The sequence below is a fragment of the Camelus ferus genome, chromosome 27, assembly GCF_009834535.1.
Source record: "Camelus ferus isolate YT-003-E chromosome 27, BCGSAC_Cfer_1.0, whole genome shotgun sequence".
Classification (NCBI taxonomy): Eukaryota; Metazoa; Chordata; class Mammalia; order Artiodactyla; family Camelidae; genus Camelus; species Camelus ferus.
In genome coordinates this window covers 17,568,987-17,690,882 of record NC_045722.1, presented here as the reverse complement: position 1 = coordinate 17,690,882, position 121,896 = coordinate 17,568,987, and the positions used below count along the sequence as shown (strand labels likewise).

The 121,896-nt window shown below is 38.7% G+C and overlaps 2 long non-coding RNA genes across 6 annotated transcripts; one reads left to right on the top strand and one right to left on the bottom strand.

Annotated features, from left to right (window-relative positions):
• The first annotated feature begins 3,621 nt into the window (after positions 1 to 3,621).
• Positions 3,622 to 68,636, top strand: LOC116660200. Of its 3 annotated transcripts, XR_004315596.1 has the most exons (6): positions 3,622 to 5,786; positions 7,452 to 7,549; positions 50,843 to 50,947; positions 52,365 to 52,399; positions 65,633 to 65,760; positions 68,436 to 68,636. It is a non-coding gene; the product is annotated as an uncharacterized LOC116660200 (long non-coding RNA). The 3 variants fall into 3 exon arrangements; XR_004315595.1 differs by lacking the exon at positions 7,452 to 7,549; XR_004315594.1 differs by lacking the exon at positions 3,622 to 5,786 and having other exon boundaries at positions 7,287 to 7,549.
• On the bottom strand, positions 7,537 to 11,155 carry LOC116660201. 3 transcript variants are annotated; one of them, XR_004315599.1, is made up of 5 exons: positions 10,837 to 10,962; positions 10,509 to 10,704; positions 9,713 to 9,830; positions 9,095 to 9,170; positions 7,537 to 8,242 (listed from the first exon to the last, which is right to left on the bottom strand). It is a non-coding gene; the product is annotated as an uncharacterized LOC116660201 (long non-coding RNA). The 3 variants fall into 3 exon arrangements; XR_004315598.1 differs by lacking the exon at positions 7,537 to 8,242 and having other exon boundaries at positions 8,504 to 9,170; positions 9,713 to 9,833; positions 10,837 to 11,155; XR_004315597.1 differs by lacking the exon at positions 7,537 to 8,242 and having other exon boundaries at positions 8,504 to 9,170; positions 10,837 to 11,155.
• Positions 68,637 to 121,896: the final 53,260 nt, after the last annotated feature.

Sequence of the window (121,896 nt, the reverse complement as noted above, 5' to 3'; positions counted from 1 at the left end):
GACTTAGTGATTGTTACACAAGGAAACTGTGTCCAAAGACCCTTTCAAAGGGCTCAAGAAAGAAGTCTTTGTTGGTGCGAGCGATTGAATCTGCCTCCGTTACCTTCTTTTACACATCAGGGTATCCCGTGACACACCCCGCACACCGTTTAAGGGAGGGGGGTGTCATATGACACAACCTAACAAACACAAAGATGTGGGGTTGGTGTCCTGTTCCCAACTCCTGCCCTACTTGGTATGTGGTATCACATACCGCACATCACAGCACACCCCGTTCTCGGCACGGCGGGCGCCCAGGCGTGAGCCTCCAGTTGAATCAATTAGGTACAGTTCTTCGACCAGCTTCAAATCAGCTTCTGTTATTTTTGTTAAGCCGACCTCTATGGCCCCCAGATCTGTGTGTTTATTACCTGATTTCGCTTTTCTCAGCGACACATGAGCCTGGGAAAGTGGGTCCTCCCCAAGCACTTTAATTCTATGCTCTGTCTTTAAGTGAAAAGTCATTTTCCAAACACCCTCCCAATTAGATTGTATAAATGTCTATTTAATAAGGTTATTTTAAAAGCAGAGCGTGATTTTTTTTTTTTTCTGGAAACCAAGTTGAAAAGTGTGTATGTGTTGAACCAAAGGTGTGTCTCGAGATGGGCTTCACACTGTACTGCTTGCAGTTTCCATATTTATTCTCGGAAGAGCAATGATCAGTGGTTAATGATCGACCGTTAATATTGATGTAACCTCTCATTTACTTGTTGGATTACTATTTTGGATGATTTTTTCTCTTCTCTAGCCCCCTCACAGAGTCAGAACATTTAGCCCATTGTTTTGATTAATCATTTTTACGTAAATCGTTTTACGTATGATTAATCGTATTGTGTTGATTAATCGTAAGGAAAGCTAGAGGCCTCATCGTTTTACAAATGCGACGATTTAGTGAGGAGCTCTAGAACCTGTCTCTGAAATCAGACAGCAAGTTGCCTCAGAAGCAGTTAGGATATGCTTTTAAGGAGCCGACTGACCCAATCAAAAACAAAGCATTGGCTTCTTAAGGTAGCTCATAAACTTAGCCTCGGCAATGCCAAGTAATAAAATAATTATCACACAAGAATTTTTATATAATTTCCCACAGAACAACATTTTGAAACAGAATATTTAGGCATTAGTTAAGCAAAACTGCAAGGCAGGGTTCTCACCCCAGGGTCAATCCTGGCCCCAGGGATATTTGACAGCATCTGAAGATATTTTCAGTTGGGACAACTGCGGAGGGGAGACTAGTCCTGGCGCGTGTGTAGTGGGTAGAGTCTAGACTCTCCGGCAAGCATCCTGCAAAAATGCACAGGACACCCCCCGACACACAACAAAGAATTCATTATCTGACCCAACGGGTCGGTCGTGCCAAGGGTGACAAACCCTGTGTTAGCACATTTCAACGGTATTTTCACATTGAAAAGTTAAAAGCCAAAAACTGAAGAGTGAGATATTTAGCAGAGTCAGGCAATTAGTCCTTTAAAGTATTTATTAAAATTTTGACAGTTACCTAACTGGTATCTAGGATACCTCATGTTAAGATTATTTTAGAAGCAAATAATTGTTTATAAAGATTCAGCAAGGGACCCTTCCTGTGGGTCTGTTATTACACGAAGATTTCAGAGGGAGATTGATGGAGGAAAAACTTATCTTGTATTAGAAATTCTGCTCTGACAATAAACTTCCTAAGAATGCAAGTTTTGTTTCTTCTGGAAGATCCTTCAGTTTTTTTTTTTTTCCCCCTAAACTCTTTTTGCCTTTTTATCACAGATGACTTGTAAATAAGTCTGGGGTAAAATGCAGCAGAATTGAGCCACGGAAAGGCATTTCTTTAAGGGTGATCACAAGAATCATTCTTCATTCCGATTCATCCTCTTCCCTTGCAGACTGGAAGCAGTTACAGGGATAAGAGAAAAGCTTAGTCCCAACTCCTCTCACAGTTTGGATTCTTTTTTTAATTTTTTTTTCAGAAGGCCAAAAAGGATATTAATTAAAGCCAGTTACGAGCTGTATTCAGACTTCCCATATTTTTATCCCATTCCAGGAAAAGTTTCTCTCCGAAGACATTTGGTCCAGAGATGGAATGAAAGAATGAAAGACATTTTATTTTCTCTCCTAGATGTTGGCAGTACTTCACTCCTACATGTCTGAGGTTGTTTTCATCTTGCAAAGTACTTTGATATTTGCGAATGTGGCTCCGTGGCTTAAAACAAGAGCAGTGATAAGTCAGACTAATTATTCAGCTTGTATATTAGTGCTTGACAAGAGAGGAAAGAACTTTTTCTTCCTTGATGATGGCTGTAAAAATTAAGAAACCCAGGAGGAACTGAGAGAGCTGTGTTCTTGAGAGCAGACTCCTTTCTTCCACCTAAATCATCACGAATATTCTGCAGCACAGAGATGCTCACCCTTTGGACTTCAGGTCAGAGCAAGCAAATGCAGACTAGGCCTGGTGTCTTCTGTTCGCTTCCCAGCCCTTGAGGGTCTCACTCTCTGGGGCATTGGCCACAAGTCTGAAATAAGATGAGGGCCATCTCCCTCTTTCTGCAATTACTAGTCAAGATGAAATTCTACTAAACTAGACATTCTTGTGATAATTTAGCATGGTCATTATCAGGTCTCACGGAAGCTTGTAATTGAAATTGGGGTGGGGGGAGGCCATCCCATTTCATCTGTTTGAATTTCCGTTGACTATTTGGAAGTTCAGCGAGATTAAACATGATGTCCTGGGGTATAAACCAAGTATGTATGAAGGTATCTGGCCTACAGAATAAAACAATGATGTTCATGTAGGGATGGGGGTAAATAGGCAAGTCATTTACATTTTATTAAATCTACAGTTGCTTTGACATTGATCTGGAGTAACAAGTATGTACTTCTCTTCAGTTCATTCCTTGGAATGGAGCTATTTCCTTTGAAAACTGAATGGGAGACCCTCGAGAGGAAACAGCATGAGGAGGACCATCTGGAAGGGCAGGAAAGAAGATCTGGGGGAAGCTGTCAAAGATCCTCTGGAGATGAGCTTCCTCATTGCAAGTCAACCTCCCGCTTCCAAAGTGTTCAGATTCAGCAATGCAGTGTCCCCCCTCTTCGCCCCCAACCCCCATCCCCATCCCCATCGCCCAGAGGTGCTCTTCTCTTTAGGAAGGTTGGGGGATGAATCAATCAGACCTGAGCAAAGCTGGGACCTCAGCCTGAGACCAGCTCTCCCACTCCCCTGCCATATCAAACCTCTGCTCTGCCAGGAAAGAAACCCCATACGGTCATTCCTCCATCACTGATCCTCTTCAGAAGAGATTACATCCAATTTGGTGACTAAGCAGCGGATATCCAGGTGAGTTTTACTTTCTAATGAATTTCTGCCCAGATTCAGAATATCACATTACACCTTTGCCAAACACTAATACAAATGGCCGGCAAGAAAATGGGCATTCGGGACAACTGCCCCACAAATCCTGTGCCTCAGAGAAAGAGAAGATAATCTGTCATGGATCTACCACACGAATACCTGTCACTCACGCCATCCAGCTGTGACAGTGTTCCCGTGATAGGATTAACAGATGTGCTGGTTGGAATTTAGCCTGTCTCTCTCTCATTCTTAGGTATTTCTAGTTGGGTATTTCCTGTTTTGTTCTCAAGAATGAATAACCCCCTCCTTGGATTATCCTTGATATCCTTCATATAGCAACATGAAAGATGGGTCTCCGAATTTCAATGAAAATCCCAAATGATGACTTTTAGTTTTTTCAACTTTCTCTATTTTCAAAAATCATTCAACAAAGCAACTCATGAGTACGCATACAGGCAGACTGGAGACGCACGATTTCTTTCTCCATGTTTTATTTAGAAGTGGTAAAACAAAAAAGAAAACAGAAAAATAAAAGAGTAGCGAAGTTGAGTGGAAAAAAAGTTAATCACTGGGTAATATTCATTGATTGGAAACTCAGTTCTGCAGGGAAAGAAAAGCAACTGAACCTTCGGAGTGTCAGGTGTTCATTTAACTAACCCCCAATGGAGATTAAATACAAATGAGGAGAGGAAGAACTGGTAGGCGCCAGATGTGGCTGGAAGCTAAGTTTGTTTCTATTTTACTGGAAAGACTGAACTCTCTGCTTTCATGCTGCTACTTCGAGTTGGTTGCAAGTACCATAAGGTCACGTGACAGTCTTGACATCTACGCATTCTACTTCGAAGGATGCATCTCGTAACCCATCTGAGTCCTAACAGAAGGAATCGTATTGAGACCAGGGTCTCTGGGAGCCAGATGTCAACTTTCAACGTATTCTCCAATCACCGGGGGCTTTGTTAAAAGGAAGGTTCTGATTCAGGAGGTCTAGGATGGGGCCCAAGGTTCTGCATGTCTAGCAAGTTCCCAGCTGAGTTCTGGGCTGTTGACCCAGAGCCTACATCTTACGCGGCAGGGGGAACTGTTACTACCTAGAAAGAGGTTTAGGATAAGGGGCCAGACCTTTATTATTAAAAGTAAAACTTGGCTTTCCTAGAGCAGTTCCTACTGTGGATTTCAAAACCATTTAAAATCACTTATACTTAGCGGCTACTATACGCTTCTGGGTGTCCTTCTTCATCAGCAAACTTGGGGTTCTCTATCCACACATAGATCCACTGAAGTCCTCAGCTGTTTCGTTTGGACAGGCTGGTGGCAAAGTCTGAGCTTGTACACAAAGGGCTTATCATCCACAGGGACCTTCCTCTGAGAGCTGTTTTCCCGTCCGGCCCCAGGGTCTGGCCAAAGGGAAGGGAAAGGGCTGAAGAAAGAAGTGGTGGTGCCAGCAAGTGGTAGGGGCCGCGCTTCAAGACTGTGAGTCCGTCTCTCTCTCTCTCACACCAACACACACACACACACACACTCCTGGCTGAAGATCAGATTCCTAATTTCATCACTGCCCTTCAATAAGGATAGAGTAAGTAGTTTGATAAATCTATTGGTTTTGTACACAAAAGCTGCTGGATAAGCAGAGGCTAAGTTATTGCCTATAAAAAAAAAAAATAAATAACAAGGAATTTCTGTACAGGACAATGCCCTTTTCACGTCCTACTGCGAAGTCTGCTGTGTGTCTGTGTGCCCGTGACGGCGAGGCATAGGTCCCACCAGCGTGGGGTTAGGCATATGAAATCAGTGTTAGGCACAGGAGTGCCACGTCTCACAGAACAGATAAAAATCAGGGTGGCTGTCAGCCCTGCACGTTGAGACGAAGAGGCACCTTCGGTGACTTCCTTCGGGGAAGGTTTGTTTTGTGCTGGTGAACTGCTCCCCCTGGTGGATTAGCAATTGATAGGTTTGTGATCCCATCCGGCAGGGAACAAATATGCTTGGGAGAAAGAAACCTGGCTGTTTCAGGTATACAGACAGACCCTCCAGGAAAACAGCTGACTTTCAGAGCACCACAAATAAGCTGAACGCCTCGCGTGGCTGGCCCCTGATGGATTTGGGGTTTCGCTGTCCTGAAAAGTACAAGGGGTTTGCCCCCCCACTCTGTCTGCCTCCCCACATGCATTCTCCTTACTATGACGGTTGTGCTGATTTGAGAGATGCTGAAAACTCTAAGTTCTGCATTTTTTTTCCTCCTCCTTAAAAGAGAATTCTGGACATAGCAAACAACATAGAGCCAGGAGAACATTTTGTTGCGAAATCATTTGTTTCCCTCACTTCCTGTCTGCTTAACTCCCTTCTCTGAGGTGGTCATGTTGATTGTGGTTTATTTATGCCCAGATCCCTTGTTCTACGTGCTCTCAAGATCAAGGTAAGTTCTATGGTTTTCCAATGATCATCTTTCTCCCAATATTATATATTTCGATGGCAAGATAGTTTATGTTGTTGTTTTCTTTAAAGAGGCTTTCTGTGTGCCCCGCCAGGCACAGACAGATTTGGCAGGTCAGGCAGAGATGAAAATCTACTTCAATTCTCTTACTCTTTCGAACATTCTGCAACGAGACACCCTGCAGTCTCAGTCCAAACAGTTTATAAGCTAAATAAGGAGGTATTTTAAATATTTATTTAACAAGACATATTTTAAATAACCTACATATGTAAATAGAGCGTTCTTAGCCTGTCCATTATTGTCAGGTCGATTCTCATGTTCTGATATATAATTAATTACCGGTTTATTCCTCTGTAAACCGAAGCAGGGAATAAATCAGAGATGCCAGGTCACTGATGTCAGCAAAAATCGTAATACCCTCTTGTCACGGGGTCCGTGAAAAGGGAATGGAGACTGGGTAGAATGTGTGGAAGTGTGTACCAAAGTGTATCCAAATGGCACGTTTCTGTCCCAGTTTTGGTTGCTCTTTCTTGATGTCTTGACTTTTTTTCTGTGCTCTACCAGTGGGCATGGAATGCTTATATCTTAGTTTAAAACAAACTCAGAAAGTGTATGCAGTGTGATCTATGCATTTTACAAGGTAGAGTTAACTAAAGTAAATGCGTGCCATGAGCATTTTAAGCAGCGTTATTATATTTAGAAATGAGAACAACACAAATACAACAGTTTTGATAATTTCTAGGTAGTCAAAAGTATGACTATTTTAATGGTTCAGCAAAATCCATACATCCATTTTTAAGTTTTGGGGAAGAAAATACACACATACTTTTTTTCCCCTTTCCACTTATGAGGATCTGTCTTTTACATTTTTCCACAGAAAACTCTAAAAGATGAAAGTGTTGCATTTCAAATTTGTCATGAGTGTAGACAGCTCTCTCTAGGGAAGAAAAATTAGACAAAAAACATGGCATCTTTGTAGATTTACTTTCTGATGATGTCAAATGAGTAATCATCTCAAGTACCACAGCAAATTTTTGGTCTGGGTCAGTGATGAGACAAGCATGTTTCATTTAAACATAATTCACAAGGCTTACCAACAACCCAACTCAAAGTTCCGATTCCCAGTTCAGTGAGCTAGCCTGCCAACATAATTCTAGCCAGTGATTAGCAATATTAATTATCTTGGCCCGTAGCCAAAACATCTGGAAAATTTAGTGTGGAAAATCATTTAAAATAATTCGCTCCTGCCATCATGACAAACCAGCCCATTGGCTAATTGACCTTTTCACTATCACCCGGTTGTTCGGCCACACTTTAAACCATTCTGTATCAAATTTGCATCGGATCCTCTTTGCCATTCTTCATTGGGAAGAAGCATTAAATCCTTGGGAAAATAAACGTCTGAAACAACAAAGTAGACCAAATTTTGTGGTTGACATGATCATCAGATACATTCATAGACGCAGAGTCCATATCTTCATTTATGGTATCATTTTGCTGCCAGGGATGAGCGCCCTTTTTATAGTTAATGGAATAGGTCCAGTGAGATGTAAATTCGTCTTAGCAGCTTCTGAACCAAGTGTTGTTCAGCAGTTACATAATGAGGGAAATTAAAAGGTAAAAATTCCTGGTTCGCCTGTCCTCCAGGTCCCCTTATGAGATGTGCAGCCTCGTGAGATGCCGGGGGCAACGATGACTTCCATGCACAGACAGGACTCAGGGAATTGCTTCTTCAGGGATTTGAGGTGAATTTGTAGATCCACCATAACTAACACATTAGTCTTTTAAAATAAAAATGTTAATTAAGTTTAAGCCTCCACATGGTATGGAAAAAGAGTCTTCTCCTAAAGATGAATGGTGGCAGTGAGATACTCAGACTTCTTAGCAAATATTACTGAGTGATGCCTCTGTTTTTACCCTAGTAAATCAGATGCTCATTTAAAAAATTCTGCTGAAGGTGGAGAACACATACTTTTCTTTACTACACCTGTTATTTACTGATAGTACCCTGGAAATTATATATAAAACAAACATAAGACCTAAAAGGTGGAGAGAAAAGTTAGACTGACCTGGGACCTCAGGACCCTAGGAGGGACACAATGGTGAATTCCTTGATTTTTGTGTTTCCTCATATATGTCTGAGCTGAGAAAGCCAACAACTCAAAAATATTAATAGGGCTAGAAACATCTCAGTTCTATTATACTTATACTAAAAAAAAAATACACAGTAGCTAAGACATGGAAACAACCTAAATGTCCATTTAAGAGAGAACTGGATAAAAAGGTTGTGGCATATTTATACAATGGAATACTACACAGCCATAAAAAATAATAATGCCATTTGAAGCAACAAGGATGGACCTGGAGATGGTCATTCTAAGTGAAGTTAGCCAGAAAGAGAAAGAAAAATACCGTATGGTATCACTCATATTTGGAACCTAAAAAAAAAAAAAAAAAAGACACAAATGAACAAATTTATGAAACAGAAACAGACTCACAGACATAGAAAATAAACTTACGGTTACCAGAGGGGAAACAGGGTGGGAAGGGATAAATTGGGAGCTCAAGATGTGCAAATACTAACTACTATATATAAATTAGATAAACAACAAGTTGATACCATATAGCGCAGGGAACTATTTTCAATATCTTGTGGTAACCTATAATAAAAAAGAATATGAAAAGGAATATATGTATGTGTGTGTATGCCTGAAACATTATGCTGTACACCAGAAATTGACACATTGTAACTGACTATACATCAATAAGGAAAAAAATTGACTGTGACATTTGAATCTTATATAAGCTTAGATGTATAGTCAGCCTCTCTGAGCTTACCTCCCTTTCGGTTAACTGAACATAATGATACCTGTCTATTTTCTTTCACTAGCTGTAGTCAAGATGTAATGAAAGCAGAATACGAATTTTAAAAGTACTTCCTAACTCTTCAATTTCTACAAGAAAAGTTCTAACATTTGTCAGAGGCTAACTGTATGCCAGGCTTTATGTTAAGTCAAATGTGTTCCTTACTTTATATCTTTATATCAAAGTATGTCTTGTGTGACATTTAAAGAACCACTAGAGAGAAATTCTTATTTTTCATCATATCTTTCTCAGACATTCAAGAATGTTCAAGTCCAGAGTCTACACTCCCAGGACCCTCTAACTCCCCTTTCCTTAAACACACCAAACCAAACTTTCCATCTTGGCCTCACACGCTCCTTTCCCTTCCTTGTTTAGCTGCCACCAACACACAGCCTCTCTGCTCTGCATTTCTTTCTTGGCATTACCTCCATCTCATAGAATCAGTTCACGGGGCTTGGCCTTTTATGCCTCATAGCACTCCCCTGATGGTGTACCTGGGGACTGGAGGAAAACAGAAGAATTTGTAGCTGATGCGTTGATGAATTTTATCACATTTCACTGAATATCACCATTGCATGATGCTATCTTGTGGGCTCCACCTTCAACGCATAGCTCACATCTGACCATATAGTTTGTCACTATATCCAATAAAACCCTCCTAGTCCAATACGACCCCGGACTAGTCCTAGTCTAGTCTTTTTCTATCTTCAGGTCAAGGGCAATAGCCTCCTATTTAGTGTCCCTGCTTCCACACTTGCCCTCCACAGTCATTTCTCAGAGACCAGTAGAAGAGAATGTACATGTAAGACCATGCTGTTTCTGCACTGCGATTTCCCATGCCACTCAGAGTTGAAACAAAAGCCCCTAGCTGGGTTTGATACCACATTTCTTAGCTCAACATTGAATACCCTAGAGAGTTTTTTTTAAAAGCATCAATGGCTGGCCCCCGACCTCCAAGGTTCTACATGATCTAAGGTGGTACCCAGGCTGCAGCCTTCGCATCCTCTCCCTCCCTCACTTGATTTAAATAACTCCAGTGTTACCTTCTCTGACAACTCTAAGCTTCACTCTATTTTCTTTCTCTTCTTCACTTTTCTTCCCAGTACTCTTCACCATCTGCCTTTGTCCCCATTGGCGGATGTGTTTATGGTCTTTCTTCCCCTACTAGAAGACAGAGCTATGAGGTCAGAGAGACTTTACCTATCGTTTATCACTCCACTCCCAGAGACTATAAAAGTGCCTGGCACATAGGAGGCATCAAATAAATAATTTTTAAAATACATTGAATGGATGATGACGAGTTGAGGAAGAGTTTTCACACATTCAGGGAAAGTGGATTGAGAGTGACAATGTGCAACCAGAAATGGCCCAGGAAAGAGGAGGAGGTGGTGAAAAAATTAAAGGACAAGCGTATTGTTCCTTAAGATGGGGAGCCTTAACAATTTTAAACAACTTTCACGGCCCGATTTGTATTTCAGGAACCTCACTCTTATTACATTTTGTGGGGTGAATTCATCCAAACTAGAAATAGCTGTTAGGAGACTCTTCTGATCATAGTGAGACAAGTCCAAAGATATGATACCCTTGAACATGGTAGTGGTGGCAATTATGCCACACGTGGGTTTGTTTCATCTAACTGAGTGACAGACACAACTACAGAATGCTGAATGGCCCCTTGGATTTTAGCCTTTAAAATTCACTACCATTTCCTTGCAAAAGCTTACCTTTGTCTCTCGGGCTCTCTCTCTATTCTGGTTAAACAAATAGAAATTAAGGCAGGCTTAACGAATACAAAGTTAACACATCTCCAGAAACCAAGCAGAGATCATTTAAGCCCACCTGGGTCCTTTTTAGCTGAAGTGTCCTTTCCCACATGTGGTGCGAGTGATCCTGTTGTGTCTTCCTTCATAGCCATGCCTCACAGGTCATTCTCCACCTTTATTGTCCTTGGGTGAAAAAAATGCTGCAAAACCTCTGTGTCTGTTTTAAATTTCTTTATCCATTTGTGCTCCATTGCCTTATACTCTGTTTGAAGCTGGAAATAGAACGAAGGTATGACCTTAGCACAAACTCTAGTCATTAATTTTATTCCTTCCCCCACCCCCAACTGAAAAAAACCCACAATAAATAAGAGATGTTTCATCAAGAAGAGAATCTCCAAACAGACCTCAGCCTCTTACGCTTCCATCTTCTCTAAACTTGCAAACATACTATTAAGTCAAGCCCTTCCCCTCCTCCAATATTACTTTGGTTAAAGAAGTAAATCTAATTAAAGGAGCATGGGAATTGGAAGCTGTTTTGTGTGTTAGGGAAGCTTGGATCTGTATCACTTCCTCCAGTGACTGGGCTTACAAGATGGAAAATTCCTTCGACTGCTGGGCAAAGTACTCTCAATGCTGTTGAAACATCTGGTTTTCTTTGTGTAAAATCTCTTCCACGAGGTGGGCTAAGATTTTTATTCTAATTGAATTTGTAGTTAATTCCAGATAAAGATGAGTTTCTTTTCGCTGATGTTGCTCAAACCAGGGGTCCCTGCTCAGCCAGGCGAAGCCCGTTCTTACTCAAAATTAATCAGAAGAAGTGGTGAGTTGTTGGGCTCAGGGGAGCCTCCACTTGTTTATATTTTTAGGACTGAACGACAATTTCTGATGCGCTGGGTCCCTGACTTGGTCTTTTGAATCCCCTGTGATGGAGATTGAAGGGCAGATGCCTGTGTCTTAAAGGCAGTGTTGTGAACCAATTAAGCAAGGGCATGAATGGACTTTGATTTGAAGATGGCTTACCACCCTCCCTGCCAATGTTGATCCGATCCATTAGGATCCTAAACAATTTTCTTATGATCCTAAACCATCTAAAAGAAATTATGGAGTCAAGCTTTCCTATATTTGTTGCAATATTTTATTTGTTAAACAAATTAATACATGGATGAACGGAAGGAAGAATACAATACAGAACACACGAGTCTCCCAAGGTCTTTGCCACCTGTTTGATAGCCTTCTGCTTTTAACAGTGACCCTTTGGTGCCAATGTTTTTCTACGAGTTCATCTTTTGGATATTCTGAAATAAGGAAGATTTTGAATTGCAATTAGTTTCCTTTTTCAACTGTGATAAGTGAATGGACCCTTATCTTCTCTGTCTCCTATAGAATTTTATTTAGGATGGTACAATAGAAATTAAAACCAGGACCCAGAACTAGAAGCCAGAATAAGAAGCAAACTTTGGCCCTCTACAGCTCATCAGGTAACCTGGATTCTATCCCTGTCCCCGCTTCAGGGTCACTTAACAAAGCCGGCTTCCCTTTTTTTTTCCAGAGGCTTTGGACCTAGAAAAGGGCACTCCTTTTTCTCTCCAGAAGTGGAGAGCAATGTCAATCAAATGCCACGAGCACAGACCTTAAAGTAGCCTTGACATTTTCAAAGTGGCCATTACTGATTAACCCTTGCTAAGCTTTTCCCATTCTTATCACATTTACGACCAAAGTCTAGATTTCAACCCTTCCCCTTGGAGGGCTCTGCCCTCATTCTTCCAGCGGAGTCAGTTGTCTTGTATGTGGACCTCTTATTACCCAGAATGTGAATCTATCTACCAGGGCACTTTTTTATCCACTGCTGACACTTATACACACACTCTCTCCAAAGACTTCTGCTGTTTATCTGAGCAATTCAAAGTTAGAAGAAAGATGACTAATTTATTCCTAAAATTCAGTAGACAGTCAATCAATGATTTTTTTTTTTTTTTTTTTTTTAAGTAATGAACTCAAATAGTTTTAGAAGACTTAATGGGGGAAATATGCATTTCTCTTATCTGGCCAAAGTTGCAAGCCATCATACGCAATAATGAGAAATGTTGGCTGTGCTAGGCCAAATTAAATACAGGAAGAAGAGAGAGTGCTGTCTCGGAATATGGGGAGGTTGACTCCATTTTTCTCTAATATAAATAATATTGCAATGAACAATCACAGAACTAAATTTTTGAGTGCATCTCTGGTTACATCTGCTATGTTTACTTTATGCTAATGAACTACTGGGCCAAAGGATATTTGCCCATATTCTTTTTAACATTGAGTTTTTCCATATTCTGGTTAACATTGCCTATTGTAATTAAGTACATTAAAAATTAAAGTGAAAGTAACATCTTTTTGTTTTATGTTTTCTATAAATATATATCAAGATTACATATATAAATATTAGATATGTGTATATGTAAGTTTGTATAATACTGGGGAGAATAATTGGCCCCAATTCTTCATCTTATTTATATCCACACTCTCTGCTATATACTTCTGAAGTATTTTTACAGAAGGTAAAGGGTGCTTCCCCTCTCTTAACTTTGGGCTTCACAGTGTAACTTTCTTTGAGACATGTGGCATTAGAAGATACGACGTAAGAGGGACTTAAAATGAGATTTTGTGGCTGATCGTGTTTTCTTGTATTTATGCCATTCTTAAAAGAGTTCACATGGCCCACCTATCCATGAACACATCAAAAATACATATGCATATGGAACAGTTCTCACTGAAAGCTAAGTGGAAACTGGTGGAAAGACTCCTTTACAACCAAGGTTGTAAGAAAGATCTACACAGAATAGGACAGGAAAGAAAGAGAAGCAATCAGATTGGGACCTTGGGTTGGGGGGAGGGGGACTCAGAGGAAAAGGAGGATTACATAAGCAGAGTTTCAGCCGGGGGAGTAAGCAGTTTGAGAGACTTACTGGGTGCCCCCACCCTGGGGTCCAACATATGGAAGACAAGCCCCCTTGGCTGGTTGGACGGCTGCTGGGACTAAGAAGAGAATGATGGGAAACCTAGGCTCCACTGGTGAGGAACACACGCATGTTAACTTTCCCCAACGCGAAGCAGAGAGAGCAGACTGAGAGTGCTCTGGTGGTTGCCTGGTTTCCCACGACCTCCCAGTGCAAGCCCCTGCCTGAGCCACGCAAATGCTGCCCCATCTACTCCACATTCCAGTTCTGCATGGGGCCTAAAGCTGCCATGACCAAGGAGAGAGCTTGGCCATAGGATGCAGAGGTGACTCAGACCTGGGGAGGCACCTGAGTGGGGCAAGGGTGGCCACTGGTGGCACTCAGGCAGTGCATCAGAAGCATCCTGGAACTCTGATGACAGCTGGTCCACCACAGCCCACAACCCAGTTCACAGCCCACGGACTCCAGCTGGCTCCACAACAGGGTGAATGTGGCAGAAGCTGGGGGAGTGATCAGCTGCGAGGGGCGAAGAGGACTGGAACGTGAGGCTGTGATTGAGCAGGCAAAGGCAGCAGTTGCTGGCACCTGCCCAGACAGTGCAATGGAGGAAGCTCAGACCTCTCTCTCTAGCTGAAAAGCTGCAGACCACACTGCATCATGAGCTGACAGTGTGCAAGGGCTCCTCTTGCTTCAGCACTTCTCCCCTCTGGGTCGTGGTTCCCAGTGCTGGGAGAGGGGAATCACACACTTAAAGGGAACAGAGACAGCTTGGAACCAACCCTCAGGGCTTCTGCATCAGCAACTAGGGATCTGCCGCCACCCCTGATGGGTTCATGACAGCCGCTGAGCATAAGAGAAGACGTCCTTCAGCCTTAGCCTCTCCTTCACCAGCCCTGCCTCCTGACAAGGTGATAGCTACGAGCACACCCTGAGGAAAAACATGACTTGTATCCAGGTCAAACCTAGCTCTACATCCAAAGGCACTGGGCAATAGCATTCTGCATAGGGATGCTCCCATTTAAGGACACTCCTAAACTACAGTGATACTTAACTGATTCACTTAAATTCATAGAGATAGAGAAAGCTAAGCAAAATGAGAAAGCAAAGAAACTGGTCTCAACTGAAAGAGTGAGAGAAAGCTTACATCAATGCACAAATTATCCAGACAGGAAGTCAGTAAGTCCACAGTGGTCTTAAATAATACAATAACTATTGGACTTAATAGATATCCACAAGACATTATATCCAAAAACACCATAATACACGTTCAAGCGCACATGAAATGTTTTCTAGGCTAGATCACATGCTAGAACATTAAACAAGCCTCAACAAATTTAAAAGGCTGGAAATTATACCAACCATTTTTTTCTGATCGCAACAGTTTTCTATCATTTATTTATCACAGCTAGGAATTAATTACAGAAAGAAAAATGGGAAAACAGAAACACGTGGAGACTAACTAGCATGCTTCTGAAAAATTAATGGGTCAATGAAGAAATGGAAAGATATCCTGTGTTCTTGGAGTGGAAGAATTAATATTGTTAAAATGTTCAAACTTCTCAAAGCAATCTACATTGAAAAGAAGTGAAAGGGTACAGCTTTGTCTTTTACCTAATTTTAGTGGGAAAGCTTTGATATTCTCACCATTAAGTATGATGTTAAATGTAGGTTTTATGTAAATTATCAGGTTGAGAAAATTTTCCTTTATTCCTAGTTTACTGAAAGTCCCTAATCATGAATGGCTGTTGAATTTTGCCAAAAGCTTTTTCTGCATTTATTTATATGATCATGTGATTTTTCTTTCTAGCCTGTTGATATGATAGATTACAAAACTGATTTTCTGTGTTGAGCTAGTCTTGCATATATAGATTCAATTCCAATTAGTTGTGGTATATAATTCTTTTTATACTTTTTTGGATTCAATCTGGTAATATTTTGCTGAATTTTGCATCTGTGTTCTGCTGTTTCCTTCAAATGTATTTTTCTGACTTTGGTATTAGGGTAATACTGGTCTCATAGAGTGAATTAGAAAGTATAAACTCAGCTCCTATCCTCTGATGAGACTGTAGAAAACTGGTAAAATTTCTTCCTTAATTGGTCAAATTCACCAGTGAACACATCTTGGCACAGTGTTTTCTGTTTTGGAAAGTTATTAATTATCAATTCAATTTCTTTAATAGATGTAGGTCAGATCACCTATTTCTTCTTGAGTGAGTTTTGGTATATTGTGTCTTTTAAGGAATTTATCCATTTAAACTAGATTATCAAACCACTGTGTTTTCAGTTTTCATCATCCATAAATTTATTGGGTTAAGATTCTTATTTAGGAGAACTCTGCTTAACTGAAAAAAATATATAAAACATGATTTGGGTAATTAAGCTGTTATCATGTGGTCATATTTGTGCAATTAAGTTTTCATATTAGATTTTTATCATCTTGTAAGGAGGGCGAGCACAGAGAATGGGAAATGGAACTGTCAAAAATGATGGTGTATGGTAAAAAATTCAGAGCTTGGTATATTAGGCAGTAGGGCCAGTCTGGGGTTGACTTGGGGAATAAAAAGTAACTAGATACCAAGAAGAAGATAGGAAAGGATAAAGCATTAAGAAGATTGGTCCAGCAGGTACTGAAGTCAGGCTTCACTCTTGTGGACGCTGTGGTAGCAAGAAAATGGACTTTTTGAGTTTAAAGTAGAGTGGGTTTCCCAATGGATCTTGAGCAAGTCATAACTTCTCCGGCATTTGTATCCTCATGGGGATATTAATATTACCAATACAGACATCAAGGGGTTGATGAGAAATTCAGATAAGAAAGTATGTTAAGTGATATTCTAAGTCTGATACTGTAAACATCATTCAGTAATATTTTGACGGGATCTATGAAATGAAACAAGAGAGGACAAAGAAAATGTGTATAGATTAACAGTGACTGAATTAGGAAAATCAAATTCCATGAGTTTATCTTCTGACTTCTACTTCCTGATGTAAGGGAAAGCAAAACCTCTGTTATATTTAAGTCCTCATGACACATTTTTGCATGAGGAAGATTATAAACTTGTAATTGAGTCATCGAGTTCTTAGCTTGAGGGAGCCCATCCCACGCACCTGCAATTCCCATTGGCTAACAGAGACCATCCCTTCTTTCTCTTTGATGCGGCAAATTCCCAAGAGCCATGGGTGATTTAGAGACTTCTCTGGAGAAAAACTACTCCTTGAGTAGGAAAGAAGCGTTAATGTTTTTAAATATCCTCTAGCTCCTTAGATTTAGGGAACAACAATTACAACGGCAACAGAATAATTCTAAGTAAAAGAGAATTAAATAAGAATTTCCAAACAGTTTCTTTGTGAAACCAGATGGTAACTGATCATGGATATTTTCTAAATGAGGCATCGGGAGGGACAAATGAGTGGGAATCGATAATCCAGCACTGCCTGTATTCAACCTAGCATCACATTTAGCAGCAAATACAGGGCAGTTAAAAGTCCAGGCAGTCATTACTTCATCTTTACAGATATCTATTTCTTTAAAGGGCTTTCCTTTTGTTATTTTTGACTTTAAAAAGTTAGTGTTTTTCTTTTGAAATAATTGAAGGGAAAGGAAGTCTAAAGAGAGGCTGAGTGACATCCAATATTCCCTAATGCCCTCTTGTTGCTTTAGGTGATTGGTATAGTTAATGAAGGAGGGTCCTGGGTCTATCATCGACCAGGGCCTGACCTGGGGGCGGGAAGGAGTGAGCTGTAACCTGACCGTGCCCAGGTGCGTGCCTGCAGGTCACACACTGGGAAAGCCTGTGGCCCCAGCAATCCTTTCCCAAGTCTGGCCATGCCTTTAACTGTTTCAGGTCTTCTCAAATGTCCACATTCTCTCAAGCTTAGACGATGTCAACATGCTTTGCTCTGGATTAAGATTTTCAAGTTGGAAAAGGAAGTGCATAAGGTTAAGGATCTTATTTAAGGTTGTAAATTCCATGGCAAAGAATAAAACACATCTCTTTGACTGCTAGTCACTCCGCTATATGCACAACACAGTCCATTTACCATGCATACTCTTACTAATCTACACTTACTTGTTGCATAAAAAGAAATGTTTTCTTTTTCCAGAGCATGGTATCATTTTTTTCTTCCTTCCTTCCTTGTTCCCTTTCTCCTTCCTTCCCTCTTTCCCTCCTTTCTTTTTTTCTTTTCTTTCCTTCTTTCTTTTTCTTTCCTTCTCTTTTTCTTTCTCCTTTCTTCTCTCTTTTCTTTTTTTTCCACCATCTATTCATCCACCTGTGTGCCTAACACAGGTAAACCAGTCTTTGTTTTTACTATGTTCCAGAAAACCTGGCCCTTGTGCATCCAGCATGTAGTGCTGAGGATAAAACAATGGCAGATGAACTGTGTCTCTGTGAATTTTCCTGTCCTACAACAGCTGTTTATTGATAGAAAGATCGAACGACTGAATGGATGGGGGAGTCTCCAAATCCATGTATACACACAGAATTTGTGGGAAATTCAAGTGTCTTCTCTATGGACAATCTTATTATTAATTATCCATAAGTCACAAGATATAATGCTTATTGAAAAAACACATAAAAAAACAAATCTTACTTTACATCGACAGAGAATGTGCCATTTTTGGAAAAAAAAAAAGAAAGAAATACCTGCATCTGATTATTTAAGTGGTTTACATATTAAAATTTTTATTTGTAATTCTGTTGATGAAAAGCATTCTGGAACTCATAACACATTTGCCTGAGTTTTTAAATAGAGTCAGCTGACCTTATATTAAAGATGGTTTTCATTCTGAGGTTAATAACCTAGCTCTTTTCCACCCTGTACCTTAAATCCATGGACTGTACTGAGTGACATCTTTTTAAAATGTCATGTGAATGCCCTTAGGAGCCATTAAGGTATAAATACTCATTTAGCCGAAGTCTGCTTGATCTCCAATGAACTGCCCTATGCTAGCACAATCAGAAAAAATCTGGGTTATGTGGTGGCCAGATGTTCTAGCTCCTTTTGTTGAGGGGGTGGGTGTAGATAGAGTGAATGTGGACGTTTGGATCACAAAGCTTGAATTGCAAATTAACCTCCTGCGAATGAAATCTGGGCAAGTTAATTAACTCTTATGACCCTCAATTCATATGTAAAGTGAGAATGAGAAGGAACACTTAACAAAATTGCTGACAACAGGTAAATGCACTCATAAAGGAAATGATCTAGCTTAGCACCTGGAGTCAGTAGGTGCTCAATAAATGAATTCCTTGCCCTTCCCTTTTCTGATGTCAGAACAACTGCTGTTCAGCATCAGCAGAGCTTCCATTCCTGTCATCCCTTCTGCTGCATTCTGCTGTCCTGTTTCTCCCACTGCCTTTCTTTTATCTTTTCTCCTTTCCTGTTGATGGTTGCTTCTGTTTGTCCAGCAAAGAATATTTTCTATAGAAAATAGTGGCCAATTAGAATGTTTTGCTCCTTCTGACCAGTGAACTGATTAACTGGTGCTCCGGATTCTTTCGGCTATGTTTCTGCAAAGGATCTATTTTGACCACCAGGAACGCTTTTGTTATCCTCTCACTCAAAACCCCCACCACTCCCAAACACCTGTACCTGCTCTGTTATTTCAGGATGACATTTTTCCAGATACTGACATCATTAGTTTTTGCCTGCCCACCATCTATTCTTTACTAATCTGGTAGCAGCACCTTGATTTTTCTTTAAAGAAATACCCAGCCATATTGTATACAGTCCAGGAGTAGGGAAGAATCAGTGTCGGTTCTTCCTGCCCAAGAAGTGGGCAGTGGCTACACTCACAGGATTCTCTGTCCCAGAAATTTGAATTTTAGCATAGAGAATGTGTATAGAAAAAGAGAGCTGATTCTTCTGTGGGAAGCACCCAAAAGAGACTGTTTTTCCATTCTTGGGCCATTGACTGACATATCATGGATGTCCTTTCCTACTTTGCTTTGATGGTATTTCAAGAATCTAGTTCTAGTATCTATTGGGTTTTTCATATGCCCTAGTTCTGTCATCTCAAATGAATCCTGACTGCACCAACCAATCAAATAAACATCCCCTTCGTGGCTCAACTTCAGCTCCATGCTCACTTCTGTTCTGTAAATACGACCTGGACGTCATCTACCCTGCATGATATTCACTATGATATTCACTTCAACGAGTCCTAAGCTGATGAAATTTTGCCACTTCATGTTACTCCTAAGCATTGAAAACAGTGATTTAGTCTTTTTACTGGGATTTTGTCTAATGAAATCAGTAATATGTCAATAGAAACCCCTCAATCCCAATGAAAACATCCTATGCGATTATCAGAGTGGATGGGGTGCAAAGTCATGGGATGGAGAAGAGAATTAGCCGTGAGAAGCACGGATACACGCACTACTATGTGTGTCTAGTAACGGCAGGTGTAAGAGGGTGGATTGGGTTCATTGAAAGCATAATCCTTCTCCTGCTCCTGTAAGTAAACATTTAAAAATACAATTAAAAGAGAGAGAGTTAATGTATTGATCCAAGTGTTGGCAAACTAGCCCACAAGCCAAATTTGACCATCTCAATGCATTTACGGATTGCCTATGGCCACTTTTGCACCCCAATGGAGGAAGTGAGTGATCATGGCAGAGACCACATGGCTTGCTGTGTAAAAAAATATTTACTGTATCTGGTAAGATTTTACTTCTATGAGGAACACAAAACACAAAACAAACAAGCATAAAAATACAGAAATAGAGAACAAAACAGGTGGTTGCCAGAAGGGAGAGAGGTGGGGGGGGGGGATGAGTGAAATAAGCAAGGGAGATTAAGAGGGGCACACTTTTAGGTATAAAATGAGTAAGATACAAAGATGTAATGTACAGCACAGGGAAGAGGGCCAATGTTCTACAATAACTTTAAATAGAATATACCTACAAAATGTTGAATCACTATGCTGTACACCTGCAACTCATATAATATTGCAAATCAATTATATTTCAATTAAAAAAAGGTATGTTTGCAGCAACTTTCATCACTTGCAAGCATGAGGTCTAGGAATAACAACCAATTCTGCATGAAATTTCTTTGGTTCTATTGTTGCTAACATGATATTTAATGCCATAGTAATAATAATAGTAATAATTAACAATAATAGTTCTCCTTCCTTCTTTTTCTTCCTCTCCCTCATCTTCTTCCTCTTCCTCCTCTTCCTTCTCTCACTCCTCTTTCTCCTTCTGTCTCTTTAGATGGCTTATTTCCCCCTGTGAAAACTTTTAAGACCTTAAAGTTTTGTCTTTGGCACTCTGTAATTTCACATTTATGTGTCCAGTTTTTATTTCGTTTTCATTGCTCGTGTTTGGCCCTTGACAGGCCTCTTCATTTTGAAACTGCCTGTCTCCCTGAGGCCTGCTAAGTCTCTTCTGTTGCTCTGATAATTTCTTCCTACCTCATTTGCTCTGTTCTCTCTTTCTGATACTACTATTAATCAGACATTAAACTTTTGGAGCTCGCTCTCCCATTTCTTATTTTTCCCTCTCACAATTTGTCTCTTTTTCCTCCACTCCACACTCTGAGAGATGCATCATGTTTATTTCTCAATCCATTTTAAAATCATTTTCCCCCTGCAATTGTATCTTAAATTCCTAGAAATTCACTGGTTCACCAATAGTTCATTTTTCATAGTAGCCTGTTCTTGTTTGATGAATATAATATTGTCTCATATTTTTCTAAGAAAAATTATTAAGAGTTCTTATTCCTGTTTTTATCACCAACCCCTCATCCCCTGTTGGAACCCATTCTTAATTCTATTCATTTCGGCCTTTTTTTTTTCTTTTTAATAAATCTCTTTTCTTTCTGCTGAAATATTCCTCAGTTTTCTGGAATTAGATCTGTCCTTATTCAAGAATGTGAAAGGAATAAGTTTGACTTTAAGCTGTGAGCACACAGGTGAGACTTAGTGACTGATGGGCTTTGATGTAGGGTCCTGGGGAAAGAACCACAAAGGCTACAGGAAGAGCTTTTTTATGTAGTCCTAAGCCTTCAGTTCCCAAGTTCTCCCTAGACTGTTTAATTTTTTTTAAAAGAATGATTGTGTAATTTTTTTTTTTTTTTTTGGCCTGGAGTGAAAACCAGGTTGGCAGTATTTATGCCTGTTGGGTAGAGGGAGAAACTGACTGTTGATCATCACTTAATCCTTCTTTTTCAGGCTCACTTTTTCCTCCTACTCTAATGCCAGAACCTCTCTAAGAGCCTGCCAGCCAGCCTGGCATGGTCCTCAGCATTAGACTCCTCCACACTCATTCTGGGCTGTGTTTTCCCCTTGGCTTCACAATCCATTTCCCATATACTTTTTGCTTCTAGAAATGTGGCAGAATCTCTGGTTCTCTGATGGCCCAGGGTTTTGTAGGCTTATATCTATTTTTAGTCCTTACTATCTTTTACATTCATTTGCTAGGTATTTGGGAAGGAAAGGAGGAAAATCGTATGGTCAATATCCTATCTTGAACTAGAATTTGATCTTCATTTTATAAAACTTCAAGTAGTGCTTTGATTATTTCCCAGTTATTTCCTTTCATGAACAATAATACAAAGTTATCATACTGGAAATAAAGGAGGTAGATGCCAGACTACCTCCTATAAAAGTTGGGCTATATTAGCCTTGATCCACACAGCACTCACCTCTCCCTTTGGCAAAGATATTTCTCCCAGTGTCCTTACTAGAAATTAGATACTGAGAGAAGCTACTTTCAGATCTCTGCTTCTCCAACACTGCACAAATACATCACCTACCCTTCTTCCTCATTCCCTGGAAAAGCTGTTTTAATTGTAATCTATCTAACTTAGGTTTTTTCCATAATCTGTTTAGAAGCTCTTGGCCTTGCCTCTGAGAAGCGGTTGTGGTATGTATCTGCTGACGTCTCAAAGCAGCGTTCATGCTGTGTGAACGGAGAGTGTTCTCTGGTCAATAAAGGGGGAACGGATCTTGGTGTTGGAATTTCAGGCCAGCTGCCCAGGTAACTTCCTCTGAATTCACCTTAACGCCCACTGAGGCAAACTGCTCCGAGCTTGGCTTTTGTCTATTCCCTCTGAATCTGACCCAGCCCATTTTGCATTCTCTGATCTTCAAAGGGCTTTCTTTTTCCTTTTCTTCTTTCTTTTATTTTTTTTTCCTCCCTCCCCCAGTATATTGCTTTGTGAATGTCAAAATAAGATAAGGGATCAAGATTGAGAAACCGTGGACATCTTTCTAATTGGAAAAAAAAAAGAGAGAGAGAGAGAGAGAGAAAGTTTAAGTTTGGTGTTGAGAAGAGGGATCTATCACTAAGTCACCTTGAATTTTTTCTCTTCTTCCCTTCCCTTTGTTCCTTCTCCACCTCTTCCTCACCTGGCCCTACATCCTTTTGCTTTCTCTTCTTTTTTCTTCCTGCTCCTCCTCCTCCTCTTTCTTCTTTGAAATGAACGTCTTCCTGTATCAAAGCCTCAAAAGAGCTGCCCAGGCTGCCGATGAGCAGCTTCAATTCTCAACCCCGCCGGGCTGTACTCTGATGTTATCAGGACCAGCAAAAGTTGATGGCTAAGAGCCAAAGATGTGCGGAACAGATAGGTGTTGAAAACACCCATCTCAGCAGTTTGAACAACCCAGTCAGAGGTATTTAGAGCCAAACCCAGGCAGCTCCACAGAGGAAGCTGACGGAAGATGCTGGAAATTCCCTCATGTGTTGCAAAGAGGCAGAATTCCTCCTTGGGTGGACGCTGATTCTGGACTGAAAGTTCTCTGGAAACATTTAGTGTTTTTCCCTCCTGATGCAGCCACTCTCATATTGGGTCATTATGGATTCAGAGTTGTGGTGTAACTTGAAAGCCAGACATTGCTGAGATGAGCCCAGCCCAAAAGACTCTTGGCAAAGGCATCTGCTTTGTAACTATTTTAGCCTTCTGGGCACCGTGTGCCTTTTGGCATTTAAGTAGGTATTGTCAAAGATAAACAAAGCCAGACACTCGCTAACGTGGTAAGGGCAAACCTTAGTTGGTAATATACCATTGCAATAGGAAAAAAAGGCCAGTGTGACCTGAACTCAACTTCCATTTGCACAGAGGTGACTGGCTGTTTTAAAGGGAAAATGAGGGAGTACGGAGGGGGTAAGTGGGGGTTCACTAGAGTCACGGACATGAAGAATTACAAAAAGTGGGAAGGACGTTGGTCCTTGTGAAACCCCTCTGGGTTTGCTAACTGGCATCTCAGACATTTAGGCTCCTCCCCTCCCACAGAGGTGGGCAGAAAGGGGCCATTTACTCAAGTGCTGGTTGGAACAGAGAGTAAGTTCTTCTGGCAGCCTTGAGTTTTCTCAGGCAGGCACTTTAAGGCGGCTAGGACCATCCTCAAAATGTGACTCTGAGCTGTTAGAAGCAACGTTAATGGGGAGGTTATAGCCCAGTGGTAGAGCGCATGCCTAGCAGGCAGGAGGCCCTGGGCTCAATCGCCCCACACCGTACCTCCATTAAAATAAATGAATAAATAAATAAAAGTGATGTTTGTGTTTTATTCCTTTCTTTACAGACCAAGATCGGGGCCCAGTAGAGGAAGGGCTCTGAAGATGCTGGTGGGTGTTTGGTCAAGGAAAGAATCTTTTTCAGCATGTCAAGTGTATGGTCTGGTTAATGTAGTCAATTAATGCTTAGTGTCAGGATCCTGGCTTCAAATTTCAGGCCACAGATTTAAGGGAAAAAACAGACCTTGTGCAATGTTCTCAGACCAGGTGTGGCTAATATATAGTTGGTCACGAGAACTTTGGAGAGAGAGTAAAGGATTCAGTTTAAACCATGATGAAAAGGACCAAACTCCACTCACAGCAAGGATGCTTTCCTGATATGCAGCCTGTTTATCATGCACAGGCCTTTCCACAGAAGAGGTGTTCCCATCTGTCAAAAAACTGAATAGGAGTTACACCCCAGTACCTTCACAGAACCCACACAAGAAAATAGGTTTGGACAGAAAATAGAGGTGAAGTCTGGGTGTGGCTCCAAGTCCCTCGTATTCATTATTCTTCCCACAAAGAGTTTGCGGTCCAGAGATTAACATTTTACATTTCCATATGCTTGAACATTTTTGAGAGCTATTAAGGACGCCCGTAGAAAATGCGGGTCACACTGTCTGTTTTGACTACACTTGCCAGGCCGTATTTTTGAAACCTCGTTTCTATTTTTGTGAGCTAAAATTTTGCAGGTGGTGAAGTGGTTGATGCAAACATCACAATGTGAATACGAGCCAATTAACCAACAACCGCATTTTATGAGGTTGCAGCCACCTAATTGTTTTGTGTCTGCAGCTAATTATTTCTGGGAGATATTTCTGCATATGGAGAAAGAGTCTGTTGTGATAATTGTACTGCAAAACAAAAGTTCTGCTGTAAGTGCATCGAGGGCAGAGATCACATCTTCTCTACGTCTCAGAAACTTCCGCAAATCGCTCTGGGCCCGTGGATGCTAAATGAATGCGAATTGCTAATGACAACGTTATTCTCAAGTTTGGAAAGCAAATCGAAAAGTTGGGTGCAGTGAAGAATATCCAAGTTATCAAATATTAAAATAATTCTGTGTGGTTGGGATTGCTGTTAACTCACTGACTTCTCTTCCCATAGACTCAAAGAAGTTTTGAGCTGGAAAGAAATAAGGGGGCCGCCTATACCAATAACTTTGGAAACTCTTAAACTCTTAAAATTTGGAACTTATGGCCCAGATAAATTATGTGACCTACCCAAAGACCTGTGATGCTATCAGGTCCCCAAAGTGTATGATGTCTAACCAAGCACCCCCAACAATGGACCCAAAACCTCCCTGATTTCTTCTTTAAAGTATTGGAGTGTTAGAGACAGCACATGTCAACGGAAAGCATGTCTCTTAAACCCACGCAGGCCAGGCCTAAGGGAATGCTGACAAATTAATTTTACAGCAAGAGGCTAAACTCGTTCTTCTAAACTGGTCTGTCCAGAGGAAGCAGTGGGCAAAGCATGCAGTTTTATGCAGATAGATTTTATTTTTGTTATTATTGCAGCTGCTCATTGATATTTTAATGCAAGTTTTTATTGAGCTATGCCCTGAGGCTTTTTTAAAATTGAGGGTTCAATTATTTCTAAAATCTAATAATTAAGTAAATTAATGAGCCTAGTCAGAAATCTGGCAACCTGACTAAGGATTAGACATGAGAAATATTAACAGGAGGGAGATTTTATTATTTTTTCCCTCCTTACAGGAAGATCTTTTAAAATCCTTTAGACTGTGTTTCATGGATGTAAATGAAATCTGACACTGAGATCCACAAACAAGCCAGGGCACAAATTCGAGTTAGAGACAGAGCTCCACAGCAGATGGGGGCGGTCAGGGCAGACCTTGTTATCTAAATTTCCCCCACCTCCCCGCCTTGCCAAAGCAATTTTGAGTTTCAGGAAGTATAGCCTCCAGAAATACAGAAGAATATTACTGTGTTCATGTCCCTTGCCTTAAAGATTGCAATTGATAAGTCATGATGTGTTCAGAAGAAAGTGACCATAACATCTACTCAAAAACCATAAGATGAAGCCAAGTTAGAGGAACTAGGAATTTGGCTTGAGGAAGACTGCTTCCTGGAATGTATTTCTCAGAAAACTTTAAAGGAGAACCGTACAAACTCTGAATGACCCTGGAAAACGCACCTAGAGATTTAGCTTTTGATTCCACACACTCTTCCAAATCATTGCTTTGCTCCTAAGACAATGCCCCAATCCTAACCCTGGATCTGCTGCTTGGTCATCTAAGTTCAGTAAGAGAGATAAGGTTACTTCTCCCTGGTTCTTGAGCCCACAGAATTTCTATTTAAATTTCTGTCTAAACTGGGCTTTATATTTCAATCCCAGCTCCTGAGTTTAGGGTTTGGTCAATTGCAAAGCCCTCCTTCCTCTTACAGGACTGGCCTGACTTCATGTCCTCGTGCTAATCTAACTGCCTGGCCCTCTACACATTATTCATCTCAGGTTTTCCTGAGTTACTTCTCACTCAGCTACTGGATTTCTGTGCTGCTATTCTGCCCAATTCATACATGGAGATGGACGAGATTCGACACACTTATATAGAGTTTTGACACTGTGGTTGTTTATCTGAAGGAATTTTGGTTTTAAAAAGATAGAAAAACTCCAGTGTAGTATTTTTATGTCCTTATCCTCTTTATAGCTTACCACATCTTTTTATGGCATCCCATCATAATGCAGAGATGCAAAAACTGAGATTCTAATGCCTTGGGTGACCTGCCTGAGATCCCGCCACAAGTTAAGGCAGGCTTGGAACATGGATGCTGATCCGATGGCCCATGTTGTTTCCACAATAATCCCCTCTTCTCACTATTTCACACTCCAGATTATGATTCATTTTTATACAAAGACAGTGAAAACTAAAATAGAACTCTTTATGAAGTACGGTCTGGTATAGTCCAGGTGTGTTCATTATTCACACAGGACATAATTATTAAAACCGGTGTTCCAGGACCTTCTAAAGTTTAAAAGCTCTTACAGTCTTTACTTAATTCCTTATTGAACAAAGGGTGTTTTGTCCTGGAGATTCCAGATGAATAAAGCTAATGAAACAGAACATTTTTCCATAAGCAAACCAAATGATGAAACTTGGAAAGAAGGCAAAGTCCTTGAAGTTGGAGTAAAAGAACTAAGAACTATGTTCAGACACACAACAAACAGCATAAGGAAGTGGATGACTGCACAAAGGCTGTCTCCGCAGCTCCATAGTGACACCAGATCCTGTTCTGAATTCAGCTGATTCTTTTGATTCCTATCAGCGTGCTTCAGTGACTGGTGGGTGGGCTGATGTGACTGTTCCGCTGAGAGAGTGGACAACAGTGGACACAGAATGCTTACGCATTCTAGGTAAAGGGGCTCAATCTAGTTGAGAAAAATATCCCACCTGGAAGAGAAAGTTCAATGAAATGAGAAGGTCATGCCCTTCAAGTGAAGAGAAGCTCTACTGGTTGTGTGATTTGGACCATATTGTTTGCTTATTTTTCCCTGAGCCCCGCTGACCCCGTTTGTAAAATAGTTATAATGCTGCTTGTCTCATCGGTTTTGATGGCAAATTAAATAAAATGACATTATGTAAAGTGCCTTGTGTGAAAAGCTGTTCAATAAACAGTTCCTATTTTCTATTCTGCAGGGCACACAAAAAAAATGGATTTTCCACATCAATGTGCACTGGAGAAAACAAACCATAGCGTTTACTTTTTTCCTTGTCGGGATATGAGAAGGACACACCTGCATTAATAGTTTTCAATATTACCTCGTCTCTTTAGTTTTCCTCCTTTCTATGTCATAGATGTCCCTCCTAATGCCATATAGTCCACAGGGAAAAATAATCACCCTGTGGCATTTTTCATATGTGATCTAATGTAGGTGCATAATCAAGATTTGACAAAAGGAGTTGTTATCCAAGAAATCTGGGCAAAAATTATGTGTTTGCTTGGATTACTTAGGTAGTTGTATCAGTGTGCACTTGACAGGTAAAACGGCATTGATTATGTTGGATCAGTGATCACTCGATTTTATTGTTAAAGTATAATGTGGGTGGAGGGAAATTCCTGGTAAGAAATCCATAAGCATTAACTTCTCGTCTCCACTGACCAGAGTTACTCTCGGCTCATAACGCTATGCATGGTTTTATAAGCAATTTGTAATATAAACACAGCAGACTGTACTTGCGGTTCCATATTTTAGTCAGTGTGGCTCCGTGTTATTTTTTGGATCGGAAGTAACTACTTAAAAAAAAAAATCCCTGTTGTATCATTAAAGACTACAACCAATGTAATTTACCCTTCCTACAAACAATATCAGTGTAAGCAAAAGGCATACTTTTCAGTTGAACATGTCATCTTTGCAAGTAGGAGAGATTACTCTCCCCTAGAATATATTCTCTAACTCCCATTACAAAAAGAGAAAACAGGTTAGAGTTGCATTGGCCACTATTTCATAAACAGAATGTGAAAAGCACTAACTATACAGAAAAGGACAGATAAGTGGGTTTCATTAAAATTAAAAATGTCAGTTTATCAAGCCAAGCTACAGAGTGGGAGAAGATGTAGAAAAACAAATTTGAGAAAAGACTCAATTCTGGAATATAAAAAGAAATATGGAAAAAAGGGGGAGACTAACTTCGTTTATAATTGAATAAAAGACTTAAATTGTTCCTTCACAAAAAGAGGATAAAAAAATAGGAAAATGTGCTCAATAGCTTTAATCAACAGGGAAATACAACTATATCACCATACAACCACAAGAATAGCTAAACCAATCATCCAACCAGCCAGCCAACCAACAAGCATATGACCACGTCAATGAATGGTGAGGACAAGTGATGGATAGTAGGACAGCCTGCAACCAGAGAATTCTCACACGCTGATGGTGAAGGTGTCCATTAGGACAATCACTGTGGGAAACTTTTTTTCAGTAACTACTGTGACTAACCACACACATCCCTCCATGACCTTGCAGTTTTAACCCTAAAAATTCACCCAACAGAAACAAATGTGTTCTCCAAAGGCCAAGATAGTAACAGGATTGTTCATAAAAGCCCCCAAATGAAAATAACCCAAATAACTATCAATAATAGAATAGGCAAAGGGAAGTATGTTCATCCAGCAATTAAGGATAAGAACAAATTGCTGCAAACAACAGCCTGAAAGGATCTCCAAACGTAACGTTGCACAAAAGATGCCAGATTCTGAAAAGTACCTACCATAAAAAAACTTACAGAAAGTTCAAGAACAGGTAAAACTAATCCAGGGGTAATCAGAAGAGTGCTTATTTTTGAGATTTTAATTGTTGAGTTGATTAATAAGAGAGTTTTCTAGAAAGTTAGCCTTGTTCTGTATCTCTGCTTCTCAAATCTTGGTGTGTATATGGCTCTCCTTGGACATCTTGTTGCAATGTAGGTTCTGATTCAGAAGATCTCGATGTGACCTGTTTCTTCATTTCTAACAAGCTCCTAGATCATGCCAAGACTTCCTGTAAGTGGATCGCACTCTAAGAAATCAAATTTGATTTCTCTTTTTCTGAATAGTGGATGCACAGTTTTATTTGTAAAATTTTCATCAAACTACATTATATGGACTTTCTGTATATGTGTTATGCCTCGACTAAAAGGTCTGTATAAAATGAATGCCTCTTGGAATGGAAATCTGGAGTGAAACTGTTAGCTGCATTTTCTAGGTGACAGAGATAGAACTTGGAAACTATAGATTTTGATTGAAAGCCAACAGACACTAGCTTTGAAAAACTCAAGTCAATAGGATCTCTTTTTGGAATTGTATGGAGTGCTTTATAGAACAGGAAGGAGGACCCACAGACCATGGTAGCAAGAAACAGACTCAAGCAGCATCAGGGGAATGGTTATCAGGGACTCAACAGACTTGTCCATGTACCAATGATGGAATAAATGACTTCAAATGTTCTCAGTATTCTGATCGTCTATTTATAGTTCAAAATCCAAGGAGAGTGTGCCCACTTGGCCCAGTATAGATGTACCTGCCCATCCACTAAGGGGGGCAGGGTTCCTGGTTAACACACTCTCATCAGAGTCCATCTACAATGAGTGAACTATTTTTCCAGAAGGCAATTGGTGCATGTCTTCAAAAGATGTTTGAACCTATGCTGAGTAAGCGAAGACAGTGATGTGAAGGACAAGCAAAAGAAAGATTCACTGAAGCTGCCTTCTAACTATTTCTGCGCTCTCTCATTGCTCCAGTAACTTGTCCATGCTTAGTCCCTTCACTGAGCTCAAGTCTGTGATAAAGTGTGTGCTAATGTGTGTGTGTGTGTGTCTGTGTGTGTGTGTGTGTGTGTGTGTGTGTGGTGGCAACGTAAGAGCAGCCACAGGTCAGCATTCACACAAGACTGTAACATACATGGGATTGCTGCTGCTTACCTGATGCACTCCAGGCCGGTCTAATACTTACAAGTGCAATTCTAGAAAGAGCTTTGGAGACAAAGCACAACATTATCCACACTAGAGATGATAGGAATTCTTCATTATTTCTATGGTTGATTCTAAAGCCAAGTGCTGGATCTGGTGTGTACACGGATTGCTGGTAGCATTCCTGTATTCAGTTCCTCTAGTGGAAGTAGGTTGCTGCTAGAGTAGTGGTGAGTTCCTTAAAACTCTTGGGTAATGATGGAATCTAGCTGTTCCCCCATGCTGTTAGTCGTCCCAGAAGTTATTAATTTATTGTAATGGTCAAATGCCTATTTCCCACCCCTTAGGAAACTCAGAAAAGTGTTTTGGATCCGTTTGGGTGGACAGCACAGCATAGGCATAAGATCATTATCACCCGTGACACATTCAGGTCATGTTTCTTCCACATCTTGTTAGTTTCAATGAACCAGGGACTGCTAATGAATGATTTCCATTGGATAATTTTGCTTTTTCTGTTTCAGGTTGCAAATTGCCTGTCTGGCTTTCATTAGCAGTGCAATGATTTACCCAGGAGGGCTTTGTTTCTTAACTTGATTGGGAAAGGGATGTTGGGAAGGTGGCTATCTTTGTGGGAAAGGAGATTCATTTTTAACCTCATAGTGATTGTCTATGTGTATAGAAGAAGTTTGAGGAGTACGGTTTTCATCTGCAGCCGACCTTATCTCCCTCAAACTGAGTATGGTCTGTGTGAATTGCTGCAAGCGTATTTGCCAGTCAGGCACCAAAGCATCTTATTACTCAGGGCAAATTACTGCCATGAAAGTGAAACTATTTACGTAATACATTGGAAATGTCTAAAACCTCAAAGCGAAGAAAAACTGATTTTTTGAAATGAATTTTGTTTATCTTTTTGTTTGTATATTACTGCTTAATTTCATCCAAGAGACCTCTGCTAGTTAGCTCATTTTGTCATCTTCTTTTTCTTTTTTTCATGATGGTAACAATTTCACAGGTATATCTGATACCCAACAGAACCAAGTTATTTCAACAAGTTGGTAACATATGACATAAACATAGTATAAAATGGTCCCCTTTTTCCCTCTGGATTTATCTTTACTTTTTGCTAACCAATGTCACAATTTTTTTTAAGAGAATTATTTGATAGGATGAAACGATGCATCTTCAAGTTAACTAGCACCTTTACATCTTGACTTCTCACATCAGTGGGTTCATCAACTTCTCAGAAGAGGGAACCCTTGCTAGGTCAGCACTGTCACACTCTGGAATTACCGATCTTCACTGTGATGGAACCCAGTTTAGTTGAGATGTGACATTGTGAGCTTAGTTTTCTTATAACCCTAACGTATTCCCCAGCTAGGGATCATGGCTTTTTTCTGAAATCACTGTTAAAGTCTTATGTCCATTTATTAAATTGGTTAGATTCATCTGTTGTTGAATTGAAAGGTATCAAAATGACAAGTAATGCATTGAAGGTGCTCAGTTGCCTCAGTTAATGCCTGCAAGGGTGCACAGTCTCAGGGTGGTCATGCTGTCATCACCTTAACCTATACAATTTGTTACATCACTAGCTACAGGACCATCTCAGGATGAGGACAGTCAGTGGTTTGGCACACTCAGCAAGGACATGCAGGGACACCAGGGACCCATGGCAGACGACCTCTCCCAACAAATGTAAATCAAGAATATGTAAAAAAAGAAAATAAAATTATTGTCCACATACACTTTAAAAAAGTTACTTTGTAAAATATTTTAAATATCTATAAAACTAATAAACAATACAAATGTAATGAGATATAAATGAATACACTTTTCAGAGAGTTGAACATTTTAATGTGTTTTTAAAAAGTGTAATTAGTTACTATTAAAAATATTTTAAAAATAAAACTATTTTCAGTTCTGCCAGACAATGCCCCTGTGGTTACCAAATTAAAAATAAAGTGGAAACACCCTTTGTGGTAGGGAGAATTCTCTGATGGCCCGCAAGCTTCTTGTCCCATGGTACACATTCCTTTTAAAACCTCTGCTTGGGGAAAAGGTATAGCTCAGTGGTAGAGTGCACGCCAAGCAGGAATGAGGTCTTGGGTTCAATCCCCAGTACAGCCATTAAAATAAATAAATAAACCTAATTACTTCCCCTCACCTAAATAAATAAATTAAATAACTAAAAAAATAAAATCTCCTTCTGCTTAATTGTGGGCAGACGGGTGGTGAATATGATGGGATATCACACCCATGATCATGTTATATAGCAAAAGAGACTTTACAAATGCAATTAAGGTCCCTAATCAGTTGAACTTGAGTCTCTTCAAATGGGGATTATACTGGGCAGGGCCAATCTAAACCTAATTGTATGACAAGGTGCAGTAGTAGACATTCTCCTGCTGGCCTTAAAGAAAGGAGTCACTAAGAGTCCCAGAGCCACAATGAATTGAATTGCCAACAACCAGAATAAGCTAAGAAAAGTCCCTGGACTCCAGATGAGAATGAACCCAGTCTTAGCTGACACCTTGATTTCAGCTTTGCTTGATCCTCAGCAGAGAACTCAGGTAAGGCCTAGCCAGATTTCTGACTTAACAGAAATGAAGTAATAAATGGGGATTGCTTGAAGTTACTAACTTTGTGGTTGCTTTTGCCGAAGCAGCAATCTTGATGCCTACTAGAACTAAAACTGCATACCCAAAATGTACTTAATCATAGCTCGCCTACATCTTCTGTGCAATCCTTTTGACAAGGTGCAAAGTAGAGTGTTCATCTAAATTTATCCACCATTTCTTACCAATAAAGAGTAATTACCAGATACATATTACTATATATAAAACAGATAAACAAGGACCTACTGTATAGCACAGGGAACTTTATCCAACAGCTTCTAATGACATGTAATAGAAAAGAATCTAAATATATATATTTATGTATGTATATCTGAATTGCTTTGCTGTACACCTGAAACTAACATTGTAAATCAACTTCACTTCAATTAAAAACAAAGTTAAAAAAAAAAAAAAGAGTAATTGCCACTTCCTACCCTTAAATGTGGATGCCTACCCTACTTTGCTTACTGTTGAAAAGATTACACAGAAAATGTAGGAAAGAGGAAAGCTCCTAGTACAGTGCCTGGAATGGGAGGAATGGTCTGGAAATGGTCCCTCTTTTTATGGAGCCAAGACCTGATTAATGACCATGGATAAAGCCTCTCAGAGCTTTTATACACTGTGACTGTCAGTTAACTCTCAGTTCTTATGAACCAGAAGAAGAACAAGCAACCTGTTTGGGCATCCACGCCTGAGTTCAGCAGCCGACACTGTGTGGGAGCTCTTACACCATCACCCTGGACCTCTCCTCATTGAGAAATTGGTGGAACAAAAAGAAAAAAGGGCTTCCATTATTGTTCCTCAGGGTGTCCCCATTAGGATATTCTCATATGACCAAAGGATGTTGCAGAAGAAACTTCAAGATGGCTGTAAAGGCAATACCTTGCCATCATACATAAACTTTATTTAATGGTCTATAACATTTCCATGACTAAATAGGGTGACAAGCAGGGTGACATGTGGGGCGGGGGAACGGAAGGACATTCTTGGAAATATCTAAGCTTTAGGCTTTTCAAGTGAGGAGTGGGAAAAAATGGCAGTGACAGAAAAACTGCATTTATTGCACTGGACAAGTGGCTAAAAAAATCTCTCTGCCAGGGGAAAAGAGATGATTTCCACCTAGGGCAATTCAAGCAATAGGATTACATTGTTTTTTGTTGTGGTGATGGTTATGGAAAGTTGTTTTTGCCCATAGATGTGAAAAAAATAGCCCACATCACCTTCTGACTTATTCTTTTGCAAGAATCATTGGTTTCGGAAAATGCTGGTCCCCACAACTGAATGAGGCAGAGCAGGGTTCATAGTGTATTTTGCATATAAGTCCTGCTGATAACACTGCAAAAGACATCGCATGGAAGGAAGAGGATGTTTGATTTATCTAAATTCTCTTAAAATTTCTTAGCCCCTTGTATTACAAACATTAGAGAAGTTTTTGAATTTTTTTCTCCTGAGGCATGTATGGGAAGGAATGGAGGTGAGAGGGGGTCATCTTGATAGAGTAAGAGTTGGCTTTACTGTCTATGTTTCTCGTGATTATATTTTATTTCAAACTTTCAGAAATTTTAGAAATATTCCTAAATGCATGGACCTTTCCAGAATTCTTCTACCACTAGTACATTTGTTAGTTACATAACTTACAGGGCACCTGCCTCCTTGCCCACGCACACTAGGGACAGTGAGAAATAAATGTTATTTTGCGTTTAGTGTCACTTTTTTTTTCAGCTGCATCTTGTTACCTTGATCTAGGCGGAAAGAAAACATTTCTTACTGAAGTCGCCAATCCGTGAATTTTGCCATTCTTTTCTTCCAACTCTATTAAAGTGTGTGATTTACATGTAGTCAATATCCCCCGACACGTGAGCATGAATATTCTCTGGTTTTAGTTTTCTGTGAGCGTGTATGTGTATGTAAAACGCATAGCAGCATCTATCTGAAGGGTTAAGTGCCCTCCCACACTGTTTTGTTCAGTGCTCTAAGCTTTAAGACAAATCTCTCTTTGTTTTTCATCTTTAATATCCCATTCCAAGCTCACTAGGGAAGAGAGGCTAGGACTTCACAGAACTCACTTTGTCTCAGCTAGAGCTATAACACAAACAAGACATACAACAAACATTTCATGCTTGATCTTTTCTTCATCCTTCAGAAGACACCTGCCCGGGGGGCTTGCGGCTAATGGGCTGCAGAAGGCACAGGTCATTGTTCAAATCCAGTAGCCCCCATGTGATGTCTAGTCCAAGATCAGCGATTCCAGAATAGTTCACTTGTCTGGGTCAGCTTACCACACAGCTTTTTTTCAGGACTTGAAAGTCTCCTCACCGCCCCCTCCCTGCCTCCTGCCTCCATTGCCTTTTAAGATAGAAAGAAAGAGTGACCCTTGTGGGTTAGACAACCCTACATCAAGGTGAATTCTTGATAACCAGCTCTGGTCCCCCTTATACCTTGTAAACATGCTAATTAAAAGGAGCTTGGTTTTGAAGATCAAGGGAGAAAGGATTCTGAAACCAGGACCCACATTCTGGATCATAACGGTCTCCATTTACCTCCTGAATTTTTTGCTGGCCCCCTTCAGAGAGTCAGCTGGAGTCGGAGTGTCAGGACATGGAACCTCTCAACATCTAGACTTTTAAAAATTGTCTTCAATACCAAAATACAACTCGTGTCACAGAAAGCCTGAAGAGTGACTTCCCCTCTTTACCCAAGATGTTTCAGCACCGTAATAACCACAAGACGCTCGGTGTTGTCTCATTCCCTTATCCACGATGTCACTCTCACTGAGAGTCTTCTCCTAGGAAAACTTTGCCTCTTTTCCACTTTAGTAAAGAGTGTGTTTTTTTGCAAGCTGTATAAAATACAAATACATAGTTCCTGGTGGATGAGCTCACGCTTGCATATCTCTGTGCTTGGGCGCATAGCCAACTTGCCATATTCCCACCAAGGTCCTTCTTGACAGCCCTCTCGAAACATGTAAAGTGGGCTGCTAAGTTCCTGCTTCCCAGATATCTATAGGTATTAGCAGAGCAGATTTTCCTGGATTTCAAAAGTAGCATTAAAAAAATCCATATAAACTACCCATTTAGAAAAATTCATGAATTTTATGCATTTATTTCTCTAATCCTTTTTTTTTAAATCAGGACTATGATATGACCAAGTGAAATTAATGACCAAGGTCAAGGGGGAAAGAGATAGGGCTTGTGGGGATCTAACGTATTTATTAATGTTGACGAGTTAATTTGGCCCTGAGTTTCCTATTGGCCAGGAAAAAGGAAACAAGAGAGGGCAGTTCATGGTTCCCAACCTGAAAGTGCCTCAGAATCTCTTGGAGTACTTTTAACTAATGAGATTCCTGGGACCTGCCCCGAGACCTGCTCAGCCAACATCTCCAGGAGGGAATCCAACATGTCTGCTTTTTCTAAACATCTCCAGGTGAATCTAATGTTCAGCTGGTTTTGGAAATCACTGGGCTAAATGACTTGCTTTTTTTTTTCCATTAAGAATATGGTATCAATTCCTAAAGAGAAGCAGAATATTCTGGAACTTAGATCTCCTTTTTGATAACTCAGCTGATTCATTTCATAGAGCCCAAAGTGATAGATGGCAAAATTTATTCAGCAATATGCTTATATGTTAAGTTTCATAAAATGTGTTTTCAGATCTCTTTTTTTAACTTATTTGATACATTTTATTTACACTTCTGCCATTACAATGTGCCTCTAATATATGTGACATTTCTAACAGCAAAAAAACCAAAATGATCTGAGTTTAGCACAGGGAACTATCTTCAATATTTTGTAATAACCTTTAATGAAAAAGAATATGAAAATATGTATATATATGCATGACTGAGACATCATGCTGTACACCAGAAATGGACACATTGTAACTGACTGTATTTCAATTAAAAAAAAACAGAAAAAAATGGAAACAAAAGTGATCTGAAGTTGAGCTAATTAAACCAAATTATAGATGAGAAAAATAACTTTACATGCATAACACCAGTAAGATTTAGAAGCCTACGTGGTAATATGCGGGTTTTCTGAATAAAGACTGTTTTCAGGATAATTCGAGTATTTTTCAGACTCCAAAGAGTTATCCCATTTATATATTAGTTGTTCATGGGGAGAAAAATCCTAAAAGGTCAATTATCTGAAGGCAAATTTCATAATCATCATAAATGTACACCCTACTACAGCAGTAAAACATGAACACAGTAAGACATCAACTAACATGAAAGGCCCCATACTCTTTCTTCCAAAGTAGCTTCTCTCACCGAGTCCACCCCTCCAAAGGCAGTCATGTTTATCCTTCTCTGTTCTTAGTCCTTCTAGTGCTACTTTATAACTATAACAAATGATAGAAATGTTTGGCTTGTCAATGTTGGACATTAATGATTAATGATTGACTTTCACTAGGAGAGAAGATACAACGCACTCAAAATATCTCAATTCCCTACCCCATCAACATTTGACAGGTAGATCAAGATACTATTTTTACTTCTCTGGATGGTTATTTTGTAATTCAAAATGACATCTTTTAAAAGTCTCTTTCGTGTTTTATTTTTTGTTGAAGCATCTCTTTGCTCCCCTCTGTATAACATGGGGATTCTGAAGCCCCTGACTTTCCTTCCCGTGTTCCTCCCACAGACCTCACCCATCTCCTCTTTCACATTTCAGCACAGAAAAATCACTTCCAGACTATATTAAAATCTTTCAAGTGTTGTCATCTGGTTGATTCTAACTTTTGCAAACCTAATAGACGTTATAACTATAGAAACATTGGCCATTGCAGAATCAATATGGTGCTGTATTTATATTTTCTTTTTACTGACTCACTTTTATGGTAACCAAGCAAGTGAAGAATAATTCCCCTAATTTCCAGATTAAACATCTTCTTTCTGCTTAAACCCCTTCTGTATAACATGCTCCTAATCACACCATTTTAGGATTTGTTTCGTAATAGTCCCAAGATATTCTTTGTACCACCTTGTTCGCCATTTTTAAGTATGTAATTACATTTTTGTTTAATTTTTTTAAAGATGCCTTTTCACCTTTTCATTCATATGTCCCACTTTTGTATCCTTTCTATTTACTATTTAGTATTCATTCTTTTCTTTATCAAGGGACCTGTTGATTTCCTATTTTATTTTTGTCCAGTTTTTTTTTTTTTTTTTAAGGCAGGTCTCATCCAGGAAATTATACTTAGCTAATTCTCCTGGGATCTTGCCACCATTTCTTTTATCACATGTCCTCCTCCTCTTTTTTGATATTAATTCTCATGCTCCTGAAGTATATCAAGTAATATTGTCAACAATACAAGGAAAGTAAACATTTTAAAACCTTAAAATCTGAAAAAATATCTATATTTTCTAAATCTTGTACTCCATACAAAGTTGAGGTTCTGAATGAACTGGATAGTTTTTAAGAAAAATACAATGCTAAATTTCTTCCTGTTTTTGAGAAAAATATGATGTTAAATTTCTTCCTGTAAATACAAAGCATTTTTTCCACTAGCAATGAAGGAAAATGACAGATGTGTTAAAGTAATATTGCCCAATAAACCTCAGTGTCCAAATGATTTTATAGATACATTCCTTAAATAATTCAAGGACAAAACAATTCTGATGCTCTTAATTAATTTAGGACATGGGAAAAAAGGAAAATATCCAAATTATTTTTATAGACCCAACATAACATTAACATCCTAAACTCACAAACCTAGAAGTAGATACATTTTACTTTTGAATACTCATACAGGATCTTAATGAATTACTAGCAAATAAAATTCAGCTGGCCATTAAAGAATGAAATATTCTAACCAAGTGGAGTTTATCTATAAAGGCCTCAGAATAGAACATCTTTTCATAAAATATGTCATAGCCAAAGGACAAAGGAGAACATTATTTATGAACATCTCAATGGATGTGGGAAAACATTTGCCTACCTTCATCATCCATTTTTGATTAAAATTGATTTTAATAAAATAGGAATAAATTATATAATATTATCTATAAAGAAATAATTGTAACTTTATATATAAGTAAAGGAAACACATACATTATATATATATTATATATAGGTATATATCCATAGAACTAGATAAGTGAAAGAAAGAGTAGTAAGTATAATAGGAATATGAGAATAAAATTATAATTATTTTCACATGATATCTTACATACCTAGAAATCTTAGGGGAAGCATCAGAAATTATTACAAATAAGACATTTCAGTAATGAGGTCAGTTACAAAACTAACAATAAAGATGACATGTTTTTCTATATAGAGTCAATTTTGAAAATATAATGGAAGGAAACAAAGGTTCTAAAGCAGGAGTCAGCAAACTTTGTAAGTAAAAGTTCACATGGTCAGTATCTCCAGCTTTGCAGGTCGTATGATCTCTGTTATAACTACTCAACTCTAAGCAGCCATGCATGGTATGTAAATGAATGGGCGTGGCTCTAAGCAGCCATGGATGGTGTGTCAATGAATGGGCGTGGCTGTGTTCTATTATTTAGAAAAACAGGCAACCCCTGATCTAAAATAACCAGGCAGAAATGCCCAAGCACTTTAACAAGAAACACTAATAACTCATTTAAACAAAACTGAAACTCTTAAGGGGAAAAAAGAAAGTCATTTTGTGTCCCTTTGTAGTAGGATTCAATACTATAATGGTGCCAATTTTCCCAAATTAATTTGTAAATTGGATATAATCCTTTTAAAATATCAACCAAAGTTCATCTAGGGCCCAATAGAGAAATGAAGAAAGGATAGGAAAGGATAGCAAATTAACAAAAAAAGAACCATATTCGTAAAAAAAGATCTTGGTGGAAGTACAAATCAATGCGGCCTGCTTGAATTTGTAAAAAGCGTGGTCCTTTGACTGAACAATTCTGCTGAATAGAAATTCACCTACTGATGTGTCTGCGGGTGTTTTCCAATAATTGTACTGTTTGTACTGTTTGACTCTTCTAACCGTCGTCACCTGTTAATTGATTTATATTGTTAACTTGGTCAGGGTCATTTAGGAAGACTATGAAAAGCTATCTTATTTATTTTTATACTTACCTCTCTTATTTTGTTAAAGCATTAATAAACGTTCTATTTGGTTCTACCATCCAAGAGAGCATTAGCATACTCTGGAAATGGTTGGTAAAGTCACTTTTGGCCTTCCCTGAAACTCAAATACCTGAACTTCCTTTGCAATGAAAACACTAAACAAAACCTACCATTAATGAGCTCAGAAAGGTGAAATTCTAAACTCGCTATTAGAACTACGTTGCTCAACCTGTGTACTGCTGCCACCGGAGCACTGTACCTCTCCTTCCGTATTAATACACGTTGTAATGGGAAAAAAAGCCTTCCATTTTACATTGAGTTTGAGAATGTGTCTTATCCGAATCTGTTTAATAAGAAATCACTTTCTTCTCCCTTCATGAAGAGTTTGGGAAATACAATCTTAGAGAAATTAAAAGTTATGCCAGGGTTCCTTGGGAGGAAGGTTCTGAACTATATGTAGTTTAGTTGTTTAATTATTAATATTATTATTCTTTTTATTGTTATTTAAGTGCCGAGGGTCAAAATGTAATAGATGTCTCTAGATGTCTCTGACAGTCTGTTCCTTTTTTTCCCCTTTGTTTACAAAAGCTGGGAGGTGGTGAGAAAAGGTGTTTCTGACATTAGTAATTCTTGAATGCCGTATTATACGCTTCTGCACATTTTTCCATGAATTAAAACAAACAAACAAAACAAAATCCTCCTGGTTCTAAAGGGCAGAAAACAGTAAGAGTTGATGAGAGCCAGGGGTGATGTTACAGGAAAAACAATAGCTGTTTTTGTATAGACATCTTCTCCACAGCCCAGAAATGAACAGTTTGGCAGGGAAGAAAAAAAAAGAGATTAACTTTCTTCTGCAAACACATTCAAATATTTGCCTTCTATCTGCCTGGCATAATGAGGAGATGAAAACTGGCGTGTCTTTCACCGCACATCGCAGCGTTTCCGTGTCAGGAATTTTGGGGTGTCCGTGGGGGTTGTGGGGTGGCGTGGAAGACCTGGCAGGGCGAGCGCCAGCTTGGAGTGAAGAGGCTGCACGCTGGACTCTCCGAGCCTTACCCCCCACACCCCGCTCTGCCTCTGACTTTCACATCACCTCTCTTCCTGGGGTGGCCCCCACCCTCCCCGTGCCCAGCCCGCCACCCCTACCAACCCCCACCCTCCCCCCGCGTCTTACTGTATTTTTTCACAGTTTCTGAAAATGCAATGGAGAATAAAAAAGTGGTGAGACCTGCCGCCAGCATCTATGCCCTCCAGTTCTAAACTGACAAAAATGTCAAGAAACTGACAGTAAAATATGCGAAGAGAAAGCCCTGCAAATAGGAACAAACCCCGGACTGGCGCTTTCAGCACTCTGTGTCACGGTTTTCAAACAGAAGGAGCAATTGCGGGCTTTGTTATCTCTGACGTCGCTTGTTAAACTGCACGCTATGCAAATGATGTATAAAGATCAGCGAAGGCGGAGCTACGGAAGGCGGCCTGAGGCGAGGCCGCAAGCGAACGGACAGACGGACTCCGCGCAGGGCTGATGGGGGCACCTCTGGCCTCACCCGTGGAAGGAGAATGGCTCCACCTCTGCGGGCGGGCGCGTAACAGGGCTGGGAGGGAGAGCCGCTCTGCCCCCGCGAGTCCCGCAAACACCGCTGAGAAGTCGAAATACACATCTATTTCACTCGCCAACCCTTGTCGGATTACCTGGTCAATTTCCCTGAACACGTTCAGGATTTATTCACTATGAGTGTAAATGGTTCCAAGAACATTGCCTTCCTGAAACGAAAAGAGCACCTTTGAGAGGTTGTGAACAACGACTGTCACTGTTTTCTGAGCTCCTGATGCAGGCTCGGTTGTCCGTGGATCACCTAAGGTATTCTGTGCTACTGTCCTACAAGTTAACTTTTTGGCTTTTTTGTTTTTTTTCCTCATATGAGGGAGGAGGAAACTTGACGCTAGGCCAGAAGTACCTTCTCAAAGTCACAAAGTTGTTAGTTGACAAAACTTGGATTTCAGTCTACAATATCTGATCCCAGATGGCCCTCTAGCCTCAATGCTCTGTCCCTGAGAGAAAGCAGTTTACTCAAGTTCATCAACGAATATGCTTATGAGCCCGTTATTTTAAATAGTGCGCACAACTTGAGGCATGCTATAAGCAAGAGCTACAGGTATTCTGTATTTATACATTTAAAACGACATTAACCCTTTCCCTTCTAAAACAAATTGAGAAGATCCTTAAATGTTCTTTATTTCTTTATCTTTGAACAAATTGAGCAACCAAGGCATGTAAGAATGAAATGTCCTGCTTGGTTTACATTAATAACCACAGCATCTTGTAAAAGTAGGAAGAAGCATTCACATAAAATGACTTCATCAAAGCAGACTTGGGTTACTCCCTTAAGACATCAGATATCATGGATATGTTTATAACTAATGGTTTTAAAGTGCAGTTGAGGTGCCCTACTTAGCTTGAGGTATGCACAACTTAATTGCACATAAAATTGTCAACTCATGCCTTTAAAAAAAAAAAAAAAAAGGAGAGAGAGAGAAAAAAAAAAAAAGAGGAGCAAGTGAAAAAGCACACAGAACTCAATTGCCCTTGAAATTTGCAGGCAACATTTGCCACAGGCAATTAATCTGCACACGGGAAAAAGGGAGCCCTCTGTAATCTTCTGTGACTTATTCAAGGCACCCAGCAGGTGACTGGCAAAGCCAAGAGTAGAACCCAGGGAGTGTGGTTCCATCTCCTCTTCTGACCAACAGGCAACCTTCCCTCTCTGGACAGGCAGTGGGACCATCTGCACACGTTCCACTCCAATCACAGTTGTAAAGAGAGCCATAAAACTGCCACTGGAATCCAAATGTCATATCAGTGGAAATGTCTAAAGCCAATAACGACTCCAGTGATAACCCCTTAATGTTCACAGAGGTCCCAGAGGGAAGCTGAGACACAGCTTCTCCTTCAAGATGGCCACAGTGGGCTTGGGTCAAAGCCAGAACCCGCCCCAGAACCTCTCACGGGGCTCTTCCATAAATTTTATTATTACTTTAAAAGCAGATTGTGGGGAAGAAAGAATAACAGCTTTAATTCAATTTACATATGAATAGAAGAATATGTGCAGGTATTAGAAATGAACTTCTAGATAAACATGAGCTGCGGAACAAAGACGCCCTGATTAGAAGACTTCGTGTCAGGGGTCAACGCTCTCATTTCCCTTAGCTCTGGTTCAAAGTGTTCTCAAGAGGCTGTGATCACCTCCCTGAAAACTTCTTTAAAACATTATTTTCTGCAGTTCTACTTTTTTCCTCACTGAAATGATTCCATTTGCATTTTACACAGGTAGAAGATATGAATTTATTTTAAGTGAGACATACAAATGTAAATAGCTTTTATTTTGGAGTTAAGCCTCTTCCATCTTCGTGTGGGCCATCGGTGGTGAACAAAACCAGGATTTTTAACCAAATATAATGAATATAACTGTATGTATTCTTTATATTGGTCACATCTCATCTCACTGATTGGTGTCTTTTGAAAACAAAAAATAAAAGCAAAAAAAAAAAAAAAAAACCCCCAAAAAAAAAAAAACACCCAAAAAACCACAGGAAGGTCTTTCTATGTATCTTACCTTGGAGGAAAGGAAATTAATACATTTGTATTTCTGCCTACCCAGAAATCTAAATCCCTGGGTTTTTTTGTTTTTTGTGTTTTGTTTTTTTTTTTTTTTTGCTAGAAATAGAAAAATTAATTTATAGTGAGAAACATTTTGAATTCTCACTTTCTGTCTGTACCAGAAACTATAAATACTGGAAAGTTGATTTACAATGAATACATTGAGGAAGTCTCATTGTGGAGCAGAAAGACCCACATTGTTTACCAATCTCAGCATTCTTTTGGCCAAAATCTTGTGCATCTCATTTTGAGTGTTAGTCTGTTCGCAGGTTTACCGGTTAGTTTCTTTCTTTAACTACTTTTCTTTCCAAAATTCACAGTTGTTAACGGAATCTCTGTTTCCCACATCAAGTGCTAGTTATTGAAGTTGGTAACTTTCTGGAAATGAGGATGCCATTCTGAAACTGTGTTTGCAATTTTCATAAAGCAAGAGAAGCATTCTGTTCTTTCAACACATATCCAGTATGTTACAGGGTCTTAGCTGAGTTTCACTAATCCTTTGAAAATCTTTTTTCTTATAGTCAATTCCTTATTTTCCTTGGTAGTATGTGCATGGTATGATTTAAGTGGAAATTGAAAACCATATGTATTAGATTTTTATTTATAGGCCTATATTTACTCAGGCCAGATAGGAGAACCAGGAGACCCTAGGGAAAAGTGAGAGAAAAATAAATAAAAATAAAAATCTAATTCCCCTTCTGGCTGTGTTTCCTTAAATGGTATTAACTAATCAGAGATCCCATTATTTTAAGTTGACCTGATAAACTTTTTAGAAGTTAACAGCACAGCTTTGACCTGATACAGACGGAGTTTCGGGGGGGGGGGGGCACATGCTTTTGTGGAAGGTCAAACTCTCCAACCTGTAGCTTCCTCTGTTTTAGAGGTAGATTTGCATAGTACTAATTTCTAGGTTTGTATGACCACGTACAACGTATAGCACCGTTGAGTAGAATCTCCTTACGTGTCGTATACAATATGGTTATTATTAGCAGTAGTACTGGTGGTAGTCATAGAGATACTCAGCCTTACACGCACACACACTCAGAAACACTGAAAATCAATGGCCAAAATTCTAGCCCAGGACGGTCTGTCCTGGAAGTCCAGTCTATCGCCCAGATTCGTGAGTAGGCGCCCTGTGTTTTCCTCTCTTGCACAGTTCCCACGTCTTCCCTAACTTGACCTGTTTAACACACTTGCATGAATTTCTTTTCCTCTTACTTGAATCATGATCAGTTTCTGCTATTTGCATCCCAAGAGGCCCGACTGCTGCAGATGAGAAAACCTAGATATTTTATTTCTCTCCCTGAAATCACTATATTCTTCATATGAAGTTGATTCGGGATATATGGTCACTTCAGGGGCAGAATACGACTCTGAAATAGTTAACACAGCTTGCATTCGCTAGAGAAATATAACTCACTGCGTTTGTGTGGTAGAGCCTTCTGGTCAGTTCAGTCCGATGACCAGTCAAGTTGGTGGAACAAAATCAGCTAAATTGGTCGTTCGACTGCCTTGATCATTCATGTCAGTCTTAGAAGTATGATCCCTTGAAACTCTTCGGTCACATCTGTGTAGAGCCATGTCCCAGCACTGACTGCATGGATTATGTAAGAAATGATAGAGCTAGTATTAAAAAGTGATTTTCTTTTTTTGGTATTTTTATCTTTAATCTAATAATCTAGAGTTTAAAAATAACAGAAGACTAAAGTATTTAGACTTGATGTTATTACTATGTAAGCTTAAAATTGTTTAAGGAATATGCCTTAATGAGGAGAATAAAGCATTGAATATCTATGTGAAAATCTGGATTGAAACTGCCTATTCTGTCACACGGGAACAAAACCACTTCCACTGAAGTAGGTGACATCCTCTGAAGCAGTTTTTTCATCTGTAGACAGTAGGACTTGGCTTAGGTACCCCATAGGCTATAATAAGCATCAAATGAACACAGATCTTAATTAGTGTTTACTGAATAAATGGATAAACCTTGGACATGAATATAGTATTTTGTAAATCGGAAAGCACTTCACAAACTGTGATCAAGCTATGTGCCCATCAATTCTTTTACCCTTTTCTAGTGGGTCTGTTTTCCCATTAGCAAGATTAATGTTCCCTCTTCTTCCTACAGTCTCCTTTTCCCTCTTGTACCCCTGTTGTCTCCCATTTTCAAAAATCTAAAGTTTCTGCCTCACGCTACATTGAGAAAGTAAAAGCCAACATGCAGTTCCACATGTTGAAAATCTTACTTTCATCTGTACTCACCTATACCTTTTCATTTCCTATTAGAAATGAGGAAATCTTTCATATCTGAAAGGCTAAATCCTTAGCTTGTGCTGCAGACCCCATCTCCTCTCGCTTTCAGATGGTAATTTATCCTTGGACTGCTCCTTAACCCTGATGCTGACACTCTGGTTCCTAACCCTACATCTGTGCTTTCTCTGTTTTCTTTGCAGGCTTATTTCCTCTATAGCTAAAAGTTTGGCATTTCTTAGGCTCAGATCTAGCTGATCTGAGATCACATCCTTTTCTTCTCTCCCTAAATGATCTCTGCTATTCTTACAGTTTCAAAGATCATCTGTGTCTTTCAGGGTGATCATCTTATCTGAATCTCAGATCTGTTGACTTAAATTCCTTCGGGACATCCAAAATGTACCCCTCTCCCCAACAAATGCAGAAATCTGTTTCTCTCATTTTCTGAACTTCTGTAAAATCACCTTCATTCGCCATTTCTGAAAACTCTCTCACCCCATATATCATCAATTCCTGTTCTTTCTTCCTCAAAAACAGGTCACAAGACTGTTCATTTGTCTCCATCTCCATTCTTCCTCTGAATCCAAGTCACCAGTGTCTCAATTCTTTAGATTATCACAAAAGTAATAAACCTGCCTCTCCTTGTTACAAATACTGGCTGCTTCCAATCTATTCTTCACAAGTCAACACAAGTGATATTTTAACAGCCTCTTCCTGTACTTAGAATAAAATCAGAACTACGTATCAACCATGGTCAACAAAGCTTTATTCATCTGGCAGAATCTTGGTCTCTCACCCATCTTTGGCCACTTTTTCTGTTGCTTGTCACATTCCATCAGTGACTTTTCAAACTCTTGAGGGCACCAAGGACATTCTTGCTTCAGGACCTCTGAGCTATTCCCTATGTCTGGAGGACACTCCTTTAATTTTTGCCTGGCTCAATCCTTATTTCCATTGTATCTCAGCTTAAATATCTTCACCTCTTCACCTAAGACTATACTTTCATCCTTCCTTTAAAGAGAACTGTACCCTTGCTTTCTTCATAGCACTTATAAAACTCATAATTCTATTTTTACTTGTGTATTTATTGTCCATCGTTTCAACTAGACTGTAAACAGAAAGTTATGTTTCATACCCATTTTATTCTCCAGTGTATATTTGTGGCACAACTCTGTCTCTAGCACATTTTCATTCATTCATTCACTTGACAAATAATAGCCAGCTCCTATATAATGGTCAATTGCTAATGCTAACTTTTTCTTTTTTTTTTGTTTTTGCCAGAAATGCTGGAATTTATTTATGATTCCATGTTTCAACCATTTTAAGTACATGTGCTAAAGATTTCTTTTGAAGATAAGATTTAGCAACTATATTAAAGGTATTTTTGTATGGACCTCATTACAGGGTATTTAAATAGTCCCATAGCCTCTTTTTTGTTGCCTTAGGATGTACAGAAAGTGTAAGTGGATGGACTCTTTGAAGAAAATGAATCTTCCAAGCTTATCAGATTCTTTATTTCATCAATGAATAGGATTGTCCATGCCAGAAATTTGAAGTGTGAACAATTTTCAGATGTTCTTTTATCTTTTTAACCTGCTTCCTAATTTGTCATTTCAAGAATGGATGTCCTAACTCTACTGATGAAAGAGAACTTGCATAGCCCCATAAACTCAATGAGCCATTAAATAGGTGACAATAATCTTGATAGAAGTTTGGAATATTTAATTAGTGCAAAAAATACTCTTAGCCAGCATGCTCAATTACTTCCATGGATACTCCCCAAAATATCAACCAACTATTTTGCATGTCCCTGAAATGCTTTGGAAGACATTTAAGACTCAAAAAGGAGGTAATAATTCATCTATTAATTGAGGCTTTGACATGCTTATGCATGTCCAGTAATAAAGTTTCAAAGTGAATTCAGTTTAGATCCTTGAGATATTTTTAAAGGTGACATTTTTATCCTTAAGGTTACATGACAGTAACTGAGAGACTATGAAAACCACTAGGCGAGGGAAAGGAACTACATTGTCTGATGTGCCCAATCCTGTCCTAATTTTTTTTTTTTTTTGCACATTACATGCATTGGCCAACACCAGTAAAACAAAAACAAGAAATTCATAATCTTGTAAGTCATAATCATGATGGAAAAAACAACTCTTCAGAGTTGGTCTTTTAGCACACGAACAAATGCTTAGAAGAGATTATACAATGGAGAACAGGTAATAGAAAGGAAAAAGTGGGGGAGGAAGGAGTGGATGCTTTAAGAAAGGGAACACATGAGCATTTGACTTATTTTTAAAAGACGTGACTTGGTAGTTTGTATCTGCTAATCCCAAACTCCACAACAAGGACCTACAATGTAGCACAGGGAACTATATTCAATATCTGTTAATAACCTATAGTGAAAAAGAATATGAAATGAATATTGCTTCTACTTTTTCCTCTCATACATAGGAAATTTGTTTTTTTTAATTTTTTATTGATTTATAATCATTTTACAATGTTGTGTCAAATTCCCGTGTAGAGCACAATTTTTCAGTTATAAATGAACATATATATATTCATTGTCACATTTTTTTCTCTGTGAGCTACCATAAGATCTTGTGTATATTTCCCTGGGCTATACAGTATAATCTTGTGTATCTATTCTACAATTTTGAAATCCCGTCTATCCCTTCCCACCCTCTGCCCCCTTGGCAACCACAAGTTTGTATTCTATGTCTATGAGTCTATTTCTGTTTTGTATTTATGCTTTGTTTTTGTTGTTTTTGTTTTTTGTTTCTTTTTTTAGATTCCACATATGAGCAATCTCATATGGTATTTTTCTTTCTCTTTCTGGCTTACTTCACTTAGAATGACATTCTCCAGGTGCTTCCATGTTGCTGCAAATGGCGTTACGTTGTTGGTTTTTATGGCTGAGTAGTATTCCATTGTATAAATATATCACATCTTCTTTATCCAGTCATCTGTTGATGGACATTTAGGCTGTTTCCATGTCTTGGCTGTTGTAAATAGTGCTGCTATGAATATTGGGGTGCAGATGTCATCCTGAAGTAGGGTTCCTTCTTGATATACACCCAGGAGTGGGATTCCTGGGTCATATGGTAAGTCTATTCCTAGTCTTTTGAGGAATCCCCATACTGTTGAAAATAGGTTTTTTTACGTGGGTTTTTTATTACTACTGTAAAGAAAGTTTTAGAAGTATAAATACTAGGTTAATGAATATGAAAATATATTTTTAAAAGAAACAATGCATGTTGCTGGATTACATAGCAATCAGTAAAGAACATATGCATTTATTTTTAAATACTGTAACTTTACAAATGTCAATGGAATATAACTTAATGTCAAAAACTGTATTAAGACTGAGTTTAAAAATGTGTTAACAGTTTCAACTAATCATATTTTTGTGGTTATGCTGGTATTGCTATTATGAGACAGGTTTGGGAGTAATGTGGGATAAAGAAGTTAAGTAATGATACTCTATTCCAAAAATGCTATAGTTCTGAATTTGAGAAGGAAGTATTAGTGTAAACTCATAATACATTTTGAATTGTAAAAATAAAACATACTCTTAGTTGTGTCCACTAAAAAGATCTAGAAACAATAATCAACCCAGTAACAATGAGCACTTCGAGCTCTCAGATTGTGGTGTCAAGTAGAATTACTCACCCAAAGGAACCAATCTCCTTAAAGAAATGGCTGACTTTATGACTAGGTCAAGGACTAGATAAGATTATCCTAGAACATCCTGTCATACCAGATAACAAGGAAACTACCAAAGACTACCAGGCTTGTGTCCAAAGGACTCAGGAACCAATGTGAAAATATTCCTTTTGCAAAAGATTGATAAATATGAGTATTACTAAGAATAACTACACTAAATATAAGTACATAAAATATGTTTCAATTTTTGAGTTCATAATGATGCTACATGAAGTCATCATTGCAACATGTGAGAGAACCATCTCATTATTTGAAAACTGGTTAGTAAAGGGAATGAATCACTTATATTGCCTTTCCAATAAGAACTCTCCCACCAAGATTCTCCAATATTAGATTATGGGAAATGATTACTTATGGAGGTACTCCAGCTAATAAGTGAAGAAAGAAATGACAGAATATTTCCAAATCACAACTCATAATGAATTTATCATTCTAGATATTAAGAATTTGGGGCTGATAACATTAAAAAAGAATAGAGTATTACACAGTATGTAGCTTCTGATGGCAGAATAAAAAATCTAATATGAAATAGAGAAGATAGAAGGGAGGGAAGAAATAAAGAAAGAAAGAGAGGAAAGAAGGAAGGGAGGGAGGAAAGAAGGGTAGGGTAGGGAAGGGAAGAAAAGAAAAAAAGAAAAGAATGAAATAGGAAGGAAGGAACAAACCTGAATTTGGTCAAGACCCCAGTTCCAGCCTCCAACCTCCAATTTACAGGGAATACAGAGAACAGAGAAAAGTGCTGAACTCTACAACAAGTATGCAATTAGAAACATTCACATTTCTGGAAAATGTAATAGTGATTTCTTCCTGAAATTTCAAGGGGAAAAGGAGGCAGGAAGAGAGATATGAGCAGTGAACATCAACCATTCTCTATGTGTTGACTTTATTTGAATCTTTATTTAAAACATTAAAGTCCAAATGGTTAAAAATGTTGTTATTATGATATTTATGAAATAATGTAACATTTTAACACTATCTGAATATTTGATAATGTTAAGATATTATTTTAAAACCATTTTAGGATATGATAAGTGTAATGCTTATGTCAAATATCATCCTTGTCTACTAAAGATACATACTGAAATGTTTATGGTTGAAAAAATACAATGTCTAGGATTGGCTTAAAAGTTAAATGGGAGGTGTGAATCGGGTGGGAGTGAGGCTGTATCGGAGAAGGTAATTGGTAGATGATTTGTAAAGCTGAGTGATGAGAACCCAGCAGTTTATTATTACTATATTGTCTACTTTTTGTGTTTGAAAAATAGGAGTTTAAACATATGACTTAGTAATGTGGAGGTAAATCAAGAAGAAAAAGGTGCAAAACGTTGAGTGGATGCTTCCGGAAAAAGAAATGAGGGTAATGAGAAACGGTAAGTTAGGAAGCTACTATTTTTTATTACTATAATATAGTATGACATAATAATATACTACTATTTTATCAGTGATTTTTGATTTATAAAAAATATGTGCATACATTTGCCAAAAGTGGAAATAAATATGATAAAAATTAAAACATGTTTTTTGACTTACCAATACTAATTCTAACAATTTATCTGGCAGAAAACTTTATATAAGGAATATAATTTAACAAAGTGTCCAGAGTATATAAATATGTTCTTTAAGGCATGGTTGTAAGAATAAGTAATTGGAAACAAAGAATGGCCATGATTAGGAGATTTGTCTAATGTTATCCTAGATTGTGGAATCCCAGAATACACTGTTAAATGAAAAAAATAAAATAAAATAAAGTCCTTACAGAAAATAAGATAATATATTGTATATAACAATACATAATCATCCACTTTCGTTTTTTATAGTGGTAATACTCTGCAACAAATCTATTTACTTTTAAAGAACTGCAAATTTTATCTGATAGATATATACACTCTATTTTGAGGTATTGTTGTAGTAACTATTCTTATCAGTGGTTTTAAGGACTAGATTTTGAGCTCTCAGCGGGCAAGGCTTGTGAACACTTGGTGTCTCATTTGGCTCTCTTTAGAATATTGATGCAAATAAATATATAAACGATTTTGGTAAATGTGTTGAAAAAATAGGTGTTTGTTAACAATTGCTATTTATTGACAGAGTATTAAAAACTTCTGATTTTATGTACTTCTTTTCTCCCTTTTTACATAAGAATCATTTATGTTTTTAATAATCAGAGAGAGCAAGGTAAAGAAAAAATCGAAATGGCAAAATACAAGACAAATCTTAAATATGTGGTAGCTTTCAGCACCATCTAGAACCAAAATACTTCCACCATGACAATATTCATTAAACCACTAGTTTTTTCTTGACCAAAATGTGAGTAAAATGTATAACTTCCTATGAAGTTACTTCCGGTTCAATGTCAAATAGCAACTGATCGCACAATGGAGTGTTTACTTATTTCCTTCCCATGTTATTATTTACAGAACCAGCACAAAGTAGTTTGTTGCTGACTAGAAAGGAAATTCCATCCAGTGGTTTCTCAGAATGACTTTTATTTTGATGGATATTTTTTAATGAACCTAATTTATGTGAAGGTTGTTCTGTTCAAAGAAAAGTTCACAAAAATATCACGCATGATTGATCTCAAGACTGCGCCTCGATCCAAAGACAACATACAACAGCAGTCAAATATACATTTTATGGGCTTTTGTCTGTTTTGCAATAACACCGGAAAACATTCTTTAATTAAAATTTAAAACCGTAACTGATTAATTTTCTGCGTAAACAATCCGTGTAAACATGAAATGTCAGCATTTTAAGGCTGTGTGAGTATAAATTTTACTTTCCCCACAGAGGCATTCCGGAAAGGACTCTGGCACAAGCAGAAGGTGAGAATGTGACCTGGGGGAGAAGGGTTTTGAGCCCTAACACATTGTGTAGCCCCACTCCTGTCCGCTTCCCAGTCAGGGACCTGGGAAAATGTACTAAGCTGTGTGATCCTGTTGGCAAAGGCCTGGTCATCGCTCACTCCATAGCTCTTTAGTTACTAGCTGTAAATTGCCAAAGGGTTCCAGAAGCCCCTTTCAGTAACTGGACCTGCTGCTGCCTCATTGGTGCAAAAGAGGACACAGTCCCTGGAATTTGGCCATTGACACAACTGTGCAGATTTTAGACAGAGCGCTCCCATTTGGTCTCTGTTGTTAAACATGATCCCCGATTTTTCCAGGAGTCAGAAAGCAACCTCACTTCCCCTGGGCAACTTTATGAGTTTTTTTCTTTCTTAAAAATATAGAGGCAAAGTATAAAAATGTTACTTAAACTAGTCTTGAATGACTTTTCAAGGAAATGTGGAAATACATTTCCAGGAAAAATGGGGGCATATGTTCAAAGTGAAATGTGTAGATGCATATAAAACTTTAAGTAAAATGCTCGTAATCAAGTTATTTTTATTAGACATTTATAGACTTGCCAATAATCAATTTACAGTGACCTGAGTTCTTCCAGAGACTAGAAAAAGAATCAGAATTAAAGTCCTCTGAGGTGACAAGCTTGGGTCTGCATTTCCAATACAGCTCATCTCTTTTGTATAAATTTTACACCCTTTGCTTACTTATCTAGACTCTTCCTTCAAGACAAATATCCACTTGGGGGGAGAGTAAAGGATGAACCACTCAAAGTAAATACTGGCACACTCTTGAACCCTATGAACTTAGTTCATTTGTAATTATGTATCAACACTTTCTAAGTTTCCATACAAATTGATCATATTTTTGGTACTATAGAAAGAAGAAAAAATATGAAATTTTCCCCAAGGGAAAGAAACTTTACTCTTTTGCCATGTCTCCCAAACAGTACATATCACTTAAAACTGTGCATGTGTTCGTGAAGAGATTTATTAGTCAATTCCTCCATCATGTTCATGGGCAAAGTGTTTTATTCAATGCCTGATTAAGGTACCAAATGGTATAGAAGATAAAGATTTTGCATCTCCTTCATGAAGGATACAGAAAACAAAAAATTGCACACCTGTAAGTTCTGCATATAAATAGCAGATAAAACACATTTAAAGAGTACCTAGTAAAGCAGATCTATGAATTGTACCTCATGTAAGTTCAATTTCCCCGTGCCATTGAGAGATGGCGGAACTGACATTTCAGGAGTTCAGAGAACTTGGCATAGGAAACAGACACGAAATGCTCAGGGTTGGGATTTAGAATGTGAACTGAAGTGTGAACTTTAAGCCCAAGTACTTCCTACCATAGCATGTTGCCAATGGTAGTTGGAATCAGTCAGGCAAAGGAATGGCGTGTGTTTTAATCCAAAGCTAGCGGAAAATCAGACGTGGACCTTCAAGGGAAAGAAAATGCAGCAACCTAGGAAGTTAGGACAGGGGGCACGGTTAGAGGTCATTTTGTTGGGTTTGAAGGAATGGAGGTGAAAAGGGGGTGGGGCCCATTGGGGTTTGACCTTCTACTGGGCAGTGAAATAGTTGGGTATGTGGCAATTTCTAATCTATTTGTGTTCCTTTTCAAAGATCCCTAAGACTGGGTTTTTAGCTTAGAGGTCATTTTTTTTTTTTTTTTGGAACTCCTGTAAGATACTTAGGAAGCCATGCCTTATTGCTTTAATTCATATGCCTGTAAGTCTGTCTTGTGGGGGAAAGTGGGCTTTTAGGAGAGTAACCAGGAACATGAGATGAAATCCTCTGATGTCTAAATTTCCAAGTCTTTCCTTGACATAAAGCGAATATCCCAATGCCTAAAATGCTTACTTACTCTTTACTGTGAAACCAGAAATATATCTGTGCATCCTGTAATTCTTTGACCAATAGGTACACCGCTCCACACCAATGTGGTTTCTTGGTGATCCAACAAAAATACCACTGGAAAACTACATTACAGGTCACCCTTTGCCTTGTTCCTATTTAGAACAGTAAGGGGTTCCTAATTAAATCGAACTTCCCCATCACTCAGGACGTTACCAAAAAATTGAAAGCCTTATGCTGACAATGAGCTCGGGGATCTTCCCAGAGACCATGGTGAATGGCTGCTTTAACAGCGTCTAAACCTTGTTTCGTGATAGTCATTCATTAAACAAATGATTTTGAGAATCATCTCTCCCACAAGACAAAGAGATCGTTGTTGTCACGTGCATTTTTCTGATGAGGAGATGAACTACGTAGAAATAATATAATCCTAATCTCAGCCAGTCAGATGGGTCGTTTTCATGGATGTATTTGAAATTGCTGGAATACACACGTGGGATTTGGGCTGGAAATGTGGCCATCCTCTGTCTGACCAGCAACCCGTACGTGTTCAGTTCTTTTTCAAGGAGGTGATACAATACGGAGCTAGAGCTGGATTTTTACACTGGCTTCCACCATTTTCTAAGCACGTGATCTTGGATAAATCATGTAACCTCTCTAAATTGCAGGTTCCTTGTCTGTAAAATTAGAAAACATAATAGAACCTCCTTCAGAGGGCTGTTGCGAGGATTAAATGAAATAACACATATAAAGTGTTTTAACACAGCAACTGGCATATTTATGACTCAATAAATGTTAGTCCTTGCTAGTTGTCGGCGTTGGGATTACTCCTTTCCAAGTTCCCGAAACACTGTGTCTTTTTACACTCGTGTGTGCAGCAGTGTGCTTTGTGCCTTGTGCCTTGTCCACAACTGACACCCCAGGACCTCCCACCCCAATAAATGCTAGTGGAATTATTTAATATGTCCTCTATTAAACTCTGGGACCATGGGACAGGCATCAAGATATAAGAGCTGGGATTTTGTTCCAGTCTCACTTTGTTCCTACAAATATCCCCCAACCCTCCCCCCGTCGCCCCCGAGCCACGGGCACACACACAGCATCATATTTCTTTCTGTTGAGCTGGAAGGGGTGTTCATGTCGATAAGAAACCTTCCTCCCACCCCACTTCGTCTGCCCTGCACTTAGGAACCAAGGTTGAGTTCAAACAAGGGTCAGGGAGATAAAAGCTTAAGTCTTAACCACCAATTCACTAGTCTGGTGCCTAAAACTTCCGTCATTTATTTATGGCCATCGGAAAGGCTCGGCCGGGTCCTGTGTCATGCAGGCTGTAGGCAGAAGGCCCTGCCGTTTATTATCTCCCCTTCGGTTGGGAAACAGAGCAGGCGGATGCCATTTCCCCAGGACGGGCTGCCCTGCTCGTGGGCTGAAGTCTGAAAGGAAAGAGAGAGAAGTTCCTTTGCTCTTTATGGGCTCTTTTGTTTTTCATCAAGAGGCCAAGTACAGACATTTTGAAGTAATTGTCAAAGTCAGAGCACATGCAGGCAGATGGGGGAGAAGCCAGCTAGCCGCGGAGAACGAGGACAAACACCCAGGGTTGAGGCTTCCAGACTGAGAGAGATTTACTGCAGCCGCTGCAGAAACTATTTGTTAGGGAGGAGAAGATAAACAGGAGGTGCCGTTAGAGCCAGTGGTCATGTGGAAGGTGCTAGAAACATTCCAGGGCAAGAGCCAGGGCCCAGACACAGCGCCGGCTGGTTGCCGTCGACTTAGGTCCTCTGGGCTCCAAACTTTCATCCGCAGTGCAGATCTGTGCATGGACTTTATTAAATGTTAGTGCAAGGGACTGCCAGCCAGGAACCCAAAAAGAACAATTGCACAACAGATTTGAACTAAGACGCCTGTCCTGAGGCAGCCAAAGCAAACCCGGGATGGCACCAGCCAGGCAAGCCGGGGCAAGAAATGGCACCTTTGGGGTCCCTGAATTGGCTGTGAAGCTCGCAGGGGTCTGAGCAGTGCTGTATCCCTCCTGTTACAGATCCCCCAAGCTGTCTCTACCCCCCCATCCTCCACTTTGGCAAAGCAAGCACCATCAGAAACGTCAGATGAGGGCTTGTCGCCGTAATGATCCCACGGTGATGAATAAAAATGGCCCTGCAACAGATTTGTGAATCGAATTGCCTTTCTGGATGGCGGGCTGCCGGGGCCAGGGTTGCCACTCCCGTAACCCGGACGAGTGTGTCTGTGCGTGTGCGTGTGCGTGTGCATGTGTGTGTGTGTGTGTGCGCTGCTCACGTTCAAACTTCTAGCAATCATGAGCCCACAGGGTTAAGCCTAGAAGGCTAACATGATATTTTCCCTGCCTTTGATGACACACGAAAATAAAGCACGTCTCATTTTGTAGCAGAACATTGCGTCTGTGAAGCCAACGTACATGTGGTTACTATTTGCAGAATTTGGCATTTTCTATGAATAGTATAAAACAGGCATTGGATGGGCTGTCATGTTTTGACAGGGTTGTCCTTTTTTTCCAGAATGCCACTTTCCCCACCCCCTACCCCCTCATATTTGAGCAGCAACCCTCCTGCATTTTTTTTTCCAGTGGACTAAGAACACTGATGAATAATGAATTAAAAGCTGGACAGGGTCAGGGGTTTAAGGCGCAAGGAAGCAATCACCCTGAAGAGAGTGACCCCCCTAAGGGGAGGCAAGTCCCTGTTATGACTGTTGGTCGGACTGTCTCCAGACGGGGCCTCACCCGGCCCCAGAAATGGGAGCGAGGTCAGGGACCAGATTAGTTAACACTGTGAAGTGGGAGTTTAAAGCTGTTTTGTTTATAACAAGCTAATCAGCCTGACAGCGAAGGACCCCAGCTCTTCTCCCTGCTCCATAGAGTTGATGCCTTCCAAGCTGTCTGGGCCTCTGTTTTCAGATCCGCTCAGTTCGGCCCCTTTCTTCTGTCCACAAACTTGACAGAAATGAAGGCGACAATGAGAAATAATTTTACCTCTTCACCGTGACACACATCCATCAGCTTCAGCCCCAGGGGGTAAGCCTGGGTGTGAGGTTTCCACGTCTCAGGGAGAGATGGAGTTTGCTGTGTTTAACCTGTAAACCGTGATTAAACCCGCATCACACACACACACAGACACGCAGACACGCAGATGGAGGAAGCCCTCTTTTCACCTCCCAAGACTTCGATCTTCGGGTTTCATCCCCAGTCTGGTGCGTGTTAAATTTTTCTTTCAAAAGAGGATTTGACTCTCTCCCTTTCTTGTCTCTCTTTTTCTTTTGTTCAACATGTGCCACTGTGTCCTTTGTTTTTGGGGGGACCAAAAGCCAGAGTGAGCACCTGTTGAAACAGCTTTTCTGACCAGTCCTTCAGTTTTCCATCAGAAACATCTCCCCGAGGACACTGTCTTCTGTGTGAGCAGAAACAATTGATCTGGCATTGGGGAAAAAAATAGCTCCTACATGGATTTTGAACAAGCCACAGTTTCCTGATTGAACAATTTTATCTTGCATATTTAAAAGAACAATGTAATTATCCTCAAAACTGAAAACGATTGTCAAGATGTCTGTGTTTGGCTTGGAATCACGACAGTGTCAATCCAGTCATAGAATTTCTCAGCACAGTAATAAGAATATCAAACAGGCCATGCACTGTATTATCATTTCATTGTTATTTACATTTGCCTGGACTCAATTCAGAGTCTCGGAGACCTCTCATTCTCAGGGCATTTTTACCTATTACATCAGCTCATTCTACCAGGAATCTGGAGATGAGCCTTTTCCTAAAACAAAATGAGGTTCTAAGGGGAGGGTGTAGCTCAGTGGTAGAGCACGTGCTTAGCATGCACCAGGTCCTGGGTTCAATCCCCTGTACCTCCATTTAAAAATAAATAAATAAACAAATTTAATCCCCCCCTGAAAAGAAATATTTTTAAAAATGTTTTAAAAGAATATGAAAATGAATATATGTATGTTCATGTATGACTGAAGCATTGTGTTGTACACCAGAAATTGACACAACACTGTAAACTGACTATATTTGAACAAATATATACATATTAAAAAAAGAAAAAAGTCTAAATTTTAAAAAATGGGGTTCTAGAATTAAATTCTTTGATGTCATTGTTTATCTTTGGTTTGTATGGAGGTCATCACTAATTATTATAATTATTATTAATCAAAGTTAATATTTAGTCATTTACTTTTCATGAGACATATTGAGCAATCTAATACATGATAAACATTACCCTGCAAGTCCCAGGTATAAGAAGAAAATTTTTAAAAAATGTCTGTCATCAAATTCCTCACGATATGAGTGATAAAATAATAGTCACATAATCTACTATGAAATATATTTTTATCTATGCAATATTCTTATACTTTATAATTATGCATTGTGTAAATATAAATTTGGTTTTCTATTTTCAGGGAAAACTGAATAGCATGAAGAATTATCATCATACATTTATCTATTGGTGGAATATTGCCAGACATTCCTCAGGATTGTGCAGTTTAGTCATTATAATAACTAGGAAAGATCATTTGAATATGGGAAGGAGAGTGTTGAGAGACTTTGACATACAACTGTCTTATTCAAATTGTCAATTATGTAGCACTCAACCTCACATTTGACAAAAGAAAGCATAACAGAAGTTCTTCACCTAGGAGCTTAAATGCTAGGGTTCAAAATGAGCAGGTCATTCATTCAACCACAAATAAATGTTAATAGATAAATATCTTGTATTGGGGAAATAGAACTGAAGAAAACTGTTCCTTTCCTTGCACGTACAGAGACTATAGACTAGTGAAGAAAGACATTGTACAAAAAAAACACATAATTAAATATTGAACAAAATGCTATTAAGGGAAAAAAATAGGATTCTATGAAAGAGTAAACCAATAAAATCATGTGGTTTGAGGTGAAGAACAAGGGACAGCCTCCCTAAGGAATTGGTGTAAGGTCTGAGAGTTGACGATGAAGTCAGGCAAAGAATACCAGGAAGAGTATGCTTGACGGAGGAACAACATGTACAAAAGCCCCAAGAAGAAAAAGAGCAGCTGTATTTCAGAAACTGAACCATGCAATGTGCTGGGAATGCAGTAAACAAGGGGAGAATGGTACAAAATGAGCTTAAAGAGGTACATGTTGAAGGACCCTGTGAGTCAAGCATATTAGTCAGGGTTGGCTAAGCTCTGCTGCAATAACACATAAATCCGAAATCTCAATGGCACAGCAAGATAAAAGTTTATGCTAGCTTACACACCTCCCCATCTGATGTGGTGGTGGTGGTGATGATGGATGGAGAACTGACTTCTGCTCTGCATGGTTGGGGGGGGGGCTGGAGTGAAGGGAGGTGCACAGAGAAGGTGCACATGCTTTTAATTGCCTTGACCTACAAGAGGCACTTCTCACTTGAACATAATTCCATTGATGAGAACCGTTCACATTGTCCCACCAGAATGCAAATGGGTTTGGAATTGCCTTTCAGTTGTATTCCCGGTACAAATAAATTATTTGGCAAAGCTCTGTCCCATCTCTATTCAGAATAACATGTAAAGGAAGGGACTTTGCACTTTATCCCAAAAGCTATTAAACAGGATTGTAACATAGTCCAACTTCAATTTTTATGTGATTCTTCTAATATCAGGGTGAATAATAGAATAGAGGGGGTTCCATCTAGCCTCTGAGTAAACTTGGGAACTAGACATTTTTTTCTTTTAGAAACAACTTATTCTTCTGTCTCATCCTCTTTTTGTGTAAAACTAAAACTTTTAGCTTACTTTGCTTGGGAATCCCACAGAGGAAAAAGTAATCTTTATTGAAATTGAGTCCACACTTTAAAAAGATAACAAATGAGAAGAAAAAAGAGAACTTTACCGAGATTGAGTCAGGAAACACAATAAACTAATTTTAGAGCTCCATGAAAGATAAAGGTTTAAAATATATGAGCAAAGAATAAAACATCACAGTGAAAAGCAATGCTAGCAGACAAAATGTGACACACAAAACAAGAACAAAATAGAATTACAATTGTAAAATAGTCTTTAGAATAAAACTTTTAAGAGCAGTCAATAGAGTTAAATAGCAAGTTAGACATATGTAAAAAATGCATTAGTGACTTTATTGGAAGATACTTACCAAAATCCAACATACAAATGAAGAGATGGCAAATGGGAAGATGAGATCACATTATATGGAGGAGAGAATGCGAGAGCCAAACAGGAGAATGGAGGAAAGGGTATTCTGAACAGCTAAGGCTTTGCCATTATACAAAGGACTTGTTCCTCACACTTAAGAAGCATGAGACTGAAACATAAGAAATTTAAAAAGAGTATCATGGCGAACATGTAGTCAAACTTTAAGCCACTAGTGAAACAAAATCTTGAAGCAACCATTGAGAATAAGCAAATTAGCTACAAATGCATACCTAACCACTAAATTTACCCTAAACTTTTCACAAGAGTAAGAGAGGACATAAGACATTGAAATAATAATTTCATAATATGAGGGAAAATAACCATAGACCTCAAATTTTATTTTCAGTTAAAGAAATCCTTCTAGGGTGAGGACACAATGAAATCATCTTGTTGAAAGTCTTAAAGAGTTTTCCACTTATAAAAGCTTACTGAAAGAAGAAAATTAACCAAAAAATACAGAAATGATTATGAATAATTTGGGGAGGGTATGAACATATTCTGGAGCTACACACTGATGATGATGTATTAAACATTTTAATAATCCTCCACAAATCTCATTATTTCTCATTTTAATGTGTCATATTGAAACACAGCTATATATTCTTATTTCTCTTTTTATTTCCTTACTTCAGAATAGCTGTTGAACTTCTATCTGTCAAGGTATGTGTAGCTAGAAAATGAAAAAGAATAAAAATGTACAAAAGACATGTTCTTGAACTATGTGGGAAAGGAAAGATAAACGTTTTAAGGAACCCTAAAACCCATTCTTTTTATTACATTTATTATAACTGAATAACCCTTCTAAATTCCTCATGTTACCTTTGCTGTTTTTATACACTGAGATTTGTAATGCTGCACACACCTATGGTTTATGGAAAGGTGTATATGTGTGCACTTGTGTGTGTTTTACTCATATTTGGGAGTGAGTGCTTTGGGTTTAATAGGGCTATTATAGAAAACATTGTGATGTTAATTAAATATTAATTCAATACGATATAGCATTCTTCCCATCTCTTCCATCCCTTGGCAACCTCTTTTCCATTCTTCCTTCTTACTAACTACTTTCCACAGGCTAAAACTTTGCCCAAGATTTTACCATATTAATAACCAACCCCACCAACTTGCGTACCTTCCTGGTTCCCACCATCTCTTTCTCCTTCCCTTCACCAAGAAGCCTTTCAAAAACTGACCAGTTAGCCGTTAATATCTCTATTTCAAATTTTCTTTTTCTCTAAATGGCTACTGTCACAGGTTTTTTTTTTTTTCATTTATGTAATTTATTTTCCCATCACCATCCCTTTAAAACTGCCTTAGCCAGCTCATCAATTACATCCTAATTTCCAAACACAGTGGTTTCATCTTACCACCATCTTGCTCAGATGTTAGAGTACTTAGCATTATTGAACCCTCTATTCCTCTTGGAGTTCCTAGCCTGAGCTTAGAGCCATTATACTGTCTAACTCTCCTTTAATCCCATTGGCCATTTCTTCCTAGTCATTACTCCTGACTCTCCTCTTCCTCAGATCCTCCTCCTCCCCAGCCCCACCTCACCTCTCTGTTAATTGATGGACTCATCTTCTGAGTCTGGTGTACATTCAGCACAGCCTGGAATTACTTAGCCAATTTGACGGCTGGGAAGCTTACAGTCCGATCCCTTGTAAACATCTTCACTGGCTTGGCAAGACCCGAGGACATCAATTCCCCTGTAAAACCCCATAGTCCAGAAGGCATTTTGGTGGGGAGGAAAAGGAGGCCAAGGAGAACAGAGACACAGTTCAAACCTCCTTCATTACAAGTCTCTCCTCCAAGGGCTGAGACTGTGAATCACCAGCCATTTAATTCCCACTGCCACGTGGGAGGGTGAGCAGGGTGAATCAGCCATTAAGATGAGTAACTCTCAAGGGAAACAAGTATCTACCATGAGAGAGTCAGCCTTCAACTTAAAGACATTTTTTTGATTGGTTAAAGCATTGGATGCCCTGAAATGCTATCTTTTTCTGTTGTCTTTCTCTATTACCTAAAAAAAAAAAAGAGTTTGATTTTATATTTGAAACTCATTCCCTCTTATTTCTCAGGAAAACAGTTTTGTAACTTTACTCAGTAAGATTCTGTGTAAACTAGAGGAATATCAATACCTTCAGAAGAGCTAAATCTTTAGGTTTAAGCCTCTCTCTGGTGTGGTCTTCATACGAAGAGTCTTTACATAGTTAGCAGAGGGTCAGCCAAAGTGACTGTCGGTCAACATGTATACATGCTCTCAATTGGTTAAACATAAAGGAAGGTGTAGGAGTATGCCATGGGGACAAAAGTGCCCCAGAGGAAACATCTGATTACTTCTGAAGTGGAAACATTAAGTGTCCTGGGGAACAGATACTTCTGGATGCTCATGCAAAATCCACTCCCATTTTCCTTCTTAATGACAGAATCTCTATTTTGTTGGGGGGTCAGGGTGGGTGGGCATCAATGTGATCGGATCAAAATCACATTTCTAGAGATGCTAGATCCCTAATGGTGACCACAGGAAGGGCACTTCTGCGTATTTCTGGAAAAGTTTTGCTTCCCTATTATTATAAGTGCCACTCACCCTCTTGTTTCTAACTCCTTTCTACCGTCTGAATTACAGTCAAGATGGCTGCAGTTGTAGCTGCCTTCACATGCCTGGTCATGGTGGGAAACCGGAAAAGCATGTCCCTCAACTAGCTCTGGACAGTTTACCTCCGAATAAACCTCTATCTTGTCTAACCTCTGGTTATCTGGCTAATCTGTTGTACGCAGCTGAACCCAAATCCTAAGTGACGTAGTTTTCAATGAGATGAGTCAAAGTGGAAAAACCAAGACTTGAGGTATTCAGGCTCCTGGTTCATCTTGCAAGTTTGCCATTTACTAGCTTGAGACCTAGGGCAAGACATTGAAGCTTCGGAACCTCAGTTTTCTCATCTGTGCATTGGGGCTTACAATACAGAACTCACTTCCCGAGGCTGTTACAAAGATGAAGTGAGTTAATGAATAGCTTTCTGCAGATGGGAATTAAAATTATAAATTCATAATAATAGAAAGTTTTGGAAGTGCTCTCCAGTGTAACATACATCCAGAAGATTCCATTTAAAGGTGGAATCAGGCTATTTCTAACCCAGTCCATTTGTTTTATGCACTGCCAGCAATATCACTGTAGCGGAAAACATATTTCATGGTGTGCTGGGTGGTTGAAGTAGCACTTAGACACATGTGCACTAATTCCAGGTCAGCAAGAAAGATCCAAAGCACCCTGACAAGACCCAAACTGACCCCTTTTAACTCTTGAGTGAAATGTTATTTGTGTCACCCAAGAAATCACTGAAAATGAAACTAAATCTCAAAGACGAATAAAAATACGAGGGAAGGGAAAAAGCTCTCTTTGGGCTGCGCTGCAACCTTCTAAATTTTAGTTACTGGTTTTAATAAGTATGTAGGGCATTAGATGTGTTTTCCATTTCCCCATAAACTCAATATTATGACCTATTCAAACACACATCCTAATTTGTCTTTTTCGGCTACTTTCTTTCCCCCTTTTAGGATTGTGAGGATATTTTTATGGAATTTCCAAGATCCCAAGCATATCTTTAACATAAGGTAATCATACTAGGCCATGTGCTGGGACAGGAATAGGGAGTGTGGGGACTTCTTTTGGTTCCAGGGAACACAGGTTTATCTGAGTGACTTCAGGAGCAGGGGGAGAGAGAGGTGGTTGCTCAGAGAGACAGAAATAGGAAAGCAGGCTGAAACGGCCACGTTCTTAAAGGAACTGTCTCTTCTGGATTCCACACACTCTTCCTTGCCTGTCTCCCTTCGAAGGTTTCGTTTCCTTTCTCCATCAAATAATCTCCTTTGCAACAGAATAGAAATACCAACCCCAGAGCTTTGTGACCCTGACTCTGAATCTCTTCAGCAGGATAGTTACTATTATCATCCATATCATGGTTTAAAGTTTACTAAATTTTTACACCCACTTTTTCATTCTTCAAAGTGTACCTTCTCTGGCTCTTCACTGAAATTCACCATGGTTCTACTCTACATTAGTACATCATCTGTGAAGATTCAAACTCTTCATGGAAATTAATATCTCAAAAAAAAAGTCATAACTCTTGCACAAGATATCTGTTTAAAATGTACCATTCATGTTCATGCCACAAAGAAGTCTCATGCCTTCTGCAATGTTCTTTCATCTACTGACATTGCCATCAACCATTGCTTTTGATATTTACTCAAGTTATGGCCAAAGTACCAGATTGCTTAAAGATTGTGGACTTTGTGACTCAAACAATTGAACAGAGACTGGACGGCCCCCTTTGATTCAGCGGCCACATGTCAGCACTTCCTGTCCGTCCTGGAACGCTGCACCTTTCTCTGCATCACCCACATCCTGCCCTTTTCCTGACTTGGGAGGTATGACTTCCGTCAGTCTCTTTGGGGAATGAGTTGCCATTCTCCTGTTGATGTCTGTTTGCTTATCAACCTCTCAGGGAGGTTTCTGTTAAATAGTCAGGAGGAAACACTGGTCCATAAAGCATGTGTGCCCATTCTTTGGTGGCCAAATGGTCAGTGGAGCTTCACAAGATGTCCTAAATATCAGTGATAATCAAGCTGTTTAAGGTTGCAAAGCAGAGAGATGGCAGGAATGTATTGCAGCCAATAGAAAAAGACAAACAAACACACACACACACATACAAACCAACGATAGGACTTTAGGAGAGAAGAATGTATTTTTAAAGTCAGCAGTAGATTCAGTTAAGTCTTCATCTATATACAAAGATTTAGGGGGAAATAAACCCGGGATTTGCATTTCAGTTGCAAAATATTAGTATTTTATCACTCCTGCATCTCCTTTTTCATGTTGAAAAATAGCCTAAATATCCAATACATGAAAATGAATGCATTTCCTCATCATATTTGTAAGACTACAGAGGTAAACCAGTGGCATGACAAATAAAATGACGCCACGTGTTTTATCCTCCAGAAGGAAGATTATACTGTCATTTTTCTTAAAATTACAAGAAAAATATGCCCTCCCCCCAAAAAATTATTTTTGTAAGAACTGAGGTTAGATGGAAAGAAATCATGGTGAAGGACAAACCATTATGTGATTACTTCAACTCTTCTGTGTTTTCAGGTCTCCGTCAAGAACATTTATCACCATTCAGCAGCCAGACAAAAAAGCACGGCTTAAGACTCCCTACAACTCTAGAATATGTTCTTTCAGTCATTCCCCTTTAAAAGAAGTGATGAAAAAACATCAAGGTAAGAATGCATCAAATTACACTACGAGGGCTAAGTAGAAAAGCCTTCATAATGAATCCTGAAACCCTAAATTAAGCCCTCCAAATGAAAAGCTCGTATGTTTATCTTTTGTGACACAATTTTGTCAATATAAGGAAAAAAATCTTTTTCCTCATGACCTCTCTAAGTGGGGTGACTCTTCTTGGTGGTCCAGTGGCCAATTTAGGGATTATCTTCTTGGAGGAAGTCACTGAATTGGGTGGAAGTGACCACTACAGAGTCACACTATCCAAATCCATGGGGATGTCAGTACTGATGACTATCTTGGGTGATTCTTTAGTCCAGTTTCCAACATAAATCTTGTAAATATTTTCTCCATGCTGTCAAATAAGAGTCATGCGCCTCCAAGAGTGTGGCTTGGCAGAGGACGGTTTTTCACTTAGACATGCCGGAGTTTGGTTTCTGATTCTTCATCTATAATCATATGGACTCAATCAAGTTACTTCCCCTCCAAAAGCCTCAGTGTCCTTTCACAAAAGGGGGTGATAAAGCCCCTCATTGGCAGTGCTGTTCTGAGACTGAATCACAGGACCTGGAACATAGAAGGGGCTCAGTTAATGGTATTATTATCGAAAGACTATCAGCGAGCTGTGGGTCTACAAATGTTGGCGGGAATGGAAGGGGATTGTCAAATTGGAAAGCCATCATTCACATGCAGGAGCTGAAGAGACTGGAGGATGAGGAAGAGGGTAGGGTCAAAAGTAGACCAAAGTTTTCAAGCTTCAGTGGTAATTCAGGGATGTTCTTGCCACTGAAACAAAACAAAAACAAAAACAAAAGCAAAAACAAAAACAAAAACAAAAACAAAAAGCAAAACAACCCAAAACAAAACAAAAAAACTAACAAACAAAAAACCTAAGTACCTAATTACATAAGTAAATAAAATGGTAGGATTTGTGAGGGGACAGTAGTGGGCTGTCATGTTTTAGCCATTCACTCCGTCTTTACCCTCCTCCTCTCCTACAAGGAAAGTTGCTTATGTCTTGACCCAAGCTCCCGCTCTCACCTACTCCTGTTATCACCCCTTCCTTCGAGTGTCCCTTCTCCCTCCATGCTCCTTGGCTCCCCTTCTCGGCTGACAAGACTCATACGTGTCTTCATTTACGCACAAGTCTTTGCGTGGAGGAAAGTTCATTTGGTTCTTCAAAAGTAGCTACCCTGTTTTCTTTTTCACTGAAGGTTTCTAGCTGCCTTTTTTTTTTTTTTTAATCCACCACGTCTTCATTATCCAACCACATCTTAACTCCCTGCATCTAATTTCTACTCTCATGACTAATCCAAAAATGTACTCCCTCAAAGTTCCCCCAAGTGACTTCCTTTTCCTCAGATTCATGTCTTTTGTTAATCTATAATTCTCCGCGGTGGACCTCTTTGATGTGGAACATATTTAATACAACCGTCTTCTTAAAATTTTTCCCTCAGAGTTAACTCTATATTCATCAGTATTTCCCCCTCCAATTTTACTTTTTAGCTCAGTTAAACATTTTTATTAGTTATGTGGCTAAGGGGATGTTCTACAGTCCAAAACACTTTATTTCTGTTTTCTTTGACCTAGAAATTTAGGCTTCTCTAAGACTGAATTTTCCTACCTATTAAAATGGGGTTAATTATCATACATATATGTATACAGTTGTGGGGATTAAATAAAACAATCTCCATCACAGGGATTGACCCAGAAAAACTGTCTCTAAATGTTGCTAGTATTGCTATTGTTCTCTTTTATTATATTATGAAAGGTTCTGCAGAATTCCTTGCTTAGGATCAGGACCACTTGTCACTACCATGTTACAATTTTACCTATTTTGGTGGACAGCTAGCACTAATAAATCGATTATAATCTTTTCTCTGAGGCAATGCTTGCAATATTGTCTGAAAGATGCTATGACAGAATGGGTAATAGCTAAAATTTTCTAGTTAATTTTCCTTTGTTTAGAGATCATGATCACTTGTTCTTTTCGTCATCCATCTCCTCGGACAGATTAGGAAGAATAAAGCTTGCCCTTCTCCGTGCCAAATAAGGCAAAGTGATAATGCTTATTGATTACCCCCTGCTACGGAACCTCAAGTAGCACCCTGGAGAAAGTAATCAAAAAAGTCAGATGAGCCTCACCCAGGTTGAAATGGGTACCTGGTTGGCTTCAGGTGAACCTGACTCATTTTCCTGAGCTCCCAACCAGGAACAGTGGTTGTTGCTCATCAGCTGTGGCTCTTGGGATCATTTAGAAGACAGAAAATTCACAGGTCCAAGTTGAATGTGCCAGAGGCAGTAGGGATAATGTCTAGATTTTGCTTAACATTGCTTTGGAGAGGTGGGGGCAGAGACTGTGAGATCTGTTGATTTTGTCTCTCTGAGGGATATATCATATGCAAATAAAAAAAATATGTCCAAAAAAATCGCCTAGGTTAGATAAAGGGGGTGTCCCAAAATAGGTAGACTCAGCGCACATCCTCAAAGTTCTCATTTGATTTCAAATGTCTTCAAATATCCCCTTATTAAAACAACTCCTCAAACCTTTTTTGTAAAGAGGTGGGTTTATCATGACAGCCTCTTTCCTATGGAGATCATCTCGCACACGTTGCTCCTTGAGTGTCTCATCGTCTTCGCTGACTCGGCGTCTTCCTCTCCTTTCCTCCAGATGGACCAGGTCTATAAAGAAGGACATCGTTGTGGCCTTCAGTCCTCCAGTCTTGACACCACACAGACACCATCAGCAATTCCTTTTCCTTCCTTCCCCCCAAAAAAAGTTTTGTAAGAACTGAGGTTAGAGGAAAAGAAATCATTGTGAAAGACAAACCATTATGTGTGTGAATGTCACTGCAATAAATAACCATCTTACTAATCACTATCCACATTTGATGTAGTCATTGCTTTTCTAATGTGTTTCCTGCATTCTGCTACGGGAGAAGCAGCGAACAGATAACACAATTTCCCAGCCATCATAGGTTTTATAAACTGTCTGGAAAGTAAGTCATAATCAAAGCAATGAGATGATGATAAAAAACAGACTATCGGAAGATGGTACCATTGTCACATGAGACGTGTGTGTTTACTTTGCCTCCTGGTTTTTGTAGATAGCTTTGGACCCTGGGAAAGTCATTTGGTTTCCCTTAGGTTACAGAAGATGACTGAATGGGATAGCCTCTAGGATTTCTCCCAGGCCAAAAAAGATGGGGAGATTTTAAAGACAGAATTGAATGGTGCAGATTCTACACAACATCGAAAGCAATACCCAAGAATATGTGAGTGACAGTCATCTCTAGGAGATGCTTCAAAAAAGGGCTGAGGGAATGGAAATCACCCCTAGCCTAGAAGGCTGGGTTGGAAGGGTTGCCATTGTCAAGGGATATGTATGTGAAGAGAATTCCAAAATATCATTACTCCTGAACGAATATAATGAAGTAAATTTTCTGTAAAACATAAGTAAATATATTCTTTAATTATAGCTAAGTCATTCACAGATTATGTTTTATCTGAGTCATCAAAAGATGCGTTCTTCCCCATAACTGAGACCCGGACACGTACAAATTCTAGGTAGTGATAATAAGATCATTAGCCATGCCACAAAATGCAGGTTGTATTTATCATTACGACAGTTACATTTCATCGCATTTAAATGGAAGTTCTCAGTTGTGGATTTCGTCCTGGTTATACACACACCAGCAATACTGATGTCGTGAACTGAAGCTGGGATGAGTAAGATTTAGGGGTGAAAGCTTGGGTAGGCTTAATCTTTCCTACTAATTGTATATTACCAACCTCAAATCCATGGGTTATTTAATTCTCAATATAAATCACACAAAACAAACTGCCCCCTAAACAATCATTACACTAATGCCTTAAATAGGGATTTTCTCAGCCTCCCGAGAGTAGGTGCATTATTTCTAAGGAGAGTGAAAATGTCTGATGAATCATCATGGCTTTGCAGCCCCATGATTGTTGTGCAAGCCTGCATTCTCCATTCCCATGTGACAGAGCAGAGGGCCTGGATTTGCTTCTTCACTAACAAATATTCTTTGAAAGGTGCTCTCCTTTTCGCATTTCATCTGGTATGTAAATTACCCAAGCGCAAAGCTGCTTGTCTGGGAGGGTTTTACAACCCTTCGTTGTTTATACGTGTCACTGATGAGTTTCTCCTTTGCTGCTCGGCATGTTAGGTATGTTATTTATTTGGGGAAAAAAAAAAATCCCACCTCCAGTTTAAGGCACCCCTGCCTTCTTCTGTCTCCAGCTGGAGGAAGGGAGTAAGGGGGTGGGGGATGGTGGAAGGTAGGAAGTCAACTGAGCCCTTTTCTCCTTTAGAGAGTCCCTTCCTGTCAGAAGGACGTCGCATCTGTCATTTGAATGATCAAAAAGGGGGAATTAGCAGCTTGGAGTTTGGAGAGGATGAGTTTCCACACTTCCAAGCCCAGAAAGTTCATGATTACCCGTGGCCCTTTTTAGAACAAGCTTCTCCCACCCCTAAAGACTGCTCTGCACACGTTCACCTATGACACAAACAGACTGGGAGGGAGGGGTCTTGAAAGGAGCTGCCTCAGCCATTTCTTCTAGCTCGTGGGGTGCTGTGGCTGCAGGGACACCTTCCAGAAAAGCAAGCAGAGATTTTTGTCCCTTTTCACACCTTCTTCAGCAAATTTCTGTGGCAGAATATTTGGGAATGGGAACAAGTACAAATGCAAAAAAAAAAAAAAAGTGTTTATGAATAATGGAACATTTCAAATCCATCTGGTTTCTGAGACATTTTTTTAGTTTCTCACTGCAGCCAATTATATAGCATGCTTGAGTGAGAACTGGTTCTATCCCGAGGCTCATTCTGCTCTCAAATTTCTACATTGATAGTTGCTACCAACCTCTGAGGTTAGTAGCCATATGGTAGTCCAATATGGTACTTTATATGCTACTTGTTATACAGTAGGCGATATGCTAGTGAACATAAATTCACTTTGTAGTAGACGCCATCAAAGGGGGACCTGGGGTAGGGAAACTGGAGGGCCTTCCCAGATTTTGGCAGTACACAATAGGTTTTCTTTTTAGTTTTAGGATGCTGGAGAATTATTTCCATGACCCTTCCTTTTATTGCCTGTGTCTACCCAGTGTGTCCCTGAATATATGACAAAAAGCCTACGAGAAAGATAGGGGGGGAAATGTTTTGATTTTGGGAAAAGGCATTGCCTTCATGCCATCCTTCCTAAAGCTTGCACTTTGAAACTTTTTTGTTATAGACTATCTCAATTTCTAAATGTATTTTTCAATTTATATATTTCAGTATATAAAAGTAGAGATAATAGAATACAGAACCTCCATAGTGTCAGTAGATATTCTCAAGGAATAAGACTCTATTAAAAAAAAAAATAAACTTAATATCATCACTCTAAAATGTTACATCAGTCATTTTTTAATCATTAAACATCCACTCAGTTTACAGAGTTATGAAGACTTTCCTGCTCTCTAAGCTTCCTTTATGTCTGGATGGTTCACGAGCAATTCCCCTTTTTATACATGAGGAAATGAAGCTCTGAAAAGATAAATCAGATGCTCAAAGGCACATGGCAAGCAAGAAGGGAGGCGCTCAACCCCAAATCTCTGCCATCTAAGTAGGATATATCCGTGGCTTTGCTTCCCTCCTTCATTACTAAGCTCTCTGGATGCAGCCTCAACTTAAAAGAAGCAGGACCAGTGCAGACAAGGCCAAAGTCAACACTGAAGTTTAAACAATATTCAGCTGGCTCCATGTCAGTAAAACAAGAACTGCAGGAGAGATATGAATTTGCATTTAATACATACAATGCATTTATACTCACGGTAGGTGCGCACAAAGCTTACTACATCTCAGGTAGGAAACTCTAGGTTTAGCAGTCCTTCTTCAAATGTCTGTGGCCTTTTCTGACTTGTTTCCTCCTTGTTGCCACTAAATTACAAATTCCATGTTTTGAAAGTTATTGTAGCCTTCCCAGTGGCAAACACAGCCCTGTATGTGCGGAAGGACTGAATAAATACTCTCTAAATGAAAGAACATAGGAAAAAAATCACTTATTAGTATGGTAAACTCTACCTCCATTAAAATTTTAGTTAACATTTGTCTAAAATTTTACTCGAAACTGCCCATAATGGAGTATATAATGCTTGGAATAGCTCCCCAAGCTAAACTTAACACACACGATAAAAATGTTATAAAATGTCTAATAGTGTATCCCCAGCCCCAGATGGCGTATCTGCGTAGCTGGGATTTTCCGCGTGCCTGTACTCTCTGACCTTGGCACAGATCATCTCGATTTGCTTTAGTTAATTATGTGGTTGACCGTGGCAGGTTCACCACGAGGACCTGAATGATTTTCAATGGCTGTAGACTTTCACTTCTTAGTCAGTTACTAACTTTTAAGCAGCGTGAGATTATTTACCCACAACTTTATGAATCATGGGACAGACTTTTAACTCAACTGTATTACAGCATCTATGTTCTCTGATTTTAAGTTCGTAGTGGGTTTAATTTCTTTTGGATTGACTGGGTACCGGATACTTGACTTGTGCAGTGGAGATTTGCCTTTTCATTAGAAGGGATTTATGCTATTTTTCTTATTTCAAAATTAAGGAAACCAAGATTGGTGGTGATTGATTGAATCAGAGGGACCTCCGTGGGTGAGATGGACCTCACGCCAGTTTCTCTGGCTTCTTAAGTCAGTTATCCCCCTCTTCAGTAACTTCCACATCGCCTGACCCTGGAATCACTGGGCGCTTGTTAAACAGGCAGCTCTCCTGTTTCTCCTCTGGAACAGATTTATCAGTCAAGGATGAGGGCAGCTATGCTCCCTAATATTTAAAAGTGAGTTTGATCTTGAAAAGAGTGATTTGATGGGACCACCCTAATACCTTCTTAACTGTGATTTTACATGTAAAATGTCTGGTATAGAGACCAGCACATAATAACTCTCTCAAATGGGGAGTGTTTATAATTCTGTGTAAATGCTAATTCCCCTCCTGGCCTCAGTTTTAGAGGCAGGCAAAAGGAGCTACACAGAAAAGAGGGAATGGCTTCCCACCTCCTTCTAACCTTTTAAGACAAGTCTGTCCAGAGACCATCTGTTTGCCAGGGATGTGCTATTGCTCCTTATGAGTGAATGTCGGCACAACCCCTCAGTGGAGCAGCCTCCCCAAGTTTCATTCATGTAACACTCAATCACTCTAACATTAGTAAAATTTGTTAAGACTTTCCTGCTTGGTATTTGTGGAAATTGATGGGGAAAAAAAAAAAGGAGGAACAAATAGCTCTGGGCAAAACCAGGCATCTGAGAACAGATGGCGTGTGAGCCTCTACCACTGAGCATGGCTGACAAACCGTAACAGTGACCTGTTCTGATGCACAACTACTGGGAGTTTAGTGGGTGAGAATTCCCAGCAAAGCCAAAAACGTCCCTGGTGACCTTGACTTCACTTTGCAATCGCACCACCAAACGCATCTTTACTGATAGCATAATGCGATAGCAACATGAAGTAAAAAGTCCCTTTTAATAAAAAGACTACCAGAAATATATGGTCCCATCATGCTATGGGGAGAAGTTGTAGAAATTCAAAGTTTTCAAGCAGATCTGCAGTGACCCAGAGAGTGTTCAAGTATTTGTCTCACCTCCAAAAGCATTTTCACAAATTTGGGAAAGTGGGGAATCACCTAGTGACTGTGGATTCAGCCTCCATCCTATGTCTGCTGCCACTCCCTCTCCCCCACTAAAAGTACAAAATAAGTGAAAAACAGCAAAAAGAAACCCTTTAACAAGGCCACATAGCTCTCTTAAATCAAGGGTTCAATTACTTTTCCAGTATCCTACTGGAAACCTGAAAGTCATCAATTACCAGTAATATCCATTCTATTTCCATGTTGCCCTTTGATTCTATGTGCCTCTCTTACGCTGTCTCTCAAATGCGTGCCTTTCTCTCTTCCTCATTGTCAGTCACATTTCCAATTCATATCTACAGCTTTTCAAACCTGGAGCACTGTGACAGCCTCCCATCTGGTCTCTTTGTCTTATATCTAGTGATCACACACTGCAACTGTGAGAATACCTTAAGAACTCCCCTTTCCTGACCCCAGGTAGGTGTTCGAGGACTCTGCCATCAGCACCACTCCCTTAGATAAGTAATTCTTATTTATTCCCATACATACTATATTCTAACTATTTCTGCTGTATTAATTCCCATACAATTTTTATCTTGCCAAGAAACTTAATGGCTCAGTGTCCCTATGTTTCACTGTCTGGCTTCAGAAATTGCCATTGATCTGACCAGTATGGCTTCAGTCATTTAGTCATTCAATACCTGTTTATTCAATCTGCCATGGGAAAGGTGCTGGACTCAGTGCTGGGAATCCAACAATGGGCAAAACAATGTCCCGCCCCCTGTGGAGCTTATGTTCTAGTGGAAGGAGACAGACAATAAATGAATAAGTAGACATGGAAACAACCTAAATGTCCATCAATAGATGACTGGATAAAGAAGTTGCAGTATATTTATACAATGGAATACTACTGGGCCATAAAAAGAATAAAATAATGCCATTTGTAGCAACATGGATGGACCTAGAGATCATCACTCTAAGTGAAATAAGTCAGAAAGAAAAAGAAAAATACCATATTATATCACTCATTTGTGGTATCTAAAAACAAACAAAAAGGACACTATGAACTCATCTACAAACATAAACAGACTCTCAGACATAGTAAACAATCTTATGGTTACCGGGGAAAGGGAGTGGGAGGTGATAAATTTGGGAGTTTGAGATTTACAAATGTTAGCCACTATATATAAAAATAGATTTTTTTAAAAAGTTTCTTCTGTGTAGTGCAGGGAACTATGTTCAATATCTTGTAATAACCTTTAATGGAAAAAATGTATGAAAATGAATATATGCATGTACATGCATGATGGGGATACAGTGCTGTACACCAGAGATTGACACGTTGTAATTGACTGTACTTCAATTTAAAAATGAATAAGTAAAATACATGTAGTATATCAGATTACAATAACTGTGACAGAGGCAAATAGATTAGGGAAAGAGGACAGAGAAAGTCACGCATTGATGTGGAGTTGCCATGTCTAAAAGGAGAGTAAAAAGAGTTGAATGAGATGGAAGAGAATGTAAGATGAAAATGAGTAAAACATTTGGGGAAGGAAAATGTATGGGGAGAACATATGCAATGCACAGCCTTGGTGTAAAAGCAGGTCACGTGATTCTTATATTTAGCAGGAAGACCAGGGTAGCCGGAAGTGCAGGGAAAGAAAGTGATGAGAGTAGAAGATGTTGTTGGAAAGATAACAGAAGACCAGGTCATTTAGAGCCTTGAAGGCCATTGTAAGGACTCAGGCTGTGCTGAAAGGGAGATAGAAAGCCATCACTGGCAGATGCCAAGCAAAAATGTAACATGGGTCCTTTGGTGCTCCATTCATAGTAGACTGAAGGGGAAAAAGGCTCTAAGAAGATGATGCAGTTAGGAGTCAATGACAGTAACCAGGTGATGATAATGATGATTTATACCAAGTGGGTAGTGTTAGCTGGTGAAAAGCAATGGAATTCTAGGTCTAGGTGTATTTAAAGTATTGCACTAAAAGAAATTTTTGATAGATTGGAAGGAGAGGAGTTGAGGATAGTGAACTAAAGCTATAGAATGATGACATTACCACTTGCTGAAAGCAGATTTGGGGGAAGAATATCAGAAAGTCGGCTTTGGTTATGGGAAGTTTGGAAAACTTACTGGATATTCAAATGAATGTGCTGAATAGGGCAGCTGGATATACAAGTAAGGAGCTGAGGCAATAGTCTGAAGCCTAATTTGGGAGTCATTGGCAAATTCTCTTCTAATGGTATCTGTTTCCCTAGTGAACTAGAAATAAGGGTTATCACCTGGGAGTGGAAATGAAAAAGGGTGAGTTGGGAATTTGAAGAAGAAGGAACAATCATTGACATGGTCATCCAGTCGAGCAATCAAGTTGGTGGACCAGTGGTATGTGCTGTGATTTCCTCTCGGTGACTTGTGTTGATGATTGTGTTTTCTCTTTCACCCTTGTGAGTGCAGGTACCAAGCAGGCAGAGGTCAACTTAACAACTTCTGAGACTTCTACGCCAGAAGGACTATTCACTCCCATGGCCTCTTGTGAATGGATGCTCCCTCTCTTCTCAGATCCCTTGTGTTCCTCTTTCCTAAATACCTTTTTATTTCTTCTGAGCTTTGCTATTTAAATCATATTTATTTTTTAAAGCCCCTCTTACATCCTATCTCCTTCCTACAATCATCTATAGACTCCACCTAACATTTTCTTATATCATGTTTGGTCTACAGTCTATGCCATGTATTCCAAAGGTTGATTTAATCATTCATGGCAGAGTAATAGAGTGGAAGTAAAAAATAACTAGAATTAAAATTTGGTTCTGTTACATGTCACCTGAGAGATCTAGGAAATTCACTTCAAGTCTTTGAACTTCAGTGTATTTTTTTAAAAGACGGGAACAAATGTAATAATCCTATTTCACAAAGTTGTAAGAATTCGATGACAACAGTTATCTGAAAACAGCTGATAAGTTATACAATGCTAAATAAATGGGAGATGGTATGCATGCTCCTGTTTCATATTTTTCACAAATTGCAACAACAAATTTAGTTTTTCTTCCTGAAGTAGATTTTTCAGGTCCTTAGAAGCGAGGTTTACACATCTATTTTTATCCCTTACTGCAACCTGCACACTGTCTTGCACACAGTGAAAATTCAATAAAAGTAAAATTGTTAAATCAAGTTTAAGTAAAAATAAATCAGTCATTATAACAATCAATTAGTTAATAAAAATGAGCACACTTTTATTTTTTTGAACACACTTTTAATAAAGGAATTTTATCCATAAAGGATCAAAATGTACAACCAGTAATATGGTCCACATCAAGATTATTTATCGATTTATTTTTTAATTGGAATATAGTTGATTTACAATATGGTATTAGTTGCAGGTATACAGCAAAGTGATTCAGTTATATATACACATACATTTGCAGATTATTTTCCCTAATAGGTTATTACAAGATATTGAATATAGTTCCCTGTGCTGTATGGTAAATCTTTGTTGTTTATCTATTTTATATCTAGTAGTTTGTATCTCTTAATCCCAAACTCCTAATTTATCCCTCCCTCTTCTTTCCCCTTTGGTAACCATACAGTTGTTTTCTATATCTGTGAGTCTGTTTCTGTTTTGTGAATAGATTCATTTGCATCATTTTTCAGATTCCACATATAAGAGATGTCATATATTTGTCTCTGTCTGACTCACATCACTTAGTATGACATTCTCTAAGATAATTGACCAAGATTCTTTTAACTCAAGACTGTCAGATTTAGCAAATACAAATAAAGGATGTCGAGCTTAATTTGAATTTTAGATACATAAAAATAATTTTTAGTATAAGTAAGTCTCATGCAATATTTAGGATATACTTAAACTAAAACATTTCTTTTGATCTAAATTCATATTTAACTAGATGTTAATTCAAATACTGTAGCAAAACTAAAAAAAATAGTTATTGTCTATCTGAAACTCAGATGTAACTAGGGATCCTCCATTTTATCTGTCAACCCTATAAAGTTGGTCACAAATTAAAAGAATCCAACTCAAAGTCGATTAGATAAAAAAAGAGGAATTTCATCAACCATTTGTTCCACTGAATGGGAGGGCAAGGAGTACCACTGGGCCTCCTGGTCAGCAGGGTTTGGTGCTCAGACATTATCAGATATTTTGCTATTATTCACCTTTGCTTTTCTCTGAGTGAGCATCATTACCTCCAGTGTCTCATTCTGCCAGACACTTCAGGCCATCACCAAAGGAAAAACCTTTTAAATCAGTTTAAAATCACAGAATCCTAGACAGAGTCTACGCTGATCGCCCAGGCCCATGTCACCCACACGGCCCCCAGACTGTGACTTATTTCCACACCTAGACCAATATAATGACCGTGGAAGTGCACTGACCATGGCACATTTTCAGATCACATATTTGAAAAGGGAAGGAGACGAAGTTTCTCCAAGGTAAGGAGGAGGAGATTTCCCAAAGAAAGAGAAACTCAGAACAGACAAAATAATTAGTTTCACTTTAACTAGAAATCTAAACAAATGGATTTTTATTTCAGCATTCTTAAACTGACTTTACTTTCCTGAATTCTGAATGGCAGCCTCGTGAAAGTCTGGGTGATCCCCTCTGTTGTGACATGTCTGTAGAGGCGTAGCTCCATATTCTTGGGTGACTTCCTTGAAAATCCTGAATTAATTTTGGAATAATGTCATATGACTTTAGAGTCAAATCTTCTCTCAAGCACAGGCTCCCATGCTTGTGTTTTTCTTTTGCTTTGATAGAGGCATCCCACATGAAATACAGGGGAGCCATGGTTCCTAGTTTAGCAAGGCAGGGTGCAGCTTTTTTTCTCAAGCTTGAATAGCTGGTACTTGATAATCTGCAAATAGGTCCTGGAAACTGCGCAAATCTGAGCGACCAGTTCATAATTTCATCTCCTAAGGAAGCTAGCCAGGCATTTTAGAATGGAATGCATGCATAACCCAGGCTCTAAATTGAAAATGAGCATGTTTTAAACAAGTCCAGTGGAAAGGAATTAACGGTAGAACTAAAAACACCATATGCTTATAACAGGAAAAGTCGCTCAGAGCAATATGCTATAATGATGCAATTGAGTAAAGAGCCAATTGCATGGGGACAAAAGCTAAGATGGTGAATAAGTTAAGCTTGTAACTTATGCTGCCTCATTAAATGGATACATCAGCAGCAAGGGGACTCTTGTTGTCTTTTATTTACATTAGGGAAGAAAAATATCTCTGGCTGGGCTTCTGCTTCAAGCAATGATGAACTAGGCAATTTGGATTGGTAAGGATAATCAGAAAAGCCAGTTACATATTCTCTTTGAAGGTGCAAGATGACTAACAGGACTCTGAAAATGACTAGACCAGGATACAAGAGGGGTGGAGCAGAGGTCCAGTGACAGTGAGTCTAGATTTAGGGTCACTTTTCCCCTGGGGAGTGTTGCTATTCAGTACCTTTATTTGAGAGGATGAAGGACTCATCAGGGATTTTAGCCATCCCGGGATTAGAGTCTGGAACCCAGTAAAGGGGGCCCAGATGCAAATCTCATTTAAGCTGAGCCACAGAAAAGTTTTAGTTTAGGGAAAGAGTGAAGTGGAAGTAGACAGGGAGATGGACACTCAGAGACTACAGCTCAGCTTTGAATTTTCTCAATCAGCACGTTGGATGAAGAGAATTCCAGATTGCTAATGCTTCCAATAACTGGAAATAACTACAAATGACATCTGGAGAAAGATACATCATTCTAGGCTTTGTTTTATTTCTACTAACAATTTTGAAAGTATAATTTATATTACAACTTATAAGAAAATAAAGTAATATGAGGAAAAAAAAACAAAAGAAATTTCAGACATTACACAAAGCTTCTTAAGGGCTTCAGATACTAGAGCTATCAAGCACAGAACTTAAATAAACACACTTACTGTATTCCAGGAGATGGAATCATAATCCAGAGATCAAGGGAAAAAAAATCAAAATGAGAATTTTAACAAGTATCTGGAACTGAGTGATAAGAACAAGTATGACACCTTAACTTTTGGGAGACAGCTAAAGCCGTGCTTAAAGGAAAACGTATAGCTTTAAGTGGACATCTTCAGAAATAAGGATGGTTGAAAAGTAATAATCTTAAAATCCATCTCAGGTTAGAAAGAGAACAATACACTAAATTCAAAAGAAGTACAAAAAATGAAACAATAAATATGAGTAAAAATTAATGAAATCAAAAATAAATACATAATAGAGAGGATTCTTGAAGTAAAAAGATTTTTATCATAAAAAATCATAAAATTCTTGTAGTTTTGATAACTTTGATAAAGAAATATATGTGAAGGAATAAATAACTTATGTCAGGGCCATCTCTACTGAGCTGATGGAATTTAAAGAAAAAAATATATATAGAAGAAATCTATGTGAATAAATTTGAAATTTTAGATGACATGGAAAAAGTCCTAGAAAAATTCTATTTAGCAAAACAAATAAAAAATAAATAGAAAAGCTGATCAATGATTTAAAATACTTGCCTCAATAAAAACTCTAGGTAGTTTTGCCAACCAATTCCACAAAGCTTTAAGAAAAGTTGAAAATCTCACACAAAATATTCCAGAGAATAAATGAAGAAAGAATAATCTTTAATTTGTTTTATGAGACCAGCATAACCTTGATATCATAATCTGAAACAACATTAAGTAAATAAAGAATTATAGTCTAATTATGTCACACATTAATATAGATTAAAAAACCATTAAATAAAAATTAGAAAATATGTGACCACCTTGTAGTTATTCCAAGAGTGCAAGATTAGTTTGACATTTAAAATATAAAATTATTGTTCTTTACTGCATTAGTAGAATAAATTTTTTAAATGATAGGAGCATTTTGATACATGAAAAACTGCATCTGATAAAGATCAATATCTTTCTTAATAATTTTTTTAAATAGCAGCATGATATAAATAGAAAGAAATTTATTTTCTGTAATAATGTATGTCAGAACTCACATCAAAAGCATATTTGAATGTGAAATATTCCAAGTTGTCCTTTTGAGACTGGAAACAGTAACAATAGAAATATGCTTCCTATGGGTACTAGCCAAAGAAATGAACAAGAAAATTAAATCAAAGACCTGAAGATTGGATAAGAGTAAATAAAACTGTTATTATTATTACAGTTTATATTACATATAAAATTCAAGAGACTCAGCAAATACATTTTGATAAATAAATGCAATACATAAATAAGTGAGTTTGGCAAGGTTATTTGATACATATTAACAAAGAATCTATTTTCATCTCTATCTACCAACAAAAATTCATCAAATTATCAAATGATCTGTGTTTATCATATATAAAGAACTCCTATAAATCAATAAGAAGAAAAAGACAATCAAATAGACAAATGGACACAAGACCCAGGAAAGCACTTCATAAAAGATATACCCAAATGAATAATAAAGCTCAATATCATCACTTACAACAGAAACAAAATTAAAACCACAAAGTGATACCACAAAATGTGCATCAGACTGTCTAAATTAAAAAAAAACACTTTGTGAAACATTCATACACTACTGCCAGGAGTGTAAACTGGTCACAGCTACTTTGGAGAACTATTTAGCATTTTTTTCTAATGTTGAAGGTATGCATAGTCAAATATATATCAAGAGATGGATACAAGAAATTTCATAGATGCACCATTTTTAATAGACCTAAATCAAAAGTAAACAAGTGTCCATCAGTAACAGAATGAGCAAATAACTTATGATCATGTAATAGTGGAAGACACAAGGAGAAAGTTAATGAACTACAGCTACCCACAAAACCTGGATGAATCTCCCAAATGTAATGTGGTTAAAGAAGCCAGACACAAAAGAATAAAGTTTACACAAAGTTCAGAAACAGGCAAAACTCAACTGTCAGGTTTAGGGATGCATACGTAGGTGTTCATGTTGAGGAGAACAAAGATAAAATTCCTTTAAAAGTCACGAAGGGAGTGATTTGAGGGGAAAGAAAGGTGCTGTGATTGGGAAGGACTTTGCGATGAGCAAGATTTGGGGGAGCATTCTAAATTTTTCAGTGCCTGCTAATTACACATGAGTGCTTTTATAATTACTCTATAATACCTCATTGAGCTCTTCTGTATTGTGCCATTGACACTTTTTTGTATGTACGTTTTATAACTACAGTAATTAAAGCATATAAGGAAAAATAATTGAGACTATCAAGGGCCTTGAGGTTTTAACTCCACCTCGGGTTGCCTAAAGATCACAGGGCAGATCTGTACAGCTGTCTCCTCCACCCACGTTCTTCTTGGAGAAAAAGAATTTCCCTCCTCTTTGAACTCTCAGAAACCTGATAGCATCTAGTCTCTCCCTCGCTTTTCTTCCTGAAATCTGACTTAGTTATCTAGTGTTCTGTGAACATGGATTGCTGCTTAAAAATTCCTTTTTTCTTGTAGGAGATGTCAAAATATGGGGGGGTTGGTGCATGATACCTTATTTAAACTGCTTGTGTGTCTTCTACAATGTAACAGAGCCACCCGCTACCGACTGAAAAGGACCAAACTGACTTAAGATTCCAATTTTTGGAGATGACGCCTTCAGGCCAAAAGATGCCCAACACAATTTCTAAAACACGGAAAACCATACTTTCAATGTCACCTAGAGGCTATAATTCTTCGTGTTTGATGTTAGGCTAGCTTAATTAATACACACATATTCTCGGGTTTTCTACACATTGGAATTTGGAGAAAGCCACGTTCAGAGGATAATCACCCAATACTATACCCCTGGTCCATTGTCATGCAGACTGGGAAATAAGCAACAGAGACAACCTGTGGGGAGGATTATATATCGGATGCCTTTTACAACATTCACAGGTTCACTGTGTAATGACATGACTGGTTCCACAGATCTTGGAATCTTAAAGTTTTGAGAAAGATACAAAAACAAGTATTTTATGGGTACTGTACATATCAAATAACCATAGCAACCATCATAGAAAGATCATAGGATTCAGAAAATCAGGGTTCAGATTCTGGCCCTGCTTCCTTCTGGTATCTGGTCCAGGACCCTTTTTCCTCTGAGTCTTAAATTCTCCTTAAATTCATCAGTGATGGTGGCCACTGGGAAAGATAATTCAAGTTTAAGTGTCCAGCTGTTTTTTGGGACATAGAGTATATTGTAGGTGCTCAGTAAATTCAGACTGAACATTCATAACAAGGTCAAAAACAATCAATGCAGTACCTTGGGGGGATAATGTAAAGGAAAGCAACAATATTTAAAAACATACCTCAAGTGATGTCTGATACCTAATTTGGTGAAATTTATTTTCCTTTTCTCAAACTGCAAAGGAGGAAAATTAGAAATGGAATGCACACTGCTGTAGCATGGAGATCATTCTTCTCAAGTCCCTTCAAGACTTCTTTTCCTGACCAGTTGTCAGTGCCAGTGTTCCAGAGGGTTCCGGAGACAACCCTCTCATCCTCCAATGATGCAGTGCTCTCTGCTTCCTCTCACAGACCCTCCCTGCTTGAGTCTCCCTCTCCATACCGGTCACATCCAAACCCACATCTTCAGCACCATTGCCCCTCCTGCGCTCCAAATCCAGAAAGTCATAAAACAGATTCGTCCTGCATTCAGTCTGCAGAGAGCTTCCTTTTTTTTTTTTTGAAAGGAATATTTTAATGGAGTTGAGAATGCTTCAGTGTTGCATTTTGACAGCACCCTTCAGCCTGTGCTATATATATCCCAGAAGCCAGTCAACCAGAGGTCACCTGGAAGGTTTCTCGGCTTCCTCTGGCGCTTTGAGGAATTGAGTTCACCTAGAGTTATGATTGGTTCTGAGCCTCAGGCAGTAAATGTGTAGCTGTCTACGTAGACATCTATTTTAGCTCCTCGGTTACTGCCATGACAATCTCCTGTATGTGCAGTGGGACCCTTGCTACTGTAATAATCCTGTCATACACAAGTTTTAATTCACTTAATTATTTAGAAAGTCAGTTTCCCATCAGAGAGAAGGGTATCAGTAAGTTTCACTGAAAGTGTAATTAAACACATGGTATCCTAGCTTCTTAAAGACTTAATTCACTTGATGTAGATTTGTACTCCAGTCCCCCAAAATAATTTATATCCAAATCATTGGTGTTTCCCTGGAAAATAGTGATGGAAAAAAATGTTTATCATTTCTGTCCCAGTCACTCATTTATTAAAAAATATTTATGGAGGCTCCAGACACTAGGCTAGTCACCAAGAATCTCTAAATACATAAAAGCTCAACTGACTACAAGAACTTAATCTAGTGTTGTGGATTGGGGCAATGAAGGGAAAAAGAGGAATATTATAAGAAATTGTGTGGTTTATAATAAACATATTTATCTCCCTTTGCCCAAATCTTTTGAGAATCTGTTCTACGTGTTTCCATTTTCCCCTTACTCTTCACATCTCTACAAATTGTCTTTGGCCCCCACTCTCCTCTAAAAATGTTCCAGCCAAGTCCACCAATGACTTATTTACTTCTAAAACTTATGTGGATGCTTACTGATCCTCAATTTTACATTATTTCCGTGAAATGTACCACCCTTGACTTCACCTTTTTCTTGAATTGCTCTTTTTCCTTGTTTTTTATGGTAATTAATTCCTCCCCCACCCCGGTTTTCCTCTCTGCCTAGTTCTTCTTAGTCCCTACCCAAATCATAATCGTTACACTTCTTCTGTGTACCAACCTCAGCCCTTTTCTCTTCCCATGCTACACACACTTCCTAAGTGGTCTTATCCATCAGTTATCAACTCTGTGGTGGCTGCTCTCCGACATCCATCGGCAGTCTTGATGTCTTTGTGAAGGGAAACCCACCGTACAAGTATCCACCTCTCAGTTGTCTCAGATGAATGTCTTACAGGCAACCTAACTCAACACCCAAGCCAGACTCGGTATTTTCTTCCCCAAAGTGGTTCTTTCTACAGAGATCCCTGTCTCAACCAAGGTTATCACTGCCTCCCAAGTTCTCAGGACAGAAACTTGTGTATCAATCCTTTGTGTTTACATTTATCTGGCCCCTGTGCCTGGATCGTCAACCATCTCTGTTGACTTTATCTCCTAATAACTGACAACTCTCTCTACTTTTCTGCATTCCCATAACCATTTGCTGAATTCAGGTCTCTATTAGTGTCACCTGTAAGACACAGCTTCCATTGTCTTTCTAATAAACTGTAAATTCTTAACTTAATCCTGTATGAACTGATTTCTACTTAGTTGTCCAGTCTGTTTCTTGAATCAGTTCTTGCTATTAAATTCCACACATCAATTTGTTCTACTTGGAATTTTTCTCCAAATAGGTCCCTTCACTTCTGAAAAGAGAAAGCACTGTGAATTCCTTTTTTATACTAAGAAAGCTTTTTCTGCCTTCTCCCTTTTCCTACTCACTGGGACCGAACTCTTTTTCTGACCCCTAGAAGGGTCATGGCCTTAACCCCACAAGGAAGATGCTCTTCTTACATGCCCTGATCTTGAGCTACCTACTTACAGAGAGTTTACCATTACTCCCATGACTTCTCTCCCTGGAGTGCCTAAACTCTGTCTTGGTCTTGATTCTATTGCGAGCTCTAACATGTGCCTAAAACTTTTCAAATTTGTGTTATATAGTGAATGAATCAAAGTGTGTCCAAAATATCGCTGGGAGCACAGAGGACAGAGTCGTTCATTTAGCCTTGGGAAGGACTAAAGGGATCATAATGGAAATATTAGAGTTAGGTCTTGAAAGTGTGTGAAGAATGATACAAAACTGTGTGTCTGTCATAGAACAAGAAACCTCGGCTCTGTTTATCCTCATAATGTAAGCAAGAAAAATGCACCTCCTTCCACCATTCTCACCACCCTTCTATTTGAAGTGGTCTTTCCTGGGATGATGCTCAAATTAGATGTTAATCAGCATGGGTCACCACATCAAACACATTGACCCTCACTGTGGAAGAGAGCGACATAATGGGGAAGGGTGTCCACTCTCCAGACCAAGACTTTGTCAGCTGACAAAGTCAGCTGCACATAAGAGATGCAGTTAAGATTATCTCAGGGTGTACATTTAATCAGCAGAGGTCAGAGAACTAAGATGGGCTGGGGAAGCCATGAAGCTCAGGACAGAGGATTCTTGGACGGTGGCTGCTCAATCATGTGGACATGTCGCCTCCAGTTCTTGTGTTATAAAACCAGCGGGCCTGGGGCTGCCTTTGGATTCCAGCCCCTTGAAGTGATAAACATGCTGTTTGCCTGAGATTTGCCCCAGGAGATAAACATTTCCGATGGATCTTTCTGACAAAGCCCAAAAAGCTAATAATCGCCATGTCAGGCAAAGGAAAAAAAAAAGTGAAAACGAATTCAGTGGGATCCCTTATGAAAGAGGGAAAAAGAGCAAAAGATGATTCACAACTGGAAGTATGAATTGTCAGAGCTCTTTGAGGGTCTTTTGAAGAAGCACATCCGCCAGGTTATAAATAATGACAACAGACAGTAATTTGCATGGATTAGGGTTGTTAACATTTATCAATTTCTGCATTTTAAAATACTCCCAAATTCTTGATGAGGAGTGTCTCTTTGTAGTGAAGGATTGATAGTGGGAGTAAAAGAATCTGATGAATTTAAAACTCAGATGAGAGAAAGCAAAGCCGTCCAGATCTAAACTGAGATACCATTAGGAGTTCCCATAAATCAAACCATGTTTATAGTAAGGATACAGTTGAATTACCATCTGGACTTTTTAACCTCGACATTTATTTCCGAATCATTCCCTAATATTGGAAGTAAACTTAACCCTTCCTTTCATCTCTAGGGTTTGCCTTAATGCCAGTTTTCTGTGAGAAATGATCTGACTTTTGATGAGGACAGAATGTCACGTGTGGCATGAGGTTGGAAGAACCAGAGTAATTCTTGCATAACATTAAGTTATAAAAGAAAGAAAACATACTTAGCTTTAAAACCACATCAGCTGAGAAGAATTTAAAGTGAAATCAGTAGGTGGAAAGAAATGAAAAATCTGTATTCCAACTGCTTAAGTTTGGGGCATAAGTTTGGGGCATATAGAGGAGATTCACGCATATAATTAAATTGATTTAAAAAAATTCTAAATAGCTATAAACAGGGTTGAGACAAATAGAAAGAAATCCACGTGGATTTTCCGAAGCTCTAGTTAAACGGATAAATAATTTTAATCAAGTCACTTATACCTAGAACCTTTTTGGGCTCTAATTTTTCTTTTTAGTTTTCTATTGCCAGTGTTTAGAGTGACAGAAAGAGAAAGCCCAAATTCCTATGGAAAGACCTCTTTTCTTTTTAATTTCTAGATTTTAAGACTTTGCAAGACAACCCTTATGATCTGTGCTAATTATTCAGCAATTCATAGTGTGCAGAGTACGAGTCAGGTGCCTCAAGTGGAAAAAGAAGGGACTTGGGGTGTGGACGGGGGCAGTGACGGTGGGAGGCTAAAGGCTGGACAGCAGGTAGCATGCTTGCCCTGCCTCGGAAGAGATCCGAGGTATCTCAATCCCGTTTGAAACAAATGTGAAACCAAATGATAGAAAAGCATCTTACTGCTTATTGAGAGAGCCATTATTATACCTAATAATCAATAGCTGTTGCTTTAAGGACAAAGACTTCTATGATTGAGGGGACATTTATAAAATACAAGGTCATAGAATGTAAAGGCAGAATACAGACACGGGAAACAGAAAAACATCAGTTCAAGTTTCAGCTGTCCTTTATTGGTAGAACAAAGTTGGGCAAATTTCTTAAATTCTCTTGAGTCAAAATTTGTGTTATCCATAAAATGATGATACCCATAAAATAGCTACTTGGCAGTTATAATAGAAAGCCTAAATGGAAAAACAATATAGATAATTCCTTGGGTTGGTGGGTGATAGCTGTTACTGTCTATGTAAATGAAACATTTTTTTAATGTGTTTTTTACTATAACATAGGGAAATGGTTGGATGGATTTTTACCAAACTCATAGGGGGTATGTCTTAAAATAGAACCTATGTGGCATGTGTGAAATCCACATTTGAGGGGCTTAAATGACCCCCAGAAAAATGAAGAAATGACAGACGAGAACACCTCTGGTTTCAGATGTGACCCTCAGACTCTAAGGCAGAATGGCCTGAAGCCCAAAGAGAAGGTTCCAACATGCATTTGAGTGACTTTCCAACCAGTATGTGCAATGTTCCAGGGTAGTCAGCAGGTTTACCATTGGTAAATGATTTTCGTATCAACCCCAGGGGACAGTGGATAGGTGGTGATTTAACCCAACCAAGTACAGAAGTTTTCCATTTACTTTACCACACAACTGGGAAGATTACTAAGGAGAAAAAGGATTTCTTTTCCCCTAGCATGTTAACCCCAGAATTTCCGCACTGTGGATTTACAGCATCTTACTTTCTGACCCCTTTAAAAAAAAAAAAAAATTGAGTTCCAGAAATGCTGGCACTTAAGATGCTAGGGTGGAAATTAGAACTTCTTCCCTTGCCGAGAAGGGGTTCCTCTTACGGCATTTGGTCTGGATATTGTTTGGGCAAGATGACTGGCCCATGTGTAACTGACCGGTTGGAAAACAATCTGAAATTAATGCAGAATTCTGAATCCAATTCACGTCTGATTGGAGTCAAATTTTAGGAGCGAAGAAAATCATTTCAGACCTGGGATCTTTGAAATTTAGCGTATCCTCTTCAAACATGATTCAGCTCTGATCTCATAATTAACATCTTTCTCAAAAGTTCAGCATTTCTAGTGCCAGGAGTAGCAAAATGTGTGCTCTTCAGAAAAATGCATCCTCTTCCTGGATAGCTGTCTGTCTCTGTCTCTGTCTCTTTCCCTGTCTCTGTCTGTGTCTGTCTCTCTTTCCCATTTTCAGATTTTAAAGGCGACTGTAATTTATGGGTTAGGGTGTGTTTCTTCTGATTTTATATGTAAACTGGCTCACTTGTCACCACCAACTGTATTCTGTCAGTGCCATTTATAATAATTGTGAACATTTAAGTGACAAGAAATTTGGTCCAAAATAGAAACTCTCTATTAAAGATACTTAATTGAGGAAAAGTCTGCTTAATTGACTCCATTTTGTTTTGAAGTTTCTTGTTTCCTTTCCTCTTCCTCATAAATAAGAAAAAAATTGGCTCGGAAGCTTGGCTCATGAGACTGTGAAGAGAGTTTATCCCACACGGAACTCAGCACACGCTGATCTGGGAATCTGTTTTGTCTGAGGACTTTCTTTAGATTTCTTAACTGCTTTCAGAGTTGCCTTGATAAGTTTCTTTGTGTCACTGTCTCTTTCATTTTTGAGTTGAAGGTTTTTCACCCAGCCCTTATTATAGACGACCTAACATTTCACTCTGGGGCTAATGCCAGAATCCTTTTCCTTTAGTTCCTGGCAAGGTTACTGCCATTTCCTATCTCTCTTCTTCCTGAATTTACCTAAACTGAAGTTCCAGGCTTTTGTTGAAATGCTTTTCTCCCTTCCGCTCTTGTGTGCCCTGCGTCACATTATCTGCAAAAGGTTGCAACCGACTTCCCTTCACTGTGGACACAGGAAAGGGAAATGGAGAGGAGAGAAGTTACTGATCTGTTTCTGGAGGTCAAGGGTGTGGGGAGGGTGAATGTACATTTCTCAATAGCTTTCACTGCAGTGTGTGCTTTCCTTTGTTAACCAGCCCTTGCTATTGTGTTGGGAAGCCTTTTAATAACAGCCAGCAGAATTGACTAAATGGCAATATCACGATAAAAAGGACCCGGTAAGAAAAACCGTGTGTGCCCAAATGCCTGGACATCCACATAGCAAACACCCAGCCGTCTCTGGAGGATGTAATGAGCCTGTGACTTTTCTCATCCATCATAGAAAGTATCAGCTTTATTATATTTAACCCTAATATCTCATTAAAACTATTTTCATCACTTTACAAGTGAGAAAACTGACATGCTGCTGTAATAGACAAGCACACACAGCTGATACGGAAACCAAACTTTCAGTCTAGGACCACTTTTCTCCATCCCCAGGGCAGTGAGATTATCTTCTGCATTTAAATGATTCTTTTTTTTTTTTTTTTTTTGGTGCCACAGAATGATTAATATTAGCATATTTCCATTCCTCCAACCCAGAGATCCTAGGACAACGGCTCTCAAGGTGCCTGCAGTTCTTTCGTTTGCAACCCTTGTCTCTTCTAGACCTTAATTCCTGTAATTAGACTCCTCTGCTCCCCCATCTCTGCAGAGCTGATGGTAGCCCTGTGGCTCTTCCTTGCAGTTTATGATGATTTCAAACGCGGCCTCGGAGTCACATAGCGGGGGGGGACCGCTGCTCCGAGCTGGTCTCAGGAATCAGGACTGTGACGCCTGGCATGGTTCGAGGACAAAGCATGTTCAACACCACCGCCCAGCCGATCCGGTGAACTTGAGCTTTTCAAGACAATTAAGAGGATGCTGTGGAAAGTGCAAGAACAGATTAATGAATACACAAACGCCTTTGATTTATTATTATCACTCCTAAGTGTCAGAATTAGTGGAATAACACATCAAAGGTAGTATTCGCCTTAAGGAGGGAGGGCTCAGTAAACACAAGTGGTGGCGAGAAAGACATCAGACACTGGGAAGGGGTGTCATAACCAACCCCAGCGTTTGCTCCAGGTTAGAAGAAGCAATCCTTCACTCAGAGCGTTCCCTGTGGCCAAGTCCAAACATTGGGGACATAGTTAAAGAGGAAAAAAAAAAAAGAACAAAAAGGTAAGAGGGTATGAGGGACTGAGTTCCATAAATGGAGAATTCAGTGAGGACACAGGCAAGTCATCTTTTGCATTTACTTAGAGGTAAAATGTTGTCTTCTCCGATGCTCAATTCAAGTGAAAGTATTTTATGGAGGGAAATAATGTGACAGCTGGAGGGTAAGTGGATAGCCGGGAGGAGCCTGCAGGCCTTCCGGTTCCTGGTCCAGTCCAGCGGCTCTTCCTTCTCATCCAGGGCCACACCCCAGACTGTAGGCTGAGGCTTCCAAATAAAGTAAAGCCAAGCAAAACACGCAACCCTTTCTGCAGCCTTAATCAAAGCAACCCAAGGGGGCGTTCCAGAGACATTAACCAGATTATTGCCTAAGGGCTATATTTTCAAGTCAATGAGGATCACAAAACACATTTTGATCCAACCAGAGGTTCTTATAAGAAATGGAAGAGAAAACATTTTAAGTGTATATATACTTGAAACATTTAAAAATACTTTGCCCCCCAAAACTCAATCATTAGGGTAGCAGAGAGCTTATACGTATCGATTTTTTTATCTTTTACTCTTCACCTTTTTATGTTACACCTGTGAAATAAAATTCATATTTCATGGCAAGACAAGAAAAATTCAAACCTAGAAAATTCTTCTCTGCCCTTTGGCCTCCTCTGTCCCCACACTGTGCATTGTGTGTCTGCACTATACAGGGACCAATCCTCCCTGGGCAACAGGGGTACCTGCTCAGCCACACAGAGCATCATTCTCTCCTCGCATCAATGGCACAGCTTCTTAAAAGCTAGCATTCCTCCTTGATCTTGTAAGAGGTCACATGACTCAGCAGGATGCCGATTAGATCTGGGTTATGTAAACTGTCAATAATGTGTCATTGGATGTACAGCCCCCTGTCCCCAAAATCTTACATAACTGTATCTTCATTGCTAACTGGCAGAACAGTTCTTAGTGCTTTCTGAGCTGCTTTTCCCTAGTTATAATCCTCAAATTTGGCTCGGATGAAAATTTTCCATTTCTTTCTTAGATCGACTGATTGATTTCTCCTCCACAAACCCTTAACTGTCTTTCTTATTGAACAAACAAAACAAAAAACAAAAGCAAAGGTTTTCCTTTTACTTCAGAGTCAATATATACCCACTTTAGAAAATTTGGAAAATACACAAACATCTCAAAACTAAAAGGAAAAGGCAAACATACCTGTACTTTGCAGTGTTTGCATGGCAAGTGGAGTAAACAAGAGTCTGTGTGAGCTTGATTCGTACAGACACAGGTCTAACCCCAGCTCTGCCCACCCGTGTCAGTGGGTCTCCAGGAGAATCATTTAGTGCCTTTATGCCTTGTTATCTCCAGTACAATATGGAGTTCTTAAGAGTATCTATATCGTAGACTTGTCTGAGGAGATCAAAAGATGCGTTAAGTGTCTGGCCATGGCAACACCTGGAAGGTTTTATCGAGCACAAACTCTTTTCCAGACGGTGGGTTCAACTTCATACACAGACTATCGAGTTATCATTGGAGGAACTGAGATTTGATTCTCCCACCCGGAACCAGAAGAAAATAATTATTGGCTACAATTATTGCCAATATTCTTCCCAGAGACGATTCTCAAAGTTGAGGTCACAATATATGTATAACTTTTTTATATGTAATATAGTATTGTAGCATAAATCCTCCCATTTATAAACACTCCAATATTTGTGGCATCTGAGCAACACTCCAATATAGTATATTACATAGATTACTTACATCATGTTCAATCACTTAATTTTATATTCTTAATTATAAATAAAACTGAAGAGAGCATTTTTTGTTTGTCAACTTTTTGAGGCATTTTAGGTTTTCACTTACCGAGAATGAAATTACTGGATCAACACTTAGGTACATTTGTAAGGTGCAGATTGCATATTGATGTAAATTCTTTTCACTTTGTGGACTTGATAATTTTACCCTCTTGATATGGAAGTAGATTTAATAGAAATTCATAACTCTGCCTCCAGCTTAAACAGTAGGTCCTCGTATTGTTAAATAGTCCAAACCTAATAATCCCCAATTTACCATCGGTAAGCCAGTCAGTGCTTAGAACGCTGAGTGCATTTTATCGTAACAGTGGGGTTTGCATATGCATAGCAGTTAAGGCCAAAAAAGCTCACTTAGCACAGAACACTTTATAACAGAAGTGCTTGCCAGTTGTTCTCAAAAACTAGATATTGGTAAAAAATATATATATATCATGGAAAAGTAAACTTATTGACATATAGTCAGTTTACAATGTTGTGTTAATTTCCGGTCTACAGAAATAGTGACTCAGTTATAATATATAATTCATATATATATTTATTTTCATATTCTTTTTCATTATTACAAAGTACAGAATATAGTTCCCTGTCCTATACAGTAGGACCTTGTTGTTTATCTCTTTTATACATAGTAGTTAATATTTGCAAATCCAGAACTCCCGGTTTATGCCTCCACCCCACCCCTTTTCCCCGCTGGTAACCACAAGTTTGTTTTCTATGTCTGTGGGTGGATTCAACATTTTTTTTTAATGGCACCTGGCCTCTGTAACAAAATCTCTGCTTCCTCGAGCTCACCTGCCCACCAGAGAGTCAAGGTTCCTGTGCCTGATACCAGGTGTATCTGGTGGGCTCATTAGCGTCGGGCTTCTGGAAGGCACGGTGAGGGCTGGTTCTGAGTTAGTAATGAAGCCTGGAGAAGGCCATTGTAGGGGGTCCTGGCTGTGAGGCTGCATGTGACGTTTTAAGAAGTCTGGGAGGCATCTTCAACACCTTCCTCTGCCTTGTTTCACACGTTTGGTCAACTTGGATCTGGTTTCTCCCTTCAGTATCTCCCTCAAATCTCTTTCTCACAAGCACATTCCACTTTTACTTTTTAACTCTGACTGTCATCACCTTGACAGCATTTAGAAAGCCAACAAACGCAGTGATCTGCAAAGATTCATCTGAGGGTAAGGCTGGGACTGCTTGTGTGGACACTAAAACGGATTATGAAAAAGATCATTTAAAGTCCTTGTGAGCTGCAGTGACATTCTTTAAAATCATGTGCTTTGTGTTTTTCAGCAGATGAGGGTGCTTTTAAGTTCGGTGGCACAAGGACAGTCCCCAAGGTTGGCCTTTGGTCGGTCCTCTTACTTATAGTTACTTACTCTTTCCTTTTGAAAAAAAAATCTATGTCTTCTAATGTTTATACATTAGGTTTAAAATTTGCCTAATATTTGATTCAATGATTGTATCAGATTTGCTATAAATTTACCTATATTTCAAATCTTAGCTGTTTTTTTTTTCTAATTTTGACCTGTTATAAACAACACTAAGGCAGATATATTTGTAGATATAACATAAGAATATTTATGATTATTTCCTTGGGGCAAATTTCTGGAGAGAAAAATTGTGAGTCAATGGGTCTACAAGATGTCTTCCAAAAAAATCATACCAAGGTGCATTGCTACCAATGAATAGCCTTTGATCATCCGTATGCATAATACATATACACATGCACACACATAAACACATACGTCAACATATAAGCCAATGAGTAGCATATATATATGCTCATACACATGGGCTTTTATGTGGTTTTTATTTTAATTTTTTTAGTACTAAAGAAATCGAACTTTTATAGCTTTCAAATGTTTCACTAGGAAAAAAGAAACATTTAAAAATCCTGGCTATTATAACAATAAATGTTCCAGGTGAAATTTAGACTATTTTATTAAATTCCTAGTCTTAATCATTCTAGGGTTTTAATTGGAATTGTACTATCTTTACGAATTATCGAGTGGACAACTGACATGTATTTAACATATGGCGTCTCTATCAGAGCATTCCACATTTCACATTTTATTAAAATCTTTTTAAGTGCCAGTCAGGAAAAATTTTGTGATTTTACTTGAACGGATCCTACACAGGTTTATTGCTACGTGTATTCCCAGACAATTTACAATCTTGACTTTATAGCAAATAATAGATGTTTAAGCTATTACAGTCTAACTGGTATTGTTGCTCAATAAGCAAGTGTTTATTTCATTATCTTGACCTTATACCTGGTCATTTTACAGAATTCTCTTATTAATTCCAGTCATTTTTTTTCCAGTTAACTCTCTTGGATTTTCCAGCTAAGGACAGTCATTACAGATGGTAACAAAACAATTATGTTTTCTTATTTCATGTACATATGCATTTTTTTCTTGCCATGTTGCATTTGCTAGCATTTTAAGAACGTTACAAATAACAGTGATAGTTAGAATTTCTTCTTCCTGATGTTAATGGGAATGTGTGGTGTGGTTTACAGTTAGGCATAATATTAGCTACTTGTTTTATTTTATCAAGATGTATTATAATCACATTAAAGAAATATTATTCAATTGGCAAAGTTTTTGAAAGTCTTATTTTAAATATATGTTAAACTCTTTCCAATGCCTTCTGACAGATTTTGAAATGAATAGATGGCATTTCCTCCTTGATATACTGATGATATAGCTTATTAATTGATTTCTTCACATTGAATGCTCATCATTCTAATAGAATAAACTTTACTTTATTATGGAATATTATTTACTGCCCATAAACTGCTGACCTGTATTCTTTAATTATATAACATTGATTTCCACTTAGAGTGAGAGTAATTTGTTTTGGTGCTGGGGGTTGTCACCTCACAATAACTGTAAAACTTTCTATGTTTTTCTAATCTTTGGAAAGTAGCATAAGAAATATTTATTTCTCAAGGTGTGTGAAAGACTTACATGTAATACTATCGAGGCTTTGTGCCTTTTGTTGGAGATGCAGTGCACATTATTAGATGCTGTATTTTGATAGACTTTAAAATTTCTTCCCAAGTTGTTGGTCAGAAAGTTTTCTGCCTATTCTCAAGTCAATTTGTGCATTTTAGTTTCCTTGTAGAAAACCATTTATTTTAACAAAACATTCAAATTTATCAGCACTGAGTTGAATTTTTTTTTCATAAATGGTCTATTGATTCTTTCATAGGTAAAACATTTTAAAAATTTTTATGTGGATTTTCAGTCTTTCTTCTTAGTAATAGAGAGCTTGTCAAGAAACTATTCTCAGATTGAACTAATCTTTTGAAAGAACCATTTCAGATCAATCAATTTTTACTGCTCTTCTAATTTATTAATGAATGCTTCATCTTTCTTATCTCCCCCTTTAGATTCTATGTATTATTCTTCTTGATTCAGTTGTATCTGTGTTTTATTTATCATTTAAAACATTTTTGTGTTTAATGAAGACAAATAACTTTGGATTTTTCTCTGTCTGTTCAATGTGGTCCTCTTACCTACAAACATAACTTTCAAGCCTGGAGATTAATATTCTATTTAAACCCCCTCCCATTGCATTTTTCCCCTTTATGATGAACTGGCTCCACACCACTTTATCCTCTCCAGTTTGACTTCCTTTCCTAAATGTGGGGAGAGGGTGAGTTTGAAGAAGATGGCTGTGGGATTATTATGATCACTTTGAACATATAAAGTGTTGGTCAGAATCTTTTATTTCTCCTGTTGTTAAATGTCTTTGGCTTTTAAACATGAGCAATGAATTCCAGAAATAAAGGACTCAGGTTCTGGACCTCTGGAGAAGAGCTACCTCACCAGTTTCTATTCCTTTAATTGGACTCTATTCTTGACTTCACCTTTCGCAAGTTTGCTGCCTTCCTTTTCCCCATCCAAGAATTAAACCATAAACACAATTTAGAGCTACCAGCTTCTTAAAATATTTTGAATTATCCAGAAAGTCAGTGGACAAATGGCAAGAATTTCTCTTTTTCCCTCTCCTATCACATGACATTTTTTTGTTTTGTTTTTCACCCCAGTAACTACTTCAGAATATGGAGCTGTTTAGTTCTATAATTTCCCATAGCAACAAAACTGAGGGCAGGTGAGTGGTTTCTCTAGGCCAGCAGAATGTTCTGTTACGTTACTCCATGTCTTCCTATATCAGGGGCTCTAATGCAAAGGTATTGCGCCAGGCAGTCTCTGATGTACAATTCTGTGAAGAGAAAGCAGTAAAGAGACCTGGAGATGGAAATAGGTCCCTGAACATCTAGGAAGAAACCTCATGTTTTTTGGATACAAGGGTACTGGGGTTCTGATTCTTCCTTTGCCTTCTTACTCTTGGTCGAGAGAAATCAGATCATGTGCCAAGATTCTAAGTGTCCTTGGAATCTTATTTCTCAAGAGTTCAAGAAACAAACAAACAAACAAACAAAAATAGGTATACAGAAAGCAAGTAAAAAAAGGATACAAATAAATTCAAAGAGAAGGAAAAATAAATACAGAAATATACTGAAATAGGCTCACATAGATGCAAAACAAGGTAATAATATTGGGCCATTCTACACTTATTAGATGAAAATAAGTAAGTTAAAATTAATGATCATTTTCATTCAAGTAAGAGTGCAGTTAAATCAGAGGCTGCATTTACTGGAGTAAACTGGTATAAATTTGTATCAATACGTGGGAAAGCAAGCTATCAATAGACTGAGAAATACTGAGAAATATTTGTACCATTTGATCCAGAAATACACTGGGATATTTTTACCCCCACCAAAAAGATAAGCTAAACACAAAGACACTTTTTAAAATTTTTTTATATTAATATTATTTATGTAGACTATTTTGCAATTGGGAAAATTAGAATCTACCTTAATACTTAGCCAAAAACAAAAAGAGCAAATAATGATTTTATCTGGTGCATTATAGTAGTTAAAACAAACGTTGCAATAGTGTACTGTGTGTTATAAGTTGCAAAACATTTTTTCATTCTTTATCTTGACTTTTCCATATAAGAGGCACCAAGAAAAGGAGAGTAAACCTATACTCCAGTTTTACAAATGTAGAAAATTCAGCTCAGAGTTTAAGTGACTTAGCCAAGATCATCAAAAGTTAGAGGTGTAATTGACAGGCTCCAGATCTGTCATTCCCAGGAAGACGGAAATAACTTTGGAAAGCCCTTATGAATCCAAAAGGTCATTGTCAATGAAGAGTAAGAAAGGGGTACAAGAAGGTGGTCAGGGCCTCTCCAAATTGTCAAGTCCTTACTGGGTTAACCACCTGGCCTGGGGTAAAGGGGCTAAGTCTATGGAGACCTCGTGTAGACTCCTGGCCAAAATGAACAGGTCCAGAAACCAGCGGAGGAAAGAGCTGAGATGAGTGGGACGTGAAATACTACAGGAAAGAATCAAGGGACACAGAAGAGACGTTGGCTTGTGGACAATTTGAAATGTGGTCCTGTCTTCTAATCAGTTTGGGCTGCTGTAACAAACGACCATACACTGGATGGATGAAACAACAAACATTTATTTCTCACAGTGCTGGAGGCTGGAAGTCTGAGATCAAAGTGTGGGCAAATACATTGTCTGGTGAGAGCCCCCTTACTGGTTTGCACATTGCCATCTTCTTGCTATATTCTCAGATGATGAAGAGTAAGAGAGAGGGCTGCCTCTCTTCCTCTTCCCATGAAGACACTAGTCCTATTGAGGCTCCACTCTCTTGACCTGATTACCTCCTAGGGGTTCTACCTCCCAATACCATCACAGTAGGGCTATGATTTCAATATAGGAATTTTGAGGAGACACAAACATGCAATCCCTACCATGTTCCCTTAATCACCCCAATCTATTCTTCCTCCTACAACAGTTGAGTTGGATCCAGGCACATAGCAGGACTACATTCCCCACCACCCTCTCAACTAAAGAAAGTCAAGATCTAAACTCTTCGCAGTAGAGGGTGAGCACAAGGTTGTGCGTGTACCTTCAGATGTGAGCCTCATGACTGAGGATGTGGCGTTTCCCCGCTTTCTTCCTCCTCACCTGCTGGAACCCAGACCAGGTGGCCCTAGGAAGATATTAGAGAAGGCGGTCCCTGGATGGCCACGTGGAGCAGTATGCCTACCAGCCGAAATGCTCACCTGGGTCTACTCTGAACAAAAGAAATATACCACTTTGTTTCCTCCATACTATGTTTTGTGAAAAACTATAGCAAATTTGTCATCTCTTAATGGATAGAGGGACAAGCTAACATTTATATCCTATGCCCATACTGATTAGTTGTATCACTGATTTGATTGAAATCTTGCAACAATTCTGCAAGGTGGGTATGATCGTTCTTATTTTGTAGGGAAAGAAAATGATTCTAAAGAGGAGTGAATTGAATATGAGAACGAATGTATGTATGTTCCTGTGTGACTGAAGTATTGTGCTGCACACCAGAAATTGACACAATCATTGTAAACAGACTGTACTTCAATCAAAATACATTAAAAAAAAAAAAAGAGGAGTGAACCGACTTGACTGAGGTTACACAGGAGACCGTCAAGTGTCAAGGTGAAGAGTGGAAATCTGAGTCTCTTGACAAAGCCTGCCTAGACCACTCATTAGAATGTAACCTTTAATCTGGCAAAGCCTCATGTTCTTCTTCTGGAAAATGGAGATAATGATAGAAACCGTCTCGTACAGTTCTTGGGAGCATTAAATGAAATAAGACATCTAAAGTGCCTGGAACATAGTAAGAGTTCCTCAGGGAGTGGTACCTTTATTCCAGGGCAAATACGTGCCTGTGGGAAGAGTGACATGCAATTCTTGGAGGCTCCAAAGCTCATAATCTCGTCACTCAGAGAGCAAGTGCCGGGGTCCAGATCTAGTTCTCCTCTGCGCTGCCTGTTTGGTGCCTGTGGAGTGTGCCTTCCCCGTCTTTCCACATCCCGTGGATGCTCTAATTCTAGCATATTGCTTTTAAAGCCGTGGGCCTGATACTACATCTGCCACTGAAACTAACAGTGGTCATAAAGAAAATTCGGCTTCTTGCCATTAAAATGATTTTCCTCCGTATCCAGGGAAAAATGTTTCATCCATTTAATACACAACGTAGGTCCTCCAGTCAAAATACTCCAAGATGTATATTTTTAAAACATAGTTAAGTTATCACACTTCTCCCTACAGTATGTTAGAGCTAAACGGGCAGCAGTATTTTGTCTCTGTTTGCTTGTCCTAAGGTTACTTCTCTTTCTTCTCAAGTATTTATATACTGGCTGTTCCTGGTCCCTTTCCTGTAAGCACACCAGTGTGGCTATGCAAAGACCCACATCCAAAATAACTCGCTCCCCAAAGCTGGATGCCCTTGCCTGATAGCAGTCTCTCATCCTATTTGTGGTCCTTTATTTTCCTAACAGAATTTTTATCATCAGCAGTTAAACAAATTGGGAAGCCTTCTCGTGTTTCTGTAGCACAGCCCTGTCCAACAGAATTTTCTGCAGTGAAGGAAATGTTTTCTATCTATACCGACCAATAGCATAGCCAACAGTCACATGTTTATATTGAGTGAGTACTTAGACATTGATTTTTTTTAATGACAGTACATTTAATTTTAATGAACTGAAGTTTAAATGGCAACATGTAGCTGGTGTCTACGGTATTGACAGTGTATTTCTAAAGTCTAGATGAGCACCATCCAATAGAAGCATAAGGTGTGTGTACTTTTACATTTTCTAGTAGTCATGTTAAAAACTGAAAAAAATAAAGTTTCCGGTGAGAGTTATTTTAATTATAAATTTTGTTCTTATGTCATCATGTAATCTTAGAAAATAAAATAATTATGTACTTAACATTAAAATTTTGATAATGAGGTATTTAACTTTTTCTTTTTCATGTTGAGTCTTCGGAAATATCTTGGTATATTTTATGCTTTCTGTATATCTCAATTCAAACGAGACATATTTCAAGTGCTCACCAGGAACATGTGGCTGGTGGCCACTATACTGGATAGTGATGTCACCCTCAAGATAAGCTGAAGGAGACATGGCAACATAATATAATGTGGTGTCATGGGTGGGACAATGGGACAGAAAAAGGGCCATTATGTAAAAACTAAGGAAATATGAATGAAGTATGAACTTTAATTAATAAGAATGTACCAATATCAGTTCATTAATTATGATAAATGTACCATGCTAATTAATGTAAGATGTCATTAATAAGGGAAATTAGGTGTGGGATATATGGAAACACTCTGTACTGTCTGCTTAATTTTTCTCTAAATACAAAAGTATTCTGAAAATATAATCTATTTAAAAAATAAATGAATAAAGAGCAGATATGGGCTCCCAGTCAGCAGGACTGGAGTGCTAACTGCAAAATGCACCTCCCTCCAAAAAGAATAAGGGTCACCAGGAAGAAGAAAAGGGCACATAATTGCAGGCAGCATGAACACCACGTGCAAAGAAACTTGGAAACTTGGCATATTCTGTGCCTTGTCTTTCTTGTAATGGGCAGGGAGAGGCATGGGGGGTTTTGAGGTGAGGTGGAGGAAACATGGATAAATTTGTCTCTAAAATCTGAAGGGTGGTGATCAGATCAGAACCAGAGGTAATACTGGGGAACAGTGAAATGGTAGTGGGGGTTGAGTATATTTGTTTCTGCAGTAAGGTAACATTTGTAGCATTAATCTCTTTTTCACTATTTAAAATGAACCTCTAGGCTGAACCATTTTACACTGGCAGAGAGAGTCGCAGAAGAACTTAGATCAAAATCAATTTGTTCTATTTTTTTTCTTTTCTTTTGTTATTCAATTCATGTTGTGGTAATAGTATTGAGAGGGAAGGCTTTGAGTTTCAAGAACTACACTAAGGAACTCGGTATGAAGTTTACATGGTAAACACCAACATGTCTCTGTTCATATCCCCATTTTATAGAAGGGTAAACAGAGGCACAGAGAGATTAAATTACTAGCTCTAGGCCTAAAAGGAAGAACTCACATCTTTATACCACATGGTACTTTTGCTACTGTAACAAGTATTGCTGTGATTAAAAGCAATGCTCTTTTGTTTAAGTAAGGAATGATTAAGGTTGTTACCTTCACTTTAAGGATTCTCATTCCTGAATAAGTGAATCCACATAGACCTGTGAAAAGGAAACATGTCTAAATTAGGTTGCAGACCTGATACCCAAGCAACCTAGCAGGAGATTTAGAAATATGTCATCCTGGGTCACCAGATGGTGCAATGCTCATCTCAGTATTGACGACACTACTACAAAATTGGAATAAACTTATGTGTTAAAAGCTATTTATTAAGTGTTGAAGCAAGTGTATTAGCATTCTGTGGCTTTTGTAACAAATTACCACCAAAAATGTTGGCTTAAAACAGCAGAAATTTATCTCTCAAAATTCTGGAAGCCAGAAGTCCAAACTCAAGGTGTTAGCCGAATCACACTTTTACTGAGGATTCTAGAGGGGATTCCTTCCTTGCCCCTTCCAGCATCAGATGTCACCAGATATTCCTCGGCTTGAGGCTGCAAAAATCGAAATCTTTGCTTCTTTTGTTAAAGATTCGAAGTTTTATAATTTCCATACTGATAAAAAATAATTCTATACATTCAGTAAACCATTACATAAATATTATGGTGCAAAAAAAATTGAGACAATGTCAACAACTTTAAACACTTCACTTCAGTTCAACATGGTCCTTTTCACTCTGTGTGTCTTTTTGGTGTGTCTCTTATAAGGAATCTTGTCATTGGATGTAGGGACCCCCCATGTAATCCAGGATGAGCTCATATCCAGATCTTTCACTTAATTACATCTGCAAATATTCTTTCTCCAAACAGGTCACATTCACAGGTTCCAGGAATTAAGACATACCTTTCCAGGGCCATCACTTAAACTAATTCATCTTATAAAATCCATCCAAGAGTCTATGATTTTATGAATTCCATTTTTTAAAGAAGAACTGGTGGGGAAAACAGCTACCCTCTTCGCACCATGCGACAATAGACACCACCATTCTGCTGTAGCTCCAGATCTACTCATGACTGCATTGTGTACAGGGACATTAGTCACAGTTTAAGGATGACTTATCCACGCTATGTGGTATTATGAGGCTAGAAAGTAAGCTAGTAGTTGGAATTAAAATGCAGGGGTTTTGCCTTTTTCCCCCTTACCAACAATTCCTGACCTGAAATATTCAGATCCCTAAAAGGTCTGAGAAGGTAGCAAGAAGAGACCATGGGCTATTTCCTGTATTTTGAAGAATCTAATTGAAACTGTCTATTTGCCTCTAGGCAGAGTGTGCAGGATAACCAAAATGCCAGGTTCTTCTGTTTTGGGCTGAAATAGAATGAGCTCAATGTAGTAACACTGACTGACACTCTAAGATTTTAAGTGATGACTGGCAGTCATATAGATGTTGTCTTTGTTCATTTCAAAAATGGAAAAGTCTTGCAGGCACTGTGAAAAACTGTATGACAGCTTTTCAAAAATTAAAAATAGAACTACTGTCCACTCCTGGGTATCCATCTGAAAAAAAAAATAAAAACCCTACTTTGAAAAGATGCATGCACCCCAATGTTCAGAGCAGTGTTATTTACAATTACAAAAATATGAAAGCAACCTAAGTGCCCATCGACAGATGATTGGATAAATAAGATGTGGTATATATGTATATATGTATACACACACACACACACACACACACACACACACACACACACAATGGAATACTACTCAGCCATAAAAAGGTACGAAATGTTACTATTTGCAACAATGTGGATGGATTTGTATGGTATCATGCTAAGTGAAATAAGTCAGACAGAGAGAGACAAATACTGTCTTATGATATCATTTATATGTGGAAAACAGGATATAAATATATAACAAAAGGAAACAGGCTCACGGATATAAGAACAAACTAGAGATTACCAGTGGGGAGAGGGCAGGGGGAGGGGCAAGATAGTGGTAGACGATTAATAGGTACAAACTCTTATGTATAAAATAAATAGGCTACAAAGATATCTTGTACAACATAAGGAATATAGCCAACATTTTATAATAACTATAAATGAAGTATAACCTTTAAAAGTTGTGAATCATTGTTTCATACTCCTGTCACTTACATAATATTGTACATCAACTATACACCAATTCTTTTAAAAAGCCAAAAAAGGAAACAGAGAAGTCTGATCAGAGTTGTCCAAGATACTCTGCTTACGTGGACTCTGCCACGTGTTTTAGCAGAAACTCCTATATGTTGGGGAGGAAACAAGGAAGGTAAGGCCATAATGATAAATAACAACGTTTATATGTTACTTTGGATCATACTAAAGCATACTTTCATAAGCTAGCTGAATTAGTGATGCACTTTGATCATCTGCACCTCGTAATTTCAGTGATTTAGAATGCCAAGAAGTAGCTCCTCCATGCCCTAATGATTGAAGGCTTCTACTACAAAGACGTTTTTCGTTAGCCTGACTTCCAATTATCTTGATAAAGACACATTTATTTTATCTTGTAAGCCAGTCAGGATAGAGAATTAATACGGGGATCTAGTCTGAACATGAACAGTAACTTGGAGACAGGAGGCCATATATCTGTTTGTTCTAATGGCGGTGGGGACAGCAGTTCCAAGATCACAAGCGATGGAGTGAGATGGTAATCAGGCTGACGAGAACGTGAGTTTTGCAGGGGCTGATTCACTGCTGAATCTCAGGAGCTCTCTGTTGATGCACAGCTCATGAGTCAGACCCCCTAGCATGTGAGGGAAGAGAACTTGACTATCTGGCTGTCTTCTTACTCTGACAACAGGGATTTTATCAGAGGTCTACGTTAAGCCTGGGACTTTAGACATGGACCATTTCCATTCCACGTTAACCATTACCATAATCTGCTATCCCTGATCTTGTAACTGTTATTATGCAATTTCCCCAGAATGCTGGATCCTTTACTTTCAGCTCTGGTGTGGAAATTTTTTTATACCAAGGAGATACCAACAGCATCGCTCTTTCTAACACCTGTCTCATATATATGCATTTGAGAGCGCTGCAAGGTAGCATGTGTCTATGGTTAAAATGAGGTGTCCGATTGTAGCTGGGACTTCACGCCATGCATGAAACGCTGGAAGATTTGGTGATTGTCCAGTTAATTTGATCAATACTGACAGCACAAGCAGTCATCCCATCTCAATGTGAAAGGTGTCTGCTTCACATTTTTAATAGCAGGTTTATTAAAATACACTTCCGTACTGTACAGTTTATGAGTTTAATGTGTACCCTTCAGTGTTTTTTTTTTAGAATATTCACACAGTTGCATTTAGATAAGCACCATCTAATTTCAGAACATATTCGTTACCCCAAAAAGAAATTCCATAAACATTAACAATGACTCCTTATCGCCTCCTGGCAACAACTAATATAATTTTTGTCCTTATGGGTTTGCCACATTTCATTTACGAGGAATCACGCAATTTGTGACCTTTTGTGTCTGGCTTCCGCATAACATGGTGTTTTCAAGGTTCATCTATGTTGTAGCACATAGCAGAACTTCATTCATTTTTGTGACGGGGTAACGTTCCATTGTGTGTATATACGACACTTCGTTTATTCCTTTATCAATTGATAGACTTTTGGGTTATTTCTAATTTGTGGCTATTATTAATAATGCTTTTAATTTTATCATTATTAATTATTAGTGTACTTTTTAATATAATTTGTTGTGTAAACATGTTTTCATATCTCTTGGGTATATACCTAGGAGTAAAAAATACATGGTAACCATGTTTAATAATTTAGAGAACTGGCAAACTGATTTCCAACATAGTTTCCTAATTTTGCCTTCCCACCAGCAACGGTTGATGTTTCAGTTTTTTCATATCCTTGCCAACATTGTTTGTCAAATTTGGGGCCAGTCTATCTTCAGAAAGTACTTCTACCCCTTTCTCTCTCTCCTGTCCTTCTGGGGTCCCCATTAGCCATAGTTTGGTATGCATGACGATGTCCCACAAGTCCTTGTTATTTTTGTTTATTCCTTTCTCATTTCCTTTCTCAATGGATAATCTCAATTGATCCGTATTCACGATTGCTAATTCTCTGTCGTCAGAGTCATCTCGTGTTGAGCCCTCCGGTGAATATTTTGTATCAGCTGTCACACTTTTCAACTGGAGAATTTCTACTTGTTTCTTTTTTAAACTCCTATCTCTTTTTTGATATTCTTTATTTGGTGACACCTATTTCTTATTCTTCCCCTGAGTTCTTTATGCATGTTTTCCTTTAATTCTTGGCACATCTTTATGATAGCTGATTTAAATTCTAGTAAGTTTAACATCTTATGTGATTTCTCAGGGTCAGTTTCTATTGACTGTTTTTTTTTTCCCTATTCCCTGTATATGAATTACACTTTCCTGTTTCTTTGAGTATCTTCTAGTTTTCTAAGTGAAACTGGACATTTAGAATAATGTCATATGTGACCTCTAAAAATCTGATTCCCTCTCTCACTATGGTTTATTGTCATTGTTATTTGTTTTATTATTATTATTGTTTAGAAAATTTTTCTTTTTTTTTAACATTTTTATTGAGTTACAGTCATTTTACAATGTTGTGTTAAATTCCAGGGTAGAGCACAATGTTTCAATTATACATGAACATACATATTTTCATTGTCACATTTTTGTCTCTGTGAGCTACCACAAGATCTTGTATATATTTCCCTGTGCTACACAGTATAATCTTGACTATCTATTCTGCATATGCCTGTCAGTATCTACAAATTTTGAAATCCCGGTCTGTCCCTTCCCACTCCCTGCCCCCTTGGCAACCACAAGTTTGTATTCTATGTCTATGAGTCTGTTTCTGTTTTGTATTTATGTTCATTTTTAAATTTTTTTTTAGATTACACATATGAGTGATCTCATATGGTATTTTTCTTTCTCTTTCTGCCTTACTTCACTTAGAATGACATTCTCCAGGAACATCCATATTGCTGGAAATGGTGTTATGTTGTCAGTTTTTATGGCTGAATAGTATTCCATTGTATAAATATATCACATCTTCTTTATCCAGTCATCTGTTGATGGACACTTACGCTGTTTCCATGTCTTGGCTGTTGTAAATAGTGCTGCTATGAACATTGGGGTGCAGGTGTCTTGATTATTTCTTTAAAGTGTGTATTATTTGTCATGTGTGGCAACTGATGTGTGCTCAGTTATCCTAGTAACAAATAGATTTTCTTAAATGCCTTGAACCAATAAGTGTCCCAACCTTTTGCTGACAAACTCTGCTGGGCAGGTCTTTAACACTCTGAGAAACAAGTCTACCTCTCTGTTTTAGCCTTCACTCCCTGATTGTGCAGAACCTAAGAAAGCCCTAAGCTCTTACCTCTGTGTGGTATCACTGCCTCGGGCACCCATTATGTTAAGCAATTGCTGCTGATTCTTTTCAGCAAATACCCTTCAGGTTAGGGCTGTTGACAGAGAGTGAGTTTTTACGGGCTCAAATAAAGACAAGCACTGAAACTGGACTTTTCAGCACACTACAAGCAGGTCTAATAATGACACTTCTCCGAGGCTTTTTAGGAAGCTTCAAACTATTCTGGCTCCTCCAGGGGCTGCTAGACAACTTGATTTCATAGCTACAATACTTGTGCTTTGCAAGGCTACCACGGAGCTGGGGAGAGAGTGATGAGATTAAAGCAAGTTAAAAGACTACAATGCTCACTGTTTTTACTAAAATTTAGTTGATTTTCTAAAATAAATACTTCTTGAATTTTGCAAGCCTTTATTTCCAAACTGAAATAGGGGACAGGATTTTCAGAAATCTTTACTCAGCCATCTGGAAATCAAGCCCCTCTGCTTCACTTTTGATGATCATGACATAAATAATTATCATTTGTATAGTATGCTAGTTTTTACAAAGAACTCTCACATATTACCTCTTTGTTTCCTTTTAAATTTTGATTTATGAAATACTTTAAACATAAAAGTAGGGAAGCCAATAGAGTATGCTTGTACCCATGACCCAGATTTAACAGATGAAATATTTTGCCATATTTGCTTCATTTTTTTATTTTTAAGGAAAAAAATATGTTTACTATCTTTCCTTCCTACCCTATAAATATTGACGTTGACATGTGTTGATACTCACCACATTTGCGTCCTTTTGCACATGAAGTAACAAAAATATACGTGGGTGTATCTGTATCTGTATATTGTTTGTGTGCTCTTTAAATGATACCTGCTTTTTATGTGTTTCTTTTTGAAACTAGCTTTCCTTTATTATTTTGACATTTATCTATGCTGCTGCATGTAAACCTACAGTTTAACCGAACAGAACTTCATTGGATGATCAACTATACTCCGGTTATTCAGTCCTATGCTGACGATAGTCCAGCATAGTGCTTGTGAGTCTGAGCTCTGAACTAGAAATCCTGGGCACTCTAACCCCTTTGGGGTTACTTCTTTCTGCTTTGTAATTTGGGGGAAAGTATTTAACTGCAGTACCTTGGTTTACTCATATGGTTGTAACAGTAGTACAGACCCCATAGAGTCACTTTGAGGATTAAATTACATAATACAAATGAAAGACTTAAAAGGGTTCTTGAGAAATAGTATGGCTTTGGCCAAGAATTAGTTTTTATTAAAAACAATGCTGCAGGAAACTCCTTCATATGGATCTTATGAAATTCTGGATTATAGACTATGAAATATGCAGCTCAGATGGACGGTACCAAGGTGCATTTCCATCAGCTTTTCCCATGTTCGAATCATATATTGATGGGATCAGACAACAAGCCTGGGTAAAGGTATTGGATATATTCCGCAAAAAAATTCAGTGCCCAGAATACACATTCAATAAACTCTTCTGTAAGAAAGTATTTGCCATTAAAAATTAGAAAAATGGACAGGAAATTCACTGAAAGGGAAACTCCCACGACCAGTAGAGTCAGAGACGTTAATTGATTAACAGGTAGTTAGAAACCTTATAAGTAAGGACCCAACGGAGCTTTAAGGCACATCTCCCCAAATCCACACCCAGCCTTTCTCCACTATTCCACTTCTTTTCTAATTAATCATGCAATGACTGAATCTCTGCTTCTCCAAGTGGTGTGTAACAGCAGTGACTTCCTTCTGCTTTTGGAGAGCCCTCTTATTTAAACAAAAACATTTTATCTAGGAAGATTTTTCTGAGCTGAAATTAGCTAGAGCAACGTGTAACACATGGTGTGCTATCCATGGATGTGTGCATGCATTTACAAAAAATCTGTGTAGTTGTTTCTACAAAGGCATAAGTGTAACAGGTGTTCAGGCTCACATGTGTTTTTCAGAGCTACTGCTGGTAAAAGAGTTGATGTAAGTGATCCCCTTTCAGAATAGCAACAGGGCTAACACAGCTATTCATTTCAATTCACATTTACTGAAATGAAACAGAATTTGGCAACCTTACGTGGAGATAACCAGAGGTTGGTATGCTCATGAACTTCTAAAATAAATGCGGGAAAACCATTTCCTATACAGTCTTCGACATTCTATGTTCCAAAAGATTTTTATTTTAACCCCAGTCTTAATTGCCCTTCAGTATCAAAATTAATTGTGTTTTCTGCTAAAAGGCCAGCGCAGCTTAAGGTTGCTCTCGGGTCTCGGCAGCCAATACATCTTCTGTAAGTGGCCTGACTGCCGTCTGCGGAGAGGAGCGCTGGGAAAGATGTGCTTGACCGAGGCTATACATTACAGTCCAATTAGTGTGAAGATTGCTACATGAGTCTTTAACTTTATCTGGTAACTGTCGGCGTCTCCAATGGAGACCACGGAGAGAGTGGAAGGGAATTTAGAATCTACTCTCTCTTCAAGGCAGAAGGGGAATGGCTTTGGCTATGTACCAAGTGATCACCAGGGCCACTTCTCTTAATTTTCTTGTCCTCTAAATGCCTCTATTACCCCCACCATCTAAATTAAGAATTCAAAACAAAAGCCAGAACCTTCAAGATATGTGTTAATATGGGCAATACCAAGTAGAACGGTGGTTCCTGGCAAAGATTCTGGAGTCAAGGACCTTGGTGAGAATTTCAGGCTATTTGAGTTGGGTTATTAAAACTCTCAAAGCCTAGATTCATCCATTAAAACAGGAATGAGAATTGTATCCTTTTCATTAAATTACTGGAATTATTAAATAGCATCTTGATTTAAAGAATCCTGAGTCATAAGCAATTTGTACACATTTGTTTTTATTACACTATTGTTGAACATTAAAGAACAATGAAGTTCTAAATGTGTTCCACATCAGGACATCTAAGGAAATTCATCACAATTACTCATGGTGTGTCCTTGTAATATCAGCTTCTCAGTCATTTTCTTTCCTGCCCTTATTTCTGTCTGGTCATTGAACATTTTCTAGGTGCACTTGAGCTCAATTTTCTTTTTGTGATAAAAGTCTTATAGAAATTCTCTGACTTCCACCATGGGAAGACTGGCCTGTCCAACCCATTCCTTGTGAGTGCTGCCTTCTGTGTCTCTCTTTCTTAAAGGTTTACCTCCCACCTGACCAGAGGTTGGAGGTTGAAGCCTCCATTTTCATTTTTGGTCTCCCCATGCCTCTGTCCCATGGATCCTCCCTGGGCTTTTTAAATCGCCCATTGGATACATTCAGGCTGTACTGAGATTAGGGGCAGAATGTATGCTACCTCGCGCCAAAGGACTTAGACAATTTCCTTTCTTGATCTCTCCTCCTCTGTGGACAGAGTCTTCCCTTCTCTGACACTGTCAAGGTCAAAGGTGGATTAGAAGATTTGAACCAGGCTCCCCCTCATGAGCTGCAGGATATCACACACTCTCCATTCTCTCACTGCAGCATACATATGTAGTACCTATGTTCCTGTGCTGGGGAGACTATTCAGTGGCCACCATCCTTGGGCTTAATAATTAAATTTGGGGAAACGTCTACAAAGAATTAACATTATGCTGACCAAAAATCAGATGTGTTTGTTCAAAATCTATTTATGCCACGTTTATCATGATTGCTATTATATACTTTAATTAATAAATATATAAATAGATGAAATATAAATGTGAGTTGTTGCTACTATAAAGGCTAAATTAATACTCTTGGAGAAATAAGATAGAAGAAAATTATTACCTTCGTCATTATCTTCAGGCTGCTATGACAAAAATACCATAGACTGGATGGCTTAAACAGTAAACATTTATTCCTCAGTTTTAGAGGCTGAGAAGTCTGAGATCAAGGTGCTGGCCAGTTTGGTTCTGGTAAGAGCCTCTTCCTAGTTTTCAGATGGTTGCCTTCTTGTGATGTCCTTGCATGATGTAGAAAGAGAGAGCTCTTCTTTTTCTCTTCCTGCAAAAACACAAATCTCATCATGAAGGCTTCAGCATTATGACCTCATCCAACCCTAATTACCTCCATAAGGTCCCACCTTCTAATACCGTCATATTGGGGGTTAGGGGTTCAAGCTATGAATTTAGGAGGATCATGAACATTCAGTTCATTACAATGATCAAAAATATTTCTTGGGAATTAAATATGGGTGATAAAACTAATGGGAAATAATAGCAAAAACCAAGAAAGCCTGTGTGCTTAATTTGCCTAGTAAGTGTTAGGCTATTGCACTGCCTAAACACCATTCTAAAGGACTGAAAACCACTGATGATTGATTATAGATGTAGTTTGCATTTTTTATGAATTGGATAATTTCCATAATTTAAGATAAAATAAAATATGTAAGCATGTATATGTATTTTTATGATTACTTATTTTAAATGACTTAAAAAATACTAACCCTGTCGTCAGAGAAAAGTCTTCTACAAAGTTTAGAAATATAGTTTAGAACTTTGGGGGGCATTCTAGAATGTGGCCCCCATCAGGACCTATGCTCCTGTCCTAGCGCCCCTATTTTCCCCATTGAGCCAAAAGGCCATGTCAAAAGACAGTGCTTTAAAGGAGGCCAGTACCTGGAAACCCAGAGACATTAAAGTAAAGAATAGAGGCAAAGAAGATAGTGTGAAACTCTGAGAGAAATGAGGAGAAACAAAAAGTAAAGGAAGAATTAAAGCAAAGAAGAACAAGAAAATAGCAGAATTTTCGGGGGGGGGGCGGTACACAATTACTATATATAGATGTATTTATAAATTTACAAATAAATAAAACTAACATTTCATGAGAGTTTACCATATGCTAAGTGTCCTTGCATAATCTTATTATGTAAGAAAGTATTCTGAGTGAAAGCAGAGAGTTTATCTTTAAGCCTTGTGTCTCGGACAGCCTACAATGTCTATGACAAGCAGTGGACTTAAGTGTATCTATCAAGGAAAAAAGTTCATAAATTGCAAAAGAAAATTTGACATAGTGAAGAATCAGGGTCAACCTTGGTCTTGACTCTCGGTAAAGTCCTTCAAAGTATCTCAGGTGTCCTCTTCAAAATCTTCATAAGATCACCTCCTACCTCAATACTAAATAAAAGCAAATTAAGGCTAAGCAAATAAAGCTGATTTCTTACACAATTTTATTGTCTTTTTTAAAAAGGTCTTTAGGAGTATAACAAAATAGAGAATGAGACCATAACAAATATGAAAAAAATTATATTCACTAATACATCACGAAATTGACAAAGTACATGTACCTATTGATGTTAAAATGAAAAAAATAACTTCATCATCCTGTCTATAATGAAAAATTATAAATGTAAATCATTTAGGGTCCATGTGGATTAGAGATGATGTGTATACATTGCTTGGTGTATAGAAGGTGTTCAATAATGTTAAATATTGTTATTGCAAGGGTTCTGTAGGCTTTGTTTTCCTCTCTTGGGAGGCTTCTGTATATTTTTTGTATTATTTACATGGAAAAACACTTTCCCAGTTCCAAGTGTTCAATTTATAAATGAGTTTCCAGGATAACACGTTTGGACATTGTATGTTACCTTCACTAATAGATACAGAAGCTCAACCTGCAAATAGTAGGAGAAAAAGCAACGCCAGGACCTTATTATTTACATCCTCCTTTTATTTCTGTCTGTTCCCAAGGTGGCCCAAATTTAAAAGTTGATAGAAATGTTGCCAAGTTTATGTTGACCAAAAGAGAAAGGTTCTTCCAAATCATTCTATTTAAAGGATGCCTGGAGCTTATGAGGGCAAATAAGAAAGATCAATAGACAGTAACGGAGGAAAACATGATCCCCAGATTTTGTATTTAGAAATACAAATATTTAACTAGACAGGTGTCGTCAGATGAAAGCACATTGATGTTTATTGTAATTTTTAAAATAGCAGCACAAATTTAAGTACCCAGCTCTGGGGGACTAGTAAGTCTGATGATGGTGCATGTGTACAGTTCAGTACTCAGCAGCTGATAAAATGATAGAAAATTGCTATTTCCTGCCATTTCCTGTTTCTTGCAATTACAACATATTTATGCTACATTATAAGCTGAGTGTGCTCGTCTACATGTATGTGCGTGCATGTGTCTATTTAGAAAGCCGTGCACAGAATGTTCACGGCCATTACTTCTAGATATTTAGATATTTTGTGACTCCCCAAAGAAGTTATTTCTTCCTACCAATATTTTGTTTTCTGTATTGATCTTATAATCTGTAATTACAAAAGGAGATTCGCAGTTATGCTTTATTTCGCCTTGGTGTGTGTTTTCTTTCCCCTGGGGTTCTTAGAAACATTAGTCTAAGGAAAAGTCTAGAAAATGAGCCAAGGCACTGTTACATAATTGCGATCTCCAGGCCCTGACAGAAGAGCCTCCTTCTCCCACGTCGCTGTCAGCAAATCAAACTCTCCGCAGATGGTGATAGATCAAATAAAAGCTTTCTTCAAAAAAAAAAAAAAAAAAGCAACACCTACAGCATAAAGGAAAAGACGGGTTTCAGATGGATTTTTTAAATGTTTTTCCAGATCATTGCCAGGCTTTCTTGTGAATTTCTTGCACCTAAAGGGCCTAGCCTAATTTCAAGTCCTCCAACCTGCCCTGCCCTGCATCTCGTGGGGAGCACACCCAGATCTCAGCCGTCAGGACTGGCTTCCCAGGGAACTCTGGTCCTTGCCTGAAGACCACAGGACACCACCCCTGGGCTGCCCAGAAACGCTGGGAATGCAAGTGGAAGTTCGACCCAGACAGGTGCTCTGTATCTTGGGGCTCTGTGCTTCCTCATTAGTCTCCAGAATAGTTTGTGCAAAGCCCCCTTGTCCTCTGCCCCAGCTTGGATATGCCATCTGCCCTCAACCCAGAAGTGGTGGCCCCAACTGGATTTAGATGCATTAATATCACGTGCTGTTAATGGCTGGTGCCAAAGGGCGCCGGGCACACCTCTTCCCCGGCCCTGCTTTGTTACCTCTGACAACCACTCAACGACGCTGGGAGAGACCTGTGTCGCTTCCACTCAGCGCCCGCCCCCCGGCAGCTAAGTCTTTTCTCACCGGGGACATCAATCTCAGATGCCAAAGCCTGGAGATTTGCATTGCAAATAGCCAACCGTGGTGACATTTCACCACTGGGAGCAGAACCTGAGGCATCGTTGGCTAGAGCTCTAGGGGAAGAAATCCACTTTGCAGTCAAACGGAGTGCGGAAGAAAGGCGAGAAGCGGGTGGGCAGAAATTGGACCGCTTGCCTTTTGAATGGCACAAAGAAATATGGATTTTGTTTTAAATATTAGGGTCACTGTTCTTTTCAAACCAAGAGCTGTTTCCTCCAGTCCTGGGATGAGCCCTATTCATCCCATTTCCCCACCCATAGCTGATGCCCACACCTGGTCTATGAGCTGCCTTTCCCAGACCTGATCTTGTCTGTAAGGCTATCTCTTTGTTTCTTTTCTTCAGTTCTTTTGTGATTCAGATCTCTCACTACGTTTTATTGTTGTTGTTAAGTATTTGCCCTTTTTTATTAGTCTATGTGGAGCATTATTATTATTTTTCTTTTGTTGTTGTTAACGGTGGTCCAGGGGATTGAACCCAGGATCTCATGCATGCTGAGCGTGTGCCTCACCACTGAGCCATACCCACCCCCTCACTATTTTTATTCTCTAGCAGTTTCCATCTTTAACAAGGACTCCTCTACAAAACAGGAATGAACAGAGAAAACTTTTCTTTCAAAATTAAATAGTTTATCTTATCCAAAGGACTTTGCACTTGATGCATCTTAGCTATTCATTGCATTTTTTTGTTGTTGTTAAAGTAGTTCTTTTTCTAAGGATGTTATAGGGAAACCCTGGTTTTGATATCAGAAAAATCTGGACCCTTATGTTAGCTCTACTGCTAATTTTATGACTTCTGACCATTTATTTAACCTCTGCAACAGGACTACACACACACAAAATGGGAAAAAATAATAGCACTTACCTTCTAATGTAAGAATTAAATGGGAAAATGACTGAATATGAGGCTTAGTCCAATGACTTGCAAACAAACAGTAAGGACTGATTGAGAATTGGAGGTTTTTATTTAATTATATACTGAGCTGGCAGATAGCATCATGGTTGTGTATTTGGGGTGAAATGGGTCTGGTTTGGATTTTAGAACTGCCACTAACTTGCTATTTATCTCCGAGCAGTTTATTTAAACCTTCAGAGGCTAAAATTTTCATCTGTAAAATATGATCTTAAATCATACCTGATGGTTGTTTTGAATAGTATATGAGATGATATGAGGCTGGTAACTGGTAGCATTTATTAGAGCTGTTGTCTCAAATTGCGGTCCAGGAACCGATAAGAGTCCCTAACATCCTTTCAAGGATTTGTGAGGCCAATACCATTTTCATAATACTACTAAAATCTGATTGATCTTTCCCACTCTCCTCTCCTCGAAACCGTACGGCGGAGTTTTCCAGAAGCAATAGGATATGGGATGACATCATCGCTGTGATGTTAACATGTGATGGGCTTACAATTCTGGTTTTTAAATAAATTTTATAAATAAGCGTTTTGAGTATTTTCTTTTTGAATTCCTGACATAGGAAATGCTGACAGATATCATCCACACAAACAGAATCTCTTGGAGGGTCCTCAGTAATTTTTAAGAGTGTGAAGGGGTCCTGAAACTAAAATGTTTGAAATAGTCCGTCGTATTAAATTGCAAGTCGCATATATACACACATCTCCCCCAGCGGACCAGGAGATCCGTTTACACCAGCACTATGTTGACCTCTGTGTCTCTGCTTCCTAGCTTTGCACCTGTACCCAGTAAAGATCCCCCAGTTCTGTGCTGAGAAAACAGATGAACTGTTATTTATGTTAGCTGTCAACATCTCCCCACCCCCCGATGTAATCTCATTCGTTTGCACATTCCTCATATACTTTGCTTTCCTCCCCTTTTGGCATCTAGTCATTCTCCATGTGAACGAGCTGTCCTTGGACTCACGTTAAATTTTGTATTATAACGGTGAGGATGGACACCAGCACAGCCTGTCGTACAAGCCACCCCTTGGACCTCCCAGGTCCTGGATTCTTTTTCAATAGGAGCCATAGTCCTGCTACTTCCGGACCAAACGACCTCCCAAGTCAGTGGGTTCTGCCAGCTTTATCTCCTGAGCATCACCAGATACTACATCACCCTTATCATCGTTGTGATATTCCCAAAGTGCTCTTGGAAGAATGAGTGCTCAGTTATTCCTTATTTCTTCAGCATTGCTTCCTCACAGTCTTCATCCTTCGTAACTCCCAGTGGGCTTAGCCACAAACACCCTCTGTCACTTCCAGATCTTAACCCAGGCTGCCTCTTCCTCCAATATGTCCTGTCCTTTGTCTCCATCTACCAAATCAACCGGTTCTTTGAGGTCCTCATTTACTGCCACATTTCCAAACAAACAAACAAAAAAATCCAGTAAGAATTAATCACCCTTCCTCTAGGTTCCACAATACTGACCACAATCTATCTGATAAACCCTATTTGTAGTGGCATCTGCCTACTTTTCCCATCCCTGTAAGCTCCTTAAAGGAAGGAACTGTTTCTTACTCATTGCTATGGGAACACTGTACAAGGCTTTTAATACCAAGGAACTCACAAAAAGTGCTTGAATCCTTTTATTTGAAGCCTGATCGCACACCCTAGGTATACTTCCATATTATTAGAGCTTTGAAAATCACAGGGAAAGACAAATTCTTATCATGCAGTATGTTCAGTGGAAGCAAATCAGGTACTGTGAAACATTTCCAAAAAGAAAAAGGAAAAAGACCATTTTTATGCACATGTGTTTGACAATGAATGTTTCACTGTTGCCTCTGTAGCCCGGAACTTCAGTGGATAAATAAATATGTGTTGGTTCCAACCTACCGAGCGCAAAAAGGGCAAAGATCTGTGCTAGGTGGAGGTGTTACAGACTTCATCTGCACGCCCCAGAGAGCATGGTTGAGTTAGAGCACAGACGTGAGCTGCCATATTAGGATGACTGGCTCAGGACAAAGATACTGAAAAAGAGGAAGAAGGATGCTGGTGGCGTTGAATCATTGAGGATCTCATGCACCAAATGAGAGAGCTTTATTTCTACTGAAAGTTCTATAAAATAATGTCACAGAACATGATGGAAACTTCATGACTTGCAAGGGAATGAATTACAGGCTCACAAGCCAGGGTTCCTCAATATTTCCCCCACACCCCAGGGCTGATCTGAAGAAACTCAGCCTTAGAAAGACACCAGTTTGCAGGTTCAAGGCTACTTAGGCAAACTGCATTGGAGTGTGTCATCCCCGCCTCTGAACTTTTCCCCAATGACTAGCACAATTTAATATTGATTTTTTTTTTTTTCTGGAGCATATCATGACCCCTCAGAACTGCAAACTTAGGCATGAAATACCCCCCAGGCAGGCTTGTCTGGCACGATTTCCAGACTTTGCAAGAGAATCTCCAAGGCTTTTATTTCTCAGGGAAATATACTATTTCTCCCTCGGCTCAAAGTTAGTTCTTTATCTTCAAGTAACTATAAACAAACAACAGTTTTGGCAATCACCACTGGGAAAGTTAATGCTGATGGAGTTATCAAAAATTCCACTTCTACTCAGCCTCTTTTTTCTTCACCCCGCCGGCATTTCACAGCTGTTTCATGTTCTCTTGCATTCTTGAGTTCCACCACATTTTGTTCAGCTTTAAATGGGCAACGCAGAGACGATGCTTTCTTTAGAACATGACTTTTTTGTCTCTGCACGAGAAGCTCTGTTTTAAGCATTAAGACTCTGGACTCCCAATTTGCCAGTTGCTCTCCACTTAAAGCAGCAGCAATATCCCCAGGGGAGTTGTGTAAATGAGGTTACACTCTCTACAATTAATGAAACACATTAATATCATTACACTTTTCTTCCACTTCTTTTCCCAAATTTTTAAATAAGGTTTCCAGGCAACTCTGCTTTATGCTGCAAAGCCAGAAGAACGATATTGAATAAAAAGGGACATAAATGAGCAATATTTTATACTAAAGGGGAAAAAAAACATATCTTTATAGCATTTTTAGTCCTCTCTGCCCTTTCTTGATGAATTGTGTTGGCCCAAGACTAAATTGGTTTAGTAAACTTTTCTTAAAGACACAGCATGCTGATTTGCTTTTATATTAAACATTTAATTTAATGTAATATATTTGCTTGATGCGATATCTGGACTTATTTTGGAAAATATTTCCCTCATTTCTCAGTAAGAGTAGACTCCAATTTTGGTAGCATCAAAAAGCAACAACCAGAATGAAAAACACTGGTGCAGTCAGTGACAGCATTCTAACGCTGGTACAAACACATGCGTGATGTAAATTCCATGTGTAAAAATTAGGGAAATGCATCAACATGCAAGTCCTATAATTTTATCAATGGATGAGCAGATTACCAATACAGTCACTCCTAGGTATTCACAAGGAAATGGTTCTGGGAACACACTCCCCCCCATCCTCCCTGCCAGCCTCACTCAAATCCTTATATAAAATGGTGCAGTACTTGCAAATAACCTAGCACATCTTTCCATATACTTGAAATCATCTCCAGATTATAATACCTGATACAGTGTACCTGCTGTGTAAACAGCTCTAAATACGATGTAAATTCTACGTACATAATTGCTGGCATGCAGGAAATTGAAATTTGGTTTTTGGAGCTTTCTGGGTACTTGTGGAATATTTTCCAGCCAAAGTTGGTTGAATCCATGGACGCAGAGCCTGAGGAGACAGTGAGATAGTTGTACTTATTAGTCTCATTATTCCTTATTTATGTCTTAAAATTTGTCTACTGAAAGCTCTCATATTTTTATAGTCAGAAAAAAGTATTATGTATTGATTTAAAATTTTTCAATGCAGATAATTCGAGATTGTGTATACATGGCTTTGATCCCCGAAACTGATTTCAGACCATTTTAGACAAATGTACCCATAAAATTCATCTTTTGATGACCTCGAATATGAGAAGAGATTATTTCATACATTCATCAAACATTGGGCTAGAAGAATGGACATAATTGGGAGCATGTAGTTAAAGCACACACACACACTCACACACACGTGTACACACACACACACACACACACACACACACACGGAAGGTAACCTTTGGTGGCCCCTCAGCAGATTTACCTTTCTAATTATGCTTTTCTTAAGCCAATATTAAAGTTACTTAGCACTCCCTAAGCACAGCCCCCCTAATGATGGGGGAAGCAGCTACAGAGCAGAAGTAAGCTCAGGGCATTAGCAGTTCAGGCTCTTCCAACTTTTTCTTTTCCACACCAGAAGGCCTGAGGCAAGACCTCTCTTGCAGAAATTGTCGCAATGATTTACTACCCCACTCATTCCTCACATGCTGTGCTGTAACCATCAGACCCTTGGCTGTGAGAGGTGATGCCTTTCAGATGGGAAGTCGAGATGCTCAAGAAAGCACCCCTGCTACGTTCCCCCCTTGCAGGACGGGGGTAATTCTAACCATCCTGGAGGTAGCCACCTGCTACCTCTCTCCCAATCACTGGCCTGAAATTTCAGCTGAAGAGGTTGCTTTCTAGTCACCATCCTCCTCTATTTGTAGTACTTCGTACAGCTGCTTCACAGCTGCTGTGTGACTGCTCCAGACACAGGCTGCTTTTATTATTGAGCATAACAGTGTCAACAGAACTACCATTTTGGATTTAGAGTTCAACCAGGCTAGTTTCAATGGAAATTAGAGCTATGCAATGACAATGCCACTTATTGTGATGGTTGTGCTATGATGGAAGCTGAACTGGTTTGGAAATGGCGTTTCCAGTAGTTATGTTGACTATGATTTAATTTGGCATGAGTAGGGGTGACTGATACTGTTTTCCTTTTGTCCAACATTTTAAAACTTTAAAGGACTCTCATCTGATGGTTAGAGTGGGTACGGCCCTCACTGGATAACCAAGGAAATTGAGGCTCAGAGAGTTCAAGATCACAAGGTGAGTAAGAGAGTCAATTTCTCCCCCATTATATTAACTCTCACTGAGTTGTGAGTTCCCGGAGGCCTTGGCACAAGTCTGTCTCACTCATCTAACATCTAGAACCCTCTAGGACATAAAAGGCACTCGCTAAATATTTTGAATTAATGAATAAAATGGAGTTGAGTTTTAAACTTGTGACCTCCACTAACCTAGGACTTCTCAACTTGGGACCAGGACACCAAATTAAATAAAAATGTTGGAAAATAGCAGTATAATTTTTCTTTTAAGTCCCAGATTTTTGTTTGTTTGTTTAGCAATATTTCAAATGTAATTAAAAACGTGAGAAGAAATTACTTTAATGTGTTATTCTTACACATTGTATTTTCAGATACAGGGCATCCAATTTCACTTCTGAAGGGATGTTTTGAGAAATTAAACATATATTGAAAATTAATAGCATTTTGGATACATTATTTATTTAAAGTGTTTCAGTAAGCACAAAACCATGTTTTGAAGAAAATTTAAAAATTTTTGGTGAGGAATAGTAAATACTTATTGCAAATTATTCAGAGAAGTGCAAAGGAAAAGTTTTTTTAAAAAATTCTTGAATCCCACCACTCAGAGAGTCACTTTTAATCATTTAGGGGACATCCTTCCAGGCATCTGACATATTTTAAAGTCTTATATTTATGTATATTATTATATTTTCATATTGCATGTATAATCATTCACTCATTCATCTTGAAGCCATTTTTAACTAGGTACCACGAACATGCAAAGAATGACTCGAGCAAGTGAGCCAGGTTAACTGAAGCCCATAGCATCAGTTCGACTACTGAGGAAAACTAGACAGAGCACCCAGATTATGCGATTGATGAGTGTAATTGAATTTAATAGTAAAGAAACAATTACTATAAGATGGAGAATAGCAACACGTTTAAACAAAGAAATTGCATCATGAGTTTTTCCCACTGGATCTAACTTATGTTGGGCAATTATTATGTTGTACTTTGAAAAAGCTTGAATTTATAAAAAAGTAAGTAAAATATAGAATGGTGTTTTTATATTATCCATTTTAGAAGCTGCAGTGAACTACATTACTTGATAGTATCTCCAAATTAATTAAGAAGTCTGTTAGGGGTATTCTTAATAAAGCTGGCCGATTTTTAATTCAGGTTGACACCACTACAGATACCAGCATAATTGCTATTGGTTTCGAGTCTGGAGATGATCTGATATCAGTCCTCGGCATATGTTCAAGCACCATGAAACCTCATTAATTTAGACTTCTTCATTTGAATTTCATGACGGTTTGAACAAGGTGGACTGTTCTTCATTACCTAAGGAAAGAAGTTCCCAATAGGGAAAAAAAAAAAATAACTGCACAAGATCTCAGGGCTACAATATAAATCACTGAGTAGAACAAACAATGTTTACAAATTTAGCAGCATCTGTGTACTCAAATGTAGCAACTATGCAATTAAAAGACATTATTGGGTCTTAAAGTATATTCAGCATAACATCTATTTAGAAATACTCTTAGTGTATTATGACTTTCTATCTGTCTACCATCAGTCTGTCTATCTATCCATCTGTCGATCCATTCATCTATCCATCCATCTATCTATGTACCTATCTATCCATAATTATCTACCTAATCTACCTATCCATTCGTCCATCCATCCATCCATCCATTCATCCATTTTTCTATGCATCCATCCATCCATCCATCCATCCATCTATCCATCTATCCATCCACCCATCCATCTTTCTATCTATCCACCTATCTATCTGTCTGTCTATCTTTCTATCTATCTAATCTACCTATCCATTCATCCATCCATCCATCCATCCATCCATCTATCCATCCATCCTTCCACCCATCCATCTTTCTGTCTATCCACCTGTCTATCTGTCTGTCTGTCTGTCTATCTATCTATCTATCTATCTATCTATCTATCTATCTATCTATCTATCTACCTATCTACCTACCTATCTATCTACCTGTCTATCCATCCATCCATCCATCTATCCATCCATTCATCCATCTCTCTATCTATCCATCTATCTATCTACCTATCTATCTATCTATCATCTCTATCATATGATTTATCTATCTGTATCATATCTATCTCTGATTTATCTACCTGTTTATCTTTCTACCTCATCTAACTTTTAGCAATCACAGCTCCACTGATTTAAAGTGGCACCCCTCCATGGTTTTCATATTGCTGATATATAATTTATGAAGGAAAATACATTATAGAAGTTGTTAGACAATCCATATTTATATAAACAATATCTCATATTCCATGTAACAATATGGAAGATCCGTTTAATATCTTTAAATCACAGCTTAGAAAGTAATTATCATGAAAGGTTTAAGCTACCAAAATGTTTATAATTAGTGGTTCTCAACTAGGACTGGTTCTGTCCCTCAGGGAATTTTTGGCGCCGTCTGTAGACGTTTTTGATTGTCATAACTACAGGTGCTGCTGGCATCCAGCGGGTCGAGGCCAGTGATGCTGCTAAACACCCTACAATGCACAGACTGGCCCCCCAAAACAAAGAAATATTCATATTCACCCCC